General features: G+C 41.8%; 1 long non-coding RNA gene and 1 pseudogene across 1 annotated transcript; both read left to right on the top strand.

Moving 5' to 3' along the window:
• The first annotated feature begins 41,540 nt into the window (after positions 1-41,540).
• Positions 41,541-74,380, top strand: LOC112135826 (transmembrane protein 132B-like; annotated as a pseudogene).
• A 3,460-nt stretch (positions 74,381-77,840) lies between these two features.
• On the top strand, positions 77,841-83,061 carry LOC129049421 (uncharacterized). Its single transcript, XR_008512476.1, has 3 exons — positions 77,841-78,006; positions 81,861-81,997; positions 82,546-83,061. It is a non-coding gene; the product is annotated as an uncharacterized LOC129049421 (long non-coding RNA).
• Positions 83,062-141,853: the final 58,792 nt, after the last annotated feature.

Genomic DNA, 141,853 nt, shown 5'->3' with positions numbered 1-141,853 from the left:
GCTTAGGAGAAAGTACGCTTTATGTTTTTTACTTCTTGGGTACGTTCCTTTAGCCCTACAGGTAGCAGCTGCTCCTTCCATTTATTATTCCTGTACAAAGAGTCTTCAAAAATTAGTGGAAAATGGATATTTATTGAAAAATTATGCATGGATTTCAAACCAATTTTTGCATCAAAATAAATTCATACTGACTTTTTATAGCACATCTGAGCATGATTTAGTTTAAGGAAGCAAGAATAAGAAGACATCAGTTTGAGAAAAAGCCTCTGTGAGTGCAACACGAATTCTGCAAACATTGAAGCAAAAACAAACATCAAATTTATGGTGAAACTTGGGTGTAAGAATGGTGAGATAATTGACGCTAAAAAATGTTTATGGGAATAATGCCTAAAGGAAATTAGCAGTTTACAAATGGTTAAATCATTTTAAGAAGGAACAAAACGATATTGAAAATAAAGCCCACAATGGCAGACCATCCACATCAATTTGCAGGAAAAAAGTTCTTTTTGTTTGTGCCCTAATTGAAAAGGACTGATGATTAACAGCACAAACAACAGCCAACACCACAGACATCTCAAGTGGTTCAGCTTACACAATTCTGGCTGATGATTAAAGTTGAGCAAAGTTTCCAATCAGTGGATCCCAAACTTTGCTCAGATCAGCCACAGAGAACAGCAAAGCTTTCATTCATTGGAAATTTTAAACAAGTGGGATCAAGATCCCGAAGAACTGCATTGTGACAGGAGATGAAACATGGCTTTACTGGCACTATCCTGAAGGCAAAGCACGGTCAAACCAATGGCCACCAAGAGGTGGAAGAGGTCCAGTCACAGCAAAAGTGGACTGATCAAGAGCAAAGGTCATGGCAATAGTTTTTTGGGATGCTGAAGGCATTTTGCTTGTTGACTTTCAGGAAGGCCAAAGAATGACATCTGCTTACTATGAGAGTGTTTTAAGAAAGGTTGCCAAAGCTTTGGCAGAAAAACACCCAAGTAAGCTTCAATAGAGAGTCCTTCTCCGCCATCACAATACAAAGCTCCTGTTCATTCCTCTCATCAAACAAGGGCAATTCTGCAGATGAGCATGATGGCTCACATCTGGAATCTCAGCACTTTGGGAAACGTAGGTGGGACGATTGCTTAAGCCCATGAAGTTTGAGACCAGCCTGAGCATCATCGTGAGATCCTGTCTATAAAATAATAATAATAATAATAATTCCTTAACTGGGTATGGTGGCGAGTGTCTATAGTCCTAGCTAATTGGGAGGCTGAGGTGAAAGGATTGCTTGAGCCCAGGAGTTTAAGGCTGCAATGAGCCATGATTGTGCCACTGCACTCCAAACTGGGCGACAGAGGGAGACCCTGTCTCAAAAAAAGAAAAAAATAATCATCAGAACAAAAAAATAAGGAAAAATGGCAATTTTGCCAGTGTTTCCAGGGGAAATCATTAGGCATCTACCTTACAGTCCTGATTTGGCTTCTTCTGACTTCTTGTTTTCTAAAATTAAAAAAAATCTATATTTAAAGGAACCTATTTACCTGTTTTTCTCCAGTTCATAATGTGAAAAGACTGCGTTGACATGGTAACATTTCCAGGACCCTCAGTTCTACAGGGATGGACTAAATATCTGGCATCATCACTCACAAAAGTGTCTTCAACTTGACAGACTTCATGCTCACAAACACAGTTTATATTTTTTACTTTTATCTTTTAATTTTGTTTTTCCACAAACTTTTTGAAGTCCCCTTATATTCTGAAGAGTTTTCATCCCTTTTAATAGATATTTTTTATATTAAAAGCTTAATGTTCAAACTAGTGATGTAGTGTCTGTGTCCTGACTGGAGCCCGATTGTTACGAACACGTATGAACACGTTCTGCAAATATATGCATTTTCCCACTATGAATTCTTATTTATCTGTTGTATTTAAACATATTTCCCAAGGCCATTTGTAAGTTACATTTTTGATGAATCGAAGAATGATCTTTTTAAAGCTGGACTAAAGTAATGTAAATACTTGAAAAACATTCCATGATTTAGACTGATGGTTTTCATACTTCAGTGGGATTCAGAAACACCTGGGAACTTCATTTAAAATGTGGACTCCAGGGCTTCCCTCCCCGACTGATCTGGGGCAGTGGGAGTGAACAGAAGCCAGCATTTTAAAAAGTATTTCAAGTGATTATGACATAAGTTGTCACTGGACCTCAGGCTGATGTTACTGTGAAGTCAAGTGACAACTTATGTCAGAATCACTTGAAATACTCACGACAAGTCATTCAGGTTCTTGGCATTTTGAATAAACAATTGCACAAAATGCACAAACAAAGCAATAAAAGAATGAAGCACTGAAAGCAGACATTTACTGGAAAGTACAAAAGCAGAGATTTACCCTCTGGAGTGGGAGCAAGCTCAAGAGTCCTGGTTACAGAATTTTCTGGGGTTTAAATACCCTCTGGAAGTTTCCCACTGGTTACTTGGTTACACCCTATGTAAATGAAGGAGCGGCCTGTGACCAGTCTGATTGGTCGCAGTAGGTGACCAATCAGAGGCTGAAGTGAAGTTACAAAGTGACACCCCTATGCAAATGAAGACTAGGCCTGTGACCAGTATGATTGGTTGTGGGAGGGGACCAATCAGAGGTACTTTCCATTTCTCATCTGCAACACAGAAACGGGGGTCGGGTTGCAAAGGGAGTAGCCTCTGATCCTTTTGTTACTTGGGAATAGAAAGGTGGGGTTTTCCTTTTGATTCAGTTCTAGGAAGTCAGCATAAATTGGCCTTAGGTTCCCTGCCTCCAAATCCTATTCTCCTGCTTCACTGAGATATAATTAAAATCTGAATTATTAAATGACCTTCCTGCATAAATGTTTGTATTTCCACATAATATTTACAGTCGCCCCGTTAGGTGTCTTAGGCTCGTGTCACTGCTCTGTTGCTCAGAACAGTATCTCCTAGGCAGATGGGGTTGAGGCAGAAACCTATCCCAGGATTTTTAATTCCAGATCCAAATTTCTTTTTCCCACTAAACAACACTGCTTTGCTACCGTATACCAAAACCACCTCTCTCTTCCATACAAATGACACAAATGAACTCTGTCAGGGAAACAATTCTAGCTTTGTTTTTTCCTGATTGTGAAAGTGACTAATGTTTTTGTTAAATGTGGAAAATTACAAAGAATAAAATTTTAAAATATCTATTTTCCCACTGTCTTGAGATAATCACAATTAACTTTTGACGAATTTATTTCTAGTTTCTTCTCTGCATCTATCTTTTTCTCAACAAGATTAAAGCATATTTACTATGGTTACCATTCTTAGCATGTTGCCTTTTTAAAGTATACAGCTGTATTGGTATATTATTGTATAATAAAATACCCTTAAGTTCAGTGGTTTAAAAGAGCAGTCATTTTTTTTTTTTAATGAATCTTTCCTACAGATGATCCAGGTGAGTTCATCCTGGGGACTCAGCTGGGATGGCTGGTGCCACATGTCTCACGTCCTTCTCCTGGGACAGCAGTTCAGCCTGTGTGTCTCTCTCAGGATGATGACAGAAGCACAAGACGGCCAACAGAAATACATGAGATTCCTACAGCTAAGGTTCAGGACAGGCGTGCTGTCTCCTCTACCTACCTGTCATGGGCCAAAGCAAGTCACTTTGGAAATTTTAAGTTTCCAAGCAAATCAACAGGGTTGAGCCAAAAGTCAGAGGGGTGGAAAGTATATCCAGCCCTGAGGAGACCAGGGCTCATTGGTGTATGCTGAGATGGAAGAACTGAGGCCATTTCAGTCTGTTGTAACAATATATTGCAAGCTTTTCTCTCGTGTTACTAATACCTTTCTAAATATGATTTTAATGACATATGATGTCTCACCATTCAGCTGAGACATGCATCATTTGGCTAATATTTCTATTGTTGGGTATTTAGAATATTTCTTTTTTTATATCATTAACAATGCTGCAGTGAATATCGTTTTACATATTTTTGTTGATGTCTCCAGTTATTTCCTTAGGGTGATTTATTAATATGAATTACTGGATCACTTTGCATAAGCAATGTTAAGACAGTTGCTAAATATTGACAAAGTTTTCTGGAGCAAGACTGTGTTAATTGACTTTGAAATAGATAGTATAGGAAATGTTCCTTTCACTATACCCTCCCTGACATAGGATATTACTTTATAAAAAATAAGTCTTTACCAGCTCAATAGTTAAACATGGTATTCCATTTTAATGTTCATTAGTTTTAATTCTGAAGATCTGAGTGTGCTTAGCCATATGTATAAAAATCACCTGCACAGTGGCTCAAGCCTGTAATCCCAGCAGTTTGGGAGGCCGAGGCGAGTGGATCACCTGAGGTCGGGAGTTCGAGACCAGCCTGACCAACATGGAGAAACCCGGTCTCTACTAAAAATACAAAAAATTAGCCGGGCATGGTGGCGCATGCCTGTAATCTCAGCTACTAGGGGGGCTGAGGCAGGAGAGTCGCTTGAATCTGGGAGGTGGAGGTTGCGGTGAGCTGAGATCACGCCATTGCACTCCAGCCTGGGCAACAAGAACGAAACTCCATCTGAAAAAAAAAAAGAATTACCTGGAGCTTCAGTATCCAGTCTGCATAGTTAACAATATTGTTCACTCATTTGTTCATTCATTCAACACCTATCAATGGGGCACCTCATCTGTTCTAGGAACTGAGGATATAGAAAAGAAAAAAATTAACAGAAATCCCTGGCTCTGTATAGAAAGAAAGTAGACCCAATCTATAAATATATAGACTGTTAGACAAGTTGTTAAGGAGTAAAATAAAGCAGAGAAACATGAAATAATATTTTGATATGTAAAGATTCATTTTTCAGGAAAGTTGCCCTGAGAAAGTCAACTAAAAATGTAAGGAAATGGTTACAGAAGTCCTGCAAACACCTGGAGAAAGACCAGTCCAGTAGACAGTGTGACATATGCCAAGGTCCTGAGGCAGGAATGTGTCTGGTGTGTTAAAGGAACACCAGGGAGAACAGTGAGACCAAGGGGAGATGGAGGAGATAAGTCTGAGAGCAGGAGAGACAGAGAGAGACTACAGGCGCAAGCTGCCACGCCCAGCTAATTTTTTGTATTTTTAGTAGAAACAGGGTTTCACCGTGTTAGCCAGGATGGTCTCGATTTCCTGACCCTGTGATCCGCCAGCCTCGGCCTCCCAAAGTGCTGGGATTACAGGCGTGAGCCACCACGCCCGGCCAGAACTGTGAGTCTATTAAATCTCTTTCCTTTACAATGACTCTGTCTCAGGTAATATTCTTTATAGCAGTGTGAAAACAGACTAATACATGGACCACAGCCATGTCTCTTTTTTTATGTATTGTCTATGGCTGCTTTCAGCTACAACAGAATTTAGTATTTGCAACAGAGATTCTATGGCTTGTCAAGATATTTACTAAATAGAATAGGCACTGTTGGTTCCTTTTAAACTCCTGACCTACAGTACTGACATAATTATTCAATGAACTGAGTTATTTAAAATTTAAAAATGGGGTCATCTATGAAATTCAAAAGTATCCTATGTGTAAAAATGTGGAAATAATGTTGGATGTTGCATTGTGGAAGCATTTTTTTTCAGGAAAAATTTGGATTTTGAAAATCATATTCAATCCTGTGTGTCTATATATGACTTTTTAAATGAATGGCCACAGTTCAGTTTGTGACTGTAGGTCTGTGTCTTCACATGAGAGAAAGGCTATCTCTGTCAAGAACGACAAATGATTCCTTTGCCTTTCTATGGGCCTCCAAGTTCCTCTGTAAGAAGTAAACTTCCAATTTTCTCTTCAGTTCCTTGCAGTAATAGAGCCTGTCACTTTGTATTATATATTAATACCAAAGATCATTTAAAACTTCATCTGATAAAATAAGCTGTGTAATTTTCTCCTCAGGTAAAAATGAGAAAAAAAATAATGACCATGATATTAGATAATGGCACCGTATTATCAAGCTGACTCTAAACTCCTGGTGAAAATGCAGATGAAGAAAGTCACCTGCTTGTGTTTTTCTCCTGGACTAATTCAGAGTATTGGGTCCCTAGAGGCTCACGGGTCACCATGAATGACTGCACATTTTCTCAGGAGAGATGAAGAGCGGGGTGCCCTATGGTCTGAGCTTTGGGGAGGGCAGGGGTGGAGCTGCCTTAGCCTCGCTCTGTGTCTAATCACGTCATGGGGGCAGCATAGTTTGGAGCTGTGATCTAGACAAAGCACAGTTCTGACCCCAGAGAGTCACTGTATGATGCAATCCCATCCAAGGAAAACCAAAAGTTGCCTTGCAAAAGCCACCTCATCACACTCCCTGGACCCTCCCCATGCTTTCCCTCACCAGAAGGGGCTCCCTCCCTTTGCTCAGCTCACTTTTCCCAGAATGTCACTGTTGTATTTCCCTAAAAGATTTGTGGCATCTGCTTTTTGGATGATGGGTTAACCTCACGATGTGGATGAACTTCTAGCTTAGTAGCTACTTTGTGTTACTTGAAATCCATTTTACAGTTTTAGAATGTAAAATGTCTCAGTAGATAAAGCCACATGGGGATGGCCTGGGGAATCATGAGCACATTCCTCCAGTAGAGGACAGTGGAGGGGCACAGGGCCATCCAGCCTGGCTGCAGTAGGATCAGGTTCTGTCTCAACTGAGTGGCCGCCCAGCCTAAGCATGTCTGAACACACTCAGGACTGCTGAGTAAGGTTGTGCAGGTTGTGCACTGCCCATGGACATGTTTAAGGCAATGTAATTCACATCCTAGACATTGTAGATGTATGAATTTAGTAGGACAGCTGTACAAAAGATGGCAAGAATGTGTCTTGTTCTACCCAAATTGATATATAAGGACAATTTTGTCAGGGATGGAAAAGGCACTATTTTCTAATTTGCATAGGCTCTTTAGGGACTATCTCTATGTCATTAGGGCACAGGATCTGAAAAGCCAAAGCTTCTGAATCCCTAAAGAGCCAAAGCTCCCAAGTCCCTAAAGAGTGCAGCTTTTCTGCACTCAATACCCTTTAGTGAATGTACTATTTCCTGCAGTGGCCCGGAACAGTCATTCATTCAACAACATTTAATGAATGTTAAATGAGCATCTAGTAGACACCAGTCCCAGGCTGGGCTGCAGGATGGAATGGAAAGCAAAAGGAACAAAGAGCCCCGTCCCTATGATCTAACAGAAGGCTGACATGAAGCAACCAAGAACACACTTGACGATGTGAGTGCAATTCTGGCTACTGTGGTAGTGCGGTCACTAGCAGGCCAGTCTGGGGTGTTATGAGAGCAGAGAGTGGGTGTATGGGCAGGTCTGCTGGGGCTCGGGGGAAGCTCTGAACATTGAGAGGAACACTGCACCAGAGGTTGGATAGTTCAGGTCTGGTGGGGTCTTAGAAGGAAAGCTGTGAAGGCTGAGGGTCTCCCAGGGTTGAGAAGAATCATCCCAGAAGGTACTATGAGTTTACACAGTGAACAAGCCTAGTGTTAAATAAAACTGAAGCATGTAGAGAGAAAACTTTAATTATCTTTCAACCTTTATGATTGGTAAAGAACAGAGACTCCTTTAGATTATACTGTGTATTTAATAATTCTAACATTTTCCAGTATCCCTTTTTAACAGACAAATAGTAGCCCTTTGACCCAGCAGTGAAAGTGAGAGACCTATCACTTTCCTAAAATTAAGGCAATGGCGCTGGTTGCACCCCCATCTCCGGCCACCTCCACCAACACACGCAAAGCAGGAAGGAAAAACAAGATTTACTACATAACAAACTTTTCTGAGGAGATCAGGGCAGGCTTACAAGCAGCTGCATAAATGTTTTGGGAGCACAGAAACAGATGGCCAGCTTGGGTTATATGCTGGTTAGGATAGGGCTTCCTTGTGTTGCCAGGACATACGTGGTACAAACTTCATGCCAGCACCATGAGAAGCAGTGAACAGACATTTTTGCTTGTGGGTTCTGATGCGGGGCAAGGCAGGGAAAGGAAAGAGTGAGGACTGACAGCTTGATAAAAGATTCAGACTCTTTTGACATTAGTAGTAGTTTAGTGAAAACAAGGATACTTTGGCAGGCCCACTTAACCACCCAGAAAATGATATCTGCTCTTCTGTGAATATTTGGGCTTTCTAAATCCTGACAGTTCATTAAGGTCTGGGACCAAAGAATATAGGCTGGTCACTGTTGTGGCTTCTCAGGACCAAAAAATGGCCCAAGCCTGGATCTGCCCATTTATGAAGAAGCCACCAGCAGTCCTGGCTTTGAAATTCATTTCCCTAATCACAAGGAGCAGGGGATAGCTGGATTAGAGAATGATGCCCTCATCAACAGTGTCAGACGATGCACATGACAGACCCGCGCAGGCCCTCCCCAGGTGTGGACGAGGGCACTCGTTCTGGGTCCTAAATAGCACAGTAGAACAGTGGATGATGGTGCTTACCCAGGGCAGCTTGGAATACGCCGTTGCTAGCTGCAAGGCAAGACGGTCCTGAGAAGCTTGGGACTATCTCTGCGTCATTAGGGCACAGGATGCTAAAAGCCAAAGCTCCCGAGTGCCCCTCTCATGCAAAGGTCCTTAGGAAGCTTGTGGGTTACTTGCCAAGATGGAGCTCAGTTTAGAGAGTACTGCTAACTTCTCAAGTACAGGCCAGGGTTGCCTACTGCTGCAGAGACATGGTGGGTGAACAGGAACCATTTAACATAAGTGGGTCCCTATATATTTTACCAGGACTAAGACCTCTTCCTCTGAGGAAGAGGCAAAGTAATATTATTACTTATAATAACCATTACCACTTGTTGAACATGTACTCGAGGCCAGGAACTGTGTTAAGCAGTTCATTAGTTCATGAATTCAAACTTTCAACCAATCTTTGCTGTGCATCTACTATATGCCAGACACCAAGTACTGGGCATACAGTGGTGAACGGGAGGAGGGAGGAAGGGAGCTGGCCCTGGCCGCACAAAGCTGACATTCTAGTGGAGGAGACAGACAATCAGGCAGAAAAATCGATGTGATTTAAGTCTGGCAATGAGATGGGGACAGACGTCATGAAGAAAAGATAGGAGGTAAGGGAGTAGTGAGATGGCTGGGTGTGGGTGGGCTGGAGGACTCTAGAGAGAGGATCTGGGAAGACCTGTTAGAGGAAGTGCTGTTGGTGCAGAAACCTGCACAAAAGAGGGACGAGGCATGCCGAGATCTGAGGGTAGAGGGTGCAAGGCAGAGGGAACTGCAAATGTAAAGGCTCAGAAAGACAAGGATAGTGTGTCTGAGTTTACGTAGACTCTGGCATTCCATCCTCACATTACTGTAAGAATATAAGCCCTATTTTCAAATAATAAAATAGCGTCTCACACAAGGTCACCTGGTTAGTGGTAGGCCCGGAATTCTAGGTCAAGAATGATCCTAAAGTTTGTTCCCTTTGCTACAGTGCTGTAGCGCAGGTGCAGTGTTGGGAAACAGTACGTCTTACTTTTTATTAAGAGAAATAATAATAATAATAATAATAAAAATGATTCCCCAACAGAAATATTCACCTAGAATAGAGAAGATGCAGGTTCTTGCCCTGGGAAGATTTTGTAATCTTGAACCGGCCAGACACCCTCCTGGCCTCAGCTTCCTCCTCTGTGTGATGGGGATGCTGGGACCTTCCCTGCTGACCTCCCGGGGATGCTGTGACCCTCCTGACATGAAGGTGGTGTGAACGGCATGGTGGCTGTGGTACCTGAGTCCCCATTACTTTCAGGGTAGGGAGGAGAGTGGCAGGTGTAGTTAGGAGAGGAAATTGCTGGAGTCAGTTATGTAGGCTGGGGCTCCCGCTATGCCACGCACAGGAAGGCTGACTTTGTCTCCGATGGAGACGCACGTCCTGAATGACGGCTCCACATTAAATGAGGCGGTTGCTGAATTCAGCCCGTCCTTGTTCCCGAGTCCACCTGAAAATTAGATGAGACAGGAACCTGTAGGCGGCTCCACGTGTAAGAAAGAACCCAGTGGAAAGGACTGGGAGCCCATGGATCTAAGTTTGAACCTGGCACTGCCAGCCTCTCTGGGCTCCCGCTTCTTGATGCGAAGCAGTCACTCCCAAGTCAGAGGCTGCTGCCACCATCAGACCTGGGGTCCACCAAGGACCTGGGGTCAGGGAGGCTGTGCTTTCCCAGCTACAGGAAGCCCCATCTGATTGGTCCAGCTGTGGTCACGTGCCAGACCATGAACCAATCACTGGGGCCCAAGGAATGCCAGGTGCTGATTGGCTGCTGGCTTGGGTCCCCGAATGCATCTCGGGAGCTGGGGGTGGGGTCAGCTCCAGCTGGAAGTGTTCAGAGCGGGGTCAGGGGTCAAGTTCCCTGGACAGAAGAGAGAGTAGATTTAAGGCCAGTGTTTATCTGACCTTAGGTGTCTGAGCATAGCCAGTGTTCATCTTCCTTAAAATTTTTAATAAGTCACTCTTTCCTCTCTCTCTTTGGGATTCTGACCATTCAAAAATAATTTCCAAAATTTATCAAAACAAATAAATGTTGAAATTACATCAGCTCTGGACATCAGTGAGAACCCTGAACGTTACCGTCTAAATCACTGAGTTCAGTAACTCTCTAACCTTCAGTCATACTTCTTCTGCCTCCTGATATCAAAAGCAACTCCTTAAATTCAAGTATCAAGTAAGAGGATGGGTTTTTCCCCTACTGGTAATAGTATTAGCTCAAATCAAAACTCCACTCTGCTCAATGGGTGCTCCCTTTGCACAGGAAGTTACCTGACAAGAAATCACTTAGCTGCATTTGGGTTCCTGCTCCCATGGCGGCATAAATATTCTCATTTTCATTCTATCCCAGCAGCTGGCAGAGTCACCATCCATCCCAACATCGTGGATGGCCCAGCAGGGTGTTATAAATTGCTGTCTTGGACCATCAATCCCGTTCCACCCTACTTTTTAGCCAATGGCACATCCCGGAGAAGTGTCTTTGACAGCATTGGATTGGAGAGAAGTACTTGTTGGAACAGCAAAGTTAACACTCTCATTTCCCATGAAAATGGGCTAATATTATTTTCTGGACTAACTTTTCAAAGGCACAAATGAAAGCTGATATGGTTTGGCTGTGTTGCCACCCAAATCTCAACTTGAATTCCCAAGTGTTGTGGGAGGGACCCAGTGGGAGGCAATTGTCTCATGGCGGCAAGTCTTTCCTGTGCTGTTCTCCTGATAGTGAATAAGTCTCATGAGATCTGATGGTTCCAAAAAGAGGAGTTCCTCTGCACAAGCTCTTTTTGCCTCTTGCCATCCATGTAAGATGTGACTTGCTCCTCCTTGCCTTCTGCCATGATTATGAGGCCTCCCCAGCTGTGTGAACCTGTGAGTCCAATTAAACTTCTTTCTTTTGTAAATTACCCAGTCTCTGATATGTCTTTATCAGCGGTGTGAAATGGACTAATGCAAAAGCTTTGAGTCCTTCTAAGGTTTATAGGCTAATCAGTATTATGATTCAGGAAAGGAAATGAGAGTTGTATTAATTTTCACTGCCCTAAAAATCCTCTATGCTCATCCTCTTCATCCCTTCCTTCTTGAAACCCCTGGCAACCACTAATCTCTTTACTGTCTCCATAGTTTTGCCTTTTCCAGAACGTCATATATTTGGAACTGTATGTTATGTAGCTTTTCCAGGCTAGCTTCTTTCACTTAGTAATATGCATCGTTTTGTCCATACTTGGAGACATGGCTTGATAGTTCATTTCCTTTTAGTGCTCGTTATCATTGTCTGGATATACCAGTTTATTTGGCCCTTCACCTACCAAAGGACACCTTGATTGCTTCCAAGTTTGGGCAATTATGAATTAAGCTGCCATAAACATCCCTGTAGGTTTTTCTGTGACGTACATTTTCAACTCCTTTGGGTAAATGCCAAGAGGCACAACTGCTGGGTTATATGATAAGAAAATGTTTAGCTTTGTAAGAAACCACAAAACTCTCTTCCAAAGTGGCTGTACCGTTTTCATTCCCACTAGCAATAAATGAGAGTTCCTATTGCCCCACATCCTCACCAGTATTTGGTGTTGCCAGTGTTTTGGATTTTTGCTATTCTAATAGGTGTGAAGTGGTATTTAATTGTTGCTTTTGCTTTCATTTCCCTGATGACATGTGATGTGGAACATCTTTTCATGTGCTTATTTGACATATGTATATCCTCTCTGGTGAGATGTCTGTTAAGATATTGGGCCCATTTTCTAATTAGGTTGTTTTCTTATCCTTGAGTTTAATAGTTCTTTGTATATTTTGTACAAAAATATTTTTTTCATACAGGTATTTTGCAAATATTCTCTCCCAGTCTGTGGCTTATTATTTTATTCCCTTAACAGTGTCTTTCACAGAACAGATTTTTAAAAAAAATTTGATAAAGTCTATTTTATTAACTTTTTCTTTCTTGGATCATTCCTTTGGTGTTATATCTAAAAAGTCATAGGCAGACCCAACATTATATTGATTTTCTTCTGTGTTACCTTCTAGGAACTTTATACTTTTGGATTTTCTATTTAGGTCTGTGATTCATCTTGAGTTAATTTTAAAAAGGGTGTAAAGTCTATGTCTGGATTCATTTTTTGCATGTGGATGCTCAGTTGTTCGAGCAACTCTTATTGAAAAGACTATCATTTTTAATGGCATTTCCTTTGCTTGTTTATCATAGATCAGTTGACTATATTGATGTGTATCCATTTCTTGGGTCTCTAATCTGTTCTATTGATCTGTTTGTCTATTATTTTGCAAATACCACACCATCTTGATTACTATAGCTTCATACTAACTCTTGAGGTCAAGTATTGTCAGTTCCCCAACTTTATTCTTTTCCTTCAATATTGTGTTAACTATTTTGGGTCTTTTGCCTCTCCATACAAACTTTAGCATCAGTTTGTGGATATCCTCAAAATAACTTGCTGGCATTTTGATTTGGATTACATTAAATCTATAAAACAAGTTGAGAAGAACTGACATCCTGACAATACTCAATCTTTCTGTACATGAACATGAAATATCTCTCCATTGATTTAGTTCTTTTTTTCATCAAAATTTTGTAGTTTTCCTCATAAAGATCTCATACATATCTTGTTAGATTTATACCCAAGTATTACATTTTTGGGGGTGTTAATGCAAATAGTATTATGTTTTTAATTTCACATTCCACCTGTTCACTGCTGGTTTGTAGGAAAGTTACTGAAACTTGTATATTAACCTTATATCCTGCAATATTATTATAATTGCTTATTAGTTCCAGTATTCTTTTTTGTTCACTTTTGGTTGATTCTTTCAGATTTTCTGCATAGATAATTGTGTCATCTGTAAACAAAGTTTAACTTCTTCTTTCCCAATCTGATTTCCTTTATTTCATTTTCTTTTCGTACTGCGCTAGCTAGAAATTCCAGTATTAAACTGAAAAGCAGTGGTGAGGATGGGCATCCTTGCCTTGCTCCTGATCTTAGGGGGAAAGCTTCTGGTTTTTTACCATTAAGTATAATGTTAGCTATAGGTTTTATGTAGATATTCTTTATTGAGTTGAGGAAGTCCCCTCTATTCCTAGTGTACCAACAGTATTTTTGTGTTTGTTTGCAAATTATGAACGAGAGTTGAATTTTTTCACATGGCTTTTCTGCATCTGTTGCTATAAGCATGTGATATTTTTTCTTTTTTAACCTATTGTAATGTATTACATTAATTGATTTTTTAATGTCGAAGTAGACATGTATACCTAGGATTAATTCCTCTTCGCTGTGATGTATAATTCTTTTTATACATTGTGGATTTGGTTAACATTTTGTTGAGGACTTTTGCATCTATGTTTATGAGACAGATTAGTCCCCTGAGTCTGTGGCCAACAGAAAAATCTCAGTGGATATGACAGTGTAGCAAATCCCTGAGGTGCTCCTCATTTGGGGGGATGCTTTCCCCAGTGTCCTGTCATTATGAAGAGGAGCCTCAGTGATGGGCCGGAGCTACTTCAGCCTCAGCTGAACAATCACAGGACACACCCATCAATAGGATTTGACTGCACATGCATTCCTTTCATGAAGCCAAAGGGTATTCACTTTTTTCAGAGCACCAAGGTCTCTGACTTGTGAGATGTCAAGACCTTTCTCTCCATTTCTTTGTTCTTGCTTGCTTGCTACCTCTGACTTTCCACCTGCCATTTTCAGCCTGGCTGCCTCCCTGTCGCTGCCTCCATAGCTCTCTGCCTTTCTCCGTTTGCTTCTCACTAAGTATCTCTATCCTTATGCTTTTCCTCAGTTTATTTCCCAGCTGTTCTCTCTCTCTCTTTCTCTCTCTCTCTCTCTCTGGTTGTCTATTTCTGAATCATTTAAGCTTATATGGTCTCTTTATATGGATATCTGCTTTCTCTCTCTCACCGTTTCTCCCTCCCTGTTGTGAGAAGTCAGGGACCCCGAACGGAGGGACTGGCTGGAGCTGTGGCAGAGGAATATAAATTGTGAAGATTTCATGGAAATTTATCACTTCCCAAATAATACTCTTATAATTTCTTACACCTGTCTTACTTTAATTTCTTAATCCTGTTATCTGCATAAGCTGAAGATGTACGTCACCTCAGGACCACTATAATTGTGTTAACTGTACAAATTGATTGTAAAACATTTGTGTTTGAACAATATGAAATCAGTGCACCTTGAAAAAGAACAGAATGACAGCGATTTTTAGGGAACAAGGGAAGACAACCATAAGGTCTGACTGCCTGCGGGGTCAGGCAAAAAGAGCCATATTTTTCTTCTTGCAGAGAGCCTATAAATGGATGTGCAAGTAGAGAAGATATTGCTAAATTCTTTTCCTAGCAAGGAATATTAATATTAATACTCTGGGAAAGGAATGCACTCCTGGAGGGAGGTCTATAAACGGCCGCTCTGGGTGTGTCTGTCTTATGCGGTTGAAATAAGGACTGAGATACGCCCTGGTCTCCTGTAGTACCCTCAGCCTTATTAAGATTGGGAAACTCCATCCTGGTAAATTTTTGGTCAGACTGGTTGTCTGCTCTCAAACCCTGCTTTCTGTTAAGATGTTTATCAAGACAATACGTGCACCCCTGAACATAGACCCTTATCAGGAGTCTGCCTTTGCCCTTTGTCCTGTTTCCTCAGAAGCATGTGGTCTTGACCTTTGTTCTGCTTTTTGCCCTTTGAAACATGTGATCTTTGTGACCTACTCCCTGTTTGTACACCCTCTCCCCTTTTGAAATCCTTAATAAAAACCTGCTGGTTTTGAGGCTTGGGTGGGTGTCACAGTCCTACCGATATGCAATGTCACCCCCGGCGGCCCAGCTGTAAAATTCCTCTCTTTGTACTCTTTCTCTTTATTTCTCAGCCAGCCAACACTTATGGAAAATAGAAAGAACCTACTTTGAAATATTGGGGGTGCATTCCCCAATACCTCCCTCCTTCTTCATCTGTTTTTCTGCTTTGGTTTTCCTTCCATCTTGCTCTGCTCTGCCTCTCTCTGTCTCCATCTGTCCATCCATCCATCCATCCATCTGTCCATCCATGGGGCCAGACCAAAGGACTGGGAAGCAGCCGGAGCCTACAGCTAAGACTCTCACTGCTCACTGCAGTCACCAAGGCACCAGCCGATTCACAGCAAAACCCCACAAAAGAGTTTATTCATATTTAAATAAGGCATTAACGTGGACTTGAGTTTCAATAGTTCTACGCTTTTCCTCTGGAGTATTTCTCTCAATGTGGCCATCTAATCAGGTTTAGGTTTTAATTGAACAGCTGTCATTTGCTTGCTGGTTCTGTGGCAACTTGAAGCTTTATTAAATTTTAATTTAACGAAGATGTATATAAGTAGACTTATTTAAGATAACAAAATAACAGTTGTAGTTAAGCAGAGTTTTGCTGAAGTGGTCATTGTAAGGCACAAGGAAGAAGTTAGAGAAAATGCTTCTATAATTGTGATTTACTGTCAGGGCTTGGACATGTGAATCAACAGGGTCACCAGAATCAGGAGAAACAAAGGGCACAAGAACGCAGAGAACACAGGTCAAAATGTAATCTCTTATGTTCATCCTCCAACCCCTAACATACACACAATCTTCACTGAAACAGGGCAGGCTGATTTCAAAACCAGGTGTTCTCATTCCCAGATCCCATGCATGTGCCCTGTCTTCTGTTCTGCTTTTCACACACCAGATATCATCCTGGGTTTTCAGCACAGAGATGTCTCATGCCCTTGTGGAGTGTAGAGTCTATTGTGTCTAAATGGTAAATATCATAAACATAAAAATTATTATATAATTACAATTTTGGTAACAACCATGCAGGGAAATACCTTGAAACCTAGTAATAGGAGTGTCTTAACTCACACCAAGAGCAGACAGACATGTCCTTTTCCTCAGCAGTGGACATACATGCAGAGATCTGAAGGATGAAAGCACAGCCAGGTGTGTTTAGGTGGAGGGCTCTGCGTGTGAAAGCTCAGAAGACAGAATTTAGATTTCACTGTTGGAAGAACTAAGAAGACTGCAGTGATGGACAGAGAGAAGGGAGCAAGACAGAGCTAGAGAGGTGGGCTGAGGACGGATCACTCCATGTCACCAGGTTTGGATTTTACCTTATGAGAAGCTGAATGCTGTTCACTTGTTTTCAGCTAAAATAAATAATCTGAATTATATATATATATATATATATATGTAAATATTTAAAAGAACATCTTTGTTGTAAGGAGACACAAAGAAATCAGTTGTCCACGTGACAGATTATGGCTTAATGTGGGAGGTGGTAGAGTGGATGTAGGATGTAGATAAATTTGAGATAAATTATCATGATAAAAACTACAGAACCCCCAAGAGATCATCAGAGGAAGAAAGAAACTAACTACTTTGTGTGTAGAAGTACCTGGGTTTGGAGGGAGATCTCTGGGGGTTCTGGAGGTGTCAAGGAGATGGGGTGTGGTGGTCAGCTTGGGTGTGCAGAGATTTGTAATGTTCGACTAGTGCTCTTCTGTTGTTTCTGCTGTTGTCTTTCCTAATTTAAAAACACAATGAAGTCTATGTTCACTATGTTAATAAGTCCAGAAAATAGGTAGTCACTTCCCAAATGATCCTTGAGCCAAGATTTGAAAAATACTGAAAGGAACTCATGTGCTATGTGTGAGTCTGTGAGATGGAGGATGGTGGGGAGTGGAGTAAGGGAGAGGGAGAATGACCCTGCACCTGGGGACTGAGAAGACATTCCAACCAACCATCAGGTTTGATTATCTCAGTCTGGGATGGAATGCCATCCAATTGTTTGTAACCTTTCATTTTGTGTGTGCTTCGTGGCTTCATCCCTTTGGACAACTGTCTAAATTACAGAATGAGAATGAAGGCAGTAGGGAGCTTGGTGGACACCCCTCTCCCCCTCACCCCCGTGGTGTGCGCGTTTGCTAATCTGAGCCTTCTCCTCTCCTGTTTAGGACACTGAGGTTTTGAACACCACCATTCTCACTGGAAAGCCTGTTTCGGTTCCTGTCAAAGTCGTGGGGGTCCAGGAGGATGGTTCTGTGGTCGACATGTCTGAGTCTGTGGAATGCAAGTCTGCCGATGAAGATGTCATTAAGGTAAGGGGGGATTTATCTACAGCTGTCGTCAGTGCTCAGAGCTTTTTGTCACCCCTTCGTTTGTCTCCAAGGTGTCATTCTGACTGAGCATCCCATGCTCTAAAGGGCTGGAGGCCAGAATGATCTCACGAAGGAGGAAAAGGCTGAATGCAGAGACTCCCTGGAATCAGCAGGCTGATGCAGTGGGCGATGCTGCTTCCCTCTCCCTTGAAAGGGGAATCCCTGACCCTTAATCTCCAGCAAAAAGAATTCCCTCCCTCCCTTCTACATTCCTTCGTTCTCTCACTCCCTATATGCATGAAACTCAATGACTATTAAAAAACATTCATCCATGTGACAACTAACCTAATATAATATTATCTACTGGTAATCCTTATATTAGGTTAATCACAGTTGAGGAAATTGAGCCATGGGACATTTCTGCTGTTTTTTTTATTATTATTATTCCAATTAGCTGGATTTATGGTCCTATTTTCAGCCAGAAATCAGCCCATTTTTGTTTTCTTGTTTGCAGGTGTCTGAACAACCCAATTTAGTGTTTCCACCTATTTTCTTTTTTTTTTTTTTCTAACAAAGATCTCATGGAGAAAGGATTTAAAATTTTAGAATCGTCTTTTCTCCTTTAAGTTGCTAAGAGAACCCCCAGGTTCAATCTATTCATTCATTTTAGATAAATAAAATAATGCTGAGCTAAGTCCTTCATGCCATTCCACTGGCTCCTGTTTAGAGGTTCAATGAAACTTGGTTTCAGTCTTAAGAACTTCACGGTAGACAGAAAAGCCTTTAGGGTATTCTCCCATGGTAGAGCAGATCTGAGAGCAGTTGATTTGTTCATGTTTTAGATCACAGCTTGGTGAAGGCTTCCAGGGAGGCTGTGCCTTAAGTCAGATATGGTTTCCATAAAGAAGCAATGATGTTTCTGTGAAGTATAATTTTTAAAATAATAATGATAATAATCCTGAGAAAACCCAAATTTTATACAGTCTGTTTCCTGGGCTTGGGAAGTTAATTCTTCCTGAGATAGAAGGTGAAATAGCTTAACAACTTTATGCAGCCCTGTGCTGGGGCTCCTGGCAGTTCTGGGGCTCCTGGCAGGTTTAATTAAACCGATCAAGGGCCTTTAATATTTGGAGTTTAAAAACATCTGAGCCAAGTCGTAGGCAATCATCTGCTCGGGAATGAAATAAAATTGATGACTCATTTTCCTCGGTTGCCTCTGACAATATTCATTATTTAGCGTTGCCATAGCATTATTACCAAAGGAGCCAAGAATTGTGGTGTTTAGAGAAAGACTGTATCTGCAGGCTGATGCTACTATGGACCCAACAAATGACTTGCCTCTGCAGGTCCCCTCCAGAGAGCCTGGTGTGGAGCCCCACAAGGTAGAGACCTCAATCTCTTGCCTTCGAGATTCCACCCTAAAAGAGGCAAATCCAAGCTCATGGAGAGTTGGATTCCATTATGCACTGTACTTAATTGTCTCCATTCTACAGAAACATACTGAAAATACCCTCTCCCCCACCTAACAGATCCATCACTTTGGAAAATGGGAGTTATGTGCTGCATGGTCACTGTTGTAGCTGCATGAATATGGGAATTTCTTGGCAGAAAACAGAAGCTTGATCTCCAGGAGAACATACTGAGTTTGCAAATCACCAAATTTGGAGGCTGCTTCATCACCATTCTAGTTCCAGGTTCTGTTCAAATCCTGGCCTGTATAAATTGAGGGGACTTAATCAGATGCATTGCAGTTTTCCAAGTTGTACTGCCCATATTAATGATGCGTATTGCCAGGACTCTTCAAGGAATGGACTCATCCTCAAAGCTGTGCTTTCCTTAGTGTTGACCTTGGGATATGCCAGGTCATTGAGGACAGTGTGAACCCTCAGTAGCACCTTTTGGAGTACTCCCTAGTCTGTGGAATTTTCACTCTTATGTCAGTTCAGGAAATGCTGAGCAAACCCCAAGGAGGATACTCCACGGATAGCAAGGATCTTATGGACCTTCTGCAAGAAAAGTGTGGATTGAGGAAATTCTGTGGATTGGGATATAAGGAAGGGAGAAAGTATGAATTTGGAAAAATGAAAACTGTGGTGATATGAAGAGAATATCGGCATTTGTGAACTCAAAAGTATCTGAGGCAGATCTCAATCAATTTAGAAAGTTTATTTTGCCAAAGTTAAGGATGCGCCCAGTGCCTAAGGTTGGCAAGGTACGGCTTGCTTTTATGCTTTTTAGGGAGTCATAATACATCAATCAATACCTAGAAGATGTACAGTGGTTGGATCTGGAAAGGCAGGGCAATGGCAACTCGAAGTCGGGGGAGGGGGGCCAAGTTATAGGTAGATTTAAACTGTTCTAATTGGCTTGGTTGAAAGAGTTAAGTTACTATCTGAAGACCTGAAATCAACAGAAAGGAATGTCTGGTTACTGTGATAAGGAATAGAGGAGTCAAAGATTTGTCATGCAGATGAAGCCTGCAGGTAGCAAGCTTCAGAAAGAACAGACTGTAAATGTTTCTTATCAGACTTAAGGTTTGTGTTGATGTTAATGCTGGTCAGCTTTTCCTGAATTTCAAAAGGGAGGAGGATATCACCAGGCATGTCTGACCTGCTTCCCTTCATGGCCTGAACCAACTTTGGGATGCCCTTGGCTGAGGAGAGGGGTCCATTCAGATGATTTCAGGGCCTTAGAATTTTATTTTTGGCTTGCACTTTATTTATTTTTTATTCTTTTGAGACGGGGTCTTGCTCTGTTGCCAAGTGGGAGTGCAGTGGTGAGATCTGGGCTCACTGCAACCTCTGCCTCCTGGGTTCGAGTGATTCTCCTGCCTCAGCCTCCTGAGTAGCTGGGACCACAGCCACGTGCCACCACATGTATTTTTAATAGAGATGGGGTTTCACCATGTTGGCCATATTCTTTCTGAAGCTTGCTACCTGCAGGCTTCATCTGCATGATAAATCTTTGGACTCTCTACTCCTTATCATAGTAACCCAGACATTCCTTTCTGTTGATTTCAGGTCTTCAGCATTAACATCTCCATCTCTTGAACTAGTGATCCGCCCACCTCGGACTCCCAAAACGCTGGGATTATAGGTGTGAGCCACCGCTCTGGGCCTTGGCTTGCAGTTTTGATCTCAGGATTGGTATGACTTTGGAGAAGACAGAGGATGCAATTGTTAAAGAGTCCGGAATCTGGGAGAATAAAATAATTTTCAGAGACTGGCACCTCAACCTAGTCTGGCAAGTGGAAAAAGGATAAAAAGTCCTATTTTTAGTTTAAGAAAGTTCTCATTAATTTCAAAATATGCAGCATAACAGCAACATCTGTGTGAAAAAAATCTTGGCATCTTTATAAATGGTAAGATCCAATGAATCAAATGAAGATCCAATGAATCAGCTGCCATGAGGCTGATGTGATCTTCGTCAGCATTAATCAGAGCGTGGGGCCAGCACAGGCAACGCTGCTGTACTTCATGCCAGATCTGGTCCAGAAGGGTTGTGTGTGTGTGTGTTTGACTTTTTAAAATTTGAATCCATTTCCAGCATGCAAACATTGTTAATTTCACATCTGGATTCCGAGCTCCTCTTGAAACACCATGTGGTCAGGTTGTCCTGGGCCCATACTCCTGCCTGTCAACATCATCTGGAGTGGACCAGTTGTCTACAGAGGCTTTCCACTCCCCACCACTCCGACTCACTGTAATCTCCACTACTCCCTCTTGCCTTCCACACTGAGGGTGAGGGGCACTTGTCATTTCTTGTCACATTTGTGCTACTGGCTTTCTGACAGTAGATTTCAGAGTGATGTGAGATATTTCTCTTACACTGGTCTCCATCAAAAATGAGCAACAGATGATAGCCCTCACTCTGTCACTCCAACAGAGAATTCTTTCTAGGTCATAGCAGAACAATGGGAAGTCAGATTGTATTCTGCTGAAGAGTGTCCATGGGCTGAAGGCTTTTGAAATCAAATCACAGTAGAATTGCCTGAAGGAAGTGAGAGTGTATAGCCTGATGCTGAGAAGAAAAGGCCTGGGGGTAAGGTACAGAGGGAGAACTGACAGCTATTTTTAATTCTTTCAAGGGCCATCATGTGGAAGATGGAGTAGGTTTGTGCTTTTTATATTCCAACAAGGGAAGTTAAAAAGGAACCATTTTTAGCTTACTTTAAGGAAAAAGAATGCAGAGCCACTGAATTCTTTGGTTAAGCTTTCAGACAGATAATGTTGGTCCAAATCCTGGTTCTATCTTCTATGTATTTGATCTTGGGAAAATTACTTAAATTTCCCCAAGCCCAGTTTCCTCATTTGTAAAATGGGAATGACAATGCTGAGGCGCAGAGCTACCCTTTCTAGAGATCTGTTCTAATGACAGTCCACGAAGCAGAACTGACATTCATCCAAGAAATACTTGAAAATGTTTTGGAGAACACCTAGGCTTTTAGAGGTTCCCAGGCCAATTGGTTTTTGTCTTTGCTTTAATTTCTTCTTGTATTTGACCCATGTGCAAATTTTATGGGGCAGTATACAGTCCTCACCATACACTGGTTTTACAGGCAGTATTGAATGGCGTCATAGATAAGAAAGATTTGGAAGACAATGAAGGTAAGTTAAATTTTTCCATCTCTATTTTATTCTTCTCTCCTTCATGTCTTCTGATAATAAACTGTTATCAGGTGGAAATCTACAGAGAGGCTGAGCACTGATAAATGAATTATCATTAACTAGTTTAAATGTCGTATGATGCAATACCAGTGAAATTTGGGGGAGAATGAAATGATGTTTGTAAAAGGATCACACAGTGCTTGACCTCCACTACGTCAGTAAATACTACATATACATCTATGTTACATCCATATCCATATCTTCGTCTCTGTCTTCTAACCTCTACTTGACTGTAGGACCCATGGAGTCTGGGCTATGTCCCTTTACTAATCACGTGTCCCCTGTGCTTGCACAGTGCCTGGTATATACATGGTGCTCAATCAGTATTTTGAACATAGGAATGAAGGAATCCAGAGGTGAAATAAACCCTGAGAGTGGCTGTCCAATCTTTGTTGGACTATCCCAAGTAGATTTAACATCACTGAAAATCTTCAAAAACAGGCAGAAGGGCTTATGTGTCAAACAAATTTGGCAATGGATGGAGACTTGGACCTGAGTTCTAAGATCCTATGAATCAAGTCTTCCCTTGATCTTACTGAGTGATTTTAATCTAGATATACTGATTGAATGTATATAATGTATAGGAAAGTGTACAAAATGTTGTGCGAGTCACAAAGATGGAATGGATATGGTTTCTGCCGTTGGGAGCCTACACTCTAATGAATATTGATAGCTAACACTGATTGAACAGTGAATATTGATAGCTAACACTTATTATGTGCCAGCCACTACAAGCGTTGATCCATTTAATTCTCATAACAGTCCTTTGAGGTAGAAAATACCACCTTTCACAGTCCATAGATAAGGAGATGTAGATGGAGGTGTAGATGGTTTAATTAAAGTCATTTAAGGCCACTCAGCTAGTGAGTGTAGCAATCATATATTCAGTCTGAAAAGACTGGCTCCAGAGCCTGTAATCTTAACCATGGAACATTATTGAGCTGTTATTCCTTGTAGTTGTGCAGGACATGCTTAGGGGAGGTTCTTATGAGCTAGTATCAAAATGCCATCCCTATAGTCCCCATCAGAGGAATCAGTTGGTAGTGGACTTTTTCCAAAGTATTTGTAAAATACTTTGTTAAAAAAAATAGCAAGAAGACATGTTTTCCTAGCTCTCTCAAGTTTCTTTGTACATCTTCACAGGGAGGACAGAAAATGTGGTTTTTAGAGTAAGATTCTCTTGTAATATTTGAGGATCTATCTTTCTAATATGTGGGCTTCTGTTTTTATTGGATTAATAATTGTATTTTTGTCAGTGAATTATGGTTCCCAGAACCCCAGAAGTCCATCATGCATCATCAACAGGAGATGAGCATCTTTATTCTTGGAAAGAAAAAAAAACATAGAATCATGCTGATCTCAAAGATGGTGCCCTCCTTTTTATCCCTGCAGTAATTCAATTTCTCAGCTTCCAGCGTCAGCTGGACTAGCAATGAGGAGATGCTAGAGGGCTAGTAAAAGGACATTAGTGTGCAAAAGCCTTCCTATCCCCAGGGAAACATCTTGTTTTCAAACTTAGCCTTCCAGTGGTTAAGGCAGAATATCTTCTGATGGATGAGCTCTCAAGGAAATCTAAGGTTCTCCTGCTGCTTGTTTGGCAATGGGTGGAAAGCTGGTTACTAAATAGAACCCAATGTCACCTCTGGTGAAGATCAGCAGTTTTGATAGAGCAGCTGCATTTCCGGAGCTAATTTTCAGCAGCTACAAAAGGGCTCTGTGATGAGGTTTCCTCAAGTTTTTGAATTTTCAGATTAAAATATGGGAGGAAATATTTTTTTTGAATTAGTCCTTTAGAGAGGCACATTTGAACTGCAGTCATTGAGCTAAAGGAATCATTATTCAGGTGGAACAGAGTAGGACAGGTGTGATACGTAGTGAGATCTGGCAGGGATAACTTGAATTCCCTCACTAGCTATTTGTGGGCATTCTGTTTGTCTGTTTGCAAATAACAGAAATCCAAATATAACTTGCTTGAGCCACTGAGGAAAAGTGTATTGGGCAAGTAACTAGAAGAGGTCATAATGACTTTAAGTTGGATCCAAAGGCTCCTTAGGATTTGGTTACTCTCCGTCTCTTATTTCTGATATCCCCATATGTTGTCTTTATTCTCAGATGGATTATTTCTATATAATCACCCGCAGCAGCTAAGAGGTTTACATCATTTCACATTCAGGTTCACAAAAAGGAAGATTCTGTTCTCTAGTGCTTCCAACAATATTTCCAGGTTCAAAGAACATCGGGTCTCATGCCCATGACCATTTTTGATCTGGTAGATCTGTGGCCATATAATAGAATAGGTGGATTGGCCATGCCTGGGTCATGTACCCACCTCTGCAGCTGGAGGTGGGATTGGCTTAACCTGAAGCACATGGTCAAGGAGTAAGGATTGATTCCACAGGAAAATTTTCATCTTCCATGAGATGCTCCCTGTACTGTCAAGACACTAGGACCTACTTAGGTCTCAAAATAAGATGAGGTTTTGTTCATGGTTTTCCCATGCTCATGCTATTCCCTGCACCGGGAATCCTGTTCCCACTCCTTCACCTGGATACCTCCCAGTCACCTTGAGACTTGGCTAAAGTGCTCCCTATTCTGTGCAGCCACCTTCCTGTTGCTCTTCCTGCCAAGGAATCTCACCTCTGTGTTTCCATTGTCCTGTACAGACATATTAGGGACTCAGCACTTTGTATGTCTTTGTGCATGTTAATGCATGTGCCCCTTGGAGGTAGGTGCCATGCCTTGTAAATATTTGTATTCCCATGGTCTATTCAAATACAGTAATAGCAACAAGGACAACACCGTAATTACAACACCCAGTGGTACTGTGCCAGAACCTGTTCTACTTTGTAAACATACATTACAGCATTCAATCTGTACAGCCTTCCATGAAGTAGATGCAGTAGATGTATTATCCCATTTTTCAGCTCAGGAAACTGAAGCACAGAAAGGATTTTAAGTGTGTGTACTCAGTATATTTTGAATAAACATTAGTCTATTGCATGTCCAAATTCACAGTACCTAAAAATGGACAAAAAGTTCCTTCTTACTGCTATCTCACTTAAAAACAGATGTTTCTGGAAATGTAGATTTTATGCAAGCTTTTTGACTTGAAAATCTCATTCAATTGAATAACATTGCATGTTTAGCAATGTATAGGGAACTGGTCACCTTTTTAGTTGGAAAGGGCCTATGAATACATTCTGCCTGGGGACTGTCAGTCTGATCTACCCCAAAAGTTGTGCACTGTAGGATCAGGTAAACAAAATAGAAGCTAGAGGCTCAGCCACAGGCAAGGGTGGAATTGAGAGTGTTCCTGAGGAATCCACAGGTATTGATGAAGAGAAAGAAATGGGTTCAGAACAGACTCTTTGCATTGGCTTATCTGGAAAAGGTCCTTGTCTGCTATGGGCTTCCAAAGAAACCCTCTGACTGATTTGAATTTTATTTGGAAGGACATATAGAAAAACTCGAAAGAAGTTTCAGGCTATTTCTTCTTTTTCCTTTAGCAATGATTGGCAAAAATTCCTACAAAAAAACACTGTCATTCTATTTCTGTGCATAGATTTCTTTCCTTTGCTCATCACTAGGAGCCAGACAGCTAAGAATAAGTTGTCAGGCAGTTTGGATGTTATTGCTTAATTTTGTCCTTTATGCTGGTAATTTGGACTTTTATTGTTCCATTCTAATTAGATATGTGCCATGTTTTTCCTGTTGGCCAGGAAAAGATATTGCTGCATTCTCAACCTTTTGTTCCTGTCAGCTTCACTATGATTCCAATATTAATTAGATTGTTTGTTAATTTCTGTCTTTGGCATCTCTAATTAAGAACTAACACTCTGGAATTGTTTCTGCATAATTCAGGGAAACCTTGGAATGAGCCAGTGTAAACCTGCATGCCTCCCAGCTCCACCTGCCCAGTAAACATGGCCACATGCTTCCTTCCCTCCTCCCCTGGAAGCCTTTCATCTGCTCTTTCCTCAAGGCCCTAGAGTCTTGTGTTTCTCAGAGCCATATTTGTTTTGTGTATATTAGGAGAGAAGGGGACTCTCATTGATATTTTGGGGCTTGGTTCACACTTTAAACTCCTGCCATGCAGCTTTGATGGTGGGCAGAGAACATCAATTCTCTTTACCGTAAAGAAGAACTGCTTTGTGGAATTGGGACTTATTAATGAGTCAGAGCAGCAGAGATAAGACATATGTGGCTCTCAATCCTAGCATGTGCCCATGGCAGACATCACTAATCAATCCCGGCACTCCTTCCTGCTAAACCCTAGATTCCCTCCCAAGCAGAGCTCCCTTGAGCCACAACTATAAATTGACTTGCCTTGGCCAGTGAGATGAACCTATTTCCTATTTCTAGTAGACCTTCTCACAGCCAGTGGAAGTTTTTAATAAGGATTGAAGCATGATGTCAATGAGGCAAAGGTATGTATGAGGAAGTCTGATATACTGGAGGAAAACAAAGAGAACTCTTTTCTGTTTTGATTCTGGAGCAAGTGATAGGGAAGTCTTTGTATTTGCTTTTCCCCTTTTCTCGTCTCAAAGTAAAAACTCAGCTACTGATTTTTACACTTTGATTTCACAATTCACAGCATTCTTTTTATAAAAGTTTCTTTTCTAAAATAAATTTTCATAAGTAGTTTTAATACAAGTTTGGAAAACACACACACTGCTTTCTACCCTGAGAATATGCTTATCCTGCCAAAATGTTTACCTTTTCTTTGACTTATTTATGTGCAAACCCTGAGCACCTAAACTTGTGGCTCCAGCACCTGTGCCAATGGCACCTAATTAACAGCAGGTTCAGAGAGTGCAGCTAGAGCTGGAGCAGGGAGCTGGGCTGCACCATATGCTAGGCTTTTACCAGATAAACAACCCCCAATCCCTTCTGGGGCACCTTTTGATGAATATGAAATGCCTGGATCTTTTCCTAATCTAACAATGGTTGGTGGCACTTTTTAAATCTCCCAATGTCATGAGATAAAGTGCTAAAATGAAAACAGCTCATAAATAAGCATCTAATAGATGCTGTACTGTGTAATAATCTTGGGCCTAAGTTGCAGGTGTACAATTGATACGGAGAAAAATTTTCATAGCACTTGTTTATAAAGATGGAATCAAACCTTGTTTCATGTGATTTGGACAAGGCTTCTTCTCAAAGGGAAAAATAATCAGAATTTTTGTTTTCTTCATATAGGAGGCCCAGCAAGCAGATTTGAGAGATTGTGCTCTGTACTTGTGCAATCTAATTGTGTCCTGTTAGAAAGGAGATGTCCTGGGAAACTCAAATTAAGGTGACCAGCAGCCTCTTCTTGTAGTTCAGGTGGACAGAACACAGCCACTGAGACCTGGCGTCTTGTAAGCACTGTGCAAACCGTACTCTCCTACCAATCATTGTATTTTACAGCATTTTGCACAATTCTTTGTCCTTCACTCAGTTGGGCCTCCTCCAGGGCATAAGCTCTCTGATTCCCTCTGTGTCCTCAGAGTCCTGCCCAGATCCCACCACATAACGTCGCTGGCCCTGAGCCGGGCCTGAGATTTAGCCTCAGGCTCTGTAAACTCTGTGCCCTTTAAAATGGTGACTTGTCTTTTCTGGGCTACGTCTCTTCAAAGTGGGCACAGATCAGATCTTTGAGGTCTTGTTCAGAACCAGTACGTTAAGATTCTCCAATGGAGGTGTGTGTTGAATGAGATGGGAAGGGAAGCTGTGCAGTGGTCCCCATTCTGCCCACCCTGCCCCTGAAGTCCACACTTGCTGGGAGGCCTGGACATTTCGTCAGTTATAGGATGAGTGCTGGCCAAATGACCATGGAGAGATGAAGAAATGGCACATCCAAGCCATGGTCCAACCACGGAGGCCAGATCAATATATGTGAATAAGAATTGATAAAAAGAAATACAGCCAAGTGCAAAGCATCACAATCACACCTCAAAAGGCTGGGCTAGGGAGGTCTTTTGGAAGTGGGGGCTGAGAGTGACTTCTAGTGCTGGTGAGGGAAGGGAGGGGCTCACGGGGCCTGCCGATTGCCAGCCGTATGATCCTGGACAACCTACTTCATCTCATTTACTCTGAACCATTCTTGCATGTTACAATGTTCCAGGCCCCATCCATGACCCCGGACCTCAGAAAGTCAGATAAGGCAACAATCTTGTCTTCCAAGGACATGCATTACAGTCCAGAAAGGGCAGAGAAGTGTTAACGAATCCGTCTTAGCGTGTGAAGATACAAAAACGGCTCAAGGTTCCTCAAGCCCCAGGGTCCATGGACTTATTCGCCTTTTACTCTCTGTGATAATTATTTGACTTTGCACATGTATTATTTATAGTAGTCTAAAGAGTACGTAAACAACTTTTACCATGGACACTACCCCAGACTGTGCTGCTTTATTTGAACAGTCATGTGTGAAGTCATGTTCACTGTCATCCTGGGGCGCACATGGGCTGGGGCTGTGTCCCATAGAATTTAACTCCTGAAAATTCAACTGTATGCTTTAAGCCCAAATTCATGCACATATGTGAGATGAATATATGGATATATGTATATAAATTCATATATAATAAAATATATTAATTCATATATGATATGTATCATGTATGGTAAATATATGTAATATATAGTATATATAACTAAATAAAATATTAATTCACATATACATAATTCATAGATACATATATTAGAAACTATGACTATTATAGTGGGCAGACAAGCGAATGGTGGTAATGATGGGTTTAATTACCTCATCTTTTCAAGAAGAAAGTAAGGAATCCATTGAGAACCTGAGAAAAGCCCTACACTTGGGAAGTGTTAGCTGAGCCGTGGATGCTAATACAACAGCAACCTCTGTCATTGTATATTCCCTTTCCTTGCTCTCTTTTTTTCTTTCTGACCCATCTCACTGCCTGACATTATATTTCACATCTATATGTGCGTTTAGTTTGTCTGTCTCCACCTTTAGATCATCAGTTTCATAAGGACAAGGATTATGTTGTTCATTGCCCTATTTCCAGGGCCTAGAACACTTCTTGGGTCTGAGCTGACATTAAGTAAATAGTTATTTAATGAATGAATGATTTATTCTTAGTTTATAGACAAGGTCTCTGAGGTAGAGAAAGCTTAAATTATCTCAAAATGTACTGGACTCTGGGCTTGGTCTCTAAATCCTCTAAATGAAAGAAAGAGCAGGTGAGAGCTGGAAAATGTGGGTACCCTCAGGTTCACAGATGTGGAATATGAGTCCCAGACATTGGAGACTGACATATTCACACCTGGGGAGGGGATGGGTTGAGATAAGGACTCAGGTTTCTGCCACTCCCAGTTCCATCTCCCTAGACTTGAGGACTGATTGTCAAACTCATCCCTAACTAATCCATGCCTAGTGTTTAATGGCAGAAAGCACATCAAGGTGGCCTGGGATCAGAGTTAGAGGGAGCTATGTACTAAAAACAGGCATGGCATCTTTTGGGGGTGACAGGAGTGTTCTGTCTAGGGGTGTGGTGGTTTCTTCGGTGGACATTGTCAAAATCATGAAATTGTACGATTTAGCTGGATGCAGTTTATGGAACATCAATTATACATAAATAAGGTTGATCACAAACCTCGATGTGTGCATTTAGGTCATGCCCTTTCATGGTCAGCCTCTCATCCTCTACAGGCACGGTCACGTCTTTTCCTTGGGTGGGCTGCTCTAAGGTTATAACACAGGGTGCTGAGAAACCCTCTGGCACAGAAGACCTGAGTACAAATCACTGCTCTGCCCTTTATCAGCTCTGATCTCTGGACAAGTGTCTTCCCCAAGGCCTTGGTCTCCCCATCCGTAATACAGAGACAGAGCAATTAACATTCACAGTGTTTGCAGGATTTAATGGGTATAACTCTATGCAAAGTTTTATAAAGAATACATGGTACATAGTAAGTATGTAATACATGATAGCTATTATTGTAATAATGGTTGTTATATTTCTAGAAAGTGTAAAAACTCAGGAAAAAAATGAATAATTTTGAGTACCTCTGCACATGACACAATGCTAGAGTTAATGAAAAAAGAGGTCTTGATCCAGACCCAAAGAAAGGGTTCTGGGATCTCGTGCAGAAAAGAATTCAAGGTGAGTCACAGAGTGCAGTATTGAAAGCTACTAAATTACAGAGTAAGGCATCTCCCGAAAGCAAGCAGAGGGATGGCCTGTCTTTAAGTTTTTCTTATGTAGGGGTCTTCTCTATGTAAAGACTAAGCTAAGTTCTGATTACGTGAGGGTGATCAGACAGCGTGACAAAAATTATTATCCTATTGATTTAAAGAAAACTATCCTTGACATTTTAGTGTGTGAGTACATCAAAGCATAACTATAATTCTCTTGAAAGTATACATTCTTATGGGTATTGGGACATCTGGATTCTCCATTGTTGTAGGAGTGTGTCCTTATAGGTATCTTCAGGCTGTTTCCTTAACTATAAATATCTTATGACCATGGGTCTTGACTGGCAAGGAGTGAGTCCTGTTAGACTCAAGGGGGAGGTGATTTTAAAATGGTGTCACTGTGGCTCTCCTAGGCTCCTGCTTCACTAACACTAGGACTTTGATAAACTCTGTAATTAGTGAAAAATATTTGATCCTGATGACCAACTAATTACCAACTTTTTAGGCAGTGTAGATACTTTTTTTCCCTTTTCCTAAATTAGAAAGTCTGTTTTTTTTAGTGTATTTGTAAGAGACATACCATCTGATTCTGTAGCTTTTCTCTCTTCTACCTTAGTAGCACATTTCTTAGGTCAAAAGCAGGGTGATGGGATTGAATTGTAATGCATGGTTAGGTTTCCATCCATGCAGACAGATTGATCAATACAGTGACAAACTCAGTGGGTGCTATACAGACAGATTCAATTTTTTCTTCTCTCCTAAATAGAAAACAAAGCAAGGGATGTTTCTTATGGGATCCTCAGAGGAAACCCATTTTCATTCTAAGAATCTTTTTCTCCCCCTCAATTACCAAAGAGTAATGTTTGGCAAAAGTGTTAGTTTGGTAGTGAAAATATTATGCTCTAAAGACAGCTTTTCATAAATGATATTTATAGGCCATCTTGCAAATGTTAAAAATTAAAATGGCATAAAATGTCTGTTTTCCATTTCAAGTTCATGTTTTCCTTAACTCTTCTCATAACAGAATTTGCAGCATTTGATTCTCCTATATTCTCTTACAGCTCAAGAGAGCGTAGAAGGTATCAGAATGCTGTTTGATTATAATATTTACCCTGGTGTGTCTTTCTATCCCCTCCCATACCTCACCCCCACCCAACACACACACACACCCTCACTCTGTGACATCGTGTACAGAGGTCAAATCACCACTGGGAATCCAAGATCTCACATTTACCAGATTTTAGACCCCAGACTTCTTTTGCCTTTGGTTCTTAAGTTTCTTCTCCTGGTCTGTGTCTTCTCTCATAATATAAAATCACTTTCATTTTTCTTAATGCCATTACCATGATAGCCTTGTGTGAGTTGCCTTCTTTGCCTTCTTACATATACATACACTACTGGTGGTGGTGTACAGAAATGATTGGGTCCCAGAGGAAACAGCTGTGACATATTCATTCACACACTCAGCATCTATTTATGGAACACCTTCTGTGTGCCCAGCACTGTGCTATTAGCAGAGACAGCAGGGAAGAGGAGACAGGTCCATGGTCTCAAGCAGATTACCTTCAGGTGGGGAAGAGAGATAAGAAACAACCAGGAGGGTTCCGAGAGTGGTAATTACTGTGAAGAAGTTCATCATATAACAAAGCAATCTGGTGTGATTAATACAGTGTAAGTGACATGATATAAACCATACGATGGGTCTAAGTAATGCAGCAATGTTGTAAATATAGTGTACAGAGTAGCACACACAGCAAATTAGATACAGGAAAATAGTGTAATATAGACAGAGAGTAACCAGAGGAGGGTGCCAAGTTTAAATTAGAAATGGCTCAAGGAATGTATTCTGAGGAGTGGCATTTGAGATGAGGTCCTGTATCATTTATAATCCTTTTGGTGGCAAGTAGCAAAACCACATAGATCCAGACGGCTTTATCAACAAGAAGGGCGTCTCATAGTGGGGAGCTTCCAGGCAGCTGGTCCAGCAGCCCCTCCAGGTCATCAAGTCCTGAGTTCCTCTGTCTTTCTGTCCATCTGAACTCGCAGGGTCAGCCTGGCCCATTTTGGGCTCCCTCAGGGCTCTGGGATCCCTGGGGCAGTTCCTGTCATCATTTCCTATGCGACAACATCCTGTAGGAGGAGGAGGCACCACTTCCCATGAGTCTCTTTGACCAAGTAGGCCTTTCCCAGAAGCCCTGCCGTGGACTTCTCACAGCTCATTGGCCAGAGTAATAGCACATGCTTTCCCCTAAATCAATCACTGGCAAGGAGGATGGGGGTTTAATTACTGAGTTAGAGGGGCACGTGGTGAATGGAGGGTTATCTGAAGAAAACCTTATTACTATTAAGAGAGAGTGTGAGAGTGTGTGTGTGTGTGTGTGTGAGTTGGTCAGAGGGGCTGGTGTGTGGTCACATGGCTACTAAGAAACACTGTTTTTTTTAAGAGAATGCATATCCCATAAGAAATAACTCAATTAATAGTCACACAGAATTGCCAAAGCCTCTCATTTAGTTACATTTTTCACTTATTTTTCCATGTGGGCTATCTCTCAATTCCTGAAAGCTGAGGCAAATTTAAGTCTGCATGTGCTCTGAAAGAATGCCGAGGGTCACTGCAATGTGATTTCATTTCTTATGTACAGAAAGGGCCTCAAGATTTCTAAAGCTGATATGTTCCTGACAATCGGATGTGATTCAAAATGATTTGAAGTAAAATTGGTGGTGGGGGTGGGGAAAGAGAAGGAGTATATATGGTCAAATCAGAATTTTCCACAAATGCAGGAATGTAGAGGTCTTCTCTACAGGAGAAAGGATCAGGAAGTCCTTGTAGTAGGGGACAAGCACCTGAACAATGGAGAAGGTGAGGGAAGAACTTCCTAATGCATCCATTGCAGCCTTCTTGTTGTAGCAAACCCGGCTATTTTCATGGAGGTCTGCATACCACATGCAAAGAATACATCAAGTCCAGGCAGATTTGGGAAGCTTCTCTGAGGAAGTGACTCGCACTTAGATAGGAAGAAAGAATAAATGCTGAGTGAATAAAACAACCAAGGCAGTCATGGAAGTGTCTTTTCCAGGAAGAGGGAATCACATTATCAGAGGCCCTGAGGTTAATGGTTATGGCACAGCCTCGGGAGATACTAAACGTACCTCCGTGGGGCTGGATCATTGAGTGACCAAAAGAAGGTGGGAGAGGAGATTTGGAAATAGATAGGGCTAATAACGGAGACTGAGTCAGAGATCCTGAAAGCCAAGGGAAACCATCAAAAGGCTGTAAGCAGGAGACGATTAGATCATATTTGCATACACAACCTCTCAAGGAAGAGTAGGGCAGTGTGGGAAGAGGGGATGTGAAGAGAGCAGTTTTGAAGCTGTGGCAAATGTCCAGGTGGGAAGTGATGGAGGTCTGGGCTAGTATAATAGCAACGAAGGGAAATTAGTAGCCACAAAAGACACCTAGGAGTAATGCGGGTGGTGAAGAACATGGAATTAAAGAAGACATCGTGATGTTCAATTTGTTCTGCTGGATAAAAGGCAATGTTAGTTATTGAGATGGAAGACTGTGCTGTGGGGGAGATAGGAGATCATGAGTTTGATTTTGTACGTTTGGCAGCTAAGAAACTATTGAGCCTTTCATCTGATGATGTCAAGAGGCACGTGCATCTGGAGCTCAGAAGGGAGGTCTGAGCTGTAAATAGATACTTGGGTGAGGAAGAGAAACATCAAGAACAGTCCCAGTTTGTAGCTTGCAAAAGAGGCTGCATGGTGGCACCACTTGCTGAGATGGAGAACTCAGCCAGCAACCAGTCTGACGTTGCACCCGTCAACGATGTGTGTGATCTTGAGCCAGCTATGCCACCTTGCTGGCTTCAGTTTCTTTATCTGTAAAATGACGTTGCAGGCCCCTTACAGTTTTATGAATCTGTGGTGAATTGATGGCTTATTTTGTGTCCTCCTTCCTCTTTCCTTCTACACACATAAATGCATTTTCCTGATGGTCCAGGAGAGAAAGTCAGCAATATTTTAATAGCTTATCTGGAAGATGTGAAGTGAAATGGGGGCTTAAATTGCCTAATACTTAACCTGCCTACTTATGCATGTTAAAGGGGCTAATCCTAAGTCCTGAATAAAGAGAATGTAATGAAATACCACAGTCTCACTTCTTTTCTGCAAGATTACAGTTTAATGGGGGCAAAATATTGATATTTCCAGTGCATTTTGTGAATATTTTCCTATCAAGATTTTAATCTAGTGTAAAGCTCTCATGATTAACAAAAAAGTGATCCCCTTTATGGGTTGAATAAAGTGATTTTTTGGTAATACACGGCCACCTTTTATATATTTTCCAATATGGTACAAGAATTTTTGTTTGATTAACAGTAGGTTGAGCAGACCTGTTAAAGAACACACACACACACACACACACACACACAAACACATATGTGGCAACAAAGCTTATATTACTTTATTAAATTATATGTATGATTTTACTTGTCAGTATTTTGTAATACCAAATAATTTGCTTGGTAAGACAAACACTTTTTAGTATTTGTCACTAATTAGTGCCTACAAATTGCCTTTTGTACAAGTCCTGTTCTTCTGGTTGTCTTGGTGTCTTATAAATCAGAACTATTGTGTCTCATGAACTTTCACTATTTTCAATTTTTGCTGGTGCTTTTCCTGTTGATGTATCTCAAGGTTCTACCTCCTCCCCAAAGGTTTCTAGCAACTGTGAATCCATTTTGTGAATGGGAAGGAAATGAGGCATGTGGTGACCTTCACCTGCAGCACCTTCCCTCTCAGTATGAGGCCACCATCTGGACGCCGAGACTCCCTTGGCAGATTGAGATCTGGAACATGGAGTGAGCTACATCAAGGGCTGGAGGATTTTAGTGGCCTCCAACAGAAGCTGAGAAATCAGAGAGAAGACTGTGGATCTGATGCTCCTGGGACTCAGAACCTTTAGAACTCTTTATAAATAGGATAAAACTGGCTCTCCAGGGCTCAGACCCCAGGAAAGCATAATCCACAATAGTTAACAATGGTCTGGGCTTGGTCAGGTGGATCTGACTTGCATACTTACTAGCACTTTGATGTGAGAAAATTAAAATGGGAAGAATAATCGTGTCTATCTCATAGGATAGTTATTAAGTTTAAGTAAAATAATGCAATACTTAGAAGCACTGAGCACAAAACCGGGCCTTTAGGCTATAGCTGTAGTTACTTTTATTCTAATTTCCCTATTGTTCTTTCCTGTGTTATTCATTTTCAGCTATCTGTGGATGCCAATCAAAGTCCGTAGACTTCAGTACATTGGGTGAGGGTGTGGAGTCTGGAGTCAGACTGCCTGGTGTTAGTCCTGGCTCTGACCCTTATACCTGCATGACTCCAGACATGTTATTTAACCCTGTTTCTCAGTTTCCTCACCTACAAATTGAGGATGAGAATTATACTTCCTAGGTGTCCAGAGAATTCAATGAAATACATCTGCAAAGCACTTAAAATCATACCTGGCAAAGAGTAAGCACTAAAAAATTATTGAAAATTTCTAGAAATTACTATTGTATTATTGCAAGTATGCTAAAATGCTGAATCAAATATATTCCTGATGCATTATAGATCAAACATAGCACAGGTTTTTTCCAGCTTACTCGGCAGTCCACAGTGGGCATTCCTGAGTATGAGGTAACTCTCCTCCATGGCTGCAGAGCCCCAGAGGCCCCAAGAGCCTTCCATCCTGAGGCTCTGCCATCCATCGTGGGCTTTATTGTTGTCTGAGTCTAACTGCAGGATGGTAAAGAGAGAATGGAGGAGGCAAAACTACTCCTTAAAATCTTTTGGTCCAGAGGCAGCATGAATTACATGAATTATTTTTATATTTCTCCGATTCTATTGGTTAAAATGTCTCATATGGCTATGTCTACATACACAGGGTACTAGGGAATGTAAGTCCAAGTAAGGCAGCACATTTGGCAAAGTAGGCCCATTTAAAAACAAATGATAAACAAAAAAGCACTCAAATTATAGATAGATGATGATACCTATGACAGAACAGCTACCTCTCCACCAAAATCATTCTTCCTCTTCCTCGTCTTGGGTAAGAACAAGGAGAAGAAAAAGAAGATGATGAAGATGGAAGAGGAGGAAGGGAAAGAGTAAGAAAGGGGGAATGAGAAGAAAGAGGAGGAGACAGAAGAGGAACTAACTGATGATGTCGTTAGAGACCTTTTGAGACTTCGTCAGCCACTGAGAAGAAGGTGGCACTTGAGGGTTATAGGGCCTGATCAGCCTCAAGCAGATTATTTATCTCATGCTTTGGCTTCTTTGCAGATCACCAGTCTGTGTTTCAGTGATGTTTTCTTTTTCTTGCAGAGGACAGAAGCCCAAAACTAACCTATATAGTCAAAAACGTCTAGCTGTTTCTTGTAGCAGATTGTGCCAGTAAGCGTCACTGAAGAGTAATTTCAGGGGCTGGTGAGAAGATAAGATAAAACACTGATTACAGGATGACAGGTTTTCTTTGCTCAACAATCTTTGAATTATTCAGAAAACTTTGCTTCCAGAGTGGTATATTAATAACACACCTAAGCAAATATTTTGTTGCTTAAGCTGAGAGGCATTTTCTCCTTGAAGGGAAAGCTTCTGAAGATGGTAGTAGGTTAACATACCCAAATATCTTGAAATCCTCAATAGGAAGAAAGTCAAATTAAGTTTCCTGAACTAAAGAGTCCAGGAAATTAAATTCTCTGTATGTTCTATTTCTGAAGTACTGCAGAAACTGCTCAAGATGGAAGGATACCAGAGAAGAAAAACATTGCTCAATGTTTAAAACTTATTTTATTTTTTGAAAAAAGAAACATGATAACTTAGTCCAAAGTCAAACAACATAAAAAGTATACATTGAAAAGTTTATCCTCACCCTATCTACTTCCAGCAATTTCCTTCCAATTCTATCTGTAGTATTTTTTCATTTTTCTTCTGTTTTTTTTAATAAAATAAAATAAAATAATAATGCACATTATTATACCTTTTCCTTTTTCATTCTTGCATTGAATGGAGTACGCTGTATACACCGTGCTGCACTTATCTGGTTTTTTCATTCCGCAATAAATCCCGGAGGCTTTCCGTGCCATGGCCTAGAAAGCAACCTCATTATTGCACAGCCACTGTGTGTTCCAGGATGGGCTTTTTCCTTAGGTATTCCTGAGCATTTTATTCCACTTTTCCCATTAAAAGCTTGCTTTCCCTTTACCCCACTCAAAGCAAAACACATTCATGTAACTGAGATGTGGTCCTCCCTTCACCGTTTCCAAATTGCTCTGATTTGATGCTTAGTAGCTTTGTGAAGCTGAGAATGAATATCCTCTATTCCAGTTGCAGGGCCTGAGGCTCAGAGGAATCTTACCATGCCTGAGGTCTCTGCAGCCAGTGGCAGAGGCAACTACAAAGCTCCCCGAACCTCCCCACACTACCATCATGCCTCTGCTCTCAGGGACATCACAGGAAGGGCCCAAGTAGCTGATGGTCCCTCTGTTGGCAGCTTCTTCAATCCCCCCTCACACGCAAGGAACTTGAACTGAGATATCATCCATGCTGTTTAATTCCTGGATGGTTTTGAGTAGGAGATCAGGCCTTTCACAAAATTGATTCTACTTGCTTTGGTTCAAGATTCTATTAATAAAAGAATGGGCAGGAAACCACATTGCAAGGTCGGCTCTTCAGGTTAAAAATAGTGAGTTTGCCAATATTCAGCCTTCCAAGAAAAGGGGAGAATAGAAGTGAGGAACCCATTAAACACACATGAAATTATAACTATTATTATGTTTTAATATTTTTGTAATGTCTCCCTCCCGTTTTCTAGAATATAAGCTTCCCAGGCACAGAGGACAAATCTGTTTCACTCACTACTCCTTCCCCAGAGCATAGAACACAGCCTGGCACCAGTAGGGCTCATGGAAAGTATCTATTGATCAGTTCATGATAAAGAGGAGGAAGCAGAGTCCTTTGGGTCTTCAAGAAGAATGTTTGCTGGATCTGGGTGGCAGCCCACAGAGGCCGGGAGTGCCCTGCACATATCTGGGGCTGGGAGGACAGCACAGGTCTCCATCACCCTCTCTTGGGACCACCTGTGTCCGTGCACCTCTTTCATATTCCTGTTGCTTGTACATTGCAGCCAGAGCCCTGAAGCTGTGCTTCCTCCCTGGACTGGGCCATGCTAGGTGGGGAATGAGTTGTATGAGAGTTTTTGCTCCACATCTTTCGTCTCTCTCTGTTGCCATCTATACCTGGTACCTGAAAAATGGCATACCTTTCCTGGGTTACAAGAAGTAATTAAAAATACCTTTTCATTGCTAGTTACTGAACAGGAAGCCTCTAAGTCCATTAACGAATCAGAGAGCAAAGTCTGGTTTGTACGAATGAAGCTTTCGCCTCTAAAGGCAAAGGAACCACTGAGAATGGCACATTTGGAGGAAGATTGCACGCACTTTGCTTTTTAAGATGAATGCCATCCTGCAAAAATATCACAACAATGCAAGATAATTAAAATAGTTAAACATATTTTTAAGCGTATTTCTGCCTAGTGCTATAGGACTTGGAGGTGCAAAGGTGAATAAAAGCAACATAGAGTTCACAGGTGTCTACAGAGTTAGGGTACAAAACAAAGATATGTCTTAAAATAGACCTCTGATATGATTTGGCTGTGTCCCCACCCAAATCTCATCTTGAATTGTAGCTCTCATAATTCCCACATGTTGTGGGAAGGATCCAGTGGGAGGTAATTGAATCATAGGGGCAGGTCTTTCCTGTGCTGTTCTCATGATAGTGGAGAAGTCTCATGAGGTCTGGTAGTTTTATAAAGGGGAGATCTGGTCTCATGAGACGTGGTTTTATAAAGGGGAGTTCCCCTACGTAAGAGCTCTTGCCTGCTGCCATGTAAGATGTGACTTTGCTCTTCCTTCACCTTCTGCCATGATTGTGAGGACTCTCTGGGCACACAACCATGGAACTGTGAGTCGATTAAACCTCTTTTCTTTATAAATTACCCAGTCTTGGCTATGTCTTTATTAGCAGAATCAGAACAGACTAATCCAACCTGTTTTAATTCCATTTATATGGCAGCTCTAAAACTTCATTTATCCACATACCACTTTAAAGATACTTCCTTTTTCAAATACCACCTTTATTATTGTTCCTGTTAAGCTCTTTAATCCTTATTTAAATTAGGATGCTTCATCTCACTGACACACAAAAAAATAGTACAATCCACCGTGTAATAAAAAATCAGCTAAAGATGAATTTGGAAAAAGTAAACGGATACTATTAAAAATCTGAGTATATACTATGATCTGCCTATGTTTATGAGTTTGTCTTTGTTAATTAATGAAGAACAGCAAGGGTCAGAGAACTGTTGAAGACATTCCAGCACTGAACAGAGACTTTCTCCTAATATCATTGAAAGGATTGAGATAATAACTTTTCCCTCTGTTTTTAAATGCTATGTTCCTGCTACCTATCATTTTTTCGTCTAAAATTGTTTGTTTTACCCACTGAAATATTCACCTTGCACTTTGGGAAACCCAAATTGCTGTTAGTATGCTGATGAAAATTTTCCTGTCACTTAGAGCTGCAGCTCTAAGGAAGGAAGAAAGAAGCCATGATTGGCAACAGGAAAGATACATTTCAGATATTTTAGCAGTAATTCAAGTAAACGGTTCTCAAAGTGTGCAATAGACAAGCCTCACCCTGGGAAAACCACCTTTGTGATCACGGTATCTCCCCTGCCAGGTAAGTGTAATTCTTAGGCCTTATAGGGAGGCAGAACAGCATATTGTAAAGAAGTTGGGTTTCAAAAGTGAAATGGAGCTGGATCCCAATGTGCTAATTCGCAATTATCTGGGCCACCCATAAGCCTCTCTGAGCCTTGGTTTCTTCATGCAAAAATAAGGATGTATTTCATACCTGTTGAGAAGATGAATGGATTTAGCTATAGACAGGACGAGGTCACAGCAGGCGTTCTACCTGGGCGTAGATCCTGCTTCTGCAGACGACCAGCTGTGTGGCCCTGGATGGGTGGCCTCTCCCTGCCATGCCTTGGTTTCCTCATCGGTAATATCAGAGAAATAATTCAACCACATTCTTTGAAGTTCTGTGAAGCTTACGTGGGTTAAACATGCATGGCTGTCGTGTGCTGCTGGGGAAGTTGATGTCAGCTCTCTTTCTTCCATGAGCACATGGAACAGGGCACCCAACAGGTCTCACTCAGCACCCATGAGTCGCTCCTCTTTCTCCCCTGCCACAATCCCCAGCTGCTAAACACACAGACTAGGCAGTGGCAACCAAAGTGTTCTCATAAAGGGACACAGGACAGCTACTTCTTGAGGGGAAGGTTCTAGAGTTGCAGAGCCAGAGAGGCTGTTTCAGGGTGGGTTCTGGACAGGTGAGGGTCAGAGCGGAGCATGTGCCAGAGTGAGAGGAAGGGCTGGATCCCCGAGGAAGGAAGAGAGAAACCAAGATAGGCAACATGAGAGACACATTTCAGATGTCTTAGCAGTAATACAAGTAGCTTAGCTCAGAGAGCAGTGATTTTTTATTAGGGCAGGATGGTGAAAGGAGGGGGTCCTCTGGCAACCTTAGGGCCATAAGCTCAGGAAGCTGCTTCTGTACAGACTAGAGGGCCTGTGCTGACAAAGAGGGTTATGCAATGATGGTGCAGCCGCCCACACAATGATCATTACTGTCCCATAGTAAACATCTACCTGCCTGCTGGAAGGACTATGAGCAGAAGAGAGATGAGCACCATTCCTTTAAACAGTTTATTGCAATTCTGCAATTTTTGAAACATTAATCCTAGTTGATGGGAAAATGTTATTCTTTGAGCATTCAGTATCTCCAAATGGGCTGTTTTGAGTTATTGTCCCTTAATTAAATGAAGTTCTCAGAAAATGTACTGTTATTGTTATCATATATTTTTACCAATAAGGAAAGCAAATGGACCAAGATGATACTTTCGAATTCCCTTTTTAATTGGTAAGTGTAATGGAATCGTAGCATAACACTTTCCTAAGGACTTCCCACAAGCGTATGCATTGAGCTGGGGACTGGGAGAGCGCCTTGTTGGGAGCCCTAAATTAAGGGATTCATGGTGCTTATGAGGAGCAGAGATGCACGAGCCTCCTCGCCTGCATTTCAGGTCTTCTTGCCGCTCTCGGACTTCATCCTGGCTGAGAAGACGGTGATTGTCCTGGATGACCGAGTCACCATCGCAGAGCTGGGAGTGCAGCTCGTGACTGGCGTGTCTCTCTCCCTGCAGCCTCACCCAGCAGACAAAAGGGCCATCGTCTCCACAGCCACTGCCCTGGATGTTCTTCATTCCCCACAGCAGGTGAGTGTCCCAGGGGCCCTGCGTCCTTGGTCAGTGGAGATGACTTCTCTCTCAGTTAGCACATCCTGCGAAGGAGAGCAGGACAGCCCTCATGGCTAGGACTGGGGATTCTTGAGGCTTCTTGCTTCTTATCCAGGCTGCTCTGTCTCTGAGAAAATTATTCAGTGGCTTACACACATTTCCTCTTACGTGCTTTTCCACGCCGACCACATCCCCATACACCATTTGCTTTGCCCTGGGCTTATCTGTGCCAGGCACAGCCTGCTGCTAGATCATGACCAAAGGATCACATGTTTTTGCTTTTGCCAAAGCAGGTGGTTTGCAATGCTTAGAAATTCCATTTCAGCTACTTGAACAAGCATGGCTAATAGACACTAAATTGCTACTGTTTACAGCAATTATTGTCAACTCTGAAACTCTCTCTCATCTTTAAACTTGTACCAATCATTTTTGAAGATACCAGGGCCACTGTGCCATTCAGGCCAGCCAGCCTTATAATACATCTTCCCGTGTCCTTCCAGCCAGCGCGTGTTTTGCTTCATCAGCACCAGCTTCCTAATGAAGAGTATTCAAAGTAATATTATCTTGAACACCTGATTAGTTGCACCTGAAATTGATTCAGATAAATTGCCTGATCTTTCTAAATGTTTTTTAAAAAGGTCAAAGTCAAATTCTGTTGTACACATGCAATAAATTAATTTACACTTTCATGCATTTATTAAAGTCTATTATTTGTTCCTCATACCAGTGAGGCTACAGCACATTATTGATGCCAGTTCAAGGAATAACAAGAACTGTTCAAGATTATAAAACATAAATGTCTATTTTTCTCAGACAGTATATTTAGAGAACTTTAATTATAAATCATTTTTATATTTTTGATTTGTAGGAACCTGATTATAACATAATACTTTGGTTTCATTTTCCTTCGGAAGCAATAGTAAGTTCTTGAGCTTTGTTCACCGATGGTTTGGTGACACCTTTAAACATTTATGATTCCAAGGATTTTCCATTTATTGTCTCATCATTGAATGACATGGTGGTGTCTATCCAGGTTCATACCTTAAGCTCAAATGGTTGTTATTGCAGAGGACCCTTAAGTTAGACATGATGCTTAGTGAACCTGTCAGAAGACCAAGAGGAGGAGTGTTCTTACCCTGAGTAAAGAAAACTTCAAGGTCAAATTTGAACCAAGTAGTGATGAGCACCAAATATTTTTGTTTTGTCTTATTTTTACACTTAGACAGTAAGCATTTTTTAATTGAAGTTTTCTTAAAGAGGCAGGAATGATATTGAGAGCATAAATCGGGAATGATATTGAGAGCATAAATCTGGAATATAAAGACCACCTCAGTGGTTCCGTAAAGCACGAAGGAAACCAGGAGAGACAAGTCCAGGAATGGTTCCACCAAGGCACACCTGTTGGCCAAGAGGAAAGTACCAACAAAAGCACAACCCCCCAGTCTCCTGTGGGGGTTCAGTGAGGATGGCAGGAGAAATTGTAAAATCGACACAAACCTTCTCGGAAGGCCAGAAGGTTTTGCAAAAGCCTCGGGGAAAAGTTATGGCTGAAGGCAGCTTAATCATCTTTGAGCTAATAGCAAGGGTAAATAACAAAGGAATGTAAGGGAGCTTATCTAAATAGCTTGTTTACTCATGTGGCCCTAAGACAAACCTTTGATCATCTATAGGACTGCTCTCTCCAGGGGAGGGTAACAAGATTAATTACCCACAGGTGTGTTGACTCAAAGTCTTTATCATTAAATCTGTACTAAATAAATGCAAACTTTGCTGGCTTATCAAGGTGATGCCGCAAACTCAGAGCAGAGCCCCTTATCAGGACTGACAGGCAAAATACCTGTGTCAGTGTAGTCTCTCATCCGTTGCCGGGTCAAGGTCTGTGGGTCAGACCCCCACAGCCTCCCATGGATGGAAATAATAAGCTACTCAAAAGTGGTGGTCCAGATACCTTCACAGGTTTCTCCACTCAAGGGATGTCACCAGATCCCAGTAGTCCTGGTGACCATAAAGTGACCTCAAGGGGGCTAACTGACTTGGAGATTGGCATGTGTGCCCTGTTCTGTGTGGGGGTGCAGAGACACTTTTACCATATGACACACACACACAAACATATATATATATATAAGGGTATGTGTGTGTTTGTGTGTGCATGTGTAGCTGTGTGTGAATACTGAAGAGCTGGATAATAAACTAGTTAGCGAGATCAATGGTGACTGTCAAATGTTCTCAGATTTTGAGCATAATAGGATTACACCGAATATTTTTCTGTTCTAAATATTTTCTGCCTATTATAAATCATGGATTATATCACCTCCTTTTGGCTAGTCAATGTAAAACTATTAGGTACTATGTCCATAATATCTAAACTAAAATGGTGGGAAAATATAAATTAATAAGTCTTGAAGTCCAGTTTTCTGGGTGTCATGCATCTGCCTGGATTTTCTGTCATTTTATGACTGAGATATCCAAATTACCAATCTTGATAAATAACCTGAGCCAAAAAATGTGTATAAAAGCCCTTCCTTTCCCACAGGAATAGAAAGTTTAAACTCCCCCTGAGAGAGGCACCAGCAAGCCTCTTGAGAGGGCACCTGGCTTGAATTCCATGGCCACTCAGAGTGAAGCTCAGAGGCTAAATGAAAACCACATGACCTGGAAAAATTGACAATGAGCAACCACCATCTCCAGGGCTGAGATGTACTGTATTAGAGGCCAGAGAACAGGAATTAAGAAGCAGCTGGCACAACAAAGAACTGGCGCTTAAGCACACAGGTGGGTTGCCTTTGAGAGAAAGCAAGAAGGAAACTGGAAGAAACTTCCAGAAGACGATACCTAGCAAACCCTAGAAAACACTATGTATACCAAGAAAAGGAAAAATTGATTTGGTAGCTCTTTTGTATTGCACACTGGCAAAGTTAAATTCCCAGAATATAAGTATCCTTAAAATCTAACCAGAAAGTGTGAAAAATAGAAAGCATCAATGCAGGGAGAAAAATGGATTTTTTTGTCTTATTTTTACACTTAGACAGTAAGCATTTTTAATTGAAATTTTCTTAAGATAATATAACTCTACATGCAAATTTAAGAAATAATTCTGAGACATCCCTCCCATATGTTTTCCCAATGGTAACATCATATAAAACTTTAGTAAATATCTCATCCAAGATAATGATACTGATACAACTTGCAAATCTTATTCAGATTTCCCCAATTTTTCTTGAACTCATTTAAGTTCTGTACAGTGTTATTGACTTGTAGGTTTAGGTATCCAACAGCACAGTGGAGATAAGAAACAGTCCCAGCATTACAGGGATCCTTCATAGTCCATCTTATAACCACACAAACATTCCCATTTCCCCTGTTCATGGCCCATGGGAACAACTAATCTGCATATCTAAAATTTTGCCACTTCAATAATGTTATATAAGTAAAATATGTTATGTAAGTAATTTATTTATATATATTATATAAGTAAATATGTTATATAAGTAATAAGCAATAGCGTTATATAAGTAAAATCATACAGTATGTGACCTTTTGGCACTGGCTTTCTTCATGCAACATAATTCTCTGGAATGCACATCTTTACTATGTTGAGTCTTCTAATCTATGAACAGAGAAGTTTCTCTACTTATTTATGTATTTTATTTCTTCAGCTAATATTTGGTATTTTTCAGCATACAGATCCTGTACCTATTTTGTTAATTTTATGCCTAAGTACTTTTCTTTCTTTGGAGTGATTTTAAAAGATATTGTATTTTTAAGTTAGATTTCTTCATGCTTCTTGTTAGTACATAGAAATAAAAGTGATGTCTGTGTGTTTATCTTGTATCCTGCAGCCACGGTAACTCACTCACTTATTGGTGATAGGCACTTTTCAAAAATGATTTCTTCTTTTAAATACATAGAAATCATGTTATCTGCAAATAGAGTACTTCCTCCTTTGCAATATGTATGAATTTTATTGTTTCTTGCCTTGTTTCAGTGTCTAGAGCCTCCAGCATTATGTTGAATAAGACTGATAAAGGTATAAATCCTTGCTGTATTTATGATTGAAGGAGGAAAGCATTAAGTGTTTCATCATTAAGTACGATGCTCGCTGTAGGACTTTTTGTAGATGGTTTTATATAAAACTGGAAGTAATTTCCCACTATTACTAACTTGCCAAGGTATATATGTATGTATTTTTAAATGGATGGATGTTGGATTTTGTCAGATGCTTTTTCTGAGTCCATCAGTAGGGTTGTATGATTTGTTACTATGCTACTAGCATGTTGCTATGGTGGATTACATTAATTGAATTTGAATGTTGAACTATCTTGCAGATCTGGAATAAATTCCTTTTTGGTCATAAAATATTATTGTATTCCTATGCGGCTGGATTCAGTATGCTAATATTTTTTGGAGGATTTTTGCATTTCAGTTCTTTTCTGGTACCATTGTGTGGTTTTGATATCAGGGTAATACCAATCTCAAAAATTAGTTGGGAAGTGTTCCTTCTTCTAATTTCTGGTAGAGATTGTATATAATTCATATCAGCTTACCTCTAAATGTTGATAGAATTATTTAATGAAACTATCAGAGCCTGAAACTGTCTTTGTCAGAAGGCTTACAATTATAAATCCAATTACTTTAATGGATACAGAGCTATTCAGATTGAGTGAGGTTTGATAGTTTTCTCAGAAGATGATTAATTTCTTGTAAGTTGTTAAGTTTATGAACTTAAACCTCTTTATGACATTCCTTTAATATCTTCTTAGTGGCTGCAGACTTTGTAGTGATATTCCCTATTTTATTTCTATTATTGGTGATTTGCATTTGTCTCTTTTTTTGTCAGTCCTGTTAGAAGTTTACTAACTTTTGGTTTTTTAAAAGAACCAGCTTTTTGTCTCAATGGACTTCCCTATTGTTTTTCTATTTTCAATTTAATTGATTTCTGCACTTCATTATTTCCTTCCTTCTTGCTTTGAGTGCATTTTGATCTCTTTCTAGGTTCTTGAGGTAGGAACTTAAGTTACTGATTTGAGACCTTTCTTCATTTTTAATGTGAATGTTTTGTGCTATACATTTTCCTCTTGGAACTGCATTACCTGAATCTCCTATATTGTGATATATGGGTTTTCATTTTCATTTAGCTATATGCATTTTTAAATTTCCATTGACTCCTTTTTTGACCCATGGATTATTATGTGTGTTATTAAATTCCCAAATATTTGAAAATTTCCCTGCTGTCATTCTGTTATTGATTTCTCTCCCCTCTCATTCCAGTTTTTAAAAATTTGTTTAGACTATTTTCATGGAGCAAGATGTGGTCTATCTTGATGAATATTCTGTGGATACTTGAAAAAAAAAAGCAAAGCATTTTCTGATTTCGGCTGGAGTACAGTAAGTGTTCTTAAGCTTGACAAATTTTATTTTAAAAAGTCTGCTTTTGTGCATTTTGATCGATATTCTTCTTTACCTCTTTTAGAAAATTACCTTCCTAATGTTGGGATATTGGGATCACAGTAAAGGCTCTATCCATCGGAGAACTATCCAGGCCAATAGCAACAACCACAAAGGGCTGTTTTATCTGAACCTTACACAAAACTGGAAATTTTTTATTTGTTTGTTTGTTTGTTTGTTTTGAGACAAGTTCCTGTCACCCAGGCTGGAGTGCAGCGGCACTATCATGGCTTACTGCAGCCTCAACTTCTTGGGCTCAAGCGATCCTCCTACCTCAGCCTCCTGAATAGCTGGGACTACAGGTGTGTGCCACCATGCCCGGCTAATTTTTTGTATTTTTTGTAGAGGTGGGATTTTTCCATGTTGCCAGGCTGATCTCGAACTGCTGGGCTCAAGTGATCCTCCCACGTAGGCCTCCCAAAGTGCTAGGATTACAGATGCGAGCCAGGGTGCCCAGCCTGGACAACTGTTTTTATCCAGCCAAATCATGCTATAACGTATTTTCAGTTCTCTATTTCAGGCTTCAAATTGATATGACAAATGCTTTATAAACTCAGAAATTATATTTTCCATTAAAACCATAGCTGTAAAATGTAACACCTATCTTTTGTTCTTCTGTAAAGGGACAACTTTAAATGAATGGTGAAAAGGCTATGCTAAAATATCCATTGCAGATTTGTGCTAGTGTGCTATAGGAAATGCATGGAAAAACTGGGGCTTGTGTTGGAATTTAAGTCAACATGTAGCTTAAGTGCATTTTTTTAAATTTTATTATTATTATTTTACTTTAAGTTTTAGGGTACATGTGCACAAAGCAGAGCAAAGCTGAAACATTTAAATATTCAGATATCTCCCTCTAAAATATTTAAACCAATGGGGGATGAAACACTGAGTAATAGTATCGTGAAATATGTGACATAAGAACCCTGTCCTAGAAAGTACCCATGTTAGGAATGTTGATGGGACCACCGGGGGTCATAGTGATCTTTCTCTGCATGACTTTCAAATTTCCTTCTCCTTTTGCTGAACATTACTTCAGAAATAAAGTGACTCCATTTTCCAGAATAAATACACCTTTTAAGCATGAGTAACTTATTATTTTTAGCATGGAAATAAATATTGAAATTTTCAGTTGTCTAATTATTTTACCCCCAAATATCCCCTTTTGAATTTCAGCATTTTACGGTAGGAGAGAGAAAGTAGTATCATTTCCTCACCCTTCACAAGGGTCACAGCTAACAACCCTGTAACAAAAGATAGATTAGCAAGAGAAAAGCATATTCATTTATTTAATCAAAGTTTTACATGTTACAAGAGCCTTCAGATGAAGAGCCGAGGACCCAGGAAAACTGCGCAGCCCTGTAGAACTATGACTAGACAAAAAGGGAGAGTGGCCTAATGACAATCAATGGGAAACTTAGTAAGGACTTTATGTTCAATTCTTCTAGGTCTCTATGTGTATCCTCCCTTCCCTCCAGGAATGGACACCAGCAAATGGGCCAGGACACCTGTCACATGAGGGCCTTATGAACTACTTTCAGGTGATGTTGGTCAGAAAATTCCCTTATGGCCAGCTTTTGCATACCCAAGTGAGGGATGGTCTGAATGACCCTCTTGTTTCTCCAGCTTTCTCAATTCTCAAGGTGCCATATTTTGCAGTATCGTGTTCTAAGCCCTGGTGGCTCATACACAGTCAAATTGTACATATATCTATGTACATACACACATAGATACACATACACACACACATATATACACACATGGAAAGACACATACATAACTATTTGTATATTTTACAATTCATCCAGATTTTTTTACATCCTTCATGCAAAATTTGCGGTAATTAAAATATTACAAAAAGGAAATGTTCATTAACAATGACAAACAACTATACTATTTAAAAACCTTTCATCTTTTCTCCTAGCAGGCTGGGGAAAACTTCTTTCCAGATGCCTCAGAAAAAGGGCTTCTGTTTCTTACAGCTCCATCCAGGGTCAAATGGTGTTGAAAGTCGGTGCTGAAATGCATGATGCTGCAGGAGTTTGAGAGCCTTTGACCTCTGTCCACCCTTTGGTCTTGCTTGTCAATGGCTTGGTTATGTGTATGTATTTGGAACAGGGGCTTTGTACGGGGTCAAGGGCCCGGGGTGCTGAGGTTCTCAGAACAGGCAGAGCTCTGGAGACATAAGGAAACCACAGGACAGGTGGGGATTCTGTTTGGGAAGCTGATGTAGATGTTTCAGCTGAAAGTTGGGCCGTGCATTTGCCAAGTCCCTAGAGGCTCACTGTTGGGGTGTGAGTGTATTTCTTGAAACTGCCAGTATCATGTTTGGCATCTTAGCAAATGTCACTCCTTGCTTTCAGGATGAATAGAGATGCCTCTTTGGCACTAACTTGACTTGTCATAATAAATGCCTCATACTGAGACTGCACTTTTTTCCAGGCCTTACAAATATCGTTTCATTAACTGGATAAAAACACAGGAGTTGGCTTTGTGAAATCGAGGCTGTGGAGTAGCAGGCTTTCCTGCCACTAAACTGTTGGCAGCAAAAGAGCCAAAAATGCACTCCCAGGTGCACAAACCCAGCCCCATCAGAATTACTTTTTGCACTTTGGGTAACTGTTTTTCACTAACAGCTTCCTCCTCCTCTTTTCCCTGGGAACATGGGAGAATTGAGCTACAGAAGTCAGTGGGTTCTCCCCAGATCTCAGCGTGCATATGTACAGTTTAGTAAAACCAGTTTCAAAGAAGAAGGAAAAGAGGAAAGTTTGAAATAAGATGAAAAGAATGAATCTCTTAGATGAGTTTTGTGTAAATGCAAACACAACATTGAAAATGTATTTGCACATTGAAATTCTTAGTACATCTTGATTTTTTTACTGTTTTATATAATTAACATAAGTCATACCAGATTTTTGGAATTTGCTTTCAGATTTTTACGAGCAATGTAGAAAGAGAAGAAAACACTTTAACTGGTTTCAGTGTTGATAGACTATTCTTTGCCTATCACTTTTCACATGGGAAATAATGATCAAAGTCCGTTAGGGAAAATGCTCTCCCAATGGATGAAATCAATAATGTTATTAATAGACAAAACTAGGTAATATTCATGTTGTATGAGATGCCGTCAACATATATGTTTTTTGGCTTCAACTGTTGTTTGGAAACAGTTTTTTAATATAAAGCATTTTTTATTTTATTTTAAGGTAGAGATGAGATATAAAAAATCACAATGTATTTATTAATCTACGCTCTCCATTCAAATAAATCACCTTACAGAGATAGATGTTGCTTCGGAAGTGGGGGTCCATGTGATGCTGGCTCTCCCACCCATTTGAACAGACTGTATTTCTTTGGGATAAATTAAATCATTTCTTAAACTGACACTTTCTTTTAGTTTTTTGGGCCGAAGATCATGTGCCAGTTTGAGAGTTAAATCTCAATTTACTAATTTTATTTATAAGGTTAAAACTGAAATGAGCTTCTTCTTTGTTTTCAGTTGCTCTGAAACTAAATCTGACTCAACAAAGGCAGTAACACCTAGGGCAAGTGTGGGAACTTGCATGTGATGCGGTTACTTCCCTTACAAACGCTTCCTTAGAGAGGGTGCCCATCACCATCACGTTAGGATCTCTTTTATCCTTGTGGATTCCCACCTAGTACAAACATTTTCTGTTCCTGTAACCACTGTAGGCTGATGAGGAGCACATAGCTGGCACTGATAAGCACAGGTCTCCTAGTACTCAGCCCTCTCATTTTCCCTGTGGTGGCAGTTTCTTCTGGGCACCTCTGGAAATATGCATGGGACCCACTGCATCTCAGTTGCATCTCAGTTGCTCTGGTGCAGTAAATCATCCCGCAGCAGCCAGCTCACATGCCAAGTTTGAATTAGTGTAAAATGTCACCATTATTGCCGTCCCAGCAACTCTAACATACCTGGGCTTTTAACATGTCCTATAACATAGAGCAAGCTTCAGAGCGTGTCTTCCTCCTTAGGGCCAGTGAAAGGCAGCCCGCAAGATACCGGCCTGTGCTATAGGGTCAAGGGCCCAGGGTGCTGAGTGCTATAGGGAAATAGTGGGTCTCATCCTGTTCTCTGTAATTTGAAGTCCTTTGTCTTTAAGCCTTTGACCAAATCACACTGGAAGAATTTCTCCAAGAATTTCTTAACAGTCCTGGGGAGCTGGAGATTTCTTACTAAAACAGAATTTGTTACATATTAAAGGGCACCCTCTGCTCCTGAATGTTAATGATCCTTCCTAAGTATTGATTGGATGGGGACCTCAGGCTTCTGCTAACCACAAAAGATCTCCCTCTTCCGTGATCACAGTAGTCACATATTTCATTACCAAGTCATTATCTCTTATTATAAACAATCATCTGAGGAATATTCTTCAATGCAACCTGGGTTTTCTCAGAAAGTCAATGTCTGTTTCCCTTCCCTCTCTACTAGTTCAGTGTTTCCCAATGGGCAAGTGTGTCTTTGACTATCAGTAAATCTCCCATAACAGGCCCCAGTACCTCTGCCCTCCCCCTGGAGAACAGTGACACCTCTGACCTGGATATTCAACTTGGGAAGAGCAATTCAATAAAAAGGAAGCATCATTTTAACCGACAATCGCTGAACTTTTGGGAGAGGAATCATCCCACGACAGTGTGGGGAGGTATTATGACCATGATAGCGTTTGACCTCTAAGCAGGGCTCACAGTGAGATTGTGTCCTGGCTGCTGAAGGTGATTTCACTGGCAAGACTATGAACAGTAGAGCATCATGACTGACCACCTGTGGGGGGCTGGCACTGTGCTGTACACCTGGCACAGGTGTGTTGTTCTGCTCCAACCCTCAAAGTAGGTACTAAAGGCAATAACACAATGGCAGTGTGATTTGTAGCATTTGCCTGGGGACATTAATAATGTTGCCCCTCAGCGTTACTCAGAAGGCTCTTCCCTAGACACTCCCCTAGACCCCCTTTCATTCTGTTTCAGCCTCTGCTTCAGTGTCTCTTCCAAAGAAACCTTCCCTGATGCTCTGTCTAAAGGACCACCCACTTCCCTTCATCTCCAGTTTTTACGCTGAGTTAATTTTCTCCATGGGGCCGTGGCCAGCTGATTTCATAGTAGATATGGGTGTATTTATTGAATTCCTCCCACTAGCCTGTAGTCAGTGGGTTCACAGCCATTGTGCCTGGAAGAGTGCCCGGCACACAGTGGGCCTTCAGACTGTTTGCTGAATGGATCCCTGTTGCCTGTGTTAGTTTCTTAAAGAAACAGTGGATGGTCAGGTTTCCTTAAAGCAGAGCCTGAGAAGGGACAGATGATTTACTGAGGGTTGGGGTTTCTCAGAAGACATGTGAGTGATGCAAAAAGGGAAGAGATGCAGAAGGGACTGATGGAGCCTGGGAGAGAAGCAGGACAAAGACGTCCGCCTGGCTGAAACCCAGCTGAAGCTGATCCCATGGGAGCTTCAGAGTGTGACTGCCTCCAGAGTGTGTATACCTCCAGACAGTGAATGCCTCCAGAGTGTGAATGCCTCCAGAGTGTGAATACCTCCAGAGTGAATGCCTCCAGAGTATGAATGCCTCCAGAGTGTGAATACCTCCAGAGTATGAATGCCTCCAGAGTGTGAATACCTCTAGAGAGTGAATGCCTCCAGAGTATGAATGCCTCCAGAGTGTGAATACCTCCAGAATGTGAATGCCTCCAGAGTGTGAATGCCTCCAGAATGTGAATACCTCCAGAATATGAATACCTCCAGAGAGTGAATGCCTCCAGAGTATGAATGCCTCCAGAGTATAAATGCCTCCAGAGTATGAATGCCTCCAAAGTATAAATGGCTCCAGAGTGTGAATACCTCCAGAGTATGAATGCCTCCAGAGTGTGAATGCCTCCAGAGTATGAATGCCTCCAGAGTATAAATGGCTCCAGAGTGTGAATACCTCCAGAGTGTGAATGCCTCCAGAGTGTGAATGCCTCCAGAGTGTGAATGCCTCCAGAGTATGAATGCCTCCAGAGTGTGAATACCTCCAGAGTGTGAATGCCTCCACAGTGTGAATGCCTCCAGAGTATGAATGCCTCCAGAGAGTGAATGCCTCCAGAGTGTGAATGCCTCCAGAGTGTGAATGCCTCCAGAGTGTGAATAACTCCAGAGTGTGAATGCCTCCAGAGTGTGAATGCCTCCAGAGTGTGAATACTGCCAGAGTGTGAATGCCTCCAGAGTGTGAATGCCTCCAGAATGTGAATACCTCCAGAGTATGAATACCTCCAGACAGTGAATGCCTCCAGAGTATGAATGCCTCCAGACTATAAATGGCTCCAGAGTGTGAATACCTCCAGAGAGTGAATGCCTCCAGAGTGTGAATACCTCCAGAGTGTGAATGCCTCCAGAGTGTGAACGCCTCCAGAGTGTGAACACCTCCAGAGTTTGAATGCCTCCAGAGTACGAATACCTCCAGAGAGTGAATACCTCCAGGGTGTGAATGCCTCCAGAGAGTGAATGCCTCCAGAGTGTGAATGCTTCCAGAGTGTGAATGCCTCCAGAGTGTGAATGCCTCCAGAGTGTGAATGCCTCCAGAATGTGAATACCTCCAGAGTATGAATACCTCCAGACAGTGAATGCCTCCAGAGTATGAATGCCTCCAGACTATAAATGGCTCCAGAGTGTGAATACCTCCAGAGAGTGAATGCCTCTAGAGTGTGAATACCTCCAGAGTGTGAATTCCTCCAGAGTGGTTTCATCTCAGGTGAGGGCTCCATCTTTTGCATCCTAACATTGGGCAACTGTTGCCTTCAGGCTACTCCTGAGGGATAATGTAACCTCCATGGCATTTCTAAGAGGGGTGGCTGGGGTTGGCAGGAGCATTCCTCGATAGCTGGACAAGGCTGTAGCCTGTTGGCTAAACTGTGGACATCAACAGTGGATGGGTCCGGAGAGCCAAAATGGGATCTGGGTGGGAACCCAGGAGCACCCACTGGACTGATTTTCTGAGTAAACCTATTTGTTGAGCAGCTATGGTATTGGGAGAAGAGAAATGGACAGGAACTCTTAACATAAAGTCTGGGACCCCTAGGGCATTATTTAGAGGGGTTTCAGAGGGTCTACTCATCTTCTGAAGTTCAGCTGAGAAGCTTCCCATGCTGAGAAGTATAGCATGGCTTCCTGATTAGTAGATCTGAATCTTCCACTGAATTCTAAAAAGGATATGCGGCCCAGGAGAACGTCACTGACCTCTCTAGGCTGAAGGTTATCACCTGGTTATGCAAAGTCCTCTAAATAATTACATTTGACATGCCTTTGTTGAATCACTGGTATGCCCATCTTATCACATGCTGGAGATCCATAGCATCTGTGCTCTGGATGTTGAGGCCAAGTACGTCCTTCCATTTCACACACCATGCTGGCGGTATCATCGTGCCGCACGTTTGTGCATATTTCTAGACTTGTCTGAACATCTGAAGAAAGAAAACCATTTGGAATATGTACATTAAATTATCATGATAAGAGCTGCAAGGCAGTGCCTTAATTTAATTCTTCCTGGTATGTTAAATCTTATTTTCTTCTTCATTTTGCAGTTGAGGAAATTGAGCCTTAAACATTAAAACAAACTGGCAGAAGCTACATCACGGCAGGTGACTGCTGGGATTTGAGCCCAGGCAGCCAAATGACATGCAGCCCACTCTCCTAAACCCTATGTGCACCAAGTTATTCCTCAAACTCTGAAGAGTTATATATGGTAAAGTAGATTGGAAGGTGGAGGTAACACATTGCAAAGTGTCTCATCTTACAGACTATTTCACCATAACATTTCTTTATGGAGATTTGATTGTGCCAAGCTAGCTTCTTAAAGGCCAGGGAGAAGAGACACTTTAAGTTGATTTATCAGGTGTCTCCACCACTGAAAATGAAGTAGAAATGAAAATAAAGCAGCTTGAAAGGCAAAGTGGTATCGGCCAGAAAATGAAGTCCATTTTGACAATTTCCCCAATGCACTGCTTTGGAGAACTCCTCTTTTTGTAAAGTGAGTCAATCTCCTCGTTTTGTGTCCTGGCGTAGTCTGTGAACAACACAATTCCTATCATTCTTTCCCCTGACTCTTCCCCTTGTTATAAGGGTGGCAACGGGCACCTCCTCTGAGTCAGTTCCTTGTGAGTAATAATGTGTTCAAATGGACCAATAACAACAATAGATGAAAAAACCAACACCAGGGTCACCATTAATTAAAAATTAAACCAACAAAATAAACCAGAACAATCTGTTTTCCTTTGAAGCAAGGGCAGTATCAGTCACTTACACAGCAGTTTCTGAGATAGAAAATGTAGTTATTACACCTCAGAAAACTGGCACGCAAACACTTAGGAAGTGCACAATCTCATTAATTCTAGGTATTGAACACACTATGTCGACACTGAGCAAACCACAAATGCATTTTATTGCCTCCTATTAAATTTAATGTTAGAAGTCTGCAGATTAGATTATGAAATACTCTTTTTCTTCTCCCTTAGGGTAATTTTGTACATTGAGGAAGATAAATATTACAGTAGACACATCCTTGTCTCTATGCACAAACTGGTTTTAGCCACGGTGGGTTCACCTGCATCCGTGGACTTAATGTCTGTCTTTCCTCAACTTAAAAAAATGTGGGTAGCCATTGCCTTCCTTGCCATTTGTGCAGCACCTTTGCCTATAACCTCGATGGTAGTGATGTTTACTATACAACATCCACCCTGCCTCGGGGGTTAATAGAGTGCCCTCCCTTGGGAAATAATGAGGAGATGAAGAGGATGACGATAGAGGTTGATGGTCGCCCTGGGGTGGATTATTTTCTGTTTTCCACAGCTGTCAGCAAACGCAGCTCTGTCCCATGGACTTTCGATGTGGTCATTCATTGACCAATAGAACGAAGGTCAAAGTAACAATGGGCTGATTACAAGTGGAGGTGTTAGAAGACACACCTGGGGATTCTCACCTGCCACCCCCTGGAGTGTCTTTCGCCAGGAAAGCTGCAGGTGCCAGCGATGGCTGCTTCAGCCTGGATTCTGCAAAGAGAAGCCTCAGGGAGCTGAGCTGAACCCAGCACAGTTGAGCACAGGAGAGTCCATCCAAGCTGCAGGAGACCCACAGCCTCAAGTAAAATGAGAAATGAATCAATCAATATTTTTGTAAGCCACTGAGATCTGGGAGGTGTTTATTCTATAGTAATGGCTGGTGAGTGTGATCACTCATAGTAATATAGAACTTACCACAAACTCTTTGTTCTAAGCGGTTTATATCAATTGTTATCATTTAATCTTAACAATAACTACATGTGTTGAAACTATTAGTATCCACATCTTACACATGGGGAAACTGAGGCACAGAGCGTCCACATAATTGGTCCAAGGGCACCGGCTGGCATGTGGCAGCACCAGGGCTTGAATCCTGGCAGCATAAACTTGATGGGCAGGACTAGCTTATACAATAGAGTGTATGATCCTTACATCAGTTTTAGGGTGTATGTGGGACAGGTTCCCTCAATGTTGCTGAAGAGGAAACAGGTTCAGAGAATGTCAAGTCCTCAACTTTAGCATCAGAGGGTGATGTAGCACTGGGTCTCCTTTTCTCTTTCATTACCCCTCAGTCTGTTCTCAATGTAGCAGAAATGAGTCTGTGAAAACCGAAGTCACATCATGTCTGCTCCTAACCCTCCACAGCTCCCATCTCATTCAGAGTAAAGACAACATCCTCACCACGACCTATAAGGACAGCCATCTTCCTCCCTCCTCCCTGCCCTGACCTCACTTGCTCCTCCTCACCTCCTGGAGGCAGTGCCTGGCTCCCTCCCTCACCTCCCAGAGGCGGTGCCTGGCTCCCTCCTTAGCCCTGAAGATGGTGCATTGTTCCCTCCCTCACCTGCCAGAGGTAGTGACTGGCTCCTCCCTCACCTCCAGGAGATAGCACATGGCTCCCTCATTCACCTCCAGGAGATAGCACATGGCTCCTCTCTCACCTTCTAGAGATAGTACATGGCTCCTCTCTCACCTCCTAGAGATAGTACATGGCTCCTCCCTCACCTCCTAGAGATAGTACATGGCTCCTCCCTCACCTCCTGGAGGTGGTGCCTGGCTCCTTCCTCACAACCTGGAGGTCATTGCTCACCTGCTGACTGCAATGTCTTGCACCACCAGCCCTCCTCGTCTCCCTCCCTTGTCTAAGCTTCTCAAGAGCACTTGTTGTTTGATGAGCCGTTCCGCTTCCTGCTATAGATGCTTCCTGCTTTATTCTCAGTGACTCTTCTGGAGAGTAGGCCTCATGAGTGTAGATGCCTATCTCAGTCACTGCTGTGTCCCCAGCACCTAAATGCACCTGGCACACAGGAGGGTGGACTGGAGATGAGAATCCATGTGCCCAGACTCCTGGCTCAGTTCTCTTTCTATTCTGAATGGTAAATGGTCCCACAGTAGTTCATGAGCTCAGGATAAGATCTGCACAGAGAAAACACATACTGATGGACTGCTACCCATATGATCCCCGTATGTTCCAGTTGTTGGTTCTCAACCCCCTTTACCTACCAGGCATTGTGCCAGGCATCAGCGATTTGCAAACTTTATAGGTTATTGTGACGATGACCTACAAGCTGGTTTTATCATGGCCATTTGTAAAGGAGGCAATGGAAGTTCAAACAGGTGAAGCCACTGGTGTAAAGCCACACAGCAGTGCAGCCAGCTTGGAAGTTGACTGAAGCTGTGTTACTATTATAGATCAAGACCAGTATCCAGATGAGAAATCCCTGCTGGTGATTATATCCATTATTCTCACTCCAAACGACCCCACTTATGGAGGGACGCTCTGAGCTGAACTGGGCGCCAGAAGGTGGTAGGTGGTGGTGGGGGTAGGGGGTGAGGTATGAGTTCCACCCCTGACTGATAAAAGAGGGTAAACAGGCCTAGGATCTTCCAAACACACAGACCTTGTGCTTATGTCAACCCTTGATTAAGAAATAAATGTACTCTGTTTTTTTAAAAAAAATCCAAACAACAAATATCTCAAGTTGAAAGAATAACCTAAGACCTTGACTTCATAGTAAAACATAATGTATTTGTTTTCTTTAGAGAAGATTGATTTCTTGTCAGAAAATAGAAGAAATAAAATGGGAGAAAATTGACAAATTATATAAAGGTGGCTTTAAAGCTTTTCGCAACCTCAAACTACACAATCTGGTGAGATTGCTGCTATAATACATGACTGTTTGGGCCAAAATGGGCATGGCTCACAAATAGAAGCTTGTTTTGCTCCCACGTTGGAGTGCGGACCCCTCAGCTGACATTAACGATGCCAGTGTTTATTGTTATAATCTGGAGACAGGACCACACAAGGTGGCCAGAGGAAAAAGAAATAAAAAACAATAACAGCAACAACAACAAAAGCCTTATTTTTTCCAAAATGCTTTTAGGAAGCTGTTTCTTATGCCTCAGACTCCTGGAATCTCATGAAGGATGTAATTTCTTTGACATTGACCAACTCCACTTGCCTCTTAGAGGAAATGATGTGAGTAAAGTAACAGAAATTCACATGAAGGTATAGAACATTGCTTCTGGGTCATCTTCAGATACATATTTGGGCAGAGAAAGGGAGGCCAGATAGTCCTATCTGCATATGAGTTTGGTAAGTATTGTATTTACTCATTCTTCCTCTAAACAAATATTTTTAAATAAATTTTATTGGGTACATTTGAGGTTTACAGGTTTGCAACATGATGCTGTGGGATATATACAGAGAGTAAAATGGTTTCTAGAGTGAAGTCTGTGAACATATTTCTCATCTCACAGTTAGTTTTTCTGTGATGAAAGCAGCTGCATTTTACTTATTTAACAAAAACCCTAACGTAATATATTGTATTAAGCTCATTAACAAACGTTTTTGAGTGCCAACTCTGGGACAGTCATTGTTTTAGACATTGGGAATATGATGTTAAAATAGCACACACGGTTCCTGCTCCCAAGGAGCTTATATAATATTATGTGTATGCGTGGGATGGGGCAGGTGGGTGGGGTGAGGGGGAAGGGGACGAGAATGCAAAGAATCAATGAAGGAGAATATAGCAGGTCAGGTAGGTTAAAGTATTATGGGGAAAATAACACAGAAGGTGCATAGCGAGTACCTATTAGTGGCAACTGTTATTTGAAAAGAAAATATAAGCATGGGTCTCATGGATAAGCTGATGTTTGAGCTTGAACCTAAAATAAATGAGCTTGGAGGGCTTAGGTCCTGGGGGAAAGGAATATCCCAGGGTGAGATAGCAGTGAAAGCAAAGGCCCTAATCAAGGAGTGTGCCTGACCTATTTGGGGTAGAGCAATAAGGACAGCATGCACCCAATGCCTTAAATGATGACTGTCCCAAAGTTAGCACCAGGGGAGCTGGTGGTGATGAGGTCAAGAGCTCTGAGTGAGGGTCTCATAGTGATGGCTTGGACCATGCTGTAAGGAGCAGCTGTGATAAATGCAGTTGTGAGTGTTGCCCGCCCACTGTGGGTCCCCCTTCCTGACAGCACGTGCCACGTTTGCCCACACTCATTGGCCAGAACTAGCTAATGGCTTTGCTCAAAGACAAGACCTAGAATTATGTTTCTACTGTGTGCCCAAGAAGAGGGAAATCTGAAAATATTTGGCAAGCTGGTGTAATGGCTTTCATATCACAGATGCATACAGAAGTAGTTCTTTATTGTCAGGTATAAACAATCAAAAACATTTGGAGGGCATTATCTAGAGAAATAATGTAGCAATTCCAGCTAGGTAATTTTGCAGTCAGATAATGATATTTGGCATTTCTGCAATGATTGCCGTTAACTTTGAGGCATTTTAAAGTGACCTTTAATCTATTGCCTGAATTGGCAGCAGAGAGGGTGAACTTCTTAAAGCCACTCCAAGATTAAAAATGCATCCCAAGTGATGGATGTGTGTTTCTTCCTTGTTAGGCTACCCATGTATTCACCACTTTATATATTTCTCTGGCATTAAGCAGGCAGAAATGTCCCATTTATTCTTTCCTCTCTTCCCCTTGCCCTACTGTCTTAATGTTCAGGCTCAGAAATAATAAGACAGCTGCCTTTCCTGGCATAGAGAACTAATAGTGACAGATTCTTTACACATGCAAATATATCCTTAGTTATACTTTATAAATATAAGATGCTAGATGATAATGAATTTAATGTTTTAAGTATCATGCCTAATTTAATGACATCAGCTTTTAGTGATTCAGAAATCAACACACTTTCATTCTATTGGGTAAATACTAATCCAGTTGCAATGATATAGGGTAATGAATTAGGTCTCAGGGAAAGAAGAAATTCCTTTGCTACCTGTGGTTTAAGCTTGTGTCATTCTTGAGGGCAACTTAGAATCCAGCCCGCCACAGCATGCCTCTTGTTACTGCTGGGTGAAAATCAAAGTGGTTGAAAACAGCCTTCTTTGGCTCAGAGCTATAGCCCAATACCAGACATGGATAATTGGGAAAACAGCCAGATTGAAATATGAGCAAATAATAGAATGTAGTTCAGGATTATTTGCCATGCAAAGATTTTCTGTGGGAAGTGCACGTTTCTCCTTGGGAGCAGAGTCTGACCCATGAATTTCTCTCTGTGTGTGTACAGATGTGCACATGTGCACACACACATGTCAATTCGGTAGAATTATCAACATTTTAATCGTCATCTCAATCGTGTGAAACAGGCTTTTTCATTATCTGCATGTTTAGAGGTGGAGCGAACCGGGATTTCGAGAGGCAGTTTTTCTGCTTGCCCACATTCACTCAGAGAAGGAATGAGCTGAAATCATATCAGATCTGTCAGTCACCAAGACATCCTGACACCTCCGTGAAGATCACAGTGTTAGAGTCGGCAGGTATCCAGACATAAGTAGGAGAGGGGAGCCCCTAAAAAAGGGAGGTCTGGAAAATCTCATGTCCCAGGGACCACCCGAAGCAGGTATGGTAGATAAAAGCAGAGAGGAGGAGAAATACCTAGGCAGAAAGGAACATCTGTTCAGGTGCCCAGTATTCACCCACTCTGCAGTTAACCTATCAGAACACAGCCAGATGCATGCTGATAAGAAGGAAAACAAGAAAGTCCTCAGAAAAAACCTGGCACCAAAGTCCAAATTAAAACAGAGACAGGAATTCCAAGGCGAGAATGCAGGTGCAATAGGTACAGATTTAGCCATTATATGACCTTTGTGGGGTGGCAGTCATGAGCAATGCAGCCATTAGGTAGGATTCCTGTTCAGTATCGCCGCACATGCCACACCAATTAACAGCAAGGAAGGGTCCCACCAGCCTGGGGAGGGAATGAGGTGGGGAAAAGGCAGGGACTTAAGGCAGGTGCAGGAAAACTAGACAAAGAGGCAGAAACTTAAGACAGAGGCAGTTACTTCAAAACAGATTCCTACTGGCCAGGCATGGTGGCTTATGCCTGTAATCCCAGCACTTTGGGAGGCCAAGGCAGGTGGATCACCTGAGGTCAGGAGTTTGAGACCAGCCTGGCCAACATGGTGAAACCCCATCTCTACTCAAAATACAAAAATTAGCCTAGCATGGTGGTGCATGCCTGTTGTCCCAGCTACTCAAGAGGCTGAGGCAGGAGAATTGCTTGAACCCAGGAAGTGGAGGTTGCAGTGAGCCGAGATGACTGCACTCCAGCTTGGGAGACAGAGTGAGACTCTGTCTCCAAAAAAAAGAAAAAAAAGAACCCAACAGACATAAAACCCCAACACAGAACTCTCACGCTGCTGCTGGCACCCTCACTTCAGCAGCCCACTCTGACAATCCTTCCAGAGTGTACTGTCTCTCTCTAAATAAGCTCTGTGCTCTCTATTTTCCTTCAATATGTTCTCTTTGTGGCTAAATCAGTCACTTGGCAGAATGCTTTCTTCCAGGTTAGACAAGAACTGGATCTCTGCTCTCCCCAGCAACAACAGGACCGTTGAAATCATTCACAGCAGAAGGTACTCTCGGGAACTGTCAAGGGTGGTATTTCTTTTCCCTCCTTGCTCTATACTAGGCTCAAGTCTATGGCAGAGTTTCCCTGGCAAGAGAAGCCTCCAAGCTCTGTCCCATGCTGGTTCTTTAACCCAGTGCCTTATTTGGCGTGTCTCTGCACGCTCTTCCTCAGAGAATCAGATGACAATGAGGGTGTTTTAGGAGCTCCAAAGCCCAGGCAGATACCATCATATGGATGGTTTCAGCACCTTCTATTTCTCAGCAAATAGGAAAAAAATCCTAAAAGAAAAATTTGAACTGAAGATACAATATCTGAAATTAAATATTCAGTAAATGTGCTCAGTAGAAGAATAGAGATGACAGAAGAAAAGTCAATGAATACAAAAGAAAATCCAGTGTGAAGTACAGAGAAAAACAAAGAATATATTTTTTAAATCAATAGAGCTTCATGACCTATGGGGCAATATCAACAGTTTCGAAATGTGCATAATTGCAGTCATAGAAGGACTAGAGATATAAACTGAGCCAAAACAAAACTGCTTAAAAACTCATGGCCAAAACGTCCTATATTTGTTAATAGAAATGAATTCATGGATTCTAGGAGTTTAAGTAGAATGAATTTAAAGAAAACCTCACCCAAACATATCATCTTAAAACTGCTGAATACCAAAGACAAACAGACAATCAATCAAGAAAGTAGCCAGAGAAAATGACACATTGGATAAAGTATGATGTGACTGACAGCAGATTTCTCATCAGAAACCATGGCAGCCAGAAGATAGTGGAAAGACCCTGTTAAAGTGATGAGGAGGAGGAAGCAAAACAAAAGAAAAACAGACTGAATGTCATGGCTCATGCCTGTGGTCCCGATACCTTGGCAGGCTGAGGAAGAATGATCACTTGAGCCTGGTAGGTTGAGGCTGCAGTGAGCTATGAGTATACCACTGCACTCCAGCCTGAGAGACAGACTGAGACCCTGTCTCTAAAAACGAAAATGAAAACAAACAAAAATACCTTCAATTCAAAGTTAGACCCTCAGTGAAAGTATACTTCAGAAATAAGAAAAAAATAAAGATGTTTTCATGTAAGGGAAAATTAAGGAATTTTCATCAATAAAGCAATGCACTGTGAAAAATGCAATTAGAAATTTAAGTGGTGAGACAAGTCTGAATATATCTGGACATCTAACCTAGCTTGAAGAAAACTTTTTTTAATCTAAAAAACTAAATGTAGGCCTTCATGATTATATGACCTGGGCCCTGATTCTGCTCACAACTACCCTGAAGTGATAAACCAATGGGAGTATTTGGGTTCTGCTTTCTGTTTGCAGCAGAGAGTTACTGAGCAGGTATGTGGGTTGACAGATGGAAACAGGATAGCAATAAGTATAATACAACAGCAGTGTTTTTTGAGCATCTTGCGTGTGCTGGACCCTCAGCTGCATACGTGGTGTGCAATCTTTACAGCAGCCCTTTGGTAAGTGCCGTTATTGACTCTCTGTTACAGACAAGGGTGCTGGAGATGCAGAGAGATGATAGCTAGCATGGCACCACTTTGCAAAGGCAGTGGGAGATTAGGACTCCAAATCGGATATCTAGCCCTTGAGGCTGTAGAACTTCTACATGAGGTTATAGGAAAAAAAAAAAAAAAAAAAAAAAGAACTTCCCCCATCCCCAAATACACTGAAATCCCCTGAAAGGGATATACATTTGGGTATACTGCTTCTGAACACCTTTAGTTTGGCCAGGTGCAAATCCCCATTTTTAGACCTCAAAATTAAAAGGTAATTATTCAGAGCAAGAGATGGTCAACTACAGCCTATGGCTAAATCCAGTTTGCTGTTTTGCTATTTGTTAATAAAGTCTTTGTGGAGCCGAACCACTTGCATTTGTTCATGGCTGCCTACATTCTAGAGCAGCAGAGGTAGGGAATTGTAACAGACACCCTGCAGCCCACAGAGTCTAAACTTACTCCACGGATCTTTGCAAAAAATGTTTGTGGAGCCCTCACTTACAGAAATCCAAAGCAATGTACAGCAAAACTGAAGACTGTGGAAACTCTGTCTCCCTCTCTCAGACTGTTTTCTCCCAAGGCACCTATGATTTGTGAAACAATCTAATACTGCAAAATTTTTTTTTCTGTTTTTCAGTGTAAGAAAATGATGTACGGAGACTCTAAGCTTCCTTTCTGCCTGTCTCTACAGTTGTCCATTTTACTGGCAAAACTGCATACTTGTTAGTACTCATAACACAGAACTGATGACCAGGGCTTTTCCTCTGTTCTTATGATATTAAGAGAGTTAATGTGGAAAATATCTGTGGCCAAACATTGTGTGCATAGCCATGTTTGATCGGTTTCTATTAATTCCATTCACAAATCGTAGATTAAAGTGGAAGCAAAAGCAGTGATGAGAGAATAGTGAATTAGCAATATATCCCTGGGTTGTTACAATCTCATCCATTCCCAAGGTGGCAACTTTCTCTCTGTCTCTCTTCCTATGAAGTTTCCTCTCAGATCCCCAGTTGTTCAAAACCAAAGGGAACTTGATATCTCTGCTCTTGAAATGCAGGTGTCATGTCATGAGGAAGACAGTGGAGAGACCCATGTGAAGAGGAAGTGGTCCCCGGCCAGTGTCCAGGCTGAGCTCCCAGAAAGAGCCAGCACTAACTTGCCCACTATGTGAGTGAGCCATCCGGGATGCTGAACCATTCAGCCATCCCATCTGACCCTATGTGGACAGAGCCTCTACAGCTGGATACAGGACAGTCACAGCTCCCTTCACCCCCTGCTTTCTGTTTACTATTCATCTGGGTCAATAATGTTGGCTTATCTCTTGTTTATAATGAGGAAAAGACTCCAATTGTTGCAAAATAGGTTCCCGTCAAAAATGAACCCATTGTGCAGATGTGTGAAGATCCAGAAACTACAAGACAGATGAAGCCAATCAAATATTCCGGATACTGATGGCCACCTGGCCGACAGGCTTGGTTTCTGACAGGAGTATTTAAAATCACTATAGGCAAGCAAAGCTCCAGTGTGAAGGCGGCAACTATATTGGAGCAGAGGCATGACTTAAAATACAGAGAAAATATGGCCCCTGGAATTTCTTTTTGCTAATTAATGAAAAAGACAAGATGTCAACTTTGTTAAGATGTAATTTAAATAGGATAAAGTGTCCAGCTTGAGTATACAGGTGGATGGGTTTGGACAAATGCATGTGTCACTGTAACTATTGCTCCATTGAAAGTCTAGCACATTTCCATCAGCTCCGCTAGCTCCCTCTCGCCCTTCACAATGACCCACTAGTTCCCTCTCGCCCTTCACACCTGACTCCACAGGCAATGATCAGATTTCCTCACTTTCATAGATTGCCCTTGCCTGTTCCGGAACTCCATATTATTGACGTCAAAAGCCACTTAACCTTTCGTGTCTGGCTTCTTTCAGGCAACACAATGCTTTTGAGGTCCAGCTATCAAATACATCAGTGCCCTGCTACTTTCTTACTGACGAATTAAATTACTTGCATGTATCTCAGCGTGTTAATTCAACTACCTATGGATTGGGTCATTTCTACCTTGTGTGTATGTTTCGTTATTATACATAAAAGTTTTAAAAAATCAAAGTGAATAAATCATGGTGATATCAGGAGTTCGAGACCGGTCCGGCCAACATAGTGAAATTCCATCTCTACTAAAAATACAAAAATTAGCTGGGCATGGTGGCTGGGTGCCTGTAATTCCAGCTACTGGGGAGGCTGAGGCAGGAGAATCACTTGAACCCGGGAGGCAGAGGTTACAGTGAGCTGAGATCACACCACTGCACTCCAGCCTGGGTAACAGAGCAAGACTCAGTCTCAAAAAAAAAAAAAAAAAAAAGAAAAGAAAGTCAACTAGGACATTTCTACAGTTACCTCCAGGATCTGTCCAGATACATTCAAATACGGTGTTGTGAGTTACAGAAGTAGGGCTGGAGTCACTATGTACTGAGCCATAATTCCAGGTATTATGCATCTTCAATTTCTGACTTAATATCTTAATTAATCCTCCTTGTACTTCTGTGAGGTTCACAGTCACCCCCATGAAAACAGATGCAATCATTTCCTACATAGAACTGGGTTCCAGTGCCATGTCTGGGATGGGGCCCGCCTTTCCCAGTGTCCTGTCTGCAGGATCTCCAGACCCAACTCAGAACATTCCTTTCCATCTTCAAACAGTCTCGCTGATCCTTTTTAGAGGAAAGCATTCCAGAAGAGACTTCTGCATTTGAGGTTTTCATTTCCTCACCTCTCATTATTCTTCACCCCACAGCAGCCTGGCTAGTCTGGCCAGTTGCTGATATGGTTATGATAAAGTCACCAAGGACCCATATGTTGCTCAGATAACTGAAGATACAATTGATTTTTCAGCAGACCTCAATCTAGGTGACCACTGCCTCCCTCATGGAAGCTCTGCTGCTACTCCTGTCTGTTCATTCACAGCCTTCTTTGTCCTTCTTTCTCCACTGGACAGCGTAGACCTATTCTGTAGCCCCAGAGCTTGACTAGAGGCCTTTCTTTTTGTACTCTCATTTAATACAGAGCTGAGGACTGTGTCGTCCTTCTATCACCAAGAGCTGTGTGACTGGGCAAGTTGCTTCTCTAGGCTCCAGTTTTCTCGTTTGTTAAGCATTGATCACGATAGCACCAAACCCAAAGAATCATTGTGGAGAATAGATGAGTTCATAGCACTAAACACATCTATCAGTGTCTGGAGTATGGTGACCGTCCAGTACTATCAGTCATTATTTCATCCTACTCCTTTGATAACATAAATAAATTTAGGGAAGAGTGTTCTAAGCAGAGGGGACAGAAAATGTCAGAGAAGCCCCTGAAGTTGAGGGTAGGGACTAGTGAAGTGTGTTTGAAGAAGGGAAAGAAGGTCGGCATGGCTGGAGAAGACACACGAGGGGAAGTGGTCAGAGCAGCCAGGCGGTGAAGAACAGCCAGCACACGCAGGGCCAGGCAGGAGAAGCGAGAGGTGAGGGCTTGGCATTTATTCTCAGTCCATTGGGATGTCATTTGTGGGTTTTTATTAGGGAAATGTTATGACCTTATTTAAGTTTTAAAATTACCACTTTGGATGCCTTGTGGCTTATGTTATGGGAGCCAGATTGGACACAGGGGACCTGTTTGGAAGCTGTCCAGACTGATCCAGGCTACAGAAGCAGTGCAGGCGGAGAGAGGGAGACAGAGCCAGGGTGCGGTTCCACAATCCAGAAAAGGGTCTGTGTACTGCACAAGTATTTACAGAAAGTGACAGGCCCAGACTCAGGCACTGCAGGGTGGGGAGTGTGGCCTCCTGAAGCCAAGCAGGGACACAGGCTTGGAGGCCGTCCTGTGCTGGATGCCGGGGTCAGGCATTTAAGATGCTTGGAAGGCTGGGTCTGAATGGACTGTTTTATGTTTTGACAGCAATGCCTTGTCCACTTTCATTTTAGCGTGTGTGTGTGTGTGTGTGAAATGCTACAAACGAATACCCAGATGGGCAAAGCAAAGTGAGAGAACTGTCATTAAGAATCCAGCAAAACACTGATGTTCATTGTGCAAACTGACACATTCATTTGGAAGTCACTTTGCAGTCCCCGTAGAAATGTTAAATGCTCAGGCACTCAGAACCAGCACTTTCACCCTGAGGGACTCAGGCGACATGAACACAGTGTGATCTCAAACTTGATGAACTACATGTGCACAGGAGGCAGGGCTAACTATTTTGAGGGCTCTGAATTCTAATGAACCTTAGCGTAATCCCCCGCAGCACTAAGCTGTACCTGAATTAGCACCTCCTTATGTCTTGGAGGCTCAGTTTTCTTATCTATAAAATGGGAACACTAATATGAATCATTCATAGGACTGCTGAATGAGTTCAGTGAGGTTTTGCAAGGCAACACTTTAGCAGGCCTGCAGTAGAATCCACTTATGAAGGTGACTCCATGTAGGCAAGGGCCACGATGGGCCCCATGGAATGCACAGTGCCTGGCCCAGGGCTCTGGACACAAGTGTGTAGATGGCTGCGGCTGCACCCTGCATCCCCCGTCTCCCAAGATGACGCGGTCACCGTGAGAGCACAACCAGCCACTTTCCTTAGAAGCCCAGAGCCTCCTTTATGGTCACCTCTCAGGTGTGCATAAAGCACAACTGAGTTTCTGGAACCTCTGCCTCTTCCTTACTGGTGGAATACCTCCTCGCAGAGGCCTGGGCTCTGCATCCTGAAAGATCACTGGAGGGGCTGGATGAGAAGAACCAAAAGTGCAGAAAAATGCAGTCCCAGTGGAGTGACTCTGTTCAAAGGAAAATGAGAGATGGGCACACAAACCCTCCTCCTTAAGCCAGGGTTAAGCCAGGGTTTCCCCGGGCAGTGCCACACCCCACAGAAATCCTGCGTGCGGAGTGAGTGCATGGCCCGCTGAGCAGGCTGCTGCCTCTCTGTGCTTGCCCTGCAGGGGGAGCTGGTGTGTAACTGAGCGCTCTGCCTCGTGGCTCATCTTCTCTTGCCTCATTTGCGTTTGTCCCATCTTTGCTGCCCTACGCATGCAGCTCAGGGATCAAGCAGCATCTCTGTGGTTCCTCACCTGGGCTCTTACTGGTAGGATTGCATGGGCACTTCTGGAATGATGCAGTGGAATCTCAGGTGTGACTATCAGAAGCATCAGTGATAAGGTGAGGGTGAGATGGGGCTGGGGAGTGAGAGAGGGGGGAAGAGACCGCCTAGCCATGATCACAGCACAAAGACCCTGAAGCTGGAATGGATGGAGATCAGCACAGGTGTGAGCCAAGCTTGATGCTGGAAAACAAAACGAGGGAAGGAAGGCAAACCCAATGATGGGCTCCTTGAAATATGAGGCTTGGGTCCTCCAGGTACTAGAATGAAGACAATCAGAGTTCAGGAAGACAGATAGAGCCTTTATGTAGATGAATACACTGGGAAGAGTCAAGAAAACAGAACAGGAGCTCTTGAGGGAGTGCAGAAGAGTGAGGGGTGGAGAGGGCCCTGAGTGTGGCCATAGGAACGTAGTTTTCCATAGACGCCCCAACACTGTTCCCGAGCACTATCTCCCCGTGAACCCTCCCACAGAGGTTTGCCTCTTCCCCCCAATTACTAGCTGTTGACTAGACACATCTCTAGGATGGGTGTGGCTCTCTTCTGGAGACCCTGGGGAATCCAGAGAAATAAGGGCTGGGGTCCCAAACCCCAGTTTCCCAGGATACTCAAGGGAAAGGAGACTACTTACCGGCATGATGTCTTTTGGGGCTCCTTGAAGCATCCTGTACTGATGCACTGAGGGAGGGTCCACAGAATTGTCCAGCCTCTGGGAGTCTGAGGTTCTCCCCAGAAGACATGGTTGGATGAGGGAGGTTTGGTGGGAGGTGACAGCTTCAGATAGCCTGGGCCTTCTTCAGCTTTCCTAGTGTCCTGTTTGCAGGATCTCCAGACCCAACTCAGAACATTCTGAGTACAGAAACCTCAGCTTAGAGAGGGTAAGGCATGTGAGAACCAGAGCAGCTACACTGGACAACCCATTAATGAGCTGCCTCATTGCAGCAGCCATATACACACCAGATCAGCCACATTAGACAACCCATTAATAACATGTGTGTGTATACGTGTGTGTGTGTATGTGTGTGTGTGTGCACATGGGAAGAGAGTATATATATACTTTTATATATATATATACGTATATATGTGTATATATACGTATATATATGTGTATATATACGTATATATATACATATACACACACACACATACTGTCATTAATTGGTTGTGTGTATCTGTGTGTATATATATGTGTGTGTGTGTACACACATACATAGCTGTCTATATCTGTATACAGATATAGCGTAAGTTCTGGTCTGAGTCTGAGGCCTGGGCATGTGGAGTACCAACATCTCAGAGTAGAAGGTGGATGTCCCAACTCAAACAGAAAGAGCAAGCCTGCCCTTCCTCCATCCTTTTGTTCTATTTGGACCCTTAGTGAATTGGAGGATGCCTGCCCACATTCATGAGGGTCATCTTTATGCAACCCACTGATTCAAATAATATTTTCTTCTGGAAACATACTCACAGACATATGCAGGAATAGTATTTTACTGGCTATCTGGGCATCCCTTAGCCCAGTCAAGGTGACATATGGAAGCAGCTAGCATGGTGAGAGCACATCGGGTGCTGGCATTTACTTTCCATCGCAGCACAGTGTGACACTCAAGCTGTCTCCCATTTATTGATACTGAGATGGGACAGGGAGGTTCAGTAATAGCCAAATTGATCCAGTGATTGAAAAGTCATCATCAGCTATTAATAGTTTAACAAACCCTAATGACCTATGGAGAGAGAGAGAGAGAGAGAGAGAGAGATATGTATATATATATTTATATATTATATTTCTTAAATAATAAATATATATTAATAATTTATAATATATAATAATATATTATTAATATATAATAATATTATTATATATTAAATATATAAATATACATATATATATATTTGCCAGGGATTTAAAAGTAATGGTTTTCTAAAATTCCTTCATAATTTTAGGCTGAATTTGTCTTTAAAAAAATTCCTGGCCAACTCTTTGGCTATATTGAAGTATAGCTCATGCAGAAAATGCGAAATAAGCACGTTTTTTTTTTTGAGACAGAGTCTTGCTCTGTTGCCCAGGCTGAAGTGCAGTGGCACCATCTCAGCTCACTGCAACCTCCACCTCCTGGGTTCAAGCAATTCTCCTGCCTCAGCCTCCTGAGTAGCTGGGATTACAGGTGCGTGCCACCACACTCAGCTAATTTTTGTATTTTTATTAGAGACGGGGTTTCACCATGTTTGTCAAGCTGGTCTGGAACTCCTGACCTCAGGTGATCCACCTGCCTCAGACTCCCAAAGTGCTGGGATTACAGGCATGAGCCACCTTGCCCAGCCAAGCACGTTTTTTACACCTTACTACTAGCTTTTGGAATAATAGGTTTGTTTCTTAACATCCTCTAAAGGCTTTGAGGAAGTAACAAGCTTGGTGTGTTTGAGGGACAAAGGGGAGCCTGCGGCAGATCCAAGTTGGAGAGGCAGAAGGATGGCAGTTAGATAAAAAGCAGGGTCTTGATCTCCATTTTAGAATATTTTGATTATAAAACCGAGATTGTTTTCATGACCTCAGTTGACCAGGAGAGTGTCCACTATCTAACAGTTTGGAAAAGGTCATCAAATCTTCTGGGGTTTTTATACAGAAACAGTGAGAAAATGCTCAATTCATAAATTTGAAAGAGGCAGGGAGAGACGAAGTAACATTATGTTTTGATCCCATGCTACAATTTGATAGTCAATGTACAGATGTGCATGGAATTGGGAGGAGCTAGAAGATACTGTATCATGAACAAAGTTACAATTGCAAAACTGTGATCAGTGTTTCCTCTTCTGTCCCACCTGCTACCAGAGTCTCCTCCCAGTGGGGCTGCGGCCGTGCTGAGCTGAGCTCTGTCTTCTCTGTGGATTCACAGTCCCAGGCTCATGACCACAAGGAGGACCTGGTGAGGGTCAGAGATGTGGACTCACTGAGCCAGGTGCTTCTTCACCACCTCACTTCAGGTGCTCTTTGGAGCAGGTAGGACAGGTGCCCTCAACTTTATTATTTTACATGTGGAGAAATAAACCAGGTAGGGTCATGCAACAGCACCGTGAGCTGGAGGAAGATCTGGACCCCTCTGGCCACAGGGGCACAGTTGCTCACTTCAGTGCTCAAAAGGGGATGGTTTCTGGCTGCCCTTGGTGGAGGAGAGTGACCCTGTGATGCTGTACGGTTGAGGATGACAGATAGTTCAGCATCACTGGCTATGCCATTCATGAAATGCTTTAGCTGGAGTAAGTATGCAAATTTTTTTTAAAACCCTCAAACTCCCTGGAGTTGAGAGTCTTCCCACGCACCTCCAAAACTCTTGTGAAAAACCACCCATTTCACCCCAACAAGGAGAGAGAAGAGGCCCTGGGATTGGGAGAGAGAGTTGTGATATTTCAGCAGGTCCTGAAACCACAGAGTCAACCACCGCCCTGCACTCATGCATTTTCATCCCATCGACGCTGTTAGATGCAGTCCATTTAGCGTGACATCACAACCTGGAGGAAGAAAAGCCCAGAGAGCTCATTATCAGGAGCTGTCCAGGAAGGTGTGGGAACAAGTTCTGAATTAATTAAACTTTCATTTGAATAATGAGCGCATGCTATTTTATTGTTGAGCTGCTCCCTTCTGTGGAATGCCTGGTGGCTGGGGGCCTGCCATTCTCTGCTTGGAAGAAGTGAGAGAGTTCTTTTTAACTCCCTATTGGAGGAAACACACACATCTGGCACATTGTAGGGTGACTATCAGCTCTTCTCCTGACACATGGCTTGGGGTCGGCCATGCATCATTTTGGCCATCCATCTGCATATTTTGAGACTGCTCACTGCTGTAAGCACTACAGACATCTAAAATCTGGTGATTTACTCTCCATCCATTATATCTTAGTTTGTCATGGAGCAATGGTTTATTGCAATCTCTACTTTTACCAGGCAGTGAAACCAAGAGGGATAGCATTCTGTCAGGCGCATTAGCCTACGGCAGGTGCAGTAGGAGCCTCTGCTGAGGGAAGGGCATTCTCACAAAATGTTTACATTCACTTGCTTGATGTCAGCCTGGGTTCTGAGAAAGGGTGGATATTTATGACCTGAAAAAATGATTATTTTTACTCACAGTTAGCTACAGGGGCTTGAAACTTTTACAGGCCATTTACAGGTTGACAAAACGAAGCTTCACTTGCATATTTTCCTTGTAAACTCATGGCAGATGGTGGTTGCACCTCTTGCAAAGGATGTGAAGAAGTCAGACAGATTTCCACACCCCTTCATTCCCACATCACCATGGGTTTTGCTCCATCTGGCAGTGTAGTTTCATTGAATTTGTTCACTCCATAGCAGTTCTTACCTGAATAAAAGCAAAAGAGGTGTTCGTCCAATTATCTTAATTTGGGTCACAAGAATACACACCAGCACTCAAAAGAATCACATTGAGTAAAGTTATTATAAGACAGTGATGTTGAGGCCCAGTGCAGTGGCTCATGCCTGTAATCCCAGCACTTTGGGAAGCTGAGGCAGGGGGATCACTTGAGGTCAGAAGTTCAAGACCAGCCTGGCCAACATGGTGAAACCCAGTCTTTACTAAAAATACAAAAAGTAGCCAGGCATGGTGGCGCACATCTGTAATCCCAGCTACTTGGAAGGCTGAGGCATGAGAATCGCTTGAACCCAGGAGGCAGAGGTTGCAGTGAGCTGAGATCGTGCCATTGCACTCCAGCCTGGGTGACAGATTGAGACTCTGTCCCAAAAAAAAGAAAAAAGAAAAAGACAGTGATGCTAAAGCTACCATTATATGCTTACTCAACATAGGCAGTACTCCCCATTTTGAAATTTTTGGGTCTCTGGAAAGGCAGTATGCAACCTGAGATCCTCTGGGGTCATCTTCTTCTCTGACTTTCACAGATATTAGAATTTCACAGAATCCCTGTTTCTTTGGGCTCCTCAGTGCTACTTTGTATTAGTATCAAGTAACAAAATGTTCAACTAGGAGACTGTAAACAAGAGGAGATATCTCATATATCAAGAAGCTGAAAGCTGGGGTCTTAGGGTTGGCTCAGGAGTTCTCCCACGTTTCTAGGACTCCAGGCTCTTTCTCTCTTCTCTGCACCCTCCAGCATGTCTTCTGGCTTAACGTTATCTTCTCATGGCCATAATATGGCAGCCAGAACTCCAAGTATCACATCCTCACCCATTCACATCCAAAAGCAATAAGATGGCAAGTTTTTTGTCTTCATCCTCTCTCATGCCCCGTTTTATAAGCAGGAAAAGCTGTACAAAAGGTCTCATTGATATCTTTTCAGGTCCCATTGGCCCATATTGGGTCTCATGTCATCTATGAAGAGTCTGGGAAAGTGACTGTGTGTCCACCATCGATTATTACAGGATGCTGGCTGCATCAACCAGAAGGAAAGAGAAAGAGAACTATGAGCAGGCACTTCAGAGCATAGTTGCCCAGGAAAATCCCTTTAATCCACGTTTCCCCAGTGAGAGGTCACTGATTAAGCTTTATCAGTCATCATTTTCTGTGTGAATTAATTCCCATCCCTCTTTCCTTCCAGCAGGATCGTCAAGTCTGATGAGGCTGGGGAAGGGGTTTGCGGCCGGTAGAGCAATGAGGCTCTGTGGGGAAGGTCCCCAGAGAGGTAATTCGGCTGTCTGTCAAAAGGACAAGGATACTCAGAGCTGCAGCCTGGAGGCCTGAGGCCTGAATCCAATGCACTGACCTGCCATGTTCAAACTGTACAGAAACAACTAAAACGTTATTTGATTTAACAAAATTAGGAGCTCTTCAGAACCAAGAGGAATGGGGGATGCTAAACGTGGACTGGCCGCCACTGCTAGCCAAGCTGGCCAGTGAGGAAATGGCTGACACAAGGCTGTTACCTGTGTGATGTGAGCTCAGCAGCTCATGTACATTTCGCTTCATGCCCACCTCGCCAGCCTGCACTTCCCACACTCCAGCCCCTGTGTACCAGTAACACAAGATCACTGAATACCCAGCACTCCCTTGCATAGGTTTGGCCATGTCTGACAGCACGTGCTATTAATCTGTGTACCCATGCATGCACAAAAACATGAACACACACAAACACATCTTTAAAGTGACATAGGTTTTCTTGAAATAATTTCAAGACACATTCTTTATTATTTTAAATAGAAGATCACCATCACTTGCCACAAACAGAAGACCTGCAAAACCGTATTAAAACAAAATCTTTAAAAATTCCAGCCAGATTTAGTTTCTTGTCAAAGCTCTCTGCCAGAGGCCTGTGTTCTTTTGCTACGGAAGAAGACAGGGACCAGGAGCGGTGGCTCACACCTGTAACCGCAGCATTTTGGGAGGCTGAGGCCAATGGATCACGCGAGGTCAGGAATTTGACACCAGCCTGGCCAAGATGGCAAAACCCCATCTCTACGAAAAATACAAAAATTAGCCGGGCCTGGTGGAGGGCATCTGTAATCTCAGCTACTAGGGAGGCTGAGACAGGAGAGTTACTTGAGCCCGGGAGGCAGAGGTTGCAGTGAGCCAAGATCATGCCACTGCACTCCAGCCTGGGTGATAGAGCAAGAGTCCGTTTCAAAAGAAAGAGAGAAAAGGAAGGAAGGAAGGAAGGACGGAAGGACGGAAGGAAGGAAAGAAGGAGAAAGACAGAAAGAGAAGATCGGCAAGGGTTAAAGGTAAAAGGTACACATTCCATGAGAATGACTCAAAGATAATTAATGTGAAATTATTCTGTGATTAAAACAATTCTGTGACTAAGTATCTAAATCATCTCCTGTATCAGATGACCATCACCCATTCCACCAGGGGTCTGTTCCCCACCTTCTATGACACAGGGCCCCTGGAGAATAGAAACCCACTTTCATGAATGGGCGGACGCATAGGTAATGCAGCTCCAGGAGTTCCTGTCTGCCATGTTGGGAACAATTTGTGACAAGGTGCAAATGAAGCTGCCTCAAGTGCTCCAGAATTATTATTCATCCACAAATAACCTCATCTAAAGCCATTACTTTCTAAAATATTTTTTTACTCGTTCTTTTGAAAACGGTAAGGATACAATCTTGCCTTTGGAGCAAAGTTTGGACCCAAAACTTTACTGCACGTATTTGAATCTAATTGTTCAGTTTCTCAGGTTTTTAAAAAATTCATCTTGAAAAATCTTTCTTAATTCAAGTGTTTTTCTCCAAAGAGTAACATATGTTATGAGCAGGGGAGCTGCGGCTATAGCATTCTGCTTGTGTTTTATACCAAACTCTTACGGGATCTAAGTTTCATCTCTGGGATGGAGATAATATTCAGAATGTCACATTTTGGTGTGTTTTTTTTTTTCAGCTGCGGTGTTTTGAGACATGGTAACTGAAGATATGGACACTAAATCCCTCCATATTTCTATACAGTGAAAAATCAATAATGGTAATTGGAATCTCTGTCTCCCTCAGCCCTGATTTATCCTTCCTCTTTGTGGTTTATATTTTCCATGTATGAACCATAAAACTGTAATGGAGAAACATTTTTGCCTATGAGGAGCCAAGAGAGCTGCTTTGCTGACTGTGAGTAAATGAGGATTCTTTGAAGAAGTTCAGGGCTTCTGTTCCTCCGTGCTGCGGGCAGCACATGCCTGCCCTATTCATCTTCGTCATGGCTGAACCTGTGCTAAGGAATGCCCATAGACTAGTGCTGCCCATGCAGGGAGCACAGAGGCTGCACTGTCTCAGTTCACCCCATGCCTTCAGAGTGACATGAGGCATTGAAGTAAGTGAGCATTGAATCTGAGGGCTCAGGAGCCACCTTCTACCTTTGCTCCATTGGTGACATGCTAGATGCCCTCTGGTAAGCCAGTTAAATTCTTTGGGCCTCCTCTGAAAATTGGATCCAATGAGGCCAACACTTCCTGTTTCATAGGATTACGTGGGGCTCACATGCAACTCAAGAACAAACTTTGGAATATGAGGCAAGAGATACACAAACAAGCATGTCCATTACTCAGACAAAGGCTTGGTCCTATGAGACAATGGGGCATGTTCTCGTAAGATTCCTGTGAACTTTGTAGGCTCTTGGGGCCACAGGAAAACAATTTTAATTGAAGAAAGAAATAAGAATGAGACCAGGATGTGTCCATGTGTGATCTCAGCTACAGAGCATCCTGCCCAAGAAGCCTTGGCACAATCCACATGACATCATGCCCCAGAGTTAAAGAAACTAGTAATTCACTGCAATTCTTGAGTTTATAAGATGACAGACAAAAAAGAAAAAAACGTATGGAGATGTTGAAACTCCCTCTGATTATGAGATAAAAAGAACTGGCTGAAATTGATTGGAACCAATGTAGCCAAATAAAGTCTGCACAGAACAAGTTTGCTGATGTCACAGCCTGAGTTTCAACCCCATGTTTCATACTAACTTCCCCCGAATTTGCACATGAGACCCATGAGGAGGTATGAAGAGACAACTGTGTGAGCCTGAGGACTTTCCAGACCTCCCTTTTCCTTCTACAAATTACCTACTAATCCCAGAATCCACCCTAAACCTTGTCTAATAAAATTACTGCCTTAAAGCCAGCACAGGAAGACAGATTTGAGCTGTACTTCTGTCTCCTTGTTGGTTGGTGTACAATAAAAAGCTTTTATATTTTCTCAAAAAAAAACAACAGTGTCTTGGTATTGGCCTCCAGTGCACTGGGCAGTGATCCCCTTTGGCTCGATACCACATACACAGGGTAGGCAGCAGCCATGGTTTAACTTTGGGTGCCGTTTTCCTGTTAGGCCACTTGAGCCTTGGGTGGCTAAATCCTAAAGGGTGGTTGCTTCCGGCTTCAGAGTCTTATCCATTTTCCTGAGTGCCATTAAAATATTTTCATTTCTGCATGTGCCTCGGCCGTGGAAGGGATAGGTCTCTCCTCTCCCAGCCTCCCTGAAGGTTGCCAGGCACCTGTTTGTGTTTGAAATAGAACAACACACAGGATTCCACACCAAGTGTTCTGCCTGAGCAGGGCACTGGCAACCAGGGGTGGAGCTGCAAGAGCCTTTGGCCCCATGGAGGGCCTGCTGGCTCCCGGCCTCTTCACCTCAGCTCCTTCTGGAGATGACCAAGGCTGTGGTGGTGTCTGAAGACTTAAGCAAGGCCCAGGTCACACTGGGTTTCAAGGGGAGATGATGGTATTGTGTTGTTTGTTTTCATAATAAGCCAGCAGGATGTCAAGAGGGGAAATGAAGTCATCAAAAGTTTTTTGTTCTTCCCAAATTGAAGAATAACAAAATCCATGAAAAATGTAAATTGATTTAAAAAGTCTAAAAACACCTGAAGTTACCCCAGGTCTTCAAAACCTTAGAAACACCGAATTTGGCAGCAAACCATAAGAATTTGTAGGCTTATTTCTTTTCTTTCTCTTTCTTTCTCCTTCCTTCCTTCTTTCCTTCCTTCCTTCTTTCCTTCCTTCTTTTCTTCCTTCCTTCCTTCTTTTTTTCCCTCCTTGCTTTTTTCTTTTCTTTTCTTTACTTTTATTGTCTCCCTAAAGATAGAGCTACTCAAAAAATAACTAGAAAGAGAGAAACCCACTGATTGGATTCAAGGTGTGTTTATGGTTCAGTGTGTGTTTAAGGCTGATATTCAAAAGTTAATATTGTCACTAGAAAATGTTAACAGACTGGATAAAAATGTAGATATTCGGGAAAGTCTAAAACTGTTCATAATAAGCTCAAAAATTAAAAGAAGAAATAAACAATCTCAATGAACCTAGTAAAGCCACATCCACAAGCATAGGCCAAGTCACACATGACAAAGAATGACAGATCTGATACCTGTCTACAGCCAGGGAAGTCTGACACCCTCGCCTGGCCCCCTTCTTGATGGTAACACTGTAGGGGGCAGAGAGGGGTGACTTGGAATAGGATACGTAAAGTGAATCCGGAAAACAGACAACCTGGCTGATCAAGCAGCTGATTTAAAGGAATTGATGTCTGCTGCTAAGGTAGGTTATTTTTAAACCTCAGAAGAGGAAATTTAGGGAATGCATTACAATTTTCTGAACAAAATAAAATAAATGGACTACTTAGAGTTTGAACTAATAGTCTCTAAACCGAGAAAACCCTTCACGGTTAGAAAATGCACAGTCTGACAATGAGATCCAAGAGCTTCAACTGTCATGCGTTTCAGCTACCTGCACTTTTTCAAGGACATGCATTAAAATTCCACAGAAAGTTCTCTGAGGAGCTAGAGATGGAGAAATAGCTTTCTATGGTATGTGAATATGTCACAAGAGAGGCACGTGAATATTTGCACTTTTCACATCCTCAACCTGGTCACTTCTCATCCACCACCGCCTCTGGCCCCACTGTCCTCTGCAGCTGGTGTTATGAAGCACAGTGGGGAGCAGGTGAGGGATGGCACACTGTAGCCTCAGGTCCTATGGATGTGGGCTTGAATCCTGGCTGCTTACTATCCTCCCTGGCTGTGTGTCTCCAGATAAGTGATTTAACCTCTCGGCGCCCCAGTTTCTGCATCTGTAAAATAGAACAAATCAAAGCACCTCACTCATAAATACTACTGAGAAGCCTCAGTGAGATATTTCCCTTCAAGCACTGGCACAGCAAGGGAGTGTGGTGGACGTTTCATGGATGATGTTCTTCACCTTAATTTGAAGACTTAACATCCTCATTTTGCAGTTGAGGAAAGACAGGCTGAGAGGTTAGGCCGTTAGATCAACATCACACAGCTCAAGAGTGGTCGAGTTAGGATGTAGACTAAGTCACAGGTTACCAAGTGCCCTTCCAGGAGGTACTGTGGCCTTGCTCAGCCTAGAAGGGGTCCCAGGGAAGGAAGGAGGCATCTTCCTGCTGACTATAGCCTGGGAACAAACAATACGGTGCAGTCTCCCCCACAAGACTTAAGTGTCAGAGCACAACCCCTGGTGACCAGAAAAGGCCTCGACTCAAGGACCAGCTGACAGATGCCTCTGGCCACCTCTAACCCCACAGTGTTCAGTCTGAAATTCCAGCTGAAGGTACAAGTTTGAAGGTCATCATATCCCCCCGCTACCTGTCAAGTTACGTTGAACCCTGGGGCAGGAATGAGGACTGACTTTCCCAAGGTCATGCATTTGGTAATGGCGGAACCTAGAATCAAACCTGGACTTTGTGAATTCATATCCTCCTTTGGGGGTGATTTTGGGTTGGCAAGTCATGTGCGGGGGGTCTCCTTCCTTCAGATCCATGCGTCAGTGTGAATGACAGACTCTTCTAATAGATGACAAAGAACCAGGCACCTGCCTTATCACAGCTGGACGTGCCACAGAACATGGCACATCCAAGACTCAGAGAGGCAAGCACCTTGCTTAAGGCCACACAGTGAGACAAGGACAGAGTCAGAATCTGAGCCTAGGCCTCCTGCCTTCCAGCCCAGGGCTCTTGGGGCCACACAGCCTTCTGAGAATATCCTATGAGAAAGTTGGCTTTTCTTTTTCTTTCATGTAGGAAACAGAAAAACAGCCAGGAATCTTGAATGTTTATCTAAATATTCTGTTCACAAAAAACATTTTAACCACATGGACTTCAATGGGCTTAAATTCAATGGCACAGGGTGTAAATTCCACATAAATAAAAGCATTTTGGATTGTTGAATAACTTTCAAGAATGTAAAGGGGCCGTGAGACCAAAAAGTTTGGGAACTGCTCTTCTAAGTAGAAAAAGCTTTTCTTTTCAGCTAAGCATCTAGAATGGCCAAACAGCCTGATGTATCAACACAACAATATAGTAAAAGTAGTAATAGTAATCATATAGTCATAGTCATAAGAATATAGTAATATTAATAATAATGATTAGGCAGCTAAAGTTGAGGATTTATCATGTAGCAGATACCTTGCTCTGTGTGCTACCTGCAGGTGCAGAATCTTATTTAATCCTCACTCCAACCCTATGGCAGAATCTCATTTAATCCTCACTCCAACCCTATGACTTAGGCGTGTTCATTATCCCCACTTTAGGGGTGGAGGGAACTGAGGTTCAGAGCGTGAATTCCCTTGTCCACGATTGCACAGTGAAGGGCAGAGCTGAGATTCAAATTCAGGGATTCCTGACTCTAAGCCATCCTGAGAAATGATTTTGCAACTATTACTGGACCCTTTGCAACACTGTTTCCCAAACTCCCTTAAACAAGCAAAAGCGCCCTCAGGATTTGTAAGAGGTGAAATGTCTTCCACCTGTGCACAGGGCAATCCTCCCTCCAGCCCTGCCCTGTTCCCAGGGGTTGGCAGAGTGGCTCCACCTACACCTGCACAGGTGGCCCCATGCCTCTCACGCAAGTTCGGCTCCCGCCGGTCCCCGTGCAGAGCGCCCCCTGTCGGCCCCTCGTGGAGGCTCGGCCAGCGCCGCGAGTCTTACCGCAGACACGCCCTCTAGCGCCGGCGGCTGGGAACGCACCGCGGTGCCGCCGGGTCCTGCAGGGGCGTGGCGCGCACGTGGGGATGCACCTGCCCTAGGCCGCCTGCGCCCCTGCCGCGCGCGCCCCGTCCTTCCCTTTTTCACTTCTTTCCCTGTTTCCTCTCTCCATCCCCATATCCAATTAAATCAGTGGAAACTCTCCCGAGGAAGATGCGCGCAAGCACGTAGAACTCAGCAGGGCGTGTCAGGACCTCACTGGCCCCTCTGCTCTTCGTTCCTAGGCACCCCTCCTGGCAGTGTCCTGGCAGAGCTTCCTGGAGGTAACAAGAGGACCAGGCATCAGAAATAGTGTTTTCGTTAGGTTATTGTTCTGTATTTTTATTCAGGGTCCCCTTCAAATAAGTAAAGAATTGCCTAAATTAGATGTCAAAATATGTGGTATGTATTAGCTGCTCACAATGAACAAATGAACACTTTTGAAGTGCAAACGTTCCGGCATTGAGATGCGTTGAGAATACTAATTTCAACGGGAGATTCGATCCTGTGATGATCCCACGTAGAGAGGTGGGGAAGGTGTTTTTGAGCAGCCTTTTCTGCATGACCCTTGTTTTGTTTTGTTTTGTTTCTTGAAACAGGGTCTCAGTTTGTCACCCAGGCTGGGGTGCAGTGATGGGATCTCGGCTCAGTGTAGCCTCAACCTCCTGGGCTCAAGCGATCCTCCCACCTCACCCTCCCAAGTAGCTGGGACCACAGGCCTGAACCATCATGCCCGGTTAGTTTTTTTTTTTTTTTTTTTTTTTTTTAGAGATGGGGTCTTGCTATGTTGCCCAGGCTGGTCTCAAACTCTTGGGCTTAGGTCATCCACTGCCTGCCTTGGCCTCCCAAAGTGCTGGGATTACAGATGTGAGCCACTGTGCCAGGCCCCTGCATGACTGTTAGTGGACTTGTAGGCTCCCTCAGAGACAACATCAAAAGTGTAAATGTAGTGCAGGAACAGAAGCACCCTGTTCTGGGGTCTTTTGTGAATTTGAGGTCTGAGCCAGAACTCTTCTTGCTGTCTCCAGCCAGTGTAATCACGGATGAAAATGTTGGGGTCTCGCCTCCCCTTGCTAGTGGGAACTCAGGGAGTGGTTATAAGAAGCTTCCCAAAAATGATGACAGTGACACAGCTGACTTTGCTTCAGGTTGGGTGCTCTGCCTAATGCCTCACCTGTGTGAATCCCTGTACCTTTCACAACGGTCTCTAGCAAGAGTTGCTGTTATTGATGAGGAAGCCAAAGGGCTGGGTGACATAGACATATGCACAGCATCCTATTGCAGAGGCTGTGGTGTGGGAGGACGCGGACCCACCTCTCTTACCCGGGAGTAACCCTGCGACTCTGCAAGAGGATTGGAAGAATGCAGCAGCTCACTGAGCTGCACTGTAATGTCTGAGCAGCTGGAATTCAGCCAGGGAGTGAATCCCCATCGTAGAGCCGAGTGGAACCTGAAGCCTCTTACAATGGCCCAAAAAGTGCCTCTCTTCTCCTAGAACAATTTCCTAAGATGTCAGCATCTTGGGAGCAAACAAAAACTGAGGCACAAAGCGTGAGAAAGACTTATTCTACAATAAGAAGGTAATTAGCACCAACAGTAGCCACTAAGCTCCTTTCTCCAAGTCTCCTGCTCTGGAAGTTTTATTGGTGAAGCCATCAGTCTTGTTACCACTCATAACACAGTACTGATGACCAGGCACTGTGTGTGTGTGTGTGTGTGTGTGTGTGTGTGTGTGTGTGCATTATTGTTCTAACATAATCACCCCTGGAAACATCTGTTATTAAACACAGCACTGCATGCATACCTTGCTTGATTGGTTTCTATTAATCGCATCCATAAATTATGCATTAAAGTGGATGCAGGAGCAGAGAGAACGAGGCGGGAGTTGGGGAATGGTGAGCCAGCCATCTCCCGAGTAAGTTGCTGAAACCTAGCCCATTCCCTTATGGGCTGATTCCTTTTTGCCTTCATTTGTGTTTTCCTCTTACTTCTCTGACTGATAAAAATCACAGAGAACAAATGAGCCACTAAGAATCCAGGGAAGACCAGATGCCAGGAGAATAGTTCCTTAATGTTCACTGTGATCTGTCCAGATCTGTCTAAACACTGTGTCCTTAGCCCAGTGCTGAGGGTGCTGCTGGTCCTGAGACCTAAGCCATACTCCACTCTGAGCTCTGGGAGGCAAGCATCGCAGAGGAACCTCAATCTACTGGCATGACCCTGCTGGGTGGGAACAGTCAGACCTGTGTAATCAGTCACATAGATTTCCATCTCAGCAGTCAGGGCCAAGGGCCAAGGACCAAGGATGGGGCTCTCCACATGGACGGTGCCAATCTCTCTGGGTCCTGCCTGCAGGAGATCCAGCCCCAATTTAGGACTTTCCCCCTGAAGCCAGTGCCCCTACCTCCCCACTAATATCCCAGGCTCAAAAAAGAGCCTCTGTACTTGCCCCTTCACATCCTCACCCCTCTCATTCCTCCTCTACCACATTGTCTGGCCCCATCAGTCTCTAAGGCCAGCTGGTGTAAACAGGCAGCCAAGGACAGCCTGGTCCCCAAGTCCAATATGCATCTCACCTGGTTCCTCAGCAGCATCCCCGCCGGCTGCCACTCCTCCCCTGGAAGCCTGACTTCCTGTGGCTTTAGGATCCCACTCTCCTGGTTTCCTTTCGAGGTCCAGGTCACGCATCGGTGGTCTCAACTCCCATCCTCCCCACAGGACACGGATCACTGGGTTCCTTGGGGCTTACCCAGTCTCCCTTCTATTTACAAACCCTCCTCCTGCCACATCTTCCAGGGTACGGGTGTTGGAGCTGGGCTGCTGAGTTCTGGCTCTGCATCCTCCACTGCACTTTATTGCCTCTGAAGTGGAGCTGATACCAGTGCTTGCCTCATCTGGACGTGGTGAGGATCAAGAGAGTTATTTCAGGAAACCCCTTGGAGCAGAGTGTGACACGGAAGGGCCTCTTGGTAAAGCTCAGCTGTCATGGGCTCCCAGGTTCTAATCCCGCATGCTGCCACCACTTCCCAGGGACTCTGACCCCACCTATACCCAACCCTGCAGCTAGAGCCCAGGACCCCGGGCCCAGCAGCCAACATCATGTTCCCCTTGCATATCCCACCATACCTGGAGGTCAAGATTGCATCACATTCTCTCCCAGACCTGCTGTGCCTCCTGAGCCCCATCCACCCAGTGGACTACACCACACATCCAAGGTCCCTCCTCACTCTCAGTCATGACCCACATCCAACGCCCAAGTCCCACTGAGTCTGTATCTCAGACCTACACCAAGCCCATCCCTTCCTGCCTATCTCCACTGCCACATCTCTGCATTGGCCTCCACCCTCCCTCACTTGAACTCCAGGAGCCTCCTGACTCTGGGATTTTCCCTTGTTCCCACCACCACTGCCCCACTCTCCACCAGGAGCCATGCAGGGCAACTTAGAGCTCAATCTAGTCATATATCTCCTTGTATCCTCCCTGCAGCCGCCTCACCCATCTCCAAGAGTTTAAGGTTAAATATTTTCATGATCTGTCTCTATTATCTCCTTCTTGCTCCCTGGTTTTTCTTTCCAGTCAGACTGAAGTTTTCTCAGTCCTTCCCACAAGTGACTTTTTCCTCTTTCCTCTGGGTCTTCTCACAGACGTCCCTTTAACAAGAAGGCAGGCTCCCCACACCCCCACTCCTAAGGCCTTTTCATTAATCATGTCTCCTCTTAGACAAATCCATCTGTCCTGGAAACCCTTCCTGCTATCCATACTTGAGTCATGTTATATGTGTGTGTGTGTGTGTGTGTGTGTGTGTGTGTGTTGACAACTTGACCAACGTGAAGGTTAGAGGACTGACCCCTACCCAGTCAAAAATTCGTATAAAACTTTGGGCTCCCCCTAGACTTAACTACTGATAGCCTACTGTTCACCAGAAGCCTTAAGGATAACATCAAAAGTCTGTTAACACATACTTTGTATGCTATATGTATGATATATGTATATATATATATATATATCTTTTGAGACTGGGTCTTGCTCTGTTGCCCAGGCTGGAGTGCAGTGGCACGATCTTAGCTCACTGCAACCTCCACCTCCTGGGTTCACACAATTCTCCCACCCCAGTCTCCTGAGTGGCTGAGATTACAAGCGTGCACCATCACCGCTGGCTAATATTTGTATGTTTAGTAGAGGGTTTCGCCATGTTGGCTCAGCTGCTTTTAAACTCCTGGCCTCAAGTGATCTGCCTGGCTCAGCCTCCCAAACTGCCGGGATTACAGGCATGAGCCACTGTGCCTGGCCTTGATAAACTGTTTTCTTAAAGTCATCTAGAGAAAAGAAAGAGTTATTAAGAAAATCGTAAGAAGGAGAAAATATGTTTTCTTTTCTTTTCTTTTTTTTTTAGATGGAGTCTCACTCTTGTCACCCAGACTGGAGTGCAGTGGCGTGATCTCAGCTCACTACAGCCTCCTACTCCCTGGTTGAGTGATTCTCCTGCCTCAGCCTCCCGAGTAGCTGGGACTACAGGCATGCACCACCACGCCCAGCTAATTTTTGTATTTTTGGTAGAGACAGGGTTTCACCTTGTTGTCCAGGATGGTCTTGATCTCCTGACATCGTGATCCGCCCACCTCTCAAAGTGCTGTGATTACAGATGTGAGCCATCACACCCAGCCGAAAATATGTTTTCTATACAGTAAGTGGAAGTGGATCATCAGAAAGGTCTTCATCTTTATCGACTTCATATTGAGTAGACTGGGGGAGGAGGAAGAGGAGGAGTTGGTCTTACTGTTCAGGGGTTGCAGAGACAGAATAAAATCTGCGTCTGAGAGGACCCATGAGTTCAGACCCATGTAGTTCAATGGTCAGTTGTGTGTGTGTGTGTGTATATATAATATGTAATATATATATGTGTGTGTGTATATATATATAGTATGTAATATATATATGTGTGTGTATTTCAGATATATATAGACCTGTGAATATATATATGATTATATATATAGATGAGTATATACATATATGAGTATGTATATATTCATGTGTGCTTATGTGATACATATATTCTATAACAATAACAATGGATGTGATATTCGATATAAAGCATCGAATCTTTATATCAAATCTTTATAGCTCTTATCTGTGGAGAGCCTTTGCAGGGATACTGTATGTTCACAAACCCATTTCTTTCTTCTGTGCACACAGGTGAACTTCATTTCCCAGCCTCCTTTGTGGCTAGGTGTGGTCATGTGACTGCATTCTAGCCAGTGGACAATGGTGTGAGTGATGCCTGCTATTTCTAGGCTTGGGTCCTAAAACTTTCCATGGGGCCACCCCCACCGCATGCTTTACTGCCTCCTTGCCCTCTTCTCTTGTCTATGGCTGGTGGGTGGAAGGAGCTTTCTTACCTCCCCAGAACCAGGAAGAAAGCAGCACCCCCCAAAACCCTTAGACTAGGCATAGTAACAGTGGACTAATGGGTGAATGAGACACAAACAAACCAAAACAAGTTTTATTGTATCGAGCCATTGTCATCTTGACGTTGTAAATACTAAGGTTTAGATTCCCTGACTAATACAATAGATTATCTTTGCTGCTATTTTAAGCACATTTCAAATAATTGATTCACTTAAATTTCACACCCCTCCTACGAGGTAGAAAATATGGTGCCTCTTATTTTATGGCAGAGAAACTGAGTCATGGAGAAGTGAAGACACCTGCCTGAGGTTCTGATGCCCATCAACAGTGGGGCGGAGTACATGATTCAGAGCTAGTTGTGCTTACCTGTCTTCCTACACACTTTGCTCTTGCCATCATATTGTTTTTTGCTCAGTTTAATGACTTCCTATCTACTTCTGCATCTTATGCATAGTATGAAGCCCTGAGGGCTGAGACCACATCTGCCTGGTTTTCTATGGCAACTGCAGCATCAATACTGACTCTTCGAAGAGTAGCAGCTGCTGAACATTTCTCCAGCAAACAATGTTTTTTTCTCTGCTAGGTGAGTGGTTCCAGAAAAATATCAGGGAATCTGCCTCTCCTCTGAAAACTGCACAGAACAATGAGCGAAAATAAGGCTCTGTTTTGAAGAAAACTTTGTCATTTATCCATATCTGTGCATTGATACAGAAGTCGGATTTTTTTCACCCTGAATTACTTTTCTAATTGTGCATTTCTTTGGATGTGGTTAAGCATGCCATTTATAACTAGGGTTTTTTCCTTGGATTGGTATGCAAATCCACTTGATCTACATTGTAAGTTAGTTTTTAATTAATTTTTTTCATTGATATCTGGAATATTCAACTAAAAGATTCTAGTCTTGTTATTTCATACCTGTCTACTCCATTTGCCCAGAAGCAAGTGTGACAAAGAAGTAGAGTTTAATCATCTTATTAAATGATTGCTAGCCGGCTCCTTTACTTAACAGCTACTCTGGTCTTCTTAACAAGTTTCTAAATTCATAGTAGGACTAGAGTTTTCAAATATATAACTAAAGTTTTGTCTACATATAATTCTGTTTGACTATTTCAAAAAGTATAAAGTTATATTTGTAAGTACTTTGAGAGGGCTTGGGCAATAATTTGATGTCTCCAAAAGATTCGGATGCCGTATTGCAATTAGATTATTTCCCTAGATTTGACATCCTCATTTAGGCTTCAGTGTCATGTGCAACTTTCTAGTTAAATTCACTTCCCCGTAACGTTCAGAATGATAAATGTGAAACCATCCCTGTGTAAGAATTGTGCCCCGCTGGACTTACTTATGCAGTTCCAAAGGAGGGGTTGCTGCATAGGATTTTTGGCTTGCTGCATAGGATTTTTCTGGAAATACTTCCAGGAAAAAAAAAAGCATTTTGCCCACAGAAGTCACCCCCAAGATTACCTGTTAGAATCAGCTGTTTTATTCTGAAAATATTTATTGAATTTTATCTGTGTGCCAGGAACTGGATAAATGCAAAGGAAGGAGGGGAGAGTGTGTCAGATGGGGACCCTGCCCTACTGGAACACATGCATCACCACCTGGGTTAGGATGGCGTCACCCGTCCCCTGGACCTTCACCTTATATCCCAGAGAGGAGACATCTGCCAGAGCGAAGAAAATTAGTTGTCATATAAAACAAACAAGAAAACACACACACACACACATGTGCACACACACATACAGAAAGCAAATAAAACATTGTTAGATGATGTAAATTGTCATATCAGTGTGTGCAGTGGTACCTATAAAAATGTTATGTGGCTGGGCGTGGTGGCTCATACCTGTAATTCCAGCACTTTGGGAGGCCAAGGTGGGCAGATCACAAGGTCAAGTGATCAAGACCATCCTGGCCAACAATGGTGAAACCCTGTCTCTACTAAAAATACAAAAATATTTAGTAGTAGGGTGTGGTGGCGTGCGCCTATAATCCCAGCTACTTGGAGACTGAGGCAGGAGAATCTCTTGAACCCGGGAGGCGAAGGTTGTAGTTTGAGCCGAGATCATGCCACTGCACTCCAGCATGGTGATTCCGTCTCAAAAAAAAAAAAATGTTATGTACACAGGCACAAAAACTCAGTAATTCCATTCTGATGAATCCATCCTAAACTACTAAAGCAGAACAGCACAAAGATGCATGCATGAGAGACAGTTAGGAGGGAGGGCTCAGGAGCCAGAAACACCTTAGTCTAAATCCTCGTTCGAGCAGAGGTTGCCTGACTCACCATGTAAAAACCCTATGTCTGAGTCCCTGTAATCTCGCCAATAAAATGGGGAAAGTCATATTACCAACTCCTAGGGTTTTGCACAGGTTAAGTACATTTTATGAGTGTGGTGAGCCAGAGCACCTCCTTATTAAGATAAACCCCATGTAGAGGGGAACATTTTTCCCCCACATATCTACAGTATCTGGTACAAATTTGTGGATGCCTTCAGATCACTGGGGCAATCACGTGCTTTCTGGACAGTGGCTTCTAAAAGCTAATATGATCATTGCTCTGGGCTGTCACTGCACATGCGGCAGACCAACCACACACATCACCAGGTGCCTGCTGACATTACTGAACTTGGATACAACTCCACACCACCTGGAGAGTCTGGAGTATAATCACGCACCCTGAGAAGCAGAAAAAGAAGTGGGTTGTTGCCACCAGAAACTGTGCAGGTGTGACACCTTATGAGTAAACTCAACCAATGGGGAGTAACCAATAGAAAAAAGCCACCTTATTTTCCCCCATGGCTTACTCCTTGTGACATGATTTCCCCTTGAAGTCAGTCTGCAAAAGGTGTTGGCGCCAAGTACCCTGGCCAGTGGCCCACTGTGTGTGGCCACTAGTCATCATAAAACAGTAGACATCACAGCCTCTCATTCCCTGATGCGGCCTTACCTCTTCAATTTCCTATGTTCTCATCCCCATTGCCATGGGTGTACAGCACATCCAGGAGACATTAGACTTACAAATCCTGGACTTCAGCTTGGTTGTGGCATGCATGACTTAATAGGAATGAGGAGAGAGAGAAGTGGATTGATCATGGGTTGAAGTAGTCAGAAAGGCTTCATGCAGAAGTTGAGGACTAAGCAGGGCTATGACAGACAGTCACAGGAGAGGAAAGCCTCTAATCTTGGCAGAAGAAGAGCATGAGCATGGCACTGAGTCTTGAGGGAGCATGGTCAGATAACAGTACAAGCCACAAACCAATGACTGTGGCAGGGAAGCAACGAGAAACAAAGCTGGGAGCTTTGAGGCAACAGGAGATGTCTTACTCCATGGTTGAGCCCTTCAGACAGCAGGGGTGAGGGTCATTGTGACATTGAGCAGGAGAGTAAAAGTACAAATGTCCAGTTTAGGGATATGAGTAGACCCACCAAGTCAATGAATGGGATGATGGTGGTGAATTCTATGGGAGAGATTCACAGCACTTGCTGGAGTCCCAGGAGAGTCCATGGTGGGGACTGGACAGGTGTGATGCTCCCAATTAAGTGGCTCTTCCCTGGTTTCTCTCTATTCTTCAGAGAAGGTTTCTCAACTCAGCGCTATTGACATTTGGAGTGGATGATTCTTTGTTGTGGGGGCTGTTCTGTGCAATGTAGCATGTTTAGCATCATGCTGGCTTCAACCCACTAGATGTCCTGCCTCCAGCTGGGACAAGGAAAAACACCTCTGAAATTGTCAAATGCCCCCTGGAGGAACAAGATTGCACCAGATTAAGAAACACGGCTTGGAGAAATTTTTTCTTCTCAAATCGTTCATTAGAACTTTGCACTTCTTTGGCCCGAGAGCCATAGCACCTTTTTTATTGGTCATCGAGGGCAGCGTGATGCAGGCAAGGAGCCCACACTCTGCATCCTCACATAGGCCTTATGAATCTCTCACTCTCCTCTTCTCCAGGAGGTGAGAAACCTTTGCTGTTCATTTTTAGAAAAGAGGCCTTAGCCCACAGCAGGATTGAGTGCCACGTGCAGAGATAAAGCGCTGCGGTAGGCAGTGTTAAGGGAAGCAGGCAACAATGCTCTGTCATTGCCATTGCGCTCCCTCACGTGCAGAGCTCCTTAGACTGTGACTGAGGAATAGCTGTGGGGCATTGAACCTGCTGTGCCATGACTCTGACCCAGTGATTAATGGAGCCCCATGATCTGCGCATTTCACATTAGCAACATGCCTTCCATGGGGGTGTGACTCTTGATGGATGCATCTTACTTTCTGAGGTGCGGGCTGGTCGCCCTGGAGTTAATGAGGTGGCGATGCACAGCCTGACATTCTCATCATGGGACAAGACTCTGTCCTCATGAATGAAATGATTATTCATGTTTTGCTAATTATTATTTCAAGTGTTAACTAGCACTAAACAGAAGCCTGTGCCATCTGGGGGGAAAAACTGTCTTTATTGCTGTTAAAGCAGCAATCCTGTTTGGTTTACTAAATATATATATATTTAGTATAATAATGTATATGTAGCACTATGTAGATATATGGTATAGTATATATATGTACACACTAATAGTATATATATATACATATAGCATGTGTATATATACTATTATACCATACTGTATATATAATATAGTATTTATACTATATATGCATGTTATTATACATATATATATACACACAGTATATATGTAGTATAAATACAGTCATTCATATATTTATACACATACTGGCTTCCAGATATTGTGGCATTGTACATCCCACACCCTGGAAGGGTTGTGATACTACAGAGACTCCTGTGGGTAGAATTGTAAATGGAAAGAGTTGGAAATTCCAGCCACAATCCAAGCTGGACACAACCCTCCTTGGGTGGTTCAAATAAAAAGACATTGAAATGGGCATGACCTAGAGAGATGCAGGTAGAACTAAAGGAACACCCGAGAGCTGGTGAGACACTCAGAACCTAGCAATAGTGGGAGGCCGTCACCACGCCTCGGGCTGCAGGGGCATGATGAGAAAAGAGCATCCCTGCAGTCATACAACGTCAATGGTTAATATCTTTGTCAAGACCTAATTTTAAAGGCCACTTCTCCAACTTTAAAGGAAACCGTAAGTAACTCTTCCCACCGGCTACATAATCCATTTACATGAGCCATCAATCTGATCAGGAGTGCTTCAGTTTACATTTTGCTAAAAATGCTACACAAAATGTTGTGGCTTACAACAATTCTTTAAAGAGTGGTAGATTCAAGTACTTAGGTTCGATGGGTCATTCTTATACTGGGTGCAGATGCGCCACTCAAGCAGATAGTGGAGGGTTGGCAATCTGGGATATCCAAGACCTTCTTACTCACATGTCAAACTTTTAGTGCTGTTGGTAGGGCTACCCCAAGCCTCCTTCCTGTGGCCACTCATCTTCTAGTGGGCTGGACCCGCTTCCATGCATGGTGTTCTTGTTCTCAATTCTTGCTCTTGTTCTTGTTCTTTCTTATTCTTGGGGCTGTGTCTTAACAGGATGAAGGTGGAAACTGCAAGGTCTTGAGGCCAAGACTCTGGAAGTTGCACAATATCACCTCTGTTGCAACTCAGAGGACAGCTCAGACTAAAGACTTAGGGAATAGACTCCACCGCTAGATGGAGCAACATCAAAGTCACATGGCAAAGAAGCGTGCATATGGGGATGAGGGATTTGCTACCAGGAAGCTGACTACTGCAAGCAGTGAGCTTGGCCTCTATGGGGCATGAAGCTGCTCCTAGTTAGAAACCACTTTTGAGAATCAAATTCTTTAAGGTTTGTGCTTCCTCCTGGGCATGCCAAGCTACTTTGCTGTCATAGAATACTCTGTGGCTATATGCTGTCCTGGGTCTGAATGTGTAAGACACTCCTTGGATTATGCCTGAGTATAAATTATTCCCCATGTATAAATTTCAACCTGGTAGCATCAGCATAAAATACTTCCTGACAGGTGCTATTTCTCCAGTATTAGGTGTTCTCTAGAGATAATCTACTTCCTGGTCACATAGGTGTCTTCCCAATGTCCAAGCTACTCATCAGGAGAAAAAAAATATATATATATATACACACATATATTCACATATGTACATGTGTATATATATATACACACATATATATTTACATATGTACATGTGTATATATATACGTACATAAAATATTATTGAAAATAGTTTATTTCTGAGCCTGTAAATAACCATATTTCCTAGAAGTTTGCTACTCCTTCAGCAGAAGATGCTTCCTGAGTGTGGGCTACCTTTGTTGCTGTTTGTGGTGTGTGTGTGTGTGTGTGTGTGTGTGTGTGTGTGTGTCTGCGTGTGGTTTCCTTGTAGGTTTATTTTACCCTTTTATTTTTAAACTCATGTATAATATAAATACAGAAGAATACACATACAGTAAGTGTATGACATGCTTAATTTTCAACAAGGAGACACTTTGTTCCCATTAGCACCGAAAGCAAGAAAAGAAATCAGTGCACCTCTGAAACCCCCTTGTACCCCTTTTCATTCACTAACCCCCTCTGCAAGTAACTACTAATTTGATATATAAAAAGATAGGTTAGTTTTGGTTATTTTAGAACTCATACAAACGGAACCACACAGCATATAGCCTTTTGTGTTGGTTTCTGCTACTCAACATGACTTTTGCAAAAGGCATCCGTAATGTTGCACATATTTGCATTTCACTCATTTGCATTGCTGTTTTATTTCACTGTGAGAAAATGCCACCGCTTATCTGTCCATTATATGCTTAATGAACCTTTGTGTGGTTTTCAGGTTGTGAGACATTCTAGTACGCTTCCATTGCTGGACATGTGCATGTATAATTTAGTATGCTATTTCCAGAGTATTAAAAATTCACTGGGAGAGGTCACTTCCAGGCTCATAAGCATAAATACTCCCTAGTTACTTGCTACTTCTCGAGCACGATATATCCCTTAGCCTATGCTATTACTGGGATAATTAAGCCCAATAATAAGCTTTGGATGCACTGTTTTTGAATATAAGGTATGCCCTTGTTACATGCTCCTTTCAGGATATATGTCTACTCCGAAAGTAAGCTCCTTCCTGAATATGCATCCTAATTCTGCGTCTCCGCTTGAGTGACAGATAATCTATGGGTGTGTGCTGCTTTTTGGGCAAATAGGTTTCTTCCCAGATGTGAAGCACACCAGGGCAGAGGGTGAGGGAGTCTCTGAATGGCCTTGGTGTCAGACACTTTCCCACTGGATACTGTCGTTGGTGATATCTGTCAGAACATCTGCTGAATCTCATCTTCTGGAAGCTTAGTGCTCTTGGGATTCAATCTTGGAATTCCTCACCTCCTGCAAAACATGTTTGTTCTACAAGCATCTTTTTCATGTTATTCAGCATAGCAGAGGCCATCTCAGGAAGATCCACACTTTATGCAGAAGCAGATCTAATCCTTGCCTTGTTTTCCCTCAGCCCATGGGGCAGATGCCACTGCAGATGGGCACTCACGGGGATGGGTGATGGGGAGATAAACCATTCATCAGGCACCTTGACCGTGGGACTACAGTTCAAGGTTCCCAGGAGAACCTTAATGAGTCACGGTCACTGGAAATCAATGATGATAATGATGATGATACGCTGTCTGTTAATGAGCATGAGAATTTCCCACCATATGTCAGCAGACAAATTGCATTTAGCAGCTGGTATGTGATCAGCATTTACTGAGGAGGAAATGTGTTCATCTAATATTTGGACTTGCAGTCTGACCATGATAAAAACTCACTTCCTATTACTTAATTCCCATTTACAAACCCATATTTAGCTCATAGAACGGGATTCTGTGGACACTGCTATTCATGTCGACATTCGATGATAAGCAGGATATCAATTCCAGTATTTTTCCTTGACTGGCATGAATGCTAGTATTGCCAGAAAAATAGTAAAGACAGTTTATTTTGGCAGGTCTCAGAGTCAACTATGACATGAATTTGCTTTACATTCTTATACTCTGGGCGTCTTTTTGTTGTCGTTGTTGTTTGAGACAGTTTCTTGCTCTGCTGTTCAGGCTGGAGGATCTTGGCTCACTGCAACCTCTGCCTCCCGGGTTCAAGAGATTCTCATACCTCGGCGTCCCCAGTAGCTGGGTTTACAGGCATGCACCACCATGCTCGGCAAATTTCTGTATTTTTTTGATCTGCCCACCTGGGTCTCCCAATGTGCTGGGATTACAGGCATGAGCCACCATGTCCGGTCGACTCTGGACTTCTTAATGGTGACTTATTTTCCTTGTGTTGATGAGAAAACTATAAATTGGGGGCCAGTATCTTGACCCTGGCCTGTGCTGCTAACTTACTGTGTGAGCTCAGGCAGGTCGCAATTCTTCCCTGAGCTTTGATGTGCATGTGCTGGTATGCTTGGACCCTAGCACTCTACAAAATTATTCTCATTAGTTCTCTGATCCCAAAGTCGACTCTCAGTTCTCATCTTCCTTTAACATGCATTGCACATGGTGGAACCCTCCACCTTCCTTGAAACACCTGTCTTCTAGAGAGTCATGTGTTCCTGGCTTTCCATCTGCCCCACTGACAGCCCTCTCTCATTCATTTGACATGACTGACTGCTCTTGGTGTCCCTGGCTTGTGGACTGGGTCAATGCTCAGTCCTCAGACTTGTCTTCCAGTCCCATATTTATCCTTTTGGTAGCTTGCAGTATTTCATGACTTTACATGTCACCCGTTCTCTGAAGAGTCCTGAACATACATGCCCAGCTAGATTCTCCATCCTGAACTCACCTCAAACATTACATCATCACCCCTCCTGCAATTATAGCTGCCAGTTCCACCAGTGCCCTCATCTATTCTGCCAACAGCCTTCTCCATGTATTCAGGTCTTCAATCTTGAGGTCATCCTTGGTGCTGCTTTCTCTCTCCCACCAGCCCAATCCATCAGGAACATTCATAGGCTCTATGATGAGAATGTATCTGAACATGGACCACTCTTCGCCGTTTCACGACTGCCACCCTGATCCAGATCCCCTGTCCTCTCTCTGAGTTCATTACATCAGCTTCCCCTCTGGAATCCCTGCTTCCTCTTGTGCCACCTACAGAAGCTGAAATAAGCATTTCAAATTATGATCTAGATGATGCCACTCTCTTCAAAGCCCTCTAATTAGTTCCCACCTCATTCAGAATAAAAAACAAAATCTCTACACCATCTGGCTCTCTCTCTTCTATTTTCTTTCTTTCCTTCCTTCCCTCCATTCATTCGCTGCGCTCTGGCAGCACTGCTCCGACTGCTGTTCCTTGAACGTGCCCCATAGCCTCCCTGCTCAGGGCTTCCTCATGAGCTCTTCCCTCTTCTTGGGATGCCCCCGACCCCCTGAGAAATGGCAGGACTTACATCCTGACCTTACTCTGGGATTTTTTTTTTTTTTTAGTGTCTTCTACTTTCTCAGTGAGTCTTGCCTTATCCACTGTATCTATTCTTTCATCCCTCCACAAAGAATTCCTACTTTGCTTCCCAGATGCTGAGTTGACCATAGCATGCATCACTATCTGATCAGTTACATGCTTAACCCACTTATTTGTTTACCATCTGAATGTCAGCTCCATGTGGGCAGAAATGCTTTATCTGTTTTGTTTTTGACTTTATCCTAAAATAGTGCCCGACGCATCACAGGAACATGAAAACGTGAGAATCACATTAATTGGTGCTAACTGTTTGGTTGGGCTGAGGACTTTTCTGTCTTCCCAGTTATATAACTGATGTTAAGAAGACAGTTAGGTGAGATGGCAACAATGGTAGAATATGAAATAAAATAAAGATAATTTCAGCCCGATAGCTGGCTGGATGACTTTGTATCTGTGAGAGAACAAGTGGTTTCCCCGAGCTTTTTACAGAAATTCCTGTTGGCTGTCTCTGCTAGATGCCACCTCAACGGTCACAAGTTGTAGGTCAGGGTCATGGCACTCACAGCTGAATCCTGCAGAGTTTCCATGGAAATGACATCACATGATATTCCATTTCACACAACTGCATATATGTAATTATGTATTGTGGCATTATTATATAGATAATAAATAGACATGATATATCTAATATATATTAATATATGACATATATTACATATAAAATATTATGTATCATTGATATAGAAATATACAAATATATCTTTATAAATATATATTAATATAAAATATATTCTACGTATTAGTATATATTAACCTCTTCTAGATGTCACCTGAAGGGTCTTAAATTATAGATCAGGGTTATAGCACTCAGAGCTGGATCCTGTAGAGCAGAAGGGTCCTATCTTTTGGCTTCCCAGGGCCACATTAGAAGAATTGTCTTGGGCAACACATAAAATACACTAATACTAACAGTAGCTGATGAGCTAAAAAGAAAAATTCCAAAAAATCTCATAACGCCTTAAGAAAGTTTACAGATTTGTGTTGAGGCACATTCAAAGCCATCCTGGGTCTCATGCAGGCCACAGGCTATGGTTTGGACAAGCTTGCTCTAGAATTTCCATGGCAATGGCATCATATGATACCCAATTTCACATAATTACATATATGTATATATATATTCTGGTGTCTTTATATATTATTTATATATAATATAGATAACATATGATATATGATATATATCATATATTAAGATTACTAGCTATAAGTATCTATATTTATATATTAATATATAAATGATACATAATATATTAATGCATATTATATATTATTGTATTATTATATATTATATATATAAATATAAAACATCACCACAGTACATATATGCACATGTGTTTACATTCAAGGTTCCTGGCTCCTAACTCCCGTAGCCCTTATTAGTCTTTTCTCATGATGTTGGATATGTCAGGCCTCATGAGCAGACCTCAGTAAACAGACTCTCTCCAACCTTCTCCTGACCTCTTTTCACCTGTCCGAAGGCAAAATTCTAATTGTCCTCTTCTTTCCCTATTGTGGTTCATAAAGACCCTCTCCAGAGTGGGACCCACCTTGTACCCTAAGGGAAGGAATGCTGACCTCACTAGGCTGCCATCAAAACCCAAGAGGACTGGGTTCAGGGAGCTTCCTGATAGCTGAACATGTGGAGGTTCCTGGAGTGTGGCGCCCAAGGAGGGCATGGAAGCTCTCTATCCCTTCCCCCGTACCTTGCCCTAGCATCTCTTCATCTTCATCCTTTGCAGTGGCCTTTATAATACACTGGTAAACATAAGTATTTCTCTTGAGTCTTCTGAGCGGCTCCAGCAAATCAATGAAAACCAAAGAGCGGCTCATAGGGCTCCCAGCTTGAAGCTGGTCCATCAGAAGCTCTGGAGGCCCAGACTTGTGACTGGTGGGAAGGAGGGTTGGTCTTGTGGGACTGAGTCCTCGACCTGTGGAATCTGACACTATCTCCAGGTAGACAGTGTTGGAATTTAATGAACGCTATCTGGATGTGTCCTATTTGGAGCCCAACAAAACAATAAGCATTAATTTATTCCATTCCCACATTTGTGCATATCTACTATGGGTTGGGCACTATTCTAGGATGAAACAGACGTTGGGGGGTACCTAGCTGTTGTCCACTGCTTGTTGGTGGGAAAAAAAACCCAACACATTTGGTTACAGAAGACTCCTGTGTTGATTGAAGTGTGGTAGCAGAGGAAAGACATGATTTGAGAGTTTTTCCAAAACATGTATGTGTATGTATCCATATATATATATATGAGATAGAGATTGAAAGAGAGTGCAATTAGTCATTTATATTTAGAAAAAAATAAAACGACGTTGGTTTTGGTGTGTGCAGTTTGTATGTTAAGGCCTTCATTCATTTAACAGATAGTTATTGAGCATCTATTATGAGTCAAGCACTGTTTTAGGTACCAGGAATAGACTAAACAGAGAGGCAAAATTATTGTCTTCAGAAGTCACACCCTAGTGGGCAAAAAAGATCAAAAGCATATACAGAAAATCATAGCATAATATGATTTCAAAGGCTGATGGCTGCTAAGCATAAAATAAAGCAGGACTGTGAGGTGGAGAGTGAGGGATTGGGGTGGAGGCTTTGATCTAGAAGAGTCAAGGCGGCCTCACTGTGGAGCATGGAGGGCAAGGAGCGTGGCGAGCCAAGGCTGTGAGGGGGAAATGGGCTTGGTGTGTTCCAGAGACAGAGAGAGGCCTGGAGCGGTCGTGAGCTAGGACAGGGGAAAGGACTGCATTTAAATCAAAAACAGAGTTGCCGTTTGTTGGACCAGATATTTTAAGTGTGGACAGGGACAGGGCATGACCTCAGCTGATGAAGAGATAGCTTAGTAATAAGTAGGGAGTAGAAAAATCAGGAGGTCTGCTGTAGTGTTTATCCACGTCAGGGAAAACTAACCAACAGTTAATACATTTAAAAGGAATACTGGGGCCACACACTGTGGCTCATGCCTGTAATCTCAGCACTTTGGGCGGCTGAGGTGGGAGGATTGCTTGAGCTCAGTAGTTTGAGACCAGTCTGAGCAACATGGCAAAACCCGTCTCTACAAAAAGTAGCCAGGTATGGTGGCAAATGCCTGTAGTTCCAGCTACTTAGAAGGCTGAGGATTGGGACGATTGCTTGAGCCCTGGAGGTTGAGGCCACAGTGAGCCATGATCACACCACTGATCTCCAGACTGGGAACACAGCAAGACCCTGTCTCAATCAATCAATCAGTCAATGGAATATTGGGAGACAAAAGTTAAGCTGTGTTTTCATAACAAGCCAATATCAAGAACCATGAGGGGTCTAGAATTTTACACCACTTGTAAGCTAATAAAATAAGCTATTAATAGTGTCATGGATTCCAGCAGAAGACATGAGATTCCAGAGTCAGAGGCAAAGAATTTTGTTAATCACAGTACAAAAGGCAGCTTTGAGCTTCATAAGGTTCTGTCAGTTTCCAATGCCTCCAGGTCCATCTGAAACCACACAGAGGTCAGTTCCCAGGCAAGTGATGCTCATGCAGTGGTTTGTGTCCCAGCTGAGGAACATTGGCCTGGGAAACCTACTATTTTTACAGTGAGCAGTAAAGAAGTCTGCTTCTTCTGTAGAAGAAGACATTGCCTCATCTCTCAAGGTGGTTCATGGAAAACACAAGCCTGAGAGAGAGATGGCCTGAATAGAAAGCATTTGGGTCTTACATTCTCAGAATGCCCAGGAAGAATGCACAGGGGCACTCAGGATGATTGACCCACGGATGATTGACCTTCCCCATAGCTACAAGTTCAACGTGTTAGGTGCAGGCAGAATGGAGAGATTGGAGGTGACATTGCACCATGGAAAATGTCACAGTTGTGAAATCATTCTGCATGTTTTCTTTGCTGATGCATCCCACCCATGAGGCTTCCCATCCCAGTGAGGTTGCAGCAGTGCTAAGACTGAGTTCTGTCTTCTCTGTAGACTTCATAATCCCAGGAACCACAAGTCCAAGGAGGATGCCCTGGGTCCAAGTAGGAGATGATTGACCTTAGCAGGTGCTTATTTTGGACAGTGTATCACACACCTGAGCTCATTGGCTCTTTCTGTGACTCCAAGCATCAGATAGAATAAGCTTATTCTACCTGCTTATTCTCAGGTAGGGAACCTGAGCAGCTAGAATTTAAGCAGTCCCATAAGTTGGGAACAAATCTGGGGCCTGGACTTAGGTCTTAAGACTCCAAGGCCGTCACTCATGTCACTGATTCCAAATTGATGTCCCATTGCTGCCCTTGGCATGTGGAGAATGAGACCACCATGGATGTGAAATTAAGAGCAACCAAGAATTCCAACCTCACTCTTTGTGCCATCCATGAGATGCCATGGCTGGGGAAGGACTGCAGTTGTTTCAAGCATGCAAATTAAATAAATCCTCAAAGTCAATCCCATGAGTTTGAAACACCGCATTCCGCTGATAAAGCAGATGTGAATGCCATTATTTCACCCCCAGAAAGGGATTTGGAAAAAGAGGCCTTGCAGCAAGGAAAGGGACTTGGGAAATTAACATATGTCATCAGATTTTGAAACCATAAGGAAAAATACTGACACTCCAACACTAGTACCATTTCTCCCCAGCCATATTTTTAATTGTGGTATGTTCAGTATGACCCAGCATTTGTGAAGAAGGAGAGCCCAATGAGGTCATTATAATAAGCCAGCAGGGAAAGATTTGGAACCAGTTCTTAATTAATTAAGCTTTTATTTAAATTGGGTGAACATGTTTTTAATGTCACTGTCAAACTTCCAGATGATGACCAACAAGGTTCCTTCCTGTGGAATGCCTGGTGCTACTGGGCCTGTCAGTTGACTCCCCATTATTAGAGGAAAAACACACGCTGAAAATATTGTGGGGTGATAATCAGCTGTTCTCCTGAAAAATAATGCAGCATCTGCAAAGAGTCATTTTCCACCTAGTTAGACATTGAGCATTATTGTAAACACTATAGGCATCTACATTCCGGCTCATTTAATTTCTCTACATCATATCCTCTAAACCTTTTATTCAGTGATTGTTTAATGGAATCCCTAATTGTTATCAGGCAGTGAAATCAAGGCAGGTGCATCTTGCAGGGAATACTGAGGCCATCAAAGGTGCAGGACCAGAACCTGCAGAGGCAGGGGGGATCTAACTCAGAAAACATCTGCACACTTTGATTCAGCCTGGGGTTGAGAAAAAATGGAGAGCACTGAGCTGGAAAAGAATCATGCACATTTGCAGTCTGCTGAGGGGACTTGGAATTTTTTGCGTGGTCATTCTTCGGGCTGACAAAAAGTCCTGTAACTGTTGTATCTTCCATGTGAGATTTTCCAATAGATTGTGGGTTTGGGTAATTGCTTCTCTCATAGGAGATAGAAATAAATCAGCATGACTCCCTCTTCTCTATAATCCAAGTCCACATCTCTGTGGTTTTAGCTATGTTTGACATTCTTTCTTTATTGAATATATCTACCCCATAATTCTGGGTCAGATCACTGGACTATGAATAGAGGCTTGGAATGCACCTCCTCCCTCTCCTGAATTGGTGTCATGAGAACGTACAGCAACATTTGCAAAAACTTGCGCAGATGAGGTGAAGTGTTTTGAAACTGCACTGGTGAAGGAGGAGTGGTTGTGCTGAGGTTAAAGTCGTGCCTAAGCAATGTAAGCAGTGTCTACCTTTCAGATTGAGGGACCCTGAGAAGGGTGCATTCAAGCTCAGACTCCACTCCCACATCATGATTCTTCCTTCCCAGACAGACAAAGAAGTCTGGGAAAATGGAAACCTCTCTTTTTAGAGTCTGTTGTAGAATGTGGGTAAGGTTCTCAACCATCCCAGTTGGCTGCTGTCTGGGGGAGTTTGCAGAACATGAGGCTTCACTTATAAAACCAGAGTGTTACTGAGCAAAGCAGGATGAGTCAGTTACCCCAACATCAAGACAGCATCCTCACCATTCCTTTGCATTTGTCATATTTGTCATATCCACTTACCCTACATATGATTACATACTATTTTAAACTCATTTAACATTTTTTCTTTAATAGAAGTTGCTTCTTTACTGCTTTACATCACTGCCATAAGTGGCAGCTAAACAGAAATACATACTACAAATTTTTTTAAATGTGGCAGAATTTTTCTGCTGCCCACCTAGATGCCTTCTCATTTCATGCCAATCCTGGATTTGTGTTGAGGCCTCAAGAGATGAAGAGGAATCAGTCAAAGGCAGTCCCATGTCTTTGCTAGTTTGGGGTCTAGGTGTAAGCACGAAACCCAGTTCTGGCCTTCACACCTCAGAGGAATTTAGAAATGGGACTTTTGGGAAAATAAATTCCCAGAAAGTTATGGCTTTTAAGACAAAAACAAAACAAAATATTTTTGAGATCTGCCCATCACTCTTTTTGTTTGTAGGCTAAATGTATGAAGATGTGAGGCATGAAGGTGGGGAAGCGACCTTGTGATCACACAAGAATATCCAAGGGACTCCCTGATTCACACCCACATCCCTGAGATCTTGGAGCTATGGAGCTAGCCCCGGAGACCACCTGAAAACCACTAAGGGCTCTGCTCCTGCTCTCTTTGTTGAAAGGATATAGTAGAAAGTTTTTAGGACCGGGTGTGGTGGCTCACACCTGTAATCCCAGCACTTTGGGAGGCCAAAGCGGGTGGGTCACTTGAGTGAGGTCAAGAGTTCAAGACCAGCCTGGCCAACATGGTGAAACCCTGTCTCTACTAAAAATACAAAAATTAGCTGGGCGTGGTGATGCACGCTCATAGTCCCAGCTACTCAGGAGGCTGAGGCAGGAGGATCACTTGAACCCAGTAGGTGGAGGTTGCAGTGAGCCAAGATCATGCCACTGCATTCCAGCCTAGGTGACAGAGTGAGACTCTGTCTCAAAAAAAAAAAAAAAAATCAATCATAGGCTCCCAAGCCACAACACCAGGAATTGGGCATCTGGTGCCTCTGAGGAAGACCAAAGGGGTATCATCCCACCAGAAAAAAGCTAAGGGAGCAAGGCCTTGGGACCACTGCCTCCCAGCTGTGAGACTCCATCTCAAAAAAATAAAAAAAAGAAAGTTTTAAATTGTTAAAGATGATCAAGACAGATGTCTTGTTCTCTGAAATAACAAAAATAATTGAAAGAAAACTCAAAAGGAAAATACAGGCATACCTCATTTTACTGTGCGTCACTTTATTGTGCTTGCAGATACTGTGTTTTTTACTTGAAGAAGTGGCAGCCCTGCATCAAGCAATGGGTTCCATTTTTCCAACAGCATATTCTCAATTCATTAGCAGTTTTTGGCAATAAAATATTTTTACTTAAGGTATGTACTTTTTTTTAATACATAATGCCATTGCACACTTAATAGATCAAAGTATAATGTCAACATAACTTTTGCAAGCACTGGTGATATGGTTTGGCTGTGTCCCCACTCAAATCTCATCTTAAACTGTAGTTCCCCATAGTCCCCACATGTCATGGGAGGGACCCGGTGGGAGGTCATTGAATCATGGGAACAGTTACCTCCATTCTGTTCTTGTGATAGTGAGTGAATTCTCAAGAGATCTGATGGTTTTATAAGGTGCCTTTCTCCTTTTGCTTCACACTTCTTCTTGCTGCTGCCATGTGAAGAAGGACTGTTTGCTTCCCCTTCCACCATGATTTTAAGTTTCCTGAGGCTTCCCCTGCCCTGTGGAACTGTGGGCCAATTAAACCTCTTTCCTTATTGAATTACCCAAGACCTTCATCGCAGTGTGAGAATGGACTAATACAACTGGGAAATAAAAAATTTCCATTATTCTCTTTATTGCAATATTAGCTTTATTGCAGTGTTCCAGAACCAAACCCAAAATATCTTTGAGACGTGACTGAAACATTTCTCACTATGTGAGCCTATGTTGTGTAATGCTGTGTTTGGCAACCACCTAAAATCAAATTATACATCTCCAGGGCCTCCCTGTACACCTCCAATAACACTGTTCTAATATATTGAGTATAAAATCAATTTTATGCCACTAAGAACATTTCAGATAGGTAGACTGAAGCAGAAATGTTTTTCATTGACAGAAACATTGCAGTTACACACCATGACTTTCATTTTTTAATGGAGGCCTAATCCAGTAATCGCCAAAGTAGACACATTATACCAGAAGAGAGATATCAGTATCTATATCAATTGGCCTATTTATCAATTATCTGTCTATCTCAGTTCATGAGTTCATGACTTCCTCTGCTATTTTAATCCTAAATTGAAGGCAAGAGATAAAACTATTTTGAATTATGGCTTTGAATACGTTAGCTTCTTTTCAGAAACAATAGTATTTGATGCATGAAAGAATGAGAAATACCAATATAGTATTTTAAAGTTTTCCACTAATTTTGCCCTAAAAATTAATCTTGATTCAACCTCAGTTTTCCCTTAGGTCCCAGATTGTCTTGGAAATCTTCTTGCTCACTATTTTATATTCAGCAGTTCTTAATTTTCAGTCATTTAAAAAATTACCTTTTATTAATTTCATGTTGTCAAAATATTTGTATTATTATTTATGTGATATATTATTTAAGTTAACCTCTATGAGTAATAAGAATATTCAAAAAGGAAATAATATCATCATGGTAAACTTACCATAGAGGACAATTATGAAAATAAGTGTAGTGAAATGGAACACAGCAATTCCTAGCTGTTACCTGTATAAAGCCTTGAGCTTAGGTGGGCCTCCTCTCTCTTAAAAAGGCTGAAAGTGTTAGACATTACAGGCTCTAAAAACAAATAGATTTTTCTCTGTGATGCAATCTGAAGAGCTCAAAAAGAATTGGAAAGGAAACGAGTTAGTCACTATGATATTTAAATTTATTTGATTTCCTTTATATAACACTGAGCCATCTGTCTCATCATGGAAAATTATCTCATTTCCTCCCTGAGAGGGCTGCTTTGTTGATGACTCTCTTGGAAGGCCACCCACAGCCATTCATTATTTTGTTCTGACATCTGATGGGCAGCATATTGTCCCTTACCCAGACTCAGGGCACAGATCCTGATTGGTTCAGGTCAGTCACAGAAATTCTGTGAGGATATGCCCATTTCACATAAGCCTGTGACTGGTTTGGTCTGAGTCATGTGACCTGCATCTGGCCATTGAGACCTAAGACTACGTCTTATGGGGATTTCAGGGAAACACTTTCCTCCTTCATAGAAATAATATTAAGCCAGAATGGCCTCTTTTTGTCCCTTTCTTCTCATCCTGCTCTGGGGGCTGTCCAGTGAAAATGTGGTGTGTGAAACTATGAGGGCCATCTTCCAATTATAAAATAACCATACTACAGAAAAAAAAGACAAATATGTTAAAGATGTGGGGTTTTCATGACCAACTATCATTGAGTGTAGCCCAAACTGATGACAATAAATAACAAGAAAGTCCTCATCCTTTAAGGGACCATCAGCTAAATTTTCTGTTATTGTAGCCAACCACATTCATTACTGATAATACTGCCTTACCTTTACCTGCTTAAGTCTTGGGTATTACAAACCTTTAGCTTTTATTCATTTTGTGTCTGCTACAAGATTCAATTTCCTTCCTAGGCTTACATTAATCTCAACCATCTATTTAGAATCTGCTTAAAATTTAAGACTAAGAATCATTAGCCAGGGGACTTTTTCATGAACTTGAATATTCTTGGAATTCACTCTGATTTTAAATAAAAAGAGGAAGAAGAGAAAAGAACAAGACAAGAGTAACAAAATACAGTAACATCTGTGTAGACCAACAGATGAAGGAATGCAAAGTAAATTTCAAAGTATGTGTGTCTTATTCATTAGTTTATTAAATATTTAATAAGCATCCACTACATGCTCAGTACGCCATAGTGAGCTATGCAACAGAATCCTAATTGTTGTTGGGATTATAATGATCACAACTGCTTATGTTTTCTGTTGTCATTGCACCCTGAAACTCTTCAAGGCATTGACTTTTTGATATTCTGCTGCTCATAAAACCTATTTTTCACTATGGAATTGTAGAATGTTGTCAGACCTCAGGCTGAGTTCAGGCTTTCAGGGGACAGAAGAAGTAGCAAGTATGAAAACAAAACTACAATGCTTCCTTTGTTCCTGTTGGTTCAACACATGAGCTCTTGTTTCCTTCCTAGAAATAAGATTTTGTTCTTTGGCATTGATTTATTTCTAAACTTAAGAATGGCTCACTAGTATGTTAGGAGTTGCATGGTGGTAAACAATCCTCTGATGTTTGTGGTTTAAAGAGGTTGGAGGCTGGGACAGGCATGGCATAATCCCAGCACTTTGGGAGGCTGAGGTGAGCGGATCGCTTGAGTCCAAGAGTTTGAGACCAGACTAAGCAACATAAGGAAACCCTGCTTGTATGAAAAATAAAACAAAATAGACTAAAAGGTGGAAAACAATGCGAACGTTCATCAAAGAATGAATAAATAAACAAAATGTGGCAAATTCATACAATGAAATATTATTCAACAAAAAAATGAACTATTGATACATGCTACTATAACACGGATGAATATTGAAAATTGTGCAAAATAAAGCCAGTCCCCAAATAGCACTTATTGTACCATTCCATTTATATGAAAGGTCCAGAATAGGGAAATCCATAGAAACAGAAAACAGATTGGTGGTTGACAGGGCTCAGGAGTGGGGGAAAAAAGGAATGACTGCTAGTAAGTATAGAGATGTTTAGAGTAATAAAAAGTTCTGAAACTAGACAGTGATAATGGTTGCACAAAATTATGAATGTACATAATGCCACTATATTGTCTCTTTTAAATGGTTAAATTTGTCAATATGTTATATATATTTTAGCACAATTAAAAAAGGAAATGAAATTGGAAATTTGCTCTTAGATTTAATTTTTTTCTTTCCTTTAGAGTGTCAGTTTCCACTGCCAATGAGCACAGCAAACTAGCACACTGGCCACGTTGAAAGAGTCCAGGTCCCAAATTTGATGGTTGCTGTCAAGACTAAATGCTTAGTCAGGCTAGGTTTTAGTTCTAGATTAGACTATGGTAGAGGGAAGCAGTTTTTCCATATCTTCCAATTTGAAAAGCAGAAACAAGATTTGAACATTTATCTGGGTGTCAAGGAAAGAAAGTAAATACAGATCTTGAACAGCTTTTAAAAAATTACCTTGACAGCTTTACTATTTTTATTTAGTGGCTCCAGCATTGAAGGTCTATATTGTGTTTGGATTAAATTGTCATAGAAGAGGGCACTTCTCATGCTATAAACAAAGGGTAGATTCTAATGAATCTGAGGTCCTTAAAGTTTCCTTTTTAAATTTTTTAATTTAATTCATTTATTTTAAAAAATCCAAGAAGTAAAGAATTGGAGAAAAACATAGAGAATAAATAAACCCCATGTAAAAATCATTGAGAATGGGATGCTTTTTGTCATTCAGTGGATCATTTATAAAACTGCTATGTTTGTTTGACTACTATGGTGTGACAGGTAAAATAAAAAGACATACCAAGGGATGCCTGCAGACATTTCCTTTATTTCTTTAATTTTCTTAGAGTTCAGGAGAGATTCTGCCACTCAAAACCAGAAATGAATAACACACTAACAACAAAACAGAAGTGAAGATATGAGCTGAAAATATTCTGGCCTTACACAATAACTCTATATATCAAGTTAAATGTATTTAACTCAGAAAAAGAAAAATTCCACCTGTGTGAGATGCACAAAACAAAAGCACATGAAACAGCTGAAATGGAGCAAAAGAGATTGATGATTCAGATGCCCAAGCTTCTGGGTTTGAGTTTTAAATATGTAATACTCCTAGGGATATCCACAAATTGAAATAGATTGATATCTCCTGCTCACAGAAAGTGGGATATGTCCAAAGTTCCGTAGTTAATTTATAACCAATGTTAACAGAGATCTTTAGTCACTTACTCTTTAGGGTTGTAGAGCCAACTGCAAAATCGGTATGTGCTCCCGAGGGCCATTTTGAGGACATTTGGTGAGCATTATGATACTACCAATAATGTTTAATGTCTCATCCACAAAAGCAATTAAAGGAGACAGCTGAGATTGAGACATCTCACATCTGTCTAATCACATTCACTCAAATGTGATGGCCCCCATTTGGCTATCAGACACGAACAGATAACTACAAATTGAATTTAAATCTGATTTTTGTCTAAGAGAAAGCCAAAGAAGAAAATGCACACAAGGCACTAGCTAAGATAGCATATCCCATTTCTGTGAGGTGCAAGGAATGTGTTAGGCCTTATAAGTTGAAGAAAAATAGGTAAACTGTCACAGGAAGCCCACTTAAATATATCAATATGCTATGCATATTTTAGCACAATAAAGAAGAGACAAGAAATTGGAAATTTATCCTTATGCTACCAAACACTCAATAGGCTCACTGCCCAATGCACGTAGAAGCAATAACATGGCATCAGCTTTGGGAGAAAGAGAAGCTTTATTGCAAGTTGCCTGGCAAGGAGACAGAAGGAAATACTCAAATCTGTCTTCTGGAGCTGGAGTTTGGGTCAGGTTTTATAAGCATAAGGTAATGACGTGTGATCTGATCGGACGTTGTGATGATGTGATGACAGGAGGCATGATCTGACTGGATCCTGCCATGGAGTGACAATCAGGGCTCTATCTAATTGGATCCTGGACCCTGCCTGCTGTGTCTGCTTCTTAATTCAGTCCCCACTCCTCCATCAGAGCACTTAGGATCCCCCTCGTGGTTGCCTGCTTGGCTCATCTGAGCATGCTCAGGTTACATGGCTTTCAACCTGGGGTCCACAGAACTGAAAAACAAGTCACAGCTTTGTTACATAAATGTTCAACCACATTAGTCTGATACAGACCCACATAGACTTAATTTTTTTCTTTTTAACTTTTTCAAGCTAACAAAATCAGATATAACAAAATTTGATTTCTACCATAAGTTAGCTCCTTCTCATTCCCTCAAAAAAAATATGCCCATGAAGGGATCAGAATTTGACTTTCTTAATCACCAAGATTTGACAATATTTTCAGCAAATGCTGCTCTGAGAAGCTGGCCATATTCAGGATGGATGGAAAGATCAAGAGTATTTTCTTGAGCAATATAATATGTAACTTTAATGGTGAAAAGGAGGGTCACAGTTTTCTAGATTCACCTGGGAAAACATCAGAAGTGTTTCTTCTCACATTTACCAATTTATCCCCCTGGGCACCTGGGGAAAGTGAGAATTCTGCTGAATTTTAAGACCAACATACTTATGACTTCTCTTATCAAGGATAAGTGTCATTTAGTGTTGGTTTTCTAAGACTCACATAGCAAAGTGACCCAGACCTGGTGCCTTAAACAACAGGCATGTATTGTCTCACAGCTCTGAAGGTTAGAAGTTGAAAATCAGGTGTTGGCAGGGTTGGTGTCTTCTGAGTCCTCTCTCCTGGACTTGTAGATGGCCATCTTCTTCCCGTGTTTTTACATGGTCTTTTCTCCATACATGTCTGTGTCTAAATTTCCTTCTCTTGAAAAGACATCAGCCATATTGGATTAAGACACACTCTAATAACCTCATTTTTAGTTAATTACATCTTTAAGGACTCTATCTCCAAATATAGTCATATTCTGAGGTACTGGGAGTTAGGACTTGAACACATGAATTGTTTTAGGGGGACATAATTTAGCCTATAACAAATGATAATAACTATGTTTCCCTTAAACATCTGATATTTATTTCTTGACTCAAGCCCACAGTGGCAGAAGAATGCTCACTTGGTGAGAGCTAACAAGGCTATAAAGCTGTTTTAGTCAGCTTGGGCACCATAACAAAATACCACAGACTGGAGTACTTCAACAACATGCATTTATTGTTCATAGTTCTGGAGTCTGGAAAGTCTAAGATTAAGGCACCCAAATATCCCATGTTTGGTGAGGGTTTTCTTCCTAGTTTGCACGGGGCAGAGAGGAGAGATAGGGATGCAACTTTCTCATGTCTCATCTTATAAGGGCACTAATCCCATTCATGAGAGCTCTATGCTCATGACTAAGCACCTCTCCAAAGCCCCACCTCATAATATTGTCACATTGGGGGTTAGAATTTCAAGGTATGAATTTGGCAGGGATAAAAATATTCAGTCCATACCAAAGCTCAAGGAATGAAGTTGGCCCTGGTGTTCATCTGAAGACATGGAATTTGCAACTGAGGTTGCAAATCTTAGGTGTGAGCTTCTCCCATGTGCCCTAGATTCCATTCTTCCCACCAGGAGAAGAGATGGGATTCAGCACAAGGTGAGTGTTGGCTATGTTGGTCTCAGACTCACCTTTTTTTTTTAACCTATCTCTAGCCCATTCTACACTGAATCTCATCATTTCCATCAAATAAAGAGACATTAACCCTTGTCCGGGAAATGAGTGATGGAGGAACTATACACCCATCTTTATGGAATAGGATGTGTATTTAAGTCCTACCTATGAAGCAGGCAACACAAACTGGAGTGAGTGATGAGAGCTGATGGTATCTCAGACATTGAGTCTCTCACACATCTCAGCTATGGAAATGTAAAGGATGCCCTGTATTCCGTTTCCTCCATGCTGCTCGTTTACCTATTTGCCGTCAGAATTATTTCCCATTGTTGCCCTGCTCTCTTCTCTTTATTACCTGAGCTGCCCATAGCTACACTTCTCATGTCTCTCTCCCTGCTATCTTTTGGGTAGATTTAGCCAATGGGAGGCACTGATGGACAATAAGCGGAGAGGAGAATGGAGAAGAGAGAATATTCTATCTCTCTCTCTCTGCTTTGGGCAGTATTTCTGGCATTGGCTGTAGCCTTTCCAGAAGAATTTAAATTTGTTAAAAATGAAGCAAGACTCACAGAAAAGGTGCAAAAGTGGCACAGACTTCCCATATAAGCTACGTACTGTTTCCTCCCAAGTTATCAAAATGAATAAATTTATACTGGTACGATATTATTAACTAAACTACAGACCATCTGAATTGCACCATCTTTTTTCCAACTAGGGTCCTATACCAGGGTCTGTGTTTCACTTGGCTGCTGTATCTTTTGATTCTTCTTTAATCTGTGACAGTTCCACAGATGTTGCTTGTTTTTCACGACCTTGATACTTTGGAAGAGTGTTGGTCAATTATATTTAGACTGTTTCTCAAACTGGGTTGTCTGATATTTTCCTGTGATTTGATTAAGATTATAATCTACCGGAAGAATACCATGGAGGTCATGACCCCTTCTCAGTGCTTTGTAAAGGGGCTACATGAAATGCATATGTCCTATGTTTGTGTTAACCTTGATCACTTGACTGAGGTGGTACTTTCTAGACTTTCCAATCTGAAGTTACTAGTTTTCCTCGTTAAAGTAAAAACAAAAACAAAAAAAACTAATTGATTCAAGGAATATGATTTGAGTCTATGCAAATTTCCTGCTTCTCCTTAAACTTCTGCTCACCAATTTTAGCATCCACATATGGATGTGGGATGTGGCAAATTATTAATGTGTTAATTCTCTAAGTAGTAATTTTTCTCTTTCCCTAATTCTTTTTACATGCATTAATTGGAATCCCCTTCTAAGGAAGAGCTGACCTTTCTCTCCTATTCGATTATTCATTCATTTGCATCTGGATTTAAAAACACTTTAGTCTTTGAATTACAACTCGATTGTATCATTATTTATTTTGTTTTTCAAGTTGTTCTCACTTCTGCCATTTGGAGCTATTTCAGGGCAGTTTCTATACTCTTTTGATGTCTCTCTTTTTTGAGCACTTTCTTAACTTGCTGAAACTACAGAATGCTTCAGGTTCATTTTGTATCTTTCCTGCCTCAGCTATGAGACCAACCAAGCAGCCCTGTTGTCTTTTATTGGAGTTAGGTATTTAGAAACCAAGATCTACCTATCATGTGTGCGCATTGGTGGTGCGGTGTCATTAATTCTACCCTCATTGAGGAAATCTTGGAAATACATGTTTACTAATCTGTGCAAAGATAAAAATAGCCCTGTCTATCTAGTTATATGTATATGTATGTCAAGATATAGACAGATGGATATCCATCTTGTCTACATGCAGATACAGATGCAGATACAGGGATGCATGGAGAGATAAAGAGATAAATAGATAAGATAGATAATAGATAGATAGATCAGATAGATATTTGAGTTCATACTGATATCTCTGATTCTAATCCAATAATGAAGGTTCATTGTAAGCTGGTCCCTTTTTGTAAGGCTATCTTGTTTTGCCAACAGTTGAGAAAACTCGTTCTAAATATCTACAATATATTTACTTATTTGTTCAAACCTTGTATACATTTAAAATAGTTTAAGAAATGCTAACACATACTCCTGTGAGAAGCAAATTGACCAACAAGAATAATGTTTGAGCACAGTTCTTTTGTTTGTGACCTTAAGACATCCAGTTAAAACAATGTTTTACAAAGTCATTTAGGTCAGCTCTTTTCTTCTCCACCACTTTCTGGAGGGTTAATTGAACTATTTATAATACAAAGGTATAGTCTGGCATATCATCTTGCATTTTCCTCCAGTTTGATTTTTTAAAATTTACGTACATGAAAATCTACTCTTTATGCTATATAGTCATGTGCATTTTGACAAATACATAGGGTCATCTATTCACCAACACTGTTCCTTAAATACAGCTCCATCACCTTCAAAATTTTCTTATGATGCCACTTTGTAGTCAGCCCATACATGCATCCCAAAACACTATGTTTTCCACCTCTATATCTATATCTTTTCCTTTTCTTTTTCTTTTTCCAGGAAGTCATAAAAATAGAATGATATAATACATAGATTTTTTGTGAGTGGCTTTTTTTCACATAGAAAAAAATTATTTAGTATTCATCCATGGTATTTTGTGTATCAATAGTTTTTTGTATTTTAGTATGCTGAGTAGTATATGAATGTATTATAATTTCTTTAGCCATTCACTGGCTGAATGTTCTCAGAGTGTTGTCAGGTTTTTGTGATTTTAAATAAAACTCTTGTAAGCACTTATGTGCATGTCTTCTTGTGGTCTTTAATTTTCCATTTCTCACTGGTATATACCTATGAAAGAATTTACTAGGAGTGTATGCTCAAGTTTAAAATAAATGATTACATTGCCACCTTTTATATTAGTCCATTTTCACACTGCTATAAAGAACTGCCCAAGGCTGGGTAATTTATAAAGAAAAGGGGTTTAACTGACTCCCAGTTCCTCATGGCTGGAGAGGCCTCAGGAAACTTACAATCATGGTGAAAAGCAAAGGGGAAGCAAGGCATGACTTACATGCCAGCAGGAGAGAGACAGCTCACAGGGGAAACTGCCACTTATAAACTATCAGGTCCCATGAGAACTCCCTCACTATCACAAAAACAGTGTGGGGTAAACTGCCTCCATGATCCAATCAGCTCTCACCAGGTTCCTCTCTTGACATGTGGGGATTACAATTTTAGATGAGATTTGAGTGGGGACACAGAGCCAAACCATATTATCCTTATGGAGTGGCTATACCATTTTGAATTTCCACCAGTAATGTGTAAATGAGAATTCCAGAAAATCTGCATCCCTGCCATTATCACGTTATATTGTTAAACTTTTTAGCCATTATAAGAGCTGTGTAATAGTAGCTCATTATGCTTGAATTCACATTTATTTAAAGACTAATGATATGAAGCATCTTCTTAACCTGATTTATTTGGCATCCATTTCTTTTCTTTGCTGCAGTATTTGTGTAGTTATTTACCATTTTTTATTTCATTCCTTCCTCTCTTATTTCATTTTGAGTCTTTATATATTTTTGATGTAAATATTTTAGCAGATGTCTGAGCTACAAATATTTTCTCCCAAGTTTGTGACCTGTCTCATCATTCTCTGTACAGAGTATTTCACAGAGCAGATAATTTCAATCTTGATGGTCTAATTAATCCATTTGTTTTCTTGGATCATGTTTTTGGTTTTGTATCTAGGAAATTATTGCTACCTGAAGTCACAAAGATTTTCTCCAATGTTTCATTCTATAAGTTTTATTGTTTTATGTTTTATAGTTAAGTCTGTGATCCACTTTAAGTTATTTTATAAAAGATATACATCAGAGTTATTTTTACATATGAATATCTAATGTTTATAGAACCATTTTTTGAAACTATCATCTTTTATTCTCCACTAAATTGTTCATGCTACTTTGTTAGAAATCAGGCATCCATTTATGTGAATGTTTATTTCTGGAGTTTCTATGGTGTTCCATTTATCTATTTGCCACTCTTAACAGTGACACTACACTGTTTTTATTGTTGTACCTTTGTGATAAGTCTTGAAGTAAGTTTCTCTAAATGTGTTCTTTTTCAATGTCATTTTTACTATTTTAGATCCTTTCAATTCCTTTTTGAATTTTGAGGTCAGTTTATCAATTTTCTCTAAAACATCTACTTGATGTTTGAATTGGATTGCACTGAATCTTTACACCAATTTAGGCATGATTGACATGTTAACAACATTGAATGCTTCTACCCATGAGCATTACAAGCCTCTGTATGATTTTCATGACAGCTCCCTGCAGCTCATGGACCAGGGGTTATTTCCCACTTCAAGGAGAGGAGGAAGTTGATTGGCCCCGCCTGGGTCAAGTGTTCATTCCTGGTCCAATCAGCTGTGGCTGCATGATGGGATCAAAGGCACTTTTCATGCCCATGAGTGGCAGGAAATTAAGGAATTTAGCTATTCCTTGATTCATCTGAGCAATGTGTTATTGTAGTCAATGTGCAGGTTTTGCACATCTTTTGTTATATTTAGCCCTAAGTATTTCATATTTTTGTTGTTGGTATGGTAAATGGTATTTTCAAAAATTGTCTATTCCATGATTATTCATTTTTTGTTGATAGTAAATATAATTGGTTTCTATATACTGACCATGTATCCTGCAGTATTATTTAAGCTAATTGTTAGTTCTAGTAATGTTTTTATAGATTTCATCACATTTTCTATATAGACCACTATGCCACCTGTGAATAAAAATAGTTTTATGTCTTTCTAAACTATATAACTATTTAAAATTCATGCATTTATTTAAATATATACATATTTACTTTTTTACTTACAAATTTAGGCAATATTGCACTGGCCAGAACAGTCAGTAAAATATTGAATAAAAGTAGTAATAATGAACATCCTTTGTTGTTTCTGATCTTAGGGTAAAAACATTAATTCTTTCACCATTAAGTATGATGTTATGTGTATGTTTTCACAGATACCCCTTATCAAGTTAAGAAACTTTTCTTCTATTACAGTTCTTGAGAGTTTTCTATTAGGGGACAGGACTGAATTTTCTCAAATGTTTTCTCTACACCTACTGAGATGGTAATATGTCTTTTTACCCTAATATGGTGATTTTCAAATGTTAAATAAATCTTGTATTCTACAGAGAAAACATACTTGGCCATGGATGTTATATTCATCTATGTTGTTGGATGATACTTGATTAAATTTTGTTTAGCATTTGTCTATCTATCTGTTTCATGAAGTATATTAGTATTCTTTCTTTTTCCCTAATGTCTTTGATTTTGTTATCAGGGTAATACTGGTCTTGTACAATGAGTTTGGAATTCTTTTCTTTGCAACTTTTTAGAAGAGTTTGCATGTTTGTGTATGACTTATGTTATTTCTGTATTACTTACTTGGTAGAATTATCCAGTGAAATAACCTGTACCTTGAATGTTGTTTGTGAGATGTTTACCTACAAGACCTATAGTTATATAATCACATGTGTGGTGATTCCAAGAATATAATTTTCTTCAGTAAGCTTTGTCAGCACATGCATTAGGAGTTACGCGTCAATTTTATCCAACTCATTATATTTGTTGTTAGAGTTATGCATAATTTCCTTTCATTATCTTTTGAATATTTCAAGAATATGTAATTATTTAACCTCTTTTATTCTTGCTACTGGCAATTTGTATCTTCTTTTTCTGTCTTTCTTTTTTATTGTTCCTAATGAGTTTGACTAGAAGTTTATCCATTTTAAAAATCTGAAAGAACTAGCTTTTGGTTTCATAATGATCACTTTTTAAAAATTTTTCTTAAGGTAGAAAGCTAAAATTATTGCTTTGAAATCTTTTTTCACAAATTTTCTAATTTGGAGAGTATGTGCTATAATTTATCCACCTAAGTCCTGCTTTAGTGACATCACACACATTTTGATAAATTACGGTTTCAGTTTCATTTAGTTCAAAATACTTTCTAATTTACCTTTCAGTTTTTTCTTTGATCTGTGCATTATTTAGAAGAGTGCTACTTATGGTCTGACAATTTGGTGGATTTTCAATATATCTTTTTGCTATTTGCTGGGAACATTTGTTTGTGTGACAGGAATTATTTCAGATTTATTAAGATTTGTTTATGGTCCAGAATATAGTTTAATTTGGTACATGTTTTTTATGCACTTGAAAAGATTATATATTCTGATAATATTGGGTGGAACATTCTCAGGTCTACTTGATTGATATTGTTGTTCAAGTCTTCTATATCTTTGCTGTTATCCTTCCTCTTTGTTCTAAAAATTATTAACCAGGATTGTGTATTTGTTTATTTCTCCTTGTAGTTTTGTAAGTTTTGCTTCATGTATTTTGGAGATCTTTAATCAAGCACACGCATGTGTAGTAATATTGTCCTTTTGAGGAATTTTCCTCTTTATCATTATTAAAGTCTTTATCATAATTAAATGACTTTGTTTATCCATGGTAATGTTGTTTGTTGTGAAATATGTTCTTGTTTTCAGAGTTTGTTGAGTTTCTTTGGTCTGTGGGTTTGCTTTCATTAAATTTGTAAAAAGCCAAAATTCAGCCCATATTGATTTCTCCCTCACATGATTTCTCATACCACCATATATCACTTGTTACAACAAGCAACAGGAAGAAGTGACTGTTGAGCTACCAAACTAACATTAACCGTGCTGTCTTCTTTATGGGGCTGTTGTACTAAAATGCTGCCAACAGATGACCAGTCACAGGGTTTCCCCACATAATCACACTTAAGGCCAAAGGTAACCACATGCATTTTTTCCCCTGAGAGCATATTTCTTTAAATACTTCAAGAACACAAGTTAGTGGTGATAACACCCTTGTGGCATAAACAGTATGCCTATTAAATATTGGAGTAAGAAGGCTTGAAAAATATTGTTAGGTTGGACCTTCTCTAATGAGATAGTCCAGAAAACTCTCTTGAAATTTACACTTATATCCACTGGGGCATGGTAGGGTAAGGACTATGGATGGCAGTTGGACATGAAGAATAAAGAATTTCTTTTTCTTGACAATCTTGAGAAAAGGAATATGGTACCAAACAAACCTCAACTCACGGGAGCCACAGGCCCTCAATGGGTTTAGAATGAAGACTGTTAGCAAATCAGCAAACATTCTTGAAGGCCAGGAAAACAGCCAAGAAGGTGACCTAACCATGGCCTGTTTGCTTAATGGGGAGTTACCATAGAAAACAGAACCTCCTGAGGTGTAGAGTATTGATACTCTATTGAACAAAACTTGACATCACTGGGAGGTTGGATTTTTAGTAGCCAATCTTTCTGTCTCTATTTCTAGGGCCAAATGGTACTTTATTACATTTATTTCTTAATCTTGGCTCCATTTTCAAACTGTCCCTCAGTTTTATCATTTGTAAAATGGGAATACGATAGTTCTTCCAAGACTGTTGTGGGGATTCAATGTGCTAGTGCATTTAAAATAATTTAACCAGGTATGGTCATAAGTAAGCAATTAATGAGTCGTCTTCCTTCCTGGCCCCTGTAGGAATTTCAGCCTGGGACCCCAGCATCTAATACTATTAATATTATTATTATTTTCCAACTTCTCAGTTCCCTCTCTCCACTTGCCATGGTCCCTAGCTGCCTCAGGGCTCCCAACACCTAGTCAAGTGATTTTCACTTCAGCTCCCTGCAGCTCATGGACCATGGGCTCTTTCACATTTCAGGGAGAGGAGGGACGTTGATTGGCCCCGCCCAGGTGAGGTGTTCACTCCCGGTCCAATCAGCTATGGCTGCATGATGAGGTCAAGGGCACCTTTCATGCCCATGTGTGGTGGGGCATTCCCAACAGGGAAGGGTGATGGGAAGAAACCAAGGGTGCTTCTTCTAAACCTGTGTTTTGCTTTCATGTGGTTTTGCTTTGCCTCTCTAGAGTGTTAAGCTCCATGAAGGTCAGAGCCATGTTCTCTTGTTCTATAGCAGCAAAGTAGCCAGGTTTTTGATGTCTAATATGCGCTCACCACTCCAATACTCAGGATGTGGTGGTCTCTCTGATTTGGTCCCCTGTAGCTTCTCCCCGCCCCCCTCCCAGCTGCTCCCTGCCCGCAGGCCATGCTGTCCCTCCAGCTACTCCACCCACACGCCAAGTTTGTTCCCTCCTTTGCACTTGCTGTTCCCCATGCCTGGCACATCCTCACTCTGACAGTCATCTTGCTGGTTCCTGCTCATCACGCAGGTCTACCCTCACATGTCCCCTCAGAGACGACCTGTCTGGCTACTCTTCCAAAGTGGCCCAGCCACCTTCCACTACATCACCTGCTTCTTTTTCTTTCTTTTTTTTTTTCTGATCATAGAAATATAAGAATGGTTTAATATTATAAAATCCATACATATAACTGACTTTTTAAAAAATTTTTAAGTTCTGGAGTACACTTGCAGCATGTGCAGGTTTGTTATATAGGTAAACGTGTGCCATTGTGGTTTGCTGCACCTATCAACCCATCACCGAGATGTTAAGCCCAGCATGAATTAGCTATTTTTCCTAATCCTCTCCCTCACCTCACCCCACCCCACCCCCTCAGGTCCCAGTGTGTGTTGTTCCCCTCCCTGTGTCCATACATCACCTGCTTCTTTAGTCTTTATTTGAAACTTTCATATCTGTTTATTTTCAGTATTTTTATTTCCCATGTCTCCTCAATAGACTGTAGATTTCATAATTTCATGAAAGAAGTATCTTGTTGTTGCTGTTTTGGTCCATCCATCACTTTACCTAGAACAAAAATTAGCACCTAGAGTCTGTCCTATCAATATTTGCTGATGAGTGAGTGAGTGAAGGAACACCTATATCTTGTCTTTTAACAGTTGAGAATTATTTTAGCCTGTTTTTGATTGCTAAGAAAGTAACATACAACTCGTGCAGTGACTGCCCAGTAGTCCAGCTTATGATACAAAGCAGGCATTTTTCTTTTCTTTTCTTTGTTTATTCTGAGAGGCAGTCTCGCTCTGTGCTCTTTTGCCCAGGCTGGAGTGCAGTGACATGATCTCAGCGCACTGCAACCTCTGCCCCTGGGTTCAAGCAATTCTCCTGCCTCAGCCACCCGAGGAGCTGAGATTATAGGCTCCCATCACCATACCTGGCTAATTTATTTATTTAATTTTTTTTTTTTTTGTATTTTAGTAGAGATGGGGTTTCTCCATGTTGGTCAGGCTGGTCTTGAACTCCTGACCTCAGGTGATCTGCCTGTCTAGGCCTCTCAAAGCGCTGGGATTACAGGTGTGTGAGCTCCTGTACATTTTTCTTTCTATTCTCCCCCAGCTTCCCATAAACCACCTCCAATGCAAGTGAGATGAGATTCCTCTTTTATGACTTTCTGCTGCTACTATGACTTCTTGTTCTCTTTCCTTTTCTGTGTTAAAATAGCTAGAATAGAAGATAACCTTCATTCCTCCAGTTTCAGTGTATCGAAAATTTAAATTTCCAGGAAGTTCAGATGGTCCTACTGGCTTGGCCTGACCATGAAGGCCAACACTGGTTCTCCAAGTGGGGCGGTAGCTTCCCCATCCATCACTTGCTCATCCCTGTGCTCACCCTATCAGCAGTCCCTGCCCCATACAACGGGCACCTGCTTCATTACTTTGTCCCTAACCAAAATGTGAGCTTTTGAAGGCACTGATGTGAACCCCATTCTTGTTCTTTTTGGCAGGGTGTATGTTGCAGAGCTCTGGTCAGTAAATATTTTTGGAATGAATACATGGATGAATGAGTGAGCAAGCATTAGAATAAAATATGCTTTCTTGAGATATGCGCATCAAGTAAGTTAGCCATGCTCAGAAAGAAAATTACTACAAAGGTCCCATGTGTTTTATGTGAGTGGTCCTGTTCTGTCAGGAAGTGTTTTAAAAAAGTGAATTATTGACAACATTTAAAATTCATAATATTTTATGTAAAAGTCCAGATTTTAGTTTTCTCTGGAAATTGTAGAAGTTCTGATCCCACTGACACTTGTTTCTGTCTGGTAAAAATCTGTGGAATACAAAGAGAGGCTGCTGACTTTAGAAAGACAATCCATGCCATCCCTTACTGTCTAATCCTGTGGCTGCTGACTTTGGAAGGACATTTCACACCATTGTTTACCATCTAATACTATGTTGGTGTGGATTGCATTCACTGTCATGACTCTGCCATTTTATTTACTTCTTCTAGTAATAGAGTTAAGAAAAAAGTGAAGTATTTCCTGTTTCATGTATTTATCAAAAAGGAATAAACAAAAACAAGATGAAGAGAACCAGTTGCTTCCAGAAAAGTGGGAGATCTCAGACTTTATTGTTGTGAAAGTGAAAGAGATGGCTATGTGCTTAATATTCCAAAAAATGTATCCTGAAGAAAATTCCTCAGCATTCTTACTCATTCATATTCCTTCCCGGCCTCTGTAGAAATTTCAGTGTGGGACTCCCTCATCTATGGACCGATGGTCCTGAATGTATTATCTCATCCCGAGGGACAGCAGGGATATCCCCAGTGTTCCCTGAACACTGGCATTGAGACACCAACATGGTGGCCACAAGGTCATGCCAAGGTCAATGCTGAGCCTTTCTTCTTCTTACTGCTCTTTTATGCTTGGATGAACTCAATAAAAGTCTCTTTTGAACACATTTTCTTTGGATGAGTTTTTGAACAATCATTTGGCCACAGAACACATTTTAAATAGTGGCTGTGTGACTCGTTTAGTTTGGTCGAGCTGGTGTGTCCTCAGTATCAACTCTTAAGAGTTTCCAGTAAAATTGGATTATTTGGACTGAAGTCTTTATTTCACAATATTTACTGATAAGTATTAAACAAGAAAATAAAATTAAAGTTGTGTGAAAGATTAAAGCTCTTTGGTGCTGAGAGACATCTGTTTATTGCTTTCTTTGTAAATGTGCTTTAGCGCAATAGGCAAAATGTGAAAGAAATTTAAATTAACGTAAAAAGACCCAATGCCAAACAATTCTGCCATGCCCTTGAGAGAACGATCAATCTTGGCCATCTATAGTTAGAATAGCTGTGCTTAGAGAACAGAACATGCCATGGAATTCCCAGGATAGCTGCTGATGAACGTGCTTGAATTTCTACCCTGCAATTACTCATTGTCATATTCACCATCTTTCTTGCGCTCATGCATTCCACATGTGTTAATGAGCACCTCCCACACGCCAGGCTCTGTGCGATGTACAGTGGACACCTTGACAAATAAAGGTTACCTGGTCCCTCACTGGCCTTGGGCAAGGGCTATAACCCAGGCCTGGCAGATTGGAGGTGATGGCCAAATGCAACTCTAAGTATGCTGAATCTTCTTTACATAATTTTATCTTTTCTATTATCTTCATTTTATTTTATTTCCCTTTCTTTTGTCTTCATTCTCTTTTCTGTGGCAAATTGTGGTAGCAACATTTAAACTTTAAAAGGTACCAGGGCAAAACCTAAATTTCTGGGCTTCCTTGAAGAATAGGACGATCTGGCCACAGGGATCTCATGGCCATAGAATTCATTCGCAGGAGCTGAGAAGGGGCTTCAGACCTTAGGCTGGCCTCTGACACTGTCTTCCTCCTCTAACTCCCACCTGTCACCACCTGGGCCCTGTGTGCATTTGAGTTTGAGCTCCTGGGCTAAGAGAGGCCTCCAGGATTATGAAGAAGCGGGTTAATTTTTGACTCTTGAAAACTTACAGCTGTGTAACTTAGGCATGATTATCCAACCCCTCAAAGCCTAGCTTCTGATTTATAACATGGAACAGTTACAGCACTATCTCTCATGGATGTGACTTAGGGAATAAATGAGGTAATGAGGTAAAGTAAGCGTGCTTAGCATAGACTGTACCCATCATCACTGCCAATTAAATGATGGGTGTCAATAGCAGTAATCGGAGGAGTATCCTGATGTTCCCAGACTCAGCTCAAGGATTGGCTCTAAATAGGGTTTTTAGGAGTTTTGCTAAACAAATGGCCAGGTGGCCTATTTTTTTCTTATCAGTGAGCACAGCTGACGACACACACACACACAAACACACACTCAACAAATAATCCGCCAAAACCCAACAGTATCATTAGCTATAATTCCATTTTTTAAAAACACAATATTAAGCTAATTTAGGGGAAGCAATGGGTAGCTCTGAGGGGAGATACTAGCGATGGCTGACCCTGAGCATCTGAAATGATTGCTCGTGGTGCATCCACTCACCCGAGTGTGAGGGATATCGATCATGAAGTGCCTGGGACGAATGGAGAGGGAGAGCTGGGGTGGGGACCCTCATTAGAATCAAGGAATCCTAGTGGGGGGAGGGTAAAACCTGTCGGCGTTGAAGGCAAAAAAATGGAAGTAATCAAAAACTTCTTTGGAAACCTCTCTAATCTCCTACAAAGCCCAGCCCAACCCTCTTCCCATCCAGTGTTGTGGCAAATCACCGTTTCTGTAGCTGAGCTCTAAATGCAGAGGAGTACTGGCATTGAGGGCCAAGTGGTAGCAAAAAAAACAAAATACAAAAATCTCTGACCGTTGGAGGAGCCTGCACTGACTTCACGCTCACTGAGGGGTGGTGGTTGAGTAGAACGGTGGTAGAATTCTTTGCCTATTTAAAGTATTTATCCCACCCTTCTTTCTCTTCTTCCAGAGATACATGCTCAAATTTATGTAATTTCAAACTATTCAGGAAACTTGGAGCTAATAATTGAAAAATAAACAATACTTATTTTGTGGGTTTCTAGACATTAAGATTAAAATAACAATATCACAAAGGCTTTCCAAAACTGGACCAGACTGCCCTGGGAGCTAATGAGCTCTCTGTCAGTGAAAGCAGATTCAGGAAGAATGAGGCTCCCTGTCCATGTCTCATCCAGAGGTTGTCTCATTTGTCATTGTTGTTTGCTTGTTTGATTTTTGATCTAACAGAAACTGGCATAAGATAAAATAAACACAAAATGGAAGCGACTCAGAATTTACAGAAAAGCAAAATGAACTATGGCTCAGAGAATTAGCAGGAGCCAAGAGGGCCTGAGTAGTTTAGCAATACAACCATAAACTTCACCAGGATAACATGGCTAAGACATGGCTACTGGTGCTGGCACCACTGAACACTCATGTTGACCCCATCTAACCAAGAGCCACACATAGACCACCTTTCTATACAATAACTGGCAGGAGACAGGAGGCAGGAGGCACACGTGTGGCTTTCTGAGTGGAAGGACCATCCAGACACATTTAGTTAGCTTTATACTCCAGCAATCAACTTACTAGATGCAAAACAGTCCCTGGAAAAATGTCAGCAAAACAAATATCCATCGAAGTTAGGAATGTTATCTATTGCTGACTTGCTGAAGAGGGTGGGTCATGAAACAAGATAGTTTTATAAGTGCCTTCCTTTTTTCAAAATGTTGTGGGCTACCGAGTCGTTGCAACCCAAAGGAAAATATTTTATTGTACAAATATTCATGAATTTTAGGGAGGAAGTTTTATTATGCAACGGCAAAATCATCATTGCTCTGGCTTTATTTTCATTGGTTAGATTTACCTGGTTTTCACCTATTACCTTAGTCCAGGATCTGCTATATTCTTGTTTCAGGTTATTTGTTTATAAGGGACAGGAAATATCTCCAAGTAGTTCAAGCTAAAAGGAATGACTTATTCCAAGAAAGAGAAGGAAGGTAGAACCAAGGTGTGGATGTACCTAAGAATCAATGGAGAGCACTTTCTGCCTCCTATGCCTTCTTTTTCCTCCTTGCTATATAGGTAGACTTTATCTAGGTGACAAACAGAAGAATGTACTTTTGAATTCTCAAGTTCACATCACAAATACGACCAGAGTAAACCTAAGTGTGAGATGGGTCTGTGAGATAGCCTGCTGTGGATAGGCTATACCAACCATAATGTATTTTTCCAGGCTTTAGAAAAGGCAAAGTCATTGTGAGGAAGGAACTGGCTGCCATTCAGGTACCACATCTAGTACTGAGCCCTGCCTAGGATATGCCGTTCAGTCTTATCGATGTCACACATGACATTGATTTGCAGATACTAATGGCAACAAATGCATTGTCACAATAATTAAAGAGTCATTCTCTTGTCTCCTGCAAAACTTCCAGTAAATCCATTAAAGTCACATCAATGTTGTCTTGTGATGCACAACGGAGCTAACAAGAGGAACAGGCTTTGTTTCACAACTTCTTGCTCAAATTGTTGTGGTACTTGGGGTTTTTCCCATTAGAAAGAAAAGAACATCCCGTCTCAAAAATAGAGTAAGTTTCGGTGAAGAAACGGAAAATCTAGTGGGGCTACAAATCTCAATCATTCAATTTAAATTATTATTTAAAGCACAGCTTTAGGGGTTCCACTGAGGTTAAAACACTTTACAATGCAGCCCGGAAGCACTGCACTTTTGTTTTATTGAATGTTGAACAGGATTTCAGGGTTTCATCAAACCTTTTAGTGACTGTTGCTAATCCAAGCCACAGCATCAGCTTAGTTCTGCTGTGATAGGTAACCAGGATGCTCCACTCACCAAACCCTAGGTTCTGGCCTGGGACTGCATCTGCCGAGAGGAACCAGAGACTACAGCCAGGAATGGGCCACGGGAACCCTGCTCTGGGGCTGGAGATCAGCAAGACGTGACTCTGAGGGCCAGGACGCACTTTGCAGGCTTATGTTCTCTGCCACCTGGTAGCATTTCCACCCCCACCAGAAGTCACCATGCACAGAGCATAATTCAAGGTCTGAACCTAAGCATTTCTAATGCAGCAAACTGCATTGTTGTGGAAAAGACTGATGAATGCTTATATACAATGTGGGGAGAAAATATTACAGCTAATATATTTTTTGTTTGTTTCAGAAAACGCAAGAGTGAAAAATAAACTTTCAGCTCTGGGATGATAGAAATCCTCAGACTGGATGGCATGAAGTGGTCAGAAAATGACATCAGCCCAACCTCACAAAGCCTAGTCGATAGACTCAACATATTGGCCTTTCTGAGAACAGTGGCTTCTACGGCTTGGGTAAGACCCCAGCTCTGCCCTTACGCCTGACCTACCGCAGATTTTTTAACTTCCTCAAACTTCAGTTCTATATTTGTAGCAGGAATGTCACAGTAGCTCCTAATTTCAGAGTTTCCAAAAGAGTCTACGGATTGAGCTCTACCATGAAAGTACAGAGATTTAGACGACTGGTGTAACTGATGTGTGAGACATTATTTTCACTGTAAAATTACTCCGTCTTTACTAGTAAGACTCCCAATGTCTCTAAATCTCACCAAGAAGCCTTTAGCCAAGGGTCCCTTCTGATGGCAGCCTATGTGAAGAGGCCACACCAAGCCTGGCAGAAGGTGGAAGTACCCCCAGGCCACGATTCTCATCAATTCCCGTCAATTCCCAGCGGGTTACACGCTGCTGTGTGGTGAGGGCTGCCCCCGTTCTGTCCAGTTTAATCCTGAAATGAAATTAAACACCTTCATTGCATTACACACGAACACACATATGCAGACACACAAACACACATACCCACACACAAACACACTTATGCCACACATACACAGACACACAAACACACATATAGACACACAGACACACACACATACACCCACATACACACACACACACGCACGCATATACTCACACAGACCTGCAAACACACTTATGCACACACATACACAGACATGCACAAACACACATATACACACATACACACAGACACACACACGAACATACACACAGACACACACACATGCACACACATACTCACACAGACACACACACTTACACACACACACGCACACACATACACAGATACACACAGACACATAAATACACACACAAATATGCAAACACACACAGACACATATACACACAATACATACACACAGACACACACAAATACGCACACAAACACACATGCACACACAGACACACACAAACACACATACACACACCTATGCACACATACATACACACACATGCACACACACAAACACACAGATTAATAAACACATATGCACACACAGACACACAGACGCATACACAAACACTTCTTTACCCCAAGTATTTCATGATTTCCGGAACTTCATTAAACGTTTAGACAGTAACATCTTCGGCTGAGATCCCCTGGAAATAGATGCTGAGACCAGACCTTGAGCATTCAGAGTCCATTTGGGACACAATTTCCTGATGACACAAAGTATATTTATGAGCTGTTTACTGCCGTGAGCAACTGGGACCCAATCCCGCTGAGCCCTCCATGAGAAGGTGCAGGGCACATCTCTGAACTGTCGCCCGAGGGGTGAGGAAGCAAGGCACGTGTCCTCTCGCTCCTGTTTGTCACTGGCCGAGGGCTGTCCCAAGGGGCTTCGACTCTGCCGTACTGCTCACTCAGCTGGGGCCCAGCACATACTTGCTGCCAAGTGAAGCCCTCAAGCTGATCTGGGCTAGCCCTGCCAGCTTCTCCTAAGGGGCTTGCCTTGCTGAAGGAATGGCCTTTCCATCTGGCCATGACCCATTTCCTTTATTATTCCTCAGTTCTCTGGAGCAACTGATATTTTTTTCTTCTCATTCAAGCTTTGGAGGCTTAGCATCTGCAGTAAAACTTCCCAATAGGGGAAATACTGTATGGTTCTTGAAGCATGCATAGGAGTTCACAAGACAGGAAGTAAAACTCTAGCTTGACCCTCCAATCCTCTCAAAGTTAACCCTATAGATATAAGATATAGACTTTACATCATCACCTCCCAGAAAAGTGCCAAGTTTCAAAGAAGGTCCCTTATTCAAGTTTTGTGGGTTTTGTTTGTTTGTTTGTTTTCTATTATTATTTTTTAGACGGAGTCTCGCGCTGTTGCCCAGGCTGGAGTGCAGTGGTGCGATCTCGGCTCACTGCAACCTCTGCCTCCTGGGTTCAAGCGATTCTCCTGCCTCAGCCTCCCAAGTAGCTGGGATTACAGGTGTGTGCCACCATACCCAGCTAATTTTTTTGTGTGTGTGTATTTTTAGTAGAGACGGGGTTTCACCATGTTGACCGGTGGCTCACGCCTGTAATCCCAGCACTTTGAGAGGCCGAGGCAGGCAGATCACGAGGTCAAGAGATTGGGACCCTCATTCAAGTTTACCCTTCTTTGGAGAATGGACTGTGGTCTAGGGGCCTGCCTTCCCATCTAAAATATACAGTAGGCTCTGAAGCACCAATTTGTGCACTTTCACAAGGATCCCTTCATTCCAAGTTGAAACTCCCACATGAGCAGAGATGCCTACATCAACAGTGCGCTATCCCTTCTCTTGGAGTTAATTCAAGTCTTAACACATTAGCGCTCACATTAGACCTTTTTTGTTGTAATATTTAGCTGAGGACAGGTTTCACTGGATTCTGGTGAGGGGAAAAGAGGAGAGTGAAACAAATGGCTGCATCTGCAACATGGTCCCCAAGATATAGTTAGCAGTTTGGGCACCACATTTGGAGGGAGGCATGCTCTGGGGAGATAAAGAGGGGCTCAGAGACACCCACTTGCCCCAACTCAGCAACTTTCTCTGCTGTGAAGACAAAGGGTGAGTATTAGATGGCTTGGATTTATTCCCAACCTTTGGAGCACAGTAAATTTTCAACACATCCAGGTTGAAGGGATGTATTCAAGCAACTTACAAGGTGTTGAAATGCTCCATGACCGTTTCTCCTGACAAATGATACAGAAGCTACTTGCTTTTAAATTTTGCTTTTAGACTCAAATATAGATTCAGTCTTTTTTGAAGTAATGCAAAGGACAATATTGAACCTTTAATATAGGTTAAGTACTTTGCCTAGAACCTTAGATATTTTATTTTGCTGAAACTATCCAATAGCCCTCTGAAGGTAAGCATATTACGGATGATAAACCTGGGTCTTAGACAGGTGAGTTAAATCGCTAAGATCACAGAGCAGGTAAGAGGTCAGGCTTTATATTTAAGTCCTACAAATCTAGAGGCTGAAATCGTAAGCACTAGACTGTGCTAAGGCTGGATATGAATTAAAATACATTCCTAATGCGCCTCTTCTCCCTACACCCTCTACCTACTCCCACAAAGAATCTAAGCAGGTTAGAGCTAATCTGATTTGTCATTTTCCGGAAGGCAAATGATCCCATTCTTGAAGACATCGGTTTTAATTAATAGGTGCTCTTTTAAGAATTTGTCAATCTTTCAAGATACTTCTTTTGGTTTCTGAAAGGTGATAGGAGATCTGGTTAAGAATGGGAAGCATAATTCAATTAGAAATTTCATTCACAGGAAAGAGCCAATTATGATGATATTACAACAGCCTTCCTTGGCAGCTGTAGAGGAGAGAAACGCAGATCTACAGGTTATATTCCTTGAAGCATTGTATTTGAGACTCCTACATATTTGTACCAAGTAGCATTTTAGAGTGAATGTCAGATTTTTTTGCCTTTTCTTACTTTAACACACAATAAAACAAATGATCCACAATGAATAAACTATTTAATCTGACATGCAAGGTTTTAAATATGCAAACATTTCAATACCTAATAAAGCAAGTAATAAATGAAGTTTGGTGTACTTTATAGATTTTTACAATGCTTTTGAAGAAAATTTGGTTAGAAACATTGTTTACTATTTAACCAATTACATTCTGGAAACTGTTTTTTTGTTTATTTTTTAGTGAATCCCAATTCAGAAACATTAACATCATCACAAATGTCACAGTGTCATTATAAAGACTACACACTGTACATTGTTTTGAAGTATAATAGACTGAATTCAGAAGTGATGGAAATTGTTTTTTAAAGGCTTATAGAGTTTTCCTGTTTCTTCAGGGATTGACGTTTTAATTAAATGGAGTTTGTATTGTTCACTTAGGGAGTATCTATCTATTACCCAGGACTTTTCTGAATTAGTTAAGAAAACGTGAAATACAGGGATAGACGAATCCTCAGATCCCAGGGGCTTAACCCAAAAGGTTAAGATAGCATCTAATTTGCTGTGGGTTAGAAAGGGAGATGCAACCATCACTCTGCTTCACATAGTCACTCAGAGACTCAAGCTCCTTCCATCACACAGCTCCACCATCCTGTGTCCTGGCAGACCTCAGCTAGAACTTACACATCTGGCCAGTGCATGGGTAAGAGTACAGACGGAGCACAGATTGATCACATGGGAGGATATTATGGTCCACACCTGGGAGTAATAGGCATGACTCCCCACACCCAACTTCATTCATCAGACCCAGCCACAAGGCCCACGGTACTACATTGGAGGATGGAAAATGCAGTCTAACTGAATACCCAGAACAAAAGGGAATCAGATTTTATGACCTATATCAATGTGACCCACACATTCACTATATATATTGATAGTACTCTATATTTAAACCCAACTCTGCAATATGGAATAGCACAACAAATAACCTACATCTCCCAGGCTTCCGGCAATAAGAATATTGCGTTGGAGGTCTACTCTTAGGTTTGGTGATTTTCTAGGAGGCATCACAGGACTCAGCATATAAGTTTTACCGCCAGCTATGATTTATTATGGATAGAAGCAAAATCAGCAAGAGGAAAAGGCCCATGTGGTGAAGTCCAGAGAAAACCAGGCTAAAATTTCGAAGAGTTTTCTCTCCTTGTAGTAAACACTTTTAATTCCTCAAGCCTCAAATTGTGACTACAAGACACTCAAGACACTCTTCATTCCCCCGGCCTCAAATCATGACTACACACTTGAAAAATTATCTACCCTAGTTCCACTTGAAATTCAATGCCCAGGGCTTGTATTGGAAGCCAGTTACATAGGACCCCTCTGCCCGGCATGCAGCAAAATTCCAGACTCCTAGAAGGAAAGCAGCAATTCAGCAAGTGAAGCAGACATTTTCCCTGACTTCTTCAAGGACGGGAACTGGAGTGTGGGAGCTGGAGCTAGCTGGCCACTTCGGTGACGGCAGGGGCAAACTTCACTTACTCAAACCCATTGCTTCAACCCCTTATGGGAGGGAGCAAGCAGGTGAGTGGGCGCAGGAGGTGGGATGAGTGCCTTTGGGCACCAGCAGGAACAAAACTCCATGCAGGGCCTGCAGCAGTATCTAGGGGGATACCCACCACCCTCGAAGCCCTGGAAAGCGTGTGTTACAGTGCTCTCTTTTGGCCTTGCTGTCCATGGATGGCTTAAGTGTTAAACAGTTCAGTGGGCCCTCTGCCTTTTCACATGAAGTGGTTGCTCTCCACCAGCAAGACCAGAGGGTCACTGTGACAGCCTTTAGCATTCACACCCATGGCACCCAAGCTCTTATTCAGTATCCAGGAAAAATCAGATCTCATGAACAAACTGAAGGGTGGTGAATGGGAAGGATTTTATTGTTGATGAAAGTGGCTCTCAGGAAGGAGAGCTGGAAAGGGGATGGAGTGGGAAGGTGTTCCTCCCCCAGACTCCATTCAGAAGCAACGCTGTCAGGCAATCCCTCTGAAGTCAAGCTGCTTTTCTCCATCATCAAATTGTCATCTCCAACGTCACCAGTTGCTTATCCTCTTCTCCTCCGCTCTCTGCAGGTGGAACCTGGGGTTTTTATGGCACAGGATAGGGGGTGGGGTGGGCCATGGGTGGTTTTGGAAAAGGCAACATTCAAGCAGATGCAAGCCAGTTACATAGGAACCCTCTGCCTGGCGTGCAGCAAAATTCCAGACTCCTAGAAGGAAAGCAGGAATTCAGCAAGTGAAGCAGAACATTTTCCTGACTCCTTCATGGACAGGAACTGGAGTGTGGATGCTGGAGCTAGTTGGCCACTTCGGTGACGACAGGGGCAAACTTCACTTACTCACTTCACTTACTTCACTAAAAATAGGAATGCATCTTCTCACTTTGGCCCACAGTTCCAGGCTTGAGGGTGGGGCCCTTGCCAGAGACCTGCCCTTTTCTGCCCAGAACTTCCCTGCCTAGTGTCTCTATCACAAGGACCATGTTGTTTAGGCAAGGTAAGCCCCTTGTATCAGTTTTGAGAATGTGAGTACCTACCCAAAATCCAGGTTACCAAATGCCAGCCAATGGAGAAGCATCTCGAGCAGCCGTCTCTGAGGATAGTGTAACTGCCCAATGAGTCCACTTTGCCCGCTGCCTAGACAGAGCTGATTTATCAAAACAGGGGAATTCCAATAGAGAAAGGGTAATTCACGCAGACCTAGCTGTGTGGGAGACTGGAGCTTTATTATTACTCTGATCAGTCTCCCTGAGCATTCGTGGATCAGAGTTTTTAAGGATAATTTTGTGGGCAAGAGGAAGTCAGTGAGTCAAGAATGCCAATTGGTTTGGTCACAGATGAAATCATAGGGAGTCGAAGCTGTCCTCTTGTGCTGAGTCAGTTCCTGGGTGGGAGCCACAATATCAGATGAGCCAGTTTATTGACCTGAGTGGTGCCAGCTGATCCATCACATGCAGGGTCTGCGAAATACCTCAAGCACTGGTCTTAGGTTTTACAATAGTGATGTTATCCCCAGGAGCAATTTGGGTAGGGACAGAATCTTGTAGCCTCTAGCTGCATGACTCCTAAACCGTAACTTCTCATCTTTTGGCTAATGTGTGAGTCCTAAAAAGGCAGTCTAGTCCCCAGGTAAGAAGGGGGTTTGTTTTGGGAAAGGGCCATTATTGTCTTTGGTTTATACTACAAACTATAAACAAAGTTCCTCCCAGAGTTAGTTCAGCCTATGCCTAGGAATGAACAAGGACAGCTTGGAGGCTAGAAGTAAGATGGACTTGGTCAGGTCTGATTTCTTTCACTATCTCAGTTACAATTTTGCAATGGCAGTTTCAATAGCAGTCTTGGACCTGCTGCGCCTACTTTTTCTTGACAGATTAGCATATAATTTTGAGTGGCAAGTGTGAGAGTTTTTAATATGGAAGCTGAATACATGAGAAAATTGATGGCTATCATCACCTTGGTCATTTTTTTTTTTTTTTTGATGTGAGTGGTAGAAACACGGCAAGCCTTCTGAGACTAGCTGGGGAAGCTTCCCAGGTATCGCAGAGTCTATGAGAGTCTCTTCCCTGGATGATACAGAATCCTTTTCAGAATTGTCCTTAAAAGCTCAGATTAGAACCCCTTCCTCATTTCTGACAATTCTCTTTGATGTTCACTAATAACTCCCTTCCTACAGATTTTGAGTGAATCTTGTGAATGAATGACTCTTGTTTCCTGCACTGAGAATTATATTAAATATTATAGCCCCATTGCTTTGGAATAAAACAAAAAAGCATCAAATCACAAACAAGAAATCCCAAGGAATTGCAAATATAAAGAAATTGCATACATGTAAATATAAAAATTTATTTTGCCACTTCTATTTTAACATTGTGGGATTTTATTTTTAAAAACTTTGATATTTGGCTTCTCTTGAAAAATCAGACTGGTTGGCAACTTTAAGGAAAAAAGCAGAGTTTGTCAATAAATATAAGAGAATTTATGAGGCATATTCATTAATCACTGATTATTCATCAACTAAGATACTAAGATAATTAATTGATTATTGAATGCCTACCATTCCCAGACCTTGGTCTAGGAGCAGAGGTTAAAGTAAAGATAACAAGAGGGGTGGATGCTCCACTTTCTGATCAGTGTGTTCAGCCACTGGGGATTTCATCAGATAAAATAAGAAAAGCTACACAGGAGCTTATTCTAGAGCAGGAATACATGGAATTACAAGTATTCTACATACGGAATTACAAGTATATAAATATATATATATATATATATATGCTCTTTAATCCTCACAAAAATCCAAAAAGGTGGACACTATTGTTAGCTCTTTCTTTTATCAGAGGAAAATGAAGCATAGAGTTTAGGAAGCTTACCCCAAATTACACAGTGCATGCAGAATGGATGCGTGATTCCAACTCCAGCAGTCCAGTTCCGGAGCCAGAGTCTGCATTATTCATCTCTCTTCCCCTTTGCACGTTTACCCACAGGTGCTCAAACCTAGGTATTTGTCAGAAGCTCAGTGGGTGGTGGGAGTTTAAAACACCACAGAGGACTCGTCCTGAGGTTCTAATTCGGTAGGTCTGCTGCACGGCTTGTGACTGGTGGCACGCGCCACCACACCCAGCTAATTTTTGTATTTTTAGTAGAGACGGGGTTTCTCCATGTTGCCCAGTATAGTCTCAATCTCCTGACCTCGTGATTCATCCGCCTTGGCCTCCCAAAGTGCTGGGATTACAGGTGTGAGCCACCGCACCCAGCCTGGCCCTTCTTTTTAACTCCAAAGCAGCAACATTTCTGCATATCCACCCCCAAAGTATTTTCTGAACATCCTTCCTGACAGCACATATTGGGGATCCCCTGAGCTAACTTTGTGCTACCAAAAGGAACATTCTTACTTTTTTTTAGGTGAGAAACTCTATACTCTATGACACTTTGTGTATCTTTGAAATAAGCCATAAACAGACTTACACATAGAGCAGGTCAGGAACACAATAGCTCTGAGGACAGATTCCTCTTGGTCACATTTTGTCACCTAATGCAGACATGAGTTTCACCTCATTCCTACTAGAGAACAGTGCATGGAACACATCTCAACTAGGGGTTTTGGAGCTGCTTGTCCAGGTGTCTTTCTGCACGGCTGACTGGTTGGAAGAAAAGGAACACACCTACAACATATCGGGAAGCATGACCCACCTAAGGCTGGATAGGCAACATCCAATATTGAGTGGTCTTTTTGGTGGATGTTTGTCTTTAAAACCACATGATGGACCCCTGTGGGATTCGTCTTTGACAACGAGCTTGCTCCTGTCCTTTGGGAAGTTTCTGGGGTTCAGAAGTCTCTACCTTGTGAGACACCAGGTTATGCAGAGCTCCTGCATCATTCTGGGAGCCTCCTGCTATTCAAAAAGACCTGCTCTGAAGTGAGGAAGGTCTTCGACACAAACAGAAATGACTCTTCCCAAGAGTTTCCAGTTCACACAGATACTTAATTCTTGGGGAAATTTTGTCTCTAAAGATGAGCATATTTGATGTAAATAATTTTAAGATTTAAGATTTTCATTTCTTTCTTTTTCTTTGAGATCTAGTCTTGTTCTGTCTCCCAGGCTGGAGTGCAATGGCACGATCTTGGCTCACTGAAACCTCTGGGTTAAAGCAATTCTCCTGCCTCAGCCTCCCCAGGAGCTGGGAATACAGGAGCAAACCACCACAACTGGCTAATTTTTTTTTATTATTAATAGAGATGGGGTTTCGTCATGTTGGCAAGGCTGGTCTCCAACTGACCTCAGGTGATCTGCCCACCTCAGCCTCCCAAAGTGCTGGGATTACAGGCATGAGCCACCACACCTGGCCAAGATTTTCAGACTCACTGGGGTCATGAAGTTTGACATTTAGCACTGTCACCCAGCAGAATAATTGAATCACAATCTAGTATATTTATATTGAACTGTTCACAATTTGAAAACCATTTTGTGTGCACTATCTCATTTGCTAGAACATTAAGGACACCCTCCTTATTTCTAACAATGACCCCTAATTGTAAAACAGCACCATCATAGTTTTTTTTATTATTATTTATACTGCTGTCCCTATTCCATTATCTGATTGGAACCTGGGGAGGTAAGCAAGAAGGGTATAATTACTTCCATTTGAAAATAAGGTAAGTGAGGCTCCAAGAGGTTGGAACTTGCTCAGGTCATAGAGGACAGCAAGGACTGAAGCTGTTTCCTGTCCCTTAGTCAGTGGAACCCCTGTACCGCCTTCCTGAACATTCCCAACCCCTACATCGTGTGGACATGACCAAGGATTGATTTTATTTTCTGTTCCTTCCCTCTTACCAGCTGACAAAACACTTCCCTGTGGTGGATATTGCAGGGGGAAGAGGCAGGAGGAACATAATACATTCTTCTGAAAAAAAGACCACAGGATTTAGGGTTTTAAGTTCAAATCCTCACTCCTTCATATACAATGTTGGGTGAGACATTTAATCTCTCTGAGCATTAGTTTTCTCTCTTGTGCTAACCAGCCGTGATGATCATGTCCAAGGCATTTTTGGTGGGGCCCTGAATGCAATTAGAGATAAATGCCACAATTTAAAACACAAGCTACAACTTCAAAAACAATGAAATAGAAATTACAAAATATATTGAACAGGCATCTATACAGCATGAACCCCACAAATGGCCGAAGGACACATTTTTAAAAGTTCAAACTCCATAGTAATTGATTTAAATGAAAGCAATAACTAGACATTGCCCAGGTGCGGTGGTGCACCCCTGCAATTCCTGCAGTTTGGGAAGCTTAAGTAGGTGGATTGCTTAAGCCCAGGTGTTTGAGACCAGCCTGGGGGAAATGACAAAATCCCATCTCTACAAAAAATACCAAAAAATACCAAAAAATTAGCCAGACATGGAGGCACATGCCTGTAGTCCCACCTACTTGGGTGGCTGAGATGGGAGGATCACTTGAGCCCAGGAGTTCAAGGCTGCAGTGAGCCGTGATTGTGCCACTGCACTCCAGCCTGGATGACATAAGACTCTGTCTCAACAAACAAACAAACAAACAAAAAACTAGATATCAACTTATGCTAACCAGGTTGCCAATAACTTTGCAAAATGTAAAAGTGCATTTCAAATCTTCCTGTTGGAAATGCAAATTTCAGGAAGGAGTTTTGAAGCTTTCTGTAGTTACGATAGCGCTTGGCTTTTAACCAAATAATTTTGGTTTTTTAGAATTATGTTTAAAAAATAAAGATATGTGTATATTAGTGTGGAGAGGCTATTTGCCGTGCTTCCTTATAACTGCAACAATAAAAATTTTGAAACATCATAAACACCAGAATAGAGGATTAACCAAATATCTGATGGCTACATAATCAAGGAAAGTTACTCTAATTATAATCATATCTGCATCTTCCAGCTGAGTCACCGATTTCACAAAGCTTTCCCAGAAGTTCCATAAAACAAATTGACTTCTATATCGTTGGCCAGATCTCAGCCACATGGCTAAACATATCTGTAAGGCAGGCTGGGAAATAAAGTCTATTCCCTGAACACATCTTCCCTCTCACAAATTGCTTTAATTTCCCATTCAAAGACAGAACAGGAGAATAAGAATGTGTCAATAGCTAGTCACTGGGTTAAGCTTTTGGGGAGTTACATTTAAATCAATCATTTTGTTAATCAAGTTATGTTTTACAGAAACCGAGAAAGCTTTCGTGTATAAGAATCTTTGGCCAAATATCTCTTAATTTAAATATTTACAAAGTGAATTTTGAAATCCACAGAGGCATTTCCCATAGTCAAGTATTTTTATGAGGATTTTAAACCATGCATCTAACATACACACACACACACACACACACATACACACACACACTTAAAGTAACACAAGCACATTTTGGATCACTTGCTTATCTTTGTGCAGATTCTTCTAATGCCCCTGATATCTATATTTCTCCCCTCTTGAGTATGTGTCCAGATCACACTTCCCCGACACTCACTGAAGCCTCCTAACTAGTTCTCCCCAGTGGAATGTAAGCAGAGATGATGAGTGACACCTCTTGGCTGGAGCAGTTAGGTCAGGCCTGCCTTCTTCACACTCTCTCTGCCCCATCCATTGTCTGATCATAGATCATAGAAGGATGAGTCCTGAGAACATGACTAGACTCACAAAATGCAAAAAAAAAAAAAAAAAAAAAAGAGCCTGGGGCCCCGAATGACTCTATGGAGCAGCAGCTGCAGCCCCGACTGTGCTGCCCTGGACAGTGAAGTGCTGAGACCTTTACTGTGTTATGCTCCTGAGATAATACCAACCCCTAAGCCCAAGCACTGACATGTGATTCCAGTACCCTAATTGGCATTTTTATTTAGGATTCAACTGGTGTCAATGTATTTTGAAGCAGAGGTTGTACTTGCGAAGCATGTCTAGATGCAACAAGTAGACCCTCTAGATAAAAAACTGGTAAAAAAATTTTGAATTAGTAGCCAATAATTAAAAATTCAGAAATTTTACATGAAGTATGAATGTCCAGTATCTTCTTATGGTTGGCAGAATTTTATTCTTTCTGACCTTTGCCCTCCACGTCTCACCTTTGAAGATGTCACCTTACATGGCAAGAATGACTTTGCAGATATAATTAAGATTACTAATTAGGTGACCATGGAATAGGGAGATAACTCTGGCTTATCCAGATGGGCTCAATGTAATCACAAAAGCCCTTAAAAGCAGAGCTTTCTCTTGGCTGAGAGAGGATAAGGAAATCGGAGAGATTTGAAGCATGAGAAGGATTAAATGTGTCCTTGCTGGCTTGAAGATGCAGAGGTCATGTGGAAAATATGAGAAGGACATTAATTTTGCCAACATCCTGAACAAGCTGGGAAGAAGATTCTTCCCCAGGGCCTTCAGTAAGGAATGCCACGCTGCCAATACCTTGATTTCTGCCTTGCAAGACCCTAGAGGGAGAACCCAGCCTGGCAAAGCTGTTGACGTGGTGAAACTGTGAGATAATGAAATGAACATTTTAACCAATGACATATATGGCAATTTCTCAGGCAGGAATGGAAAACTGACACACTTCTGAAAGCACGGGTACAATGGGGCCCAGGTGCCTACCTGGAAAGTGTTGAGTGGAGCCAAGTGTAGGTACTGACTTAAGGTGAGTCAGAGGTCGCCAGGTTATCCCTTCCCCTGGCCAGCCTCATCATTTCTGCTACCTGCCTGCTCTTTGAGCTTGGAACCTCTGCCCCAATATGTCAAGGAGTAACTATCCATTCAGTGTTTCTAAACTAGCCATCTGAAAAATGATCGCAGGTCCCTTTTTTCCTCAAAGCATCTCTAGAGTTTGTGAAATTGGCCTCTATTCCCTCTTTTCCATTCCCGTATTCCTTCACATTGCCTCTTTCAAAAGCCTGAGATGACTAAATATATATATTTTCAATTTTCTGAAAGAAGTTTTGCTTTGATAAGGACCCAGATTCCTTTATGTAATTTTTCTCTGTGTGTTCATAAAGAACCAAAATTTGGGGATTGGTGACTAAAGACTGGGTCGACATGCTGGAATTAGAAATATCTTCCACCTGGATCCCATATGAAACCTCCACCAACAGTCTCTTGGTGCATAAAATGCAATCCATTTTTAATTGTCTTTAGAAACAGTTTTTTTTTTTTTTTTTGGTGTATCAGTTTAGAACAATCTTGCTTCTCAAAGCCCACTGATCCAAATAATTCACAATCCAACTAAAATACTTTCTGAAATAATGAGATTTTTAAAGGAGGAGATATAGTTGCAAAGTACCAATGGGACAGTGTGATCTGGCTCACAGTGCATTTCATTTTACAAGTAGGATCTCTTGGGGCAGATTATGTTTCTAAGGTCATTGTCACTGTTAGCTTATATCTTTTGTGTTACTTAGGTTGAAGTTCAATTAAAACCTAAATATCACTCCTGATACCCTTTCCTTTCTTTTTTCCTTTCTTCCCTTCCATCTTTCTTTCCTTTCTTTAGCAATTTTATTCCAATAACTCCTCATGTTTCAGAGATTAAGATAAATACCTATATGGTCCGAATTCATGAAATTAATCAAGTAACTACCTTTCTTTAGCAAGTGACAAAGACCAAAACACATAAAAAAGCAATTGCATCTAGCTTAAACAAAATGAAACGCTTTTAGCTTATGCACTGACACATCTGTTGAAGTTTGATTTGCAGGCATAGCTGTATCCAGGAGCTCATCAGATGGTGTTGCTCTTGCTCTGTGTCCCAGGTTTCCCTCTGCTCTGTCAGTTCCAACATCATTCAGGGGTTTCTTTCACAGAGGCAACGTGGGCTTCTGCAAATCCAGGCTGATCTCTTTCTAGGTCTACATCCTGTCAAACAAAAAGCTTATTTTCCTTAGCATCCATCAAATTCTGGGTTCACTTTCATTGCATCATGGATCAGGACTGCCAGGCTCAGTCTTTCTTGGGTCTTTAGTTGATAGTGTCTGTCCGTAGTCTTGGTATTATCATTAGTTGCAGATCATCTGCGAAGATGTGATATTAATTCATAATTATATATAACCCATGGGCCATGTAGCAAGAGGGTACGGGAAGGTAATAAAAAACTGAAACTGAACTTCAGAGTTAGATTCTGACAAGTGGATGGCCAAGGTCAGCTTTCCCCAATGTGTAACTGATAACATTTGAGTTTTAAGGTAAGTGGTTGGTGAAATGAGTCACTTGGTGAGCCTCCCCCATTCGGGACTTTGTAAGAACTAGCAGGACCTCATCTGGCACAGTCAGAATGTTGTTATTCCTGATTCAAAATGGAATGGAAGAGTCAAATAGCTGCTCAACAAATACCTTCCAACTTGCTCTCTCCTGAGATAGGTATGCTGTGTTCACTGCAAGGAACTGGAAATGCTTTCAGGTTTGTATGTCAGAGGGCTCATTAGTCCCAAGCCAGCAATGCCACCCTCTATGGGATTTCTATAGTCATGTGTTTATCCATGAAGTAATGATGGGGGCTGCTGAGAACCCCCAAGGAGATTCTGTGCTCTCGTTTGCTATTCTTGAGTCACACAGTTTGCCCTAAATCCTGAGTGGCATCTCATCTGAAAAACCAACTGGAGCGAGGGCTCTTTCCCTAAACATACTCAGGAAGCCATGATTTAAAGGAGGAGGAATGGATATTAGGTATTCAAAACATCACTCTATCAAATGAATTGTACTAGCAACATTGTAGATGTTATAATGAAGGCATGAATTTCCTTTAGGATTGGGTACAGGGAATTTTGTCCCCAAAAGTAACTTTGGCAGAGAGTGTCACAGAGGCCTCCCAGAGGAGGCCAGGTTGAGATGCATCTCCATGGACACATCTCCATGGTTGAGATGTGACTCAGAGTGAACAAGTATATGTGGGATGAAGACTGTGAGAAGGACCTTTCTCCAGGTGAGTTTGCAATGAGTTGCATGTAACAGCAGCTCAGTGATTCTTTTACAACCAAGACATTTAGTATTTCAAAAGAAATGTAGAGGAAGGGAATCTCCAGGAGCTGTTCAGTGAATCAATGATGCCACTGAATAAATACATGGTCTTTGCATCTTTTCATCCCACTTTGCTTCTGTCAGTCTAATCTTTAGATTAGTCTCCTCATGGTCTCAAGAAGGCTGCTGCAGCTCCAGGCAATGCTTTCTCACCCAACCAGGTCCAAAACAGGAAGGAGGAGGATGAGGAGGAATGTTCTTTTAGGATGCCTCTTTTTATCTGGGGGAAAAATGTTTCAGAATCATTCTTGCAGGTGTCTGCTTAGATTTCCTTGGCTAGGACTGTGTCATATGCCCATTTTCAACTATAGAAGGGGCTGGAAGAATGAGTATCTGGCATTTAGAGCCTCACTACAGGAAGGAGGGCTGTGCTTATGAGGAAGTTATGGGGATAGCTTCTGCCACAGCAATTCAGGGAAGACAGAAAAAAGAACATGGCCAGACATAGTGGCTCACGCCTGTAATCCCAGCACATTGGGATGTTGAAGTGGGCAGATCACAAGGTCAAGAGATCGAGACCATCTTGACCAACATGGTGAAATCCTGTCTCTACTAAAAATACAAAAATTAGCTGGGCGTGGTGGCAGGTGCCTATAGTCCCAGCTACTCTGGAGGCTGAGGCAGGAGAATTGCTTGAACCTGGGAGGCAGAGGTTGCAGCGAGCCGAGATTGCGCCACTGCACTCCAGCCTGGTGACAGAGCAAGACTCTGTCTCAAAAAAAAAAAAAAAAAAAGAACGTGTCCAAGTAAATCTGCTGTTTTTACCTCTTTGGCATTTTTTTTTTCTTTCTGGCTTTGTTTTAAACCAACATAATACAATTATGAAAGTACAGCCAAAGGAGAAGTTATTTTTATTAATTCAAATAATTTCAACAAATATATATCGAGCACTAGTGATGCACTATTGTAGGAAGAGGTGGTAGTTTGGGAAAAGCCTGGAGTTGAGGAAATAACCCAGCTTGTTTGTTGAATGTTCAGGAGTCTGATTTGGATGGAGCATTTGATACTTGTCTGGGAGAATCAAGAGATATGGTTGGGAAGGCATGTTGGGAACACATTATGAAGGGTCCTTCTGGTTTCCAGGCTGTGGGGCTTGTATTTAATTTTTGGTTGCACAGGGAGTAAGGACATGACATGACTGAGGCGTCACTTAAACAGGTTCCCTGGTCCTGTGTGATGGATTTGCTTATGGTGATTGTCTGGGAGATACAGCTTTCCTTGAATGTCCGTGTGTATGCATGTCTGTCTTTGAATAATGCATATGTGTGTCTATGTATGCATATGTGTGTTGTATGTGTGTGTTCCGGAGTCAGGGCACAGTGGCCTTTAAATTCAGATTAATCATGAACATGTCAGTCCAATATCCTATCATGATTCATGAACTCTCCTGTTAGCCAGCTGAGCTGCCCATTAATTGCTTTTTGTCTGAATATATATTCATATGTTTAGGTGCTAAGGCTGTGTTCATATCCTAATGTTCATGTTTTTCAAATGCTTCTCTCTCTCTGTGTGTGTGTGTGTGTGT

Source organism: Pongo abelii, chromosome 10, assembly GCF_028885655.2.
Source record: "Pongo abelii isolate AG06213 chromosome 10, NHGRI_mPonAbe1-v2.0_pri, whole genome shotgun sequence".
NCBI lineage: Eukaryota > Metazoa > Chordata > Mammalia > Primates > Hominidae > Pongo > Pongo abelii.
This window is presented reverse-complemented; position numbering and strand designations above follow the sequence as displayed.